The sequence below is a fragment of the Hyla sarda genome, unplaced genomic scaffold (genome assembly GCF_029499605.1).
Source record: "Hyla sarda isolate aHylSar1 unplaced genomic scaffold, aHylSar1.hap1 scaffold_645, whole genome shotgun sequence".
NCBI lineage: Eukaryota > Metazoa > Chordata > Amphibia > Anura > Hylidae > Hyla > Hyla sarda.
Genome location: NW_026610660.1, coordinates 26,468 through 170,646, shown reverse-complemented (window position 1 = coordinate 170,646; position 144,179 = coordinate 26,468). Strand labels below are relative to the sequence as shown.

At 51.1% G+C, this 144,179-nt stretch overlaps 2 protein-coding genes and 1 long non-coding RNA gene across 3 annotated transcripts in view; 1 reads left to right on the top strand and 2 right to left on the bottom strand.

Moving 5' to 3' along the window:
* The window catches only part of LOC130342242 (cytochrome c oxidase subunit 6A2, mitochondrial-like), an 18,901-nt gene extending 4,006 nt beyond the window's left edge, over positions 1 to 14,895 (bottom strand). The window contains exons 1-2 of the mRNA XM_056554269.1: positions 14,438 to 14,895; positions 633 to 775 (exon numbers count right to left, since the gene is read on the bottom strand). Coding sequence (XP_056410244.1) covers positions 633 to 775; positions 14,438 to 14,516 — 222 coding nt within the window. The 5' untranslated portion in view covers positions 14,517 to 14,895. The remainder of the gene's footprint in view (positions 1 to 632; positions 776 to 14,437) is intronic.
* A 12,064-nt stretch (positions 14,896 to 26,959) lies between these two features.
* Positions 26,960 to 38,938, top strand: LOC130342243 (uncharacterized). Its single transcript, XR_008881923.1, has 3 exons — positions 26,960 to 27,137; positions 30,139 to 30,432; positions 37,072 to 38,938. It is a non-coding gene; the product is annotated as an uncharacterized LOC130342243 (long non-coding RNA).
* A 4,240-nt stretch (positions 38,939 to 43,178) lies between these two features.
* Positions 43,179 to 127,368, bottom strand: LOC130342244 (fibroin heavy chain-like). The gene is made up of 32 exons (XM_056554270.1): positions 127,311 to 127,368; positions 120,336 to 120,392; positions 113,613 to 113,666; positions 88,010 to 88,057; positions 84,995 to 85,027; positions 84,312 to 84,347; positions 82,810 to 82,836; positions 79,021 to 79,053; positions 78,618 to 78,665; positions 77,491 to 77,517; positions 77,380 to 77,406; positions 77,265 to 77,306; positions 76,637 to 76,672; positions 76,308 to 76,547; positions 72,855 to 72,881; positions 71,622 to 71,660; positions 70,419 to 70,466; positions 70,214 to 70,240; positions 69,014 to 69,061; positions 68,875 to 68,901; positions 68,158 to 68,190; positions 68,052 to 68,078; positions 67,362 to 67,388; positions 67,224 to 67,253; positions 58,689 to 58,745; positions 53,954 to 54,034; positions 53,807 to 53,866; positions 52,651 to 52,707; positions 51,071 to 51,100; positions 46,129 to 46,173; positions 45,976 to 46,029; positions 43,179 to 43,535 (listed from the first exon to the last, which is right to left on the bottom strand). Exons 1-32 carry the CDS (start codon positions 127,360 to 127,362, stop codon positions 43,516 to 43,518), a joined length of 1,497 nt encoding a protein of 498 aa, XP_056410245.1. The 5' UTR covers positions 127,363 to 127,368; the 3' UTR covers positions 43,179 to 43,515.
* Between the last annotated feature and the right edge of the window lie 16,811 nt (positions 127,369 to 144,179).

The window sequence follows — 144,179 nt, the reverse complement described above, 5'->3', positions numbered from 1 at the left end:
TGGAGGTTCTGTAGGGTCCTGGTCCTCATATACATTATGGTGGAGGTTCTGTAAGGGTCCTGGTCCTCATATACATTATGGTGGAGCTTCTGTAGGGTCCTGGTCCTCATATACATTATGGTGGAGGTTCTGTAAGGGTCCTGGTCCTCATATACATTATAGTGGAGCTTCTGTAGGGTCCTGGTCCTCATATACATTATAGTGGAGGTTCTGTAAGGGTCCTGGTCCTCATATACATTATGGTGGAGCTTCTGTAGGGTCCTGGTCCTCATATACATTATGGTGGAGGTTCTGTAAGGGTCCTGGTCCTCACATACATTATAGTGGAGCTTCTGTAGGGTCCTGGTCCCCATATACATTATGGTGGAGGTTCTGTAAGGGTCCTGGTCCTCATATACATTATGGTGGAGCTTCTGTAGGGTCCTGGTCCTCATATACATTATGGTGGAGGTTCTGTAGAGTCCTGGTCCTCACATACATTATGGTGGAGCTTCTGTAGGGTCCTGGTCCTCATATACATTATAGTGGAGCTTCTGTAGGGTCCTGGTCCTCACATACATTATAGTGGAGCTTCTGTAAGGTCCTGGTCCTCATATACATTATGGCGGGGGTTCTGTGTCCTCTCTACCTACCTTGGTGCGTATACGTAGATGATCGTAGGGTCTGAATTCTGGGGTCTCATGTGGGTGATTCTGGTGCTGGAGTCCGGCGTTCAGCATACAGACCCCGACCCCAGGAAGAGCCACGAGGAAGGTCAAAATCTTCCATGTGCGACCTGAGGAAAAGAAGAGACTGAGGTAAGTGTTCATGGTGACTGTACTGAGGAGGCTGCACATTGGTGACTGTACTGAGGAGGCTGCACATTGGTGAATGTACTGAGGAGGCTGCACATTGGTGATTGTACTGAGGAGGCTGCACATTGGTGGATGTACTGAGGAGGCTGCACATTGGTGACTGTACTGAGGAGGCTGCACATTGGGGGATGTACTGAGGAGGCTGCACATTGGGGGATGTACTGAGGAGGCTGCACATTGTGGGATGTACTGAGGAGGATGCACATTGGGGGATGTACTGAGGAGGCTGCACATTGGTGACTGTACTGAGGAGGCTGCACATTGGGGGATGTACTGAGGAGGCTGCACATTGTGGGATGTACTGAGGAGGCTGCACATTGGTGACTGTACTGAGGAGGCTGCACATTGGGGGATGTACTGAGGAGGCTGCACATTGGTGACTGTACTGAGGAGGCTGCACATTGATGGATGTACTGAGGAGGCTGCACATTGGGGGATGTACTGAGGAGGCTGCACATTGGGGGATGTACTGAGGAGGCTGCACATTGGTGACTGTACTGAGGAGGCTGCACATTGGGGGATGTACTGAGGAGGCTGCACATTGGTGACTGTACTGAGGAGGCTGCACATTGGTGGATGTACTGAGGAGGCTGCACATTGGGGGATGTACTGAGGAGGCTGCACATTGGGGGATGTACTGAGGAGGCTGCACATTGGTGACTGTACTGAGGAGGCAGCACATTGGTGGATGTACTGAGGAGGCTGCACATTGGGGGATGTACTGAGGAGGCTGCATATTGGGGGATGTACTGAGGAGGCTGCACATTGGGGGATGTACTGAGGAGGCTGCACATTGGTGGATGTACTGAGGAGGCTGCACATTGGGGGATGTACTGAGGAGGCTGCACATTGGGGGATGTACTGAGGAGGCTGCACATTGTGGGATGTACTGAGGAGGATGCACATTGGGGGATGTACTGAGGAGGCTGCACATTGGTGACTGTACTGAGGAGGCTGCACATTGGGGGATGTACTGAGGAGGCTGCACATTGGTGACTGTACTGAGGAGGCAGCACATTGGTGGATGTACTGAGGAGGCTGCACATTGGGGGATGTACTGAGGAGGCTGCACATTGGGGGATGTACTGAGGAGGCTGCACATTGGTGGATGTACTGAGGAGGCTGCACATTGGGGGATGTACTGAGGAGGCTGCACATTGGGGGATGTACTGAGGAGGCTGCACATTGGTGACTGTACTGAGGAGGCTGCCCATTGGGGGATGTACTGAGGAGGCTGCACATTGGGGGATGTACTGAGGAGGCTGCACATTGGGGGATGTACTGAGGAGGCTGCACATTGGGGGATGTACTGAGGAGGCTGCATATTGGTGACTGTACTGAGGAGGCTGCACATTGGGGGATGTACTGAGGAGGCTGCACATTGGGGGATGTACTGAGGAGGCTGCACATTGGTGACTGTACTGAGGAGGCTGCACATTGGTGACTGTACTGAGGAGGCTGCACATTGGTGACTGTACTGAGGAGGCTGCACATTGGGGGATGTACTGAGGAGGCTGCACATTGGGGGATGTACTGAGGAGGCTGCACATTGGTGACTGTACTGAGGAGGCTGCACATTGGGGGATGTACTGAGGAGGCTGCACATTGGGGGATGTACTGAGGAGGCTGCACATTGGGGGATGTATTGAGGAGGCTGCACATTGTGGGATGTACTGATGAGGCTGCACATTGGGGGATGTACTGAGGAGGCTGCACATTGGGGGATGTACTGAGGAGGCTGCACATTGGGGGATGTACTGAGGAGGCTGCACATTGGTGACTGTACTGAGGAGGCTGCACATTGGGGAATGTACTGAGGAGGCTGCACATTGGTGGATGTACTGAGGAGGCTGCACATTGGTGGATGTACTGAGGAGGCTGCACATTGGGGGATGTACTGAGGAGGCTGCACATTGGTGGATGTACTGAGGAGGCTGCACATTGGGGGATGTACTGAGGAGGCTGCACATTGGTGGATGTACTGAGGAGGCTGCACATTGGGGGACGTACTGAGGAGGCTGCACATTGGGGGATGTACTGAGGAGGCTGCACATTGGGGGATGTACTGAGGAGGCTGCACATTGGGGGATGTACTGAGGAGGCTGCACATTGGTGACTGTACTGAGGAGGCTGCACATTGGGGGATGTAATGAGGAGGCTGCACATTGGGGGATGTACTGAGGAGGCTGCACATTGGGGAATGTACTGAGGAGGCTGCACATTGGTGGATGTACTGAGGAGGCTGCACATTGGTGGATGTACTGAGGAGGCTGCACATTGGGGGACGTACTGGGGGGCTGCACATTGGGGGATGTACTGGGGGGCTGCACATTGGTGACTGTACTGAGGAGGCTGCACATTTGGGGATGTACTGAGGAGGCTGCACATTGGGGGATGTACTGAGGAGGCTGCACATTGGGGGATGTACTGAGGAGGCTGCACATTGGGGGATGTACTGAGGAGGCTGCACATTGGGGGATGTACTGAGGAGGCTGCACATTGGGGGATGTACTGAGGAGGCTGCACATTGGGGGATGTACTGAGGAGGCTGCACATTGGGGGATGTACTGATGAGGCTGCACATTGGTGACTGTACTGAGGAGGCTGCACATTGGTGACTGTACTGAGGAGGCTGCACATTGGTGACTGTACTGAGGAGGCTGCACATTGGTGACTGTACTGAGGAGGCTGCACATTGGGGGATGTACTGAGGAAGCTGCACATTGGGGGATGTACTGATGAGGCTGCACATTGGGGGATGTACTGAGGAGGCTGCACATTGGGGGATGTACTGAGGAGGCTGCACATTGGTGACTGTACTGAGGAGGCTGCACATTGGGGGATGTACTGAGGAGGCTGCACATTGGGGGATGTACTGAGGAGGCTGCACATTGGGGGATGTACTGAGGAGGCTGCACATTGGGGGATGTACTGAGGAGGCTGCACATTGGGGATGTACTGAGGAGGCTGCACATTGGTGGATGTACTGAGGAGGCTGCACATTGGTGGATGTACTGAGGAGGCAGCACATTGGGGGATGTACTGAGGAGGCTGCACATTGGGGGATGTACTGAGGAGGCTGCACATTGGGGGATGTACTGAGGAGGCAGCACATTGGGGGATGTACTGAGGAGGCTGCACATTGGGGGATCTACTGAGGAGGCTGCACATTGGGGGATGTACTGAGGAGGCTGCACATTGGGGATGTACTGAGGAGGCTGCACATTGGTGGATGTACTGAGGAGGCTGCACATTGGGGGATGTACTGAGGAGGCTGCACATTGGTGACTGTACTGAGGAGGCTGCACATTGGTGGATGTACTGAGGAGGCTGCACATTGGGGGATGTACTGAGGAGGCTGCACATTGGGGGATGTAATGAGGAGGCTGCACATTGGGGGATGTACTTAGGAGGCTGCACATTGGTGGATGTACTGAGGAGGCTGCACATTGGTGGATGTACTGAGGAGGCTGCACATTGGTGGATGTACTGAGGAGGCTGCACATTGGTGGATGTACTGAGGAGGCTGCACATTGGTGGATGTACTGAGGAGGCTGCACATTGGTGGATGTACTGAGGAGGCTGCACATTGGTGACTGTACTGAGGAGGCTGCACATTGGTGACTGTACTGAGGAGGCTGCACATTGGTGGATGTACTGAGGAGGCTGCACATTGGGGGATGTACTGAGGAGGCTGCACATTGGTGGATGTACTGAGGAGGCTGCACATTGGTGGATGTACTGAGGAGGCTGCACATTGGTGACTGTACTGAGGAGGCTGCACATTGGGGATATACTGAGGAGGCTGCACATTGGGGGATGTACTGAGGAGGCTGCACATTGGTGACTGTACTGAGGAGGCTGCACATTGGGGGATGTACTGAGGAGGCTGCACATTGGGGGATGTACTGAGGAGGCTGCACATTGGTGGATGTACTGAGGAGGCTGCACATTGGTGACTGTACTGAGGAGGCTGCACATTGGGGGATGTAATGAGGAGGCTGCACATTGGGGGATGTACTGATGAGGCTGCACATTGGTGGATGTACTGAGAAGGCTGCACATTGGTGACTGTACTGAGGAGGCTGCACATTGGTGGATGTACTGAGGAGGCTGCACATTGGGGGATGTACTGAGGAGGCTGCACATTGGGGAATGTACTGAGGAGGCTGCACATTGGGGGATGTACTTAGGAGGCTGCACATTGGTGGATGTACTGAGGAGGCTGCACATTGGTGGATGTACTGAGGAGGCTGCACATTGGTGGATGTACTGAGGAGGCTGCACATTGGTGGATGTACTGAGGAGGCTGCACATTGGTGACTGTACTGAGGAGGCTGCACATTGGTGACTGTACTGAGGAGGCTGCACATTGGGGATATACTGAGGAGGCTGCACATTGGTGACTGTACTGAGGAGGCTGCACATTGGGGGATGTACTGAGGAGGCTGCACATTGGGGGATGTACTGAGGAGGCTGCACATTGGTGACTGTACTGAGGAGGCTGCACATTGGTGACTGTACTGAGGAGGCTGCACATTGGTGGATGTACTGAGGAGGCTGCACATTGGGGGATGTACTGAGGAGGCTGCACATTGGTGGATTTACTGAGGAGGCTGCACATTGGTGGATGTACTGAGGAGGCTGCACATTGGGGGATGTACTGAGGAGGCTGCACATTGGGGGATGTACTGAGGAGGCTGCACATTGGTGACTGTACTGAGGAGGCTGCACATTGGTGACTGTACTGAGGAGGCTGCACATTGGTGGATTTACTGAGGAGGCTGCACATTGGTGACTGTACTGAGGAGGCTGCACATTGGTGGATTTACTGAGGAGGCTGCACATTGGTGGATGTACTGAGGAGGCTGCACATTGGTGGATGTACTGAGGAGGCTGCACATTGGGGGATGTACTGAGGAGGCTGCACATTGGGGGATGTACTGAGGAGGCTGCACATTGGAGGATGTACTGAGGAGGCTGCACATTGGTGACTGTACTGAGGAGGCTGCACATTGGTGACTGTACTGAGGAGGCTGCACATTGGTGACTGTACTGAGGAGGCTGCACATTGGGGGATGTACTGAGGAGGCTGCATATTGGTGACTGTACTGAGGAGGCTGCACATTGGGGGATGTACTGAGGAGGCTGCACATTGGGGGATGTACTGAGGAGGCTGCACATTGGGGGATGTAATGAGGAGGCTGCACATTGGGGGATGTATTGAGGAGGCTGCACATTGGGGGATGTACTGAGGAGGCTGCACATTGGTGGATGTAATGAGGAGGCTGCACATTGGGGGATGTACTGAGGAGGCTGCACATTGGGGGATGTACTGAGGAGGCTGCACATTGGGGGATGTACTGAGGAGGCTGCACATTGGTGACTGTACTGAGGAGGCTGCACATTGGTGACTGTACTGAGGAGGCTGCACATTGGGGGATGTACTGAGGAGGCTGCACATTGGTGACTGTACTGAGGAGGCTGCACATTGGTGAATGTACTGAGGAGGCTGCACATTGGTGATTGTACTGAGGAGGCTGCACATTGATGGATGTACTGAGGAGGCTGCACATTGGGGGATGTACTGAGGAGGCTGCACATTGGTGGATGTACTGAGGAGGCTGCACATTGGTGGATGTACTGAGGAGGCTGCACATTGGGGGATGCACTGAGGAGGCTGCACATTTTTGGATGTACTGAGGAGGCTGCACATTGGTGAATGTACTGAGGAGGCTGCACATTGGTGACTGTACTGAGGAGGCTGCACATTAAGGGATGTACTGAGGAGGCTGCACATTGGGGGATGTACTGAGGAGGCTGCACATTGGGGGATGTACTGAGGAGGCTGCACATTGGTGACTGTACTGAGGAGGCTGCACATTGGTGACTGTACTGAGGAGGCTGCACATTGGGGGATGTATTGAGGAGGCTGCACATTGGGGGATGTACTGAGGAGGCTGCACATTGGTGGATGTAATGAGGAGGCTGCACATTGGGGGATGTACTGAGGAGGCTGCACATTGGGGGATGTACTGAGGAGGCTGCACATTGGGGGATGTACTGAGGAGGCTGCACATTGGTGGATGTACTGAGGAGGCTGCACATTGGTGACTGTACTGAGGAGGCTGCACATTGGTGGATGTACTGAGGAGGCTGCACATTGGGGGATGTACTGAGGAGGCTGCACATTGGGGGATGTACTGAGGAGGCTGCACATTGGGGGATGTACTGAGGAGGCTGCACATTGGTGGATGTACTGAGGAGGCTGCACATTGGGGGATGTACTGAGGAGGCTGCACATTGGGGGATGTACTGAGGAGGCTGCACATTGGTGACTGTACTGAGGAGGCTGCACATTGGTGACTGTACTGAGGAGGCTGCACATTGGTGGATGTACTGAGGAGGCTGCACATTGGGGGATGTACTGAGGAGGCTGCACATTGGGGGATGTACTGAGGAGGCTGCACATTGGTGGATGTACTGAGGAGGCTGCACATTGGTGACTGTACTGAGGAGGCTGCACATTGGGGGATGTACTGAGGAGGCTGCACATTGGGGGATGTACTGAGGAGGCTGCACATTGGGGGATGTACTGAGGAGGCTGCACATTGGGGGATGTACTGAGGAGGCTGCACATTGGGGGATGTACTGAGGAGGCTGCACATTGGGGGATGTACTGAGGAGGCTGCACATTGGTGACTGTACTGAGGAGGCTGCACATTGGGGGATGTACTGAGGAGGCTGCACATTGGTGGATGTACTGAGGAGGCTGCAAATTGGGGGATGTACTGAGGAGGCTGCACATTTGGGGATGTACTGAGGAGGCTGCACATTGGGGGATGTACTGAGGAGGCTGCACATTGGGGGATGTACTGAGGAGGCTGCACATTGGGGGATGTACTGAGGAGGCTGCACATTGGTGGATTTACTGAGGAGGCTGCACATTGGGGGATGCACTGAGGAGGCTGCACATTGGGGGATGTACTGAGGAGGCTGCACATTGGGGGATGTACTGAAGAGGCTGCACATTGGTGACTGTACTGAGGAGGCTGCACATTGGTGACTGTACTGAGGAGGCTGCACATTGGTGACTGTACTGAGGAGGCTGCACATTGATGGATGTACTGAGGAGGCTGCACATTGGTGGATGTACTGAGGAGGCTGCACATTGGGGGATGTACTGAGGAGGCTGCACATTGGTGACTGTACTGAGGAGGCTGCACATTGGTGGATGTACTGAGGAGGCTGCAAATTGGGGGATGTACTGAGGAGGCTGCACATTGGGGGATGTACTGAGGAGGCTGCACATTGGGGGATGTACTGAGGAGGCTGCACATTGGGGGATGTACTGAGGAGGCTGCACATTGGGGGATGTACTGAGGAGGCTGCACATTGGGGGATGTACTGAGGAGGCTGCACATTGGGGGATGTACTGAGGAGGCTGCACATTGGGGGATGTACTGAGGGGGCTGCACATTGGGGGATGTACTGAGGAGGCTGCACATTGGGGGATGTACTGAGGAGGCTGCACATTGGTGACTGTACTGAGGAGGCTGCATATTGGGGGATGTACTGAGGAGGCTGCACATTGGTGAATGTACTGAGGAGGCTGCATATTGATGGATGTACTGAGGAGGCTGCACATTGGTGGATGTACTGAGGAGGCTGCACATTGGTGGATGTACTGAGGAGGCTTCACATTGGGGAATGTACTGAGGAGGCTGCATATTGGTGACTGTACTGAGGAGGCTTCACATTGGGGAATGTACTGAGGAGGCTGCATATTGGTGACTGTACTGAGGAGGCTGCACATTGGGGGATGTACTGAGGAGGCTGCACATTGGGGGATGTACTGAGGAGGCTGCACATTGGGGGATGTACTGAGGAGGCTGCACATTGGGGGATGTACTGAGGAGGCTGCACATTGGGGGATGTACTTAGGAGGCTGCACATTGGTGGATGTACTGAGGAGGCTGCACATTGGTGGATGTACTGAGGAGGCTGCACATTGGTGACTGTACTGAGGAGGCTGCACATTGGGGGATGTACTGAGGAGGCTGCACATTGGGGGATGTACTGAGGAGGCTGCACATTGGGGGATGTACTGGGGGGCTGCACATTGGGGGATGTACTGAGGAGGCTGCACATTGGGGGATGTACTGAGGAGGCTGCACATTGGTGACTGTACTGAGGAGGCTGCACATTGGTGACTGTACTGAGGAGGCTGCACATTGGTGGATGTACTGTGGAGGCTGCACATTGGGGGATGTACTGAGGAGGCTGCATATTGGGGGATGTACTGAGGAGGCTGCACATTGGGGGATGTACTGAGGAGGCTGCACATTGGGGGATGTACTGAGGAGGCTGCACATTGGGGGATGTACTGAGGAGGCTGCACATTGGGGGATGTACTGAGGAGGCTGCACATTGGTGGATGTACTGAGGAGGCTGCAAATTGGGGGATGTACTGAGGAGGCTGCACATTGGGGGATGTACTGAGGAGGCTGCACATTGGGGGATGTACTGAGAAGGCTGCACATTGGGGGATGTACTGAGGAGGCTGCACATTGGGGGATGTACTGAGGAGGCTGCACATTGGTGACTGTACTGAGGAGGCTGCACATTGGGGGATGTAATGAGGAGGCTGCACATTGGGGGATGTACTGAGGAGGCTGCACATTGGTGGATGTACTGAGGAGGCTGCACATTGGGGGATGTACTGAGGAGGCTGCACATTGGTGGATGTACTGAGGAGGCTGCATATTGGTGACTGTACTGAGGAGGCTGCACATTGGGGGATGTACTGAGGAGGCTGCACATTGGGGGATGTACTGAGGAGGCTGCACATTGGTGACTGTACTGATGAGGCTGCACATTGGTGACTGTACTGAGGAGGCTGCACATTGGGGGATGTACTGAGGAGGCTGCACATTGGTGGATGTGCTGAGGAGGCTGCACATTGGGGGATGTACTGAGGAGGCTGCACATTGGGGGATGTACTGAGGAGGCTGCACATTGGTGACTGTACTGAGGAGGCTGCACATTGGTGACTGTACTGAGGAGGCTGCACATTGGTGACTGTACTGAGGAGGCTGCACATTGGGGGATGTACTGAGGAGGCTGCACATTGGTGACTGTACTGAGGAGGCTGCACATTGGTGACTACTGAGGAGGCTGCACATTGGGGGATGTACTGAGGAGGCTGCACATTGGGGGATGTACTGAGGAGGCTGCACATTGGTGACTGTACTGAGGAGGCTGCACATTGGTGGATGTACTGAGGAGGCTGCACATTGGTGACTGTACTGAGGAGGCTGCACATTGGGGGATGTACTGAGGAGGCTGCACATTGGGGGATGTACTGAGGAGGCTGCACATTGGGGGATGTAATGAGGAGGCTGCACATTGGGGGATGTATTGAGGAGGCTGCACATTGGGGGATGTACTGAGGAGGCTGCACATTGGTGGATGTAATGAGGAGGCTGCACATTGGGGGATGTACTGAGGAGGCTGCACATTGGGGGATGTACTGAGGAGGCTGCACATTGGGGGATGTACTGAGGAGGCTGCACATTGGTGACTGTACTGAGGAGGCTGCACATTGGTGGATGTACTGAGGAGGCTGCACATTGGTGACTGTACTGAGGAGGCTGCACATTGGGGGATGTACTGAGGAGGCTGCACATTGGGGGATGTACTGAGGAGGCTGCACATTGGGGGATGTAATGAGGAGGCTGCACATTGGGGGATGTATTGAGGAGGCTGCACATTGGGGGATGTACTGAGGAGGCTGCACATTGGTGGATGTAATGAGGAGGCTGCACATTGGGGGATGTACTGAGGAGGCTGCACATTGGGGGATGTACTGAGGAGGCTGCACATTGGGGGATGTACTGAGGAGGCTGCACATTGGTGACTGTACTGAGGAGGCTGCACATTGGTGGATGTACTGAGGAGGCTGCACATTGGTGACTGTACTGAGGAGGCTGCACATTGGGGGATGTACTGAGGAGGCTGCACATTGGGGGATGTACTGATGAGGCTGCACATTGGTGACTGTACTGAGGAGGCTGCACATTGGGGGATGTACTGAGGAGGCTGCACATTGGGGGATGTACTGAGGAGGCTGCACATTGGGGGATGTACTGAGGAGGCTGCACATTGGTGACTGTACTGAGGAGGCTGCACATTGGGGGATGTACTGAGGAGGCTGCACATTGGGGGATGTACTGAGGAGGCTGCACATTGGGGGATGTACTGGGGGGCTGCACATTGGGGGATGTACTGAGGAGGCTGCACATTGGTGGATGTACTGAGGAGGCTGCACATTGGGGGATGTACTGAGGAGGCTGCACATTGGGGGATGTACTGAGGAGGCTGCACATTGGTGACTGTACTGAGGAGGCTGCACATTGGGGGATGTACTGGGGGGCTGCACATTGGGGGATGTACTGAGGAGGCTGCACATTGGTGGATGTACTGAGGAGGCTGCACATTGGGGGATGTACTGAGGAGGCTGCACATTGGGGGATGTACTGAGGAGGCTGCACATTGGGGGATGTACTGAGGAGGCTGCACATTGGGGGATGTACTGAGGAGGCTGCACATTGGGGGATGTACTGAGGAGGCTGCACATTGGGGGATGTACTGAGGAGGCTGCACATTGGGGGATGTACTGAGGAGGCTGCACATTGGTGACTGTACTGAGGAGGCTGCACATTGGTGACTGTACTGAGGAGGCTGCACATTGGGGGATGTACTGAGGAGGCTGCACATTGGTGACTGTACTGAGGAGGCTGCACATTGGGGGATGTACTGAGGAGGCTGCACATTGGTGGATGTACTGAGGAGGCTGCACATTGGTGACTGTACTGAGGAGGCTGCACATTGGGGGATGTACTGAGGAGGCTGCACATTGGGGGATGTACTGAGGAGGCTGCACATTGGGGGATGTACTGAGGAGGCTGCACATTGGTGGATGTACTGAGGAGGCTGCACATTGGTGGATGTACTGAGGAGGCTGCACATTGGTGACTGTACTGAGGAGGCTGCACATTTGGGGATGTACTGAGGAGGCTGCACATTGGTGACTGTACTGAGGAGGCTGCACATTGGGGGATGTACTGAGGAGGCTGCACATTAGTGACTGTACTGAGGAGGCTGCACATTGGTGGATGTACTGAGGAGGCTGCACATTGGGGGATGTACTGAGGAGGCTGCACATTGGTGACTGTACTGAGGAGGCTGCACATTGGGGGATGTACTGAGGAGGCTGCACATTGGGGGATGTACTGAGGAGGCTGCACATTGGGGGATGTAATGAGGAGGCTGCACATTGGTGACTGTACTGAGGAGGCTGCACATTGGGGGATGTACTGAGGAGGCTGCACATTGGGGGATGTACTGAGGAGGCTGCACATTGGTGACTGTACTGAGGAGGCTGCACATTGGGGGATGTACTGAGGAGGCTGCACATTGGGGGATGTACTGAGGAGGCTGCACATTGGGGGATGTACTGAGGAGGCTGCACATTGGGGGATGTACTGAGGAGGCTGCACATTGGTGGATGTACTGAGGAGGCTGCACATTGGGGGATGTACTGAGGAGGCTGCACATTGGGGGATGTACTGAGGAGGCTGCACATTGGGGATGTACTGAGGAGGCTGCACATTGGGGGATGTATTGAGGAGGCTGCACATTGGTGGATGTACTGAGGAGGCTGCACATTGGGGGATGTACTGAGGAGGCTGCACATTGGGGGATGTACTGAGGAGGCTGCACATTGGGGGATGTAATGAGGAGGCTGCACATTGGGGGATGTACTGAGGAGGCTGCACATTAAGGGATGTACTGAGGAGGCTGCAAATTGGTGGATGTACTGAGGAGGCTGCACATTGGGGGATGTACTGAGGAGGCTGCACATTGGGGGATGTACTGAGGAGGCTGCACATTGGGGGATGTACTGAGGAGGCTGCACATTGGTGGATGTACTGAGGAGGCTGCACATTGGGGGATGTACTGAGGAGGCTGCACATTGGGGGATGTACTGAGGAGGCTGCACATTGGGGATGTACTGAGGAGGCTGCACATTGGGGGATGTATTGAGGAGGCTGCACATTGGGGGATGTACTGAGGAGGCTGCACATTGGAGAATGTACTGAGGAGGCTGCACATTGGGGGATGTACTGAGGAGGCTGCACATTGGTGGATGTACTGAGGAGGCTGCACATTGGGGGATGTACTGAGGAGGCTGCACATTGGGGGATGTACTGAGGAGGCTGCACATTGGGGGATGTACTGAGGAGGCTGCACATTGGGGGATGTTCTGAGGAGGCTGCACATTGGGGGATGTACTGAGGAGGCTGCACATTGGTGACTGTACTGATGAGGCTGCACATTGGGGGATGTACTGAGGAGGCTGCACATTGGGGGATGTACTGAGGAGGCTGCACATTGGTGAATGTACTGAGGAGGCTGCACATTGGTGACTGTACTGAGGAGGCTGCACATTGGTGGATGTACTGAGGAGGCTGCACATTGGTGGATGTACTGAGGAGGCTGCACATTGGTGGATGTACTGAGGAGGCTGCACATTGGGGGATGTACTGAGGAGGCTGCACATTGGGGGATGTACTGAGGAGGCTGCACATTGGGGGATGTACTGAGGAGGCTGCACATTGGTGACTGTACTGAGGAGGCTGCACATTGGGGGATGTACTGAGGAGGCTGCACATTGGTGACTGTACTGAGGAGGCTGCACATTGGTGACTGTACTGAGGAGGCTGCACATTGGGGGATGTACTGAGGAGGCTGCACATTGGTGGATGTACTGAGGAGGCTACACATTGGTGACTGTACTGAGGAGGCTGCACATTGGGGGATGTACTGAGGAGGCTGCACATTGGGGGATGTACTGAGGAGGCTGCACATTGGGGGATGTACTGAGGAGGCTGCACATTGGGGGATGTACTGAGGAGGCTGCACATTGGTGGATGCACTGAGGAGGCTGCACATTGGGGGATGTACTGAGGAGGCTGCACATTGGGGGATGTACTGAGGAGGCTGCACATTGGGGGATGTACTGAGGAGGCTGCACATTGGGGGATGTACTGAGGAGGCTACACATTGGGGGATGTACTGAGGAGGCTGCACATTGGGGGATGTACTGAGGAGGCTGCACATTGGGGGATGTACTGAGGAGGCTGCACATTGGGGGATGTACTGAGGAGGCTGCACATTGGGGGATGTACTGAGGAGGCTGCACATTGGGGGATGTACTGGGGGGCTGCACATTGGGGGACGTACTGGGGGGCTGCACATTGGGGGACGTACTGGGGGATGTACTGGGGGGCTGCACATTGGGGGACGTACTGGGGGGCTGCACATTGGGGGACGTACTGGGGGGCTGCACATTGGGGGACGTACTGGGGGACGTACTGGGGGGCAGTATGCAGAGTTTGAGGGGATTGGGTTTAGTGCAGTTATTGGGGTGGAGGTAACAGGGCAGCAGTGTGGGGGGGGGGGGCAGCAGGGTAATAAGACTCATGTAGGACATTGAGGTCCCCTTCCCCATTACTCACCCCCTCCCGGCCCATGAGATGATGTTGCCATTTGCCTCCTGAGTATCTGGAGGGTCCGGTGAGACCCTGGAGTTGCCATCGCGATCCCCGAACCTTAGACTGTGGAGGGTATCGGAGCTGTGACTGTGAAGGTCGTCGGATCCCAGGAATAAATAATCCAGGTCTGAGTGTCCTGGGCCACGGCCAAGTCTCCATCTGTGTCTGTCCTTCACCCCTCCCCCGGGCCTGTGCACTGGAGACCACCCAAAGGCCACTCTACTGCCAGGCAGAGGGACCCCATGTCTGCGTGCTGTATGTTCTATACCACCATGAAGGTCAACCATGCAGACATCTTCAGAGGGGTGGCCGGCAGCTTGATATCAGGAGCCCATGGCAGGGGCCCGGACCAGTGGTAAATGTCATCCTATAAAGTGTGATATCTACATGGCAGTGGAACAGAAGAGGATAGACGGGGTATGGTCAGGATGGTCCTAAAGGGTCTCTGGGGGTATAGACAGGGTATGGTCAGGATGGTCCTACAGGGTCTATGGGGGTATAGACAGGGTATGGTCAGGATGGTCCTACAGGGTCTATGGGGGTATAGACAGGGTATGGTCAGGATGGTCCTACAGGGTCTATGGGGGGTAAAGACAGGGTATGGTCAGGAGGGTCCTACAGGGTCTTGGGGGTATAGACAGGGTATGGTCGGGAGGGTCCTACAGGGTCTCTGGGGGTATAGACAGGGTATGGTCAGGATGGTCCTACAGGGTCTCTGGGGGTATAGACAGGGTATGGTCAGGAGGGTCCTACAGGGTCTCTGGGGGTATAGACAGGGTATGGTCAGGAGGGTCCTACAGGGTCTCTGGGGGTATAGATGGGGTATGGTCGGGAGGGTCCTACAGGGTCTCTGGGGGGTTATAGATAAGGTATGGTCAGGAGGGTCCTACAGGGTCTCTGGGGGGTTATAGACAGGGTATGGTCAGGAGGGTCCTACAGGGTCTCTGGGGGGTTATAGACAGGGTATGGTCAGGAGGGTCCTACAGGGTCTCTGGGGGGTTATAGACAGGGTATGGTCAGGAGGGTCCTACAGGGTCTCTGGGGGGTTATAGACAAGGTATGGTAAGGAGGGTCCTACAGGGTCTCTGGGGGTATAGACAGGGTATGGTCAGGAGGGTCCTACAGGGTCTATGGGGGTATAGATGGGGTATGGTCAGGATGGTCCTACAGGGTCTATGGGGGTATAGACAGGGTATGGTCAGGATGGTCCTACAGGGTCTATGGGGGTATAGACAGGGTATGGTCAGGAGGGTCCTACAGGGTCTTGGGGGTATAGACAGGGTATGGTCAGGAGGGTCCTACAGGGTCTTGGGGGTATAGACAGGGTATGGTCAGGATGGTCCTACAGGGTCTCTGGGGGTATAGACAGGGTATGGTCAGGAGGGTCCTACAGGGTCTCTGGGGGTATAGATGGGGTATGGTCGGGAGGGTCCTACAGGGTCTCTGGGGGGTTATAGATAAGGTATGGTCAGGAGGGTCCTACAGGGTCTCTGGGGGGTTATAGACAGGGTATGGTCAGGAGGGTCCTACAGGGTCTCTGGGGGGTTATAGACAGGGTATGGTCAGGAGGGTCCTACAGGGTCTCTGGGGGGTTATAGACAGGGTATGGTCAGGAGGGTCCTACAGGGTCTCTGGGGGGTTATAGACAAGGTATGGTCAGGAGGGTCCTACAGGGTCTCTGGGGGTATAGACAGGGTATGGTCAGGAGGGTCCTACAGGGTCTATGGGGGTATAGATGGGGTATGGTCAGGATGGTCCTACAGGGTCTATGGGGGTATAGACAGGGTATGGTCAGGATGGTCCTACAGGGTCTATGGGGGTATAGACAGGGTATGGTCAGGAGGGTCCTACAGGGTCTTGGGGGTATAGACAGGGTATGGTCAGGAGGGTCCTACAGGGTCTTGGGGGTATAGACAGGGTATGGTCAGGAGGGTCCTACAGGGTCTCTGGGGGGTTATAGATAAGGTATGGTCAGGAGGGTCCTACAGGGTCTCTGGGGGGTTATAGACAGGGTATGGTCAGGATGGTCCTACAGGGTCTATGGGGGTATAGACAGGGTATGGTCAGGAGGGTCCTACAGGGTCTTGGGGGTATAGACAGGGTATGGTCAGGATTGTCCTACAGGGTCTTGGGGGTATAGACAGGGTATGGTCAGGAGGGTCCTACAGGGTCTCTGGGGGGTTATAGACAGGGTATGGTCAGGATGGTCCTACAGGGTCTCTGGAGGTATAGACAGGGTATGGTCAGGAGGGTCCTACAGGGTCTCTGGGGGGTTATAGACAGGGTATGGTCAGGAGGGTCCTACAGGGTCTCTGGGGGGTTATAGACAGGGTATGGTCAGGAGGGTCCTACAGGGTCTCTGGGGGTATAGACAGGGTATGGTCAGGATGGTCCTACAGGGTCTCTGGGGGGTTATAGACAGGGTATGGTCAGGAGGGTCCTACAGGGTCTTGGGGGTATAGACAGGGTATGGTCAGGAGGGTCCTACAGGGTCTTGGGGGTATAGACAGGGTATGGTCGGGAGGGTCCTACAGGGTCTCTGGGGGTATAGACAGGGTATGGTCAGGATGGTCCTACAGGGTCTCTGGGGGTATAGACAGGGTATGGTCAGGAGGGTCCTACAGGGTCTCTGGGGGGTTATAGACAGGGTATGGTCAGGAGGGTCCTACAGGGTCTCTGGGGGGTTATAGACAGGGTATGGTCAGGAGGGTCCTACAGGGTCTCTGGGGGGTTATAGACAGGGTATGGTCAGGATGGTCCTACAGGGTCTCTGGGGGGTTATAGACAGGGTATGGTCAGGAGGGTCCTACAGGGTCTATGGGGGTATAGACAGGGTATGGTCAGGAGGGTCCTACAGGGTCTCTGGGGGGTTATAGACAGGGTATGGTCAGGATGTTAATCAATATATATCGGGGGAGAAACACCTGATAAAAACTTAACCTTTAAAGGGGACCTTTCATGAAAAAAACTTTTGATATATTATAGATTAATGTCTGCAGAATAACTTTCCAATTGCATGTTATTAAAAAATATGCTTATTACCATTTAATTTTCCACGTTGAAAAAATGACCACTGGGGGTCTCCCTACCAGTCCTTTTTTTATAGATTTCAGACTCATGCTGGAGTCCTAAATCTCAGGCTGCAGCCAGGACACAGGCAAACTCAGCACTGCTCCCTGCCAGGGAGTTTGTCTGTGTCCCGGCTGCAGCATGAGTCTGAAATCTATAAAAAGGACTGGTAGGGAGACCCCCAGTGGTCATTTGTTCAACGTGGAAAATTTCATAGAAAGAAGCATAATTTTTAATAACATGCTATTGGAAAGTTATTCTGCAGACATTAATCTATAATATATCAGCTTCCTGCTCCGCAACGGCGTCACATCTGTTGGTCGTGGGTAAGATCACCGGCCGCGAAAATGGTTGTCAGGGGAACGTGTCACATGATCGACCCGTTCCCTGACAGGTAAACACTTGTGATAAACAGGTATTGAGGCCGGGAAAGTTACAACAAACAGTTAAGGGAACAAAGGAAGACGGACATCACAGGGAAATATTAGAAACTACAGAATACCTAGAAGCAGCGCAAATGGTGAGGAGCGAAAATAAATAGGAGGACCGGGTGAGAGATTGTGGGTTTACAAGAAGAGGGGACAACGATGGGGGCAGCAATGTCAAATATACATGGTCCAAAGGGATTAGATGAAGCCAGAAAAATGAAGCTGCTCATTGAGGCAGCGTGGGTTAACCGCTTATAGGCAAAAGATCCACTTTGTTTCCCTCTGTAGAATACAGCGGTCCCAGTCACCTCCCCTCAGGGGTGGGCGAATCCAGTCAATGCCCATGAATTTAATGACCAAAGTGTCTCCCCCATGAACCTGATTGACATGTCATGTAAGGGGTGAGTCAAGGTCGTTAGAGATGTCCCCAATGTGTTCCCCTATGCGTCTTCTAAGCTCACGTTTAGTCTTGCCCACATATTCAATGCCACAAGTGCAGGTGGCCATGTACACCGCTCCATTAGATCTGCAGTTGATGAAATCAAAAAGTTTGAAGGTCCTGGAAGTGACATCACTAGTGAACGATTTACCTGTTTGGATGTATTTGCAGGCTACACATCCACTACAGCCAAAACACCCGACAGTCTCTCTCCAACCAAGTCCCTGGCTGCGTAGGATGTACATAATGACTTTTGACAACGACCACGTCTAAAAGTAATGGACGGTGTAGGCCCAATTCTGTCCGACAGGTCAGGATCCAGCAGTAGTGCCCCCAGTGTCGTCTAAGGATATCCTGTACCTGTTTGTTGTCGCTGTGAAAAGTGTCAATGATCCGTATGATGTTGTCACTATATGTCGGGGGTTTTGGAGTCAATAGTTCAGTCCTGTCCCTTGTCTTGCTGTGTTGGTAAGCCTCACGTACTACCACGTCAGGGTACCCTCTGGATCTGAACCTCATTCTTAGATCAGTGGATTGCCTCCTGAACTGCTCCTGTGCTGAACAGTTCCATTTCATTCTCAACTATTGGCCCTTGGGGATGCCTGCTTTGAGGGCTCTGGGGTGATGGCTCTGCCAACACAGGAGGGCATCCGTGGAGGTGGGTTTTATGACAAACTGTCGTGTCCAAGCCCCTATTTCTATTTTTACAAATTAGGACGTCCAAGAAGGAGGATTCATGCTCTTGGATATCATAAGTGAACCTCAACCTCAAATCATTTGTGTTGAGGTGTTCCACAAATGTCACAAAGGCTGTTCCGGACCCATGCCACAAGACAAACACATCATCAATATACCTGGCCCACAGCCCGATGTGTGTAGTGTGCCTGATCTGCTCCTCACAGAAAACTAAAGACTCCTCCCACCAGCCTAAATACAAGTGGGCCATCGTAGGTCGGGGGGGGGTGTCACTGTTTATATATATGGTATTTCGCTGCCATCGTAGGTTGTGGGGTCACTGTATATATATATGGTATGTCGGGCCATCGTAGGTCGGGGGGGGGGTCACTGTATATACATATATGGTATGTCGGGGCCATCGTAGGTCGGGGGGTCACTGTATATATATGGTATGTCGGGGCCATCGTAGGTCGGGGGGTCACTGTATATATATGGTATATCGGGGCCAACGTAGGTCGGGGGGTCACTGTATATATATAGTATGTCGGGGCCATCGTAGGTCGGGGGTCACTGTATATATATAGTATGTCGGGGCCATCGTAGGTCAGGGGTCACTGTATATATATGGTATGTCGGGGCCATCGTAGGTCGGGGGTCACTGTATATATATGGTATGTCGGGGCCATCGTAGGTCGGGGGTCACTGTATATATATGGCATGTCGGGGCCATCGTAGGTCGGGGGGGTCACTGTATATATATGGTATGTCGGGGCCATCGTAGGTTGGGGGGTCACTGTATATATATGGTATGTCGGGGCCATCGTAGGTCGGGGGGGTCACTGTATATATATGGTATGTCGGGGCCATCGTAGGTTGGGGGGTCACTGTATATATATGGTATGTCGGGGCCATCGTAGATCGGGGGGTCACTGTATATATATGGTATGTCGGGGCCATCGTAGGTCGGGGGACACTGTATATATATGGTATGTTGGGGCCATTGTAGGTCGGGGGGGGGTCACTGTATATATATGGTATGTCGGGGCCATCGTAGGTCGGGGGACACTGTATATATATGGTATGTTGGGGCCATCGTAGGTCGGGGGGGTCACTGTATATATATGGTATGTCGGTGCCATCGTAGGTCGGGGGTCACTGTATATATATGGTATGTCGGGGCCATCGTAGGTCGGGGGGGGGGGTTTACTATATATATATATATGGTATGTCGGGGCCATCGTAGGTCGGGGGGTCACTGTATATATATGGTATGTCGGGGCCATCGTAGGTCGGGGGGTCACTGTATATATATGGTATGTCGGGGCCATCGTAGGTCGGGGGGTCACTGTATATATATATGGTATTTCGCTGCCATCGTAGGTCGTGGGGTCACTGTATATATATATGGTATGTTGGGGCCATCGTAGGTCGGGGGGGTCACTGTATATATATGGTATGTCGGGGCCATCGTAGGTCGGGGGGGGGGTCACTGTATATATATATATGGTATGTCGGGCCATTGTAGGTCAGGGGTCACTGTATATATATATGGTATGTCGGGCCATCGTAGGTCGGGGGGGGGTCACTGTATATACATATATGGTATGTCGGGGCCATCGTAGGTCGGGGGGTCACTGTATATATATGGTATGTCGGGGCCATCGTAGGTCGGGGGGTCACTGTATATATATGGTATATCGGGGCCAACGTAGGTCGGGGGGTCACTGTATATATATAGTATGTCGGGGCCATCGTAGGTCGGGGGTCACTGTATATATATAGTATGTCGGGGCCATCGTAGGTCAGGGGTCACTGTATATATATGGTATGTCGGGGCCATCGTAGGTCGGGGGTCACTGTATATATATGGTATGTCGGGCCATCGTAGGTCGGGGGTCACTGTATATATATGGCATGTCGGGGCCATCGTAGGTCGGGGGGGTCACTGTATATATATGGTATGTCGGGGCCATCGTAGGTTGGGGGGTCACTGTATATATATGGTATGTCGGGGCCATCGTAGGTCGGGGGGGTCACTGTATATATATGGTATGTCGGGGCCATCGTAGGTCGGGGGACACTGTATATATATGGTATGTTGGGACCATTGTAGGTCGGGGGGGGGTCACTGTATATATATGGTATGTCGGGGCCATCGTAGGTCGGGGGACACTGTATATATATGGTATGTTGGGGCCATCGTAGGTCGGGGGGGTCACTGTATATATATGGTATGTCGGTGCCATCGTAGGTCGGGGGTCACTGTATATATATGGTATGTCGGGGCCATCGTAGGTCGGGGGGGGGGGGTTTACTATATATATATATATGGTATGTCGGGGCCATCGTAGGTCGGGGGGTCACTGTATATATATGGTATGTCGGGGCCATCGTAGGTCGGGGGGTCACTGTATATATATATGGTATTTCGCTGCCATCGTAGGTCGTGGGGTCACTGTATATATATATGGTATGTTGGGGCCATCGTAGGTCGGGGGGGTCACTGTATATATATGGTATGTCGGGGCCATCGTAGGTCGGGGGGGGGTCACTGTATATATATATATGGTATGTCGGGCCATTGTAGGTCAGGGGTCACTGTATATATATGGTATGTCGGGGCCATCGTAGGTCGGGGGGGGGTCACTGTATATATATATATGGTATGTCGGGCCATTGTAGGTCAGGGGTCACTGTATATATATGGTATGTCAGGGCCATCGTAGGTCGGGGGGTCACTGTATATATATGGTATGTCGGGGCCATCGTAGGTCGGGGGGGTCACTGTATATATATGGTATGTCAGGGCCATCGTAGGTCGGGGGGTCACTGTATATATATATGGTATGTTGGGGCCATCGTAGGTCGGGGGGTCACTGTATATATATGGTATGTCGGGGCCATTGTAGGTCGGGGGGTCACTGTATATATATGGTATGTCGGGGCCATCGTAGGTCGGGGGGTCACTGTATTTATATGGTATGTCGGGGCCATCGTAGGTCGGGGGGGTCACTGTATATAAATATGGTATGTCGGGGCCATTGTAGGTCGGGGGGTCACTGTATATATATATATGGTATGTCGGGGCCATCGTAGGTCGGGGGGTCACTGTATATATATGGTATGTCGGGGCCATCGTAGGTCAGGGGGGTCACTGTATATATATATATATATGGTATGTCGGGGCCATCGTAGGTCGGGGGTCACTGTTTATATATATATGGTATGTCGGGGCCATCGTAGGTCGGGGGGTCACTGTATATATATGGTATGTCGGGGCCATCGTAGGTCGGGGGACACTGTATATACATGGTATGTTGGGGCCATTGTAGGTCAGGGGGGGGTCACTGTATATACATATGGTATGTCGGTGCCATCGTAGGTCGGGGTCACTGTATATATATGGTATGTCGGGGCCATCGTAGGTCAGGGGGGGTGTCACTGTATATATATATGGTATTTCGCTGCCATCGTAGGTCGGGGGGTCACTGCATATATATGGTATGTCGGGGCCATCGTAGGTCGGGGGGTCACTGTATTTATATGGTATGTTGGGGCCATCGTAGGTCGGGGGGTCACTGTATTTATATGGTATGTCGGGGCCATCGTAGGTCGGGGGGGTCACTGTATATATATATGGTATGTCGGGGCCATTGTAGGTCGGGGGGTCACTGTATATATATGGTATGTCGGGGCCATCGTAGGTCGAGGGGTCACTGTATATATATGGTATGTCGGGGCCATCGTAGGTCGGGGGGTCACTTTATATATATGGTATGTCGGGGCCATCGTAGGTCGGGGGGTCACTGTATATATATATATATGGTATGTCGGGGCCATCGTAGGTCAGGGGGTCACTGTATATATATGGTATGTCGGGGCCATCGTAGGTCGGGGGGTCACTGTATATATATATGGTATGTCGGGGCCATTGTAGGTCGGGGGGTCACTGTATATATATATGGTATGTCGGGGCCATCGTAGGTCGGGGGGTCACTGTATATATATGGTATGTCGGGGCCATCGTAGGTCGGGGGTCACTGTATATATATGGTATGTTGGGGCCATCGTAGGTCGGGGGGGTCACTGTGTATATATGGTATGTCGGGGCCTTCGTTGGTCGGGGGTCACTGTATATATATATGGTATGTCTGGGCCATCGTAGGTCGGGGGGGTCACTGTATATATATGGTATGTCGGGGCCATCGTAGGTCGGGGGTCACTGTATATATATATATATGGTATGTCGGGGCCATCGTAGGTCGGGGGGTCACTGTATATATATGGTATGTCGGGGCCATCGTAGGTCGGGGGACGCTGTATATATATGGTATGTTGGGGCCATTGTAGGTCGGGGGGGGGGTCACTGTATATACATATGGTATGTCGGTGCCATCGTAGGTCGGGGGTCACTGTATATATATGGTATGTCGGGGCCATCGTAGGTCGGGGGGGGGTGTCACTGTATATATATATGGTATTTCGCTGCCATCGTAGGTTGTGGGGTCACTGTATATATATATGGTATGTCGGGCCATCGTAGGTCGGGGGGGTCACTGTATATATATGGTATGTCGGGGCCATCGTAGGTCGAGCGGTCACTGTATATATATGGTATGTCGGGGCCATCGTAGGTCGGGGGGTCACTGTATATATATGGTATGTCGGGGCCATCGTAGGTCGGGGGGTCACTGTATATATATGGTATATCGGGGCCAACGTAGGTCGGGGGGTCACTGTATATATATAGTATGTCGGGGCCATCGTAGGTCGGGGGTCACTGTATATATATAGTATGTCGGGGCCATCGTAGGTCAGGGGTCACTGTATATATATGGTATGTCGGGGCCATCGTAGGTCGGGGGGTCACTGTATATATATGGTATATCGGGGCCAACGTAGGTCGGGGGGTCACTGTATATATATAGTATGTCGGGGCCATCGTAGGTCGGGGGGTCACTGTATATATATATGGTATGTTGGGGCCATCGTAGGTCGGCGGGGCAGCGTATATATATGGTATGTCGGGGCCATTGTAGGTCGGGGGGTCACTGTATTTATATGGTATGTCGGGGCCATCGTAGGTGGGGGGGGTCACTGTATTTATATGGTATGTCGGGGCCATCGTAGGTCGGGGGGGTCACTGTATATATATATATATGGTATGTCGGGGCCATTGTAGGTCGGGGGGTCACTGTATATATATGGTATGTCGGGGCCATCGTAGGTCGGGGGGTCACTGTATATATATGGTATGTCGGGGCCATCGTAGGTCGGGGGGTCACTTTATATATATGGTATGTCGGGGCCATCGTAGGTCGGGGGGTCACTGTATATATATATATATATGGTATGTTGGGGCCATCGTAGGTCGGGGGGGGTCACTGTATATATATATGGTATGTTGGGGCCATCGTAGGTCGGGGGGTCACTGTATATATATGGTATGTCGGGGCCATCGTAGGTCGGGGGGTCACTGTATATATATATATATGGTATGTCGGGGCCATCGTAGGTCGGGGGGTCACTGTATATATATATGGTATGTCGGGGCCATCGTAGGTCGGGGGGTCACTGTATATATATATGGTATGTCGGGGCCATCGTAGGTCGGGGGGTCACTGTATGTATATATGGTATGTCGGTGCCATCGTAGGTCGGGGGGTCACTGTATATATATATGGTATGTCGGGGCCATCGTAGGTCGGGTGGTCACTGTATATATATATGGTATGTCGGGGCCATCGTAGGTCGGGGGGTCACTGTATATATATGGTATGTCGGGGCCATCGTAGGTCGGGGGGTCACTGTATATATACATGGTATGTCGGGGCCATCGTAGGTCGGGGGTCACTGTATATATATATGGTATGTCGGGGCCATCGTAGGTCGGGGGGTCACTGTATATATATATGGTATGTCGGGGCCATCGTAGGTCGGGGGGGCACTGTATATATATATGGTATGTCGGGGCCATCGTAGGTCGGGTGGTCACTGTATATATATGGTATGTCGGGGCCATCGTAGGTCGGGGGGTCACTGTATATATATATGGTATGTCGGGCCATCGTAGGTCGGGGGGGCACTGTATATATATATGGTATGTTGGGGCCATCGTAGGTCGGGGGGTCACTGTATATATATGGTATGTCGGGGCCATCGTAGGTCGGGGGGTCACTGTATATATATATGGTATGTCGGGGCCATTGTAGGTCGGGGGGGCACTGTATATATATATGGTATGTCGGGGCCATCGTAGGTCGGGGGGTCACTGTATATATATGGTATGTCGGGGCCATCGTAGGTCGGGGGGTCACTGTATATATATATGGTATGTCGGGGCCATCGTAGGTCGGGGGGGCACTGTATATATATATGGTATGTCGGGGCCATCGTAGGTCGGGGGGTCACTGTATATATATGGTATGTCGGGGCCATCGTAGGTCGGGGGGTCACTGTATATATATATGGTATGTCGGGGCCATCGTAGGTCGGGGGGGCACTGTATATATATATGGTATGTCGGGGCCATCGTAGGTCGGGGGGTCACTGTATATATATGGTATGTCGGGGCCATCGTAGGTCGGGGGGTCACTGTATATATATATGGTATGTCGGGGCCATCGTAGGTCGGGGGGGCACTGTATATATATATGGTATGTCGGGGCCATCGTAGGTCGGGGGGTCACTGTATATATATGGTATGTCGGGGCCATCGTAGGTCGGGGGGTCACTGTATATATATATGGTATGTCGGGGCCATCGTAGGTCGGGGGGGCACTGTATATATATATGGTATGTCGGGGCCATCGTAGGTCGGGGGGTCACTGTACTACCAACAGAGAAAACATGCTCTTCACCTCTACATATGGCGACTGTGAACTCATCTTCTTGGACGTCTAATTGATGATCCAAGAAGATAGATTAATCACCCAGGGTTATGGAAAGAGCATCCCCTATAAACAATTCTTACGGTTAAGAAAGGTGATGATGACCCTTCACAAGCCCAGGCGTTGGATCTAATACTGAGGATATCCCGCTAAAATAATCAATGAGGGTTTGAAAAAAGCAGCTGTAACTCCAAGATCTGACCTGTTGCGCCCGAAACGCAGACTAAATGCTAAACCTCAGATTTGTTTTTTCTATTGCTAATTCCAGTATGAACAATCTTGTGGCCAATACCATTCGTATATCTTGGTATCTGATCCCGACCTAAAAGACGTTGCTGTGAATGCTCCATTGGTCACGTATAGAAAAAATCACACCTTGGGTGATATATTGAAAAACGCGGATCCTCTGTCCCGTGACGCCATGCAGCGGAGGGGATTGGCTGACAAGAAGTTTACCTTCTGGAAATTCTCCATGCAGGACCTGTTCTTTTTGGGCCCAGAACCTAGCCACTAACCGAATACAGTCAGGGGGTTCTTGTCATTGTGCTAAGGATTTAATTACGTGCCGTACTACAAACCTTGTATCTGTCATCTTATGCCCCTGAGGCTTCTTTTACGTGGGCAAAACTATCCGGCCCCTCCATATCCGCTTCCGGGAACATGTTCGTTCGATAAAGACTGGAGTTGGTGCCCCTAGATTGATTGATCACGTAAAAGAAGCTCATGCCAGCGATCCGAGAGTCCTGAAATTTGGGTCAAAAGGTGGGGATAGACCTGTTACCCTCCTACGCAGAGAAGCGTATTGGATTTTTAGACTTGAAGCGGCAGGATTTTTGGGACCGTTTTTATGATTCCTTATGAGAGTGACTGAAAAGGAATTAGTTTGTATGTGATACAAGCCGGTACTGTACTACTACGTTGTTTCATTCACCTTTTTCACCACGTGTGGTTTGTTTTGATCATATGTTCACCTTGTTTTGACATGTGACACGGATACCGCCCACTGTGACGTCTATATATGGAGTCACGGGTGACGCGGTAATTGTATACCGGCTTCAAGAAGCGCTGCCACTAGCGTGAAACAGACTGTTCCGGTCCACATCCCCCGCCTCCCTCTTTACACCCGCTCCTGATGCCTGGAATGGTGAAATAAAGCTCCGGTGAGTGCAGTCCTGCCTTCTTAATTATCCTTGGGGTGAAGTGCTACCTTTATTAGTTAATTGTTTCTGTTCCGTAAGGGGTATATTGGATTGGGGGGGAGGGGGGACATCTAAAAAAGGTTGGTTATTAGTCCCACTTTGACCTCTTCCACCCCTTCGATTGGAACCCCTACCTCTGCTTCGACCTTTCCCTTTACCCATGCTCACAATTGTCCCTGTCTGAATCAGACAAGTCAGTTTCAGACGATGTGGGATCGGGGTCTGACTCGTGCACCACACCTCTGGGGGGGAAACACTTAAACCCTATTGTCCTTGACCTAGTATTGAGAGACTTAGAACTTGTCCAACCTGACTGTGGAACAGTAAAAAGCCGTCCACAGTCTTGAAATGGACAGATCCATAACCATCAAACCCTCAGACATGGGAGGAAACGCGGTGTTTATGGATTCAGGTGACTACCGACAAATGTGTTTGGATCTATTTAAGCACCGGGATTGCTACAAAATCCTCCTCACTGACCCGACAGACAGGAAATAAGAACCCTACTACACAAGGCCCGATCCCATCAGCCCATCAGTGACCATGAACTGGATTTTCTCAATGTTCCGAGATAGGCCACATTTTACACACTCCCCAAGGTGCATAAAGGCACAGCCCCATTAAAGGGCAGACCCATAGGGTCAGGAGTGGGAGCCTCACACAGAACCTGGGCGTTTATGTTGACAAAATCTTGAAACCATTTGTAACTAGTCTACCATCCTGCACAAGGGACACGACTGATCTGCAGAAATTGTACAGACTGACTTTGGTGGGTGAGACATGGCTGGCAAGTATGAATGTTAAGGCCCTTTATACTTGCATTTCACACCATCTGGGCCTCACTGCGGTAGAGTTCATCCTCCAAGGCCGCGGTATCCATTGCCGGCCCACAGCCAGTTTGTGCTTGATCTGCTTCCATTTACCCTCACCAGGAACTATTTCCTCTTTGATCACAAGACCTACCACCAGATGAAAGGGACGGCCATGGGGAGCCTGTGCGCCCCCACTTGTATTTAGGCTGGTGGGAGGAGTCTTTAGTTTTCTGTGAGGAGCAGATCAGGCACACTACACACATCGGGCTGTGGGCCAGGTATATTGATGATGTGTTTGTCTTGTGGCATGGGTCCGGAACAGCCTTTGTGACATTTGTGGAACACCTCAACACAAATGATTTGAGGTTGAGGTTCACTTATGATATCCAAGAGCATGAATCCTCCTTCTTGGACGTCCTAATTTGTAAAAATAGAAATAGGGGCTTGGACACGACAGTTTGTCATAAAACCCACCTCCACGGATGCCCTCCTGTGTTGGCAGAGCCATCACCCCAGAGCCCTCAAAGCAGGCATCCCCAAGGGCCAATACTTGAGAATGAAATGGAACTGTTCAGCACAGGAGCAGTTCAGGAGGCAATCCACTGATCTAAGAATGAGGTTCAGATCCAGAGGGTACCCTGACGTGGTAGTACGTGAGGCTTACCAACACAGCAAGACAAGGGCCAGGACTGAACTATTGACTCCAAAACCCCCGACATATAGTGACAACATCATACGGATCATTGACACTTTTCACAGCGACAACAAACAGGTACAGGATATCCTTAGACGACACTGGGGGCACTACTGCTGGATCCTGACCTGTCGGACAGAATTGGGCCTACACCGTCCATTACTTTTAGACGTGGTCGTTGTCAAAAGTCATTATGTACATCCTACGCAGCCAGGGACTTGGTTGGAGAGAGACTGTCGGGTGTTTTGGCTGTAGTGGATGTGTAGCCTGCAAATACATCCAAACAGGTAAATCGTTCACTAGTGATGTCACTTCCAGGACCTTTAAACTTTTTGATTTCATCAACTGCAGATCTAATGGAGCGGTGTACATGGCCACCTGCACTTGTGGCATTGAATATGTGGGCAAGACTAAACGTGAGCTTAGAAGACGCATAGGGGAACACATTGGGGACATCTCTAACGACCTTGACACACCCCTTACATGACATGTCAATCAGGTTCATGGGGGAGACACTTTGGTCATTAAATTCATGGGCATTGACTGGATTCGCCCACCCCTGAGGGGAGGTGACTGGGACCGCTGTATTCTACAGAGGGAAACAAAGTGGATCTTTTGCCTATAAGCGGTTAACCCACGCTGCCTCAATGAGCAGCTTCATTTTTCTGGCTTCATCTAATCCCTTTGGACCATGTATATTTGACATTGCTGCCCCCATCGTTGTCCCCTCTTCTTGTAAACCCACAATCTCTCACCCGGTCCTCTATTTATTTTCGCTCCTCACCATTTGCGCTGCTTCTAGGTATTCTGTAGTTTCTAATATTTCCCTGTGATGTCCGTCTTCGTTTGTTCCCTTAACTGTTTGTTGTAACTTTCCCGGCCTCAATACCTGTTTATCACAAGTGTTTACCTGTCAGGGAACGGGTCGATCATGTGACACGTTCCCCTGACAACCATTTTCGCGGCCGGTGATCTTACCCACGACCAACAGATGTGATGCCAGTGAACCGGAAGCAGTCCCCGTTGCGGAGCAGGAAGCCGGTGAGTCTGGTAAGTGCATGTATTTAACCCTGACCATTGCAGACACCGCGCAGCTAGCCATAAGCGGTGTGGAGGTGTTTGTTATGTCGGTGGGGTTTATACTTAACCTTTAATGTTGTTATATAAAAGCTACGTTTTAATCAGGTATTTCTCCCCGATAGGCCACGAGAGTAAGGACTGTAAGGAAGATGCCAGTAGGTTTTGCCGAGTGACAGGTCACACAACCAAGGATTGCCCCAAGAGCAAGACCTGCAACCTCTGCGGACTGGTGGCCCACAGCTATAAGGACTGCCCCCAGAGGGAGAGAACATGGGCATCTGTGGCAGCAAAAGTACCGAAGCCAGCCCGAGCTCCGGAGCCAGCAGCACAGAAGGCCAAGCCGACCAAGAAGGGTAACCTGTGCTTCCTCCCCCAGGTACCATACAGAGGAAGAGGAAAGGAAGGGACAACACATCAGCCGAGTCCTACAAGAGAAAGATCATTGAGGCCTGCGAGAACCTTCAAGCTTCAGATGAAGAGGAGGAGATGGAGCAGGCCCAAGTGGAGCAGGTCCAAGTACAGTCCATGGAAGATCTGCTGCAGGACCCAGAGGTCAAGGAAATCCTAGACACACCGGCCAATCCAGTCTACGACATGTTCTTGGAAGGGTGCTATGAGAAGCCACAGGAGCTGACAGGCAGTAGAGAAGAGGATCCGCCCGACCGGAGTGGTAAATAATATTTGAACTAACCTCTCTGTTTATTCCCATGGCTGATCTTAACATCTTTAGCATTAATGTGAGGAGTATTAGAGAGAGGCTTATATTTCAGACTGTTCTTACTTTCTTAGAGGTGTGATGTTTACATGCTGCAGGAATGTGCTTTGTCCTCTTCTAGGTCTTACAACCATCTAGCCAGGCAGTGCTCTCATGGCCCTTCCTACTGGTCTGGTGGGGGGGGGGGGACTGTAGGTCTGTGGGGGTGGCCATCCTGATCAGGGGAGGAAACTTTGCACTTAATTCCGTCCAGGAGCTCATCTGTGGCAGACTTCTTGTCACAGACGATTCCTGGGTGGGTGAACCCGGCTCTTCAACGTGTATGCCTCCCCTGAGAAGAATGTTTCACTGGAGGTTCTCCAGGCCCTGCGGGCTCAGCTTGCCACCACTAGGGCAAAAGTGTTGGGTGGTGACTTCAAATGCCCCTTTGAGGTGGACAGGCGCAGTTCTGGCACATCCACCAATCTTGACTTGACATCCAAGCTGCTGATCGAGATGGTGACAGAGGCATCCTTGCAGGACATTGTTGGGTCCATCGGAAACGGCTCCGTAAACTATACGTGGAGCCGCCCCGATAGCTCGCTCCGTTCTCGGATAGACTTCATCTTCACTTCGAGAGCAGTTAGGAAGGTGTCATACTCTATTGTCCCCTGCTTCTTCTCTGACCAAAGAGCCATTCGATTTCGGGGGACTCTGGGCCATGGATTCCCACCTGGTCCAGTCTCCTGGAAGTTGAATTGTGCCCTGCTGGCACAGAGGGAGCTTATGGAGGAACTTAGGTGTGGTAGCCCTGGGGGGGTGTAGGGTAGTTGGGATGTTGTGGTAGGTAAGGGGTTAATTTTAATCCTAGAGTTTGTGACGCCAGGCTGAGGGCTGGTATGCTGAGGTCATTCTCCGGCCTATCGCCGCCCTTCCCAGAAACGATAGGTGCATGTAATAAAATGACTGAAGGTCCACAAGGTACTTGAACAAACTTTACTTAAGTTCTTGCAGTACATCCAATGAACAATGACAGTCTCAGGCAAACAGTCTCTATAGATCTCAATGACTGACAATTGTTGCGGACCTTGAGTGATATTAGAAGTCTCTGAATTTAGGGTAATTATTGCAGATCCGTCCGGATTTAGGGGATAGATAAGGTCCGGTGAACTTGCAGAGTGCGTGGGGATTGATACACTCAGTAATTAGAAGTTATCGGCCGTCGCCGCAAGGTTCAGGCCTAGACTCACAGATCTCAGCAGCGCAGATGCTTCTCGCTTGCTTGCACAGGAACAAGAGAGCGAGAAGATGGCCGCCGCTCCCTTATATGGGTGGGGCTAATCTCATTGGTCCGAACACCTGTCACTCACTGTTACACAGTGTGATAGGTTTGACTACGTCACAGGGACCTCCAAAGGTCCTCAAGCAGAAATACCATAGAGTTCTCCTGATCACATGACCCGCAGGTCCTGCTACGCTATGGCAAGGTAATTAACTATTTATTTACATTTATACAATCCTATAGACATAAATCCCAAATGGTTACTGGATAGTTATTATCTGGATAAGAGGTGACTAGGAGTGAACTAGACAATTTGGACCCCGACGTCCTAGGGACTCTGGCTATGGGGACCACAATAGAAGGTACCGGATAGGATACGGTACCGGGACACCATAAACCCCCTTACTTAAGATAAGTCGACCTCGATGTCTGTCCCCTAAGACAGAGGGACCAGGACAAGGACAGGATGCTCTATAAACTCACTATACATCCTAAGTAAACATTGAACACATTTACATTCTTTTGATACTCTTACTAGTATCTGAACTAGACAATTAGAATCTATCTAGGCATTGGTGCTATCTAGACAAGAAGGCTATCTAGACATTTGAAGAAACTATCTATCCTTTAGTTTCTAGCTTCCTAGACAACTATATTAAACTTATTATACATTCCAAAGCTTACTAGACAATTAGGCAGCTATCTGACATGTAGTTGCTAGCTCCTAAGACACTTTTATTAGCTCTCTACACATTCTTGGAGGCTAAACTGAACATTAATATAACTCTCTATACATGAGACTATCTAGACATTAGTACAGCTCTATTTACCTTTAGTTTCAAGCTGATTTAGACACTTTTATTATCTCACACATTTTATTCCTTTGCCAACAATAAGTTACCTGTTAGTACACATAAGGTTATACTGGCTAGCCGGAAGCTAGGTCACAGTAAGGGTGGCTGCTAGGGTCTATCAGCTACACGCTACTTATCCCTAGAGCACTTTCAAAACAACCCATCTAGGTTATTCTTAGAATTACGTGTTTAATTCTATTTTAGTAAGAGCACCTACTGGCCAGGCAGAGCATCTCACACACGCAATGTAGGAGAAGAAGTGTCCCTAACAGTGGCAGGAATTGGGTATCAATATGCTACAATTCCTAAGTGTTTTCTTGAGTGAGATATTTATTTTGGTGTATGTACTAGAGAAACAAGGTAGTACATTTAAGTTAGTAATCTAGAGTACTATGTGAACAAGTAGTATTTTAAGGGGAATCCTCCCTACTATTTTTGTTGAGACAGGTGCTAACAATAATATTACTTTCGGAGGAGCCGAGGTGTCCCCTGTTGAGTTACCTACTAAACACGTTTAGCATTTTATACATTTGTATGTACAAGAATTATATATATTTTTAGTGTTGAGTGTACATGTGCAGTATGTCAATATTTTCTGTGTACAACTCTACCTTACTTTTTATGTACATAGACATTAGACTATTTTCTCTACGTACAAACCTTACCTATTTTTTTCTGTACACGGACATGAGAACACCTTCCTGTGTACAGAACCATATACATATTTACTATACATTTATCAACACTCCAACATGTTTCAGGTGCATTCACCCGATAAGTGCAACATTTATCATAACAGTTCTTATGAAGCTGCTGGTATATACATAAAGCAGACGTGTAAGGATTAGTGTTGCTCGCGAATATTCGCAATTCGAATATTATTCGTGAATATCGCATATTCGCGAATTTTGCGAATATAGCGCTATATATTCGTAATTACGAATATTCGTTTTTTTTTTTTTCTTTTCTTCACAGTACACATCACAGTGATCACCCCTCTCTGCTTCCAGCTTGTGTGGTGTAAAGAAGGCTCTAATACTACTGTGTGAGACTGGTGCGCGAAAATTCGCATATGCGAATATTTGCGTATGTTAATTTTGTATATGCTAATATTCACATATGTTAATTTTCGCATACTCGAATGTTCGCATATGCGAAAATAAAACGAGAATATAACGAATATGCGAATATGCGCGAATATATGACGAATATTCGTCCATATATTCGCGAATATTCGCGAATTCGAATATGGCCTATGCCGCTCAACACTAATAAGGATCAGCAGTCCACCTACACTAGGAGTTCATAGGAAGGGAAAGGTAAACACGGCCCTACCACAAATCAGCCGGGTACAGTCCTTAATGAATCTCCTACAGGCTAGGAGTCTCTTGACTTAATAGTCAGGCACAAGCTTAGTGGTTACGTTGTTGAACTTTGAACTGGAACAACTTAGCACAGTCCTGCTAGGCACAATTCTTTAACTTAGTTGCTGTAAAACAAAATGGTTAGAACATCTTCTAAAGAGACAATGTCATATTGTTTTTCTGTCTTCTTTACTCTTGTAGTGCCTTTCTTGGTTCCTCTATATCTGCCAACATCAGGGGCAGGATCAGACTTGACATAGCTTTGCCACACTACATTGGTGAGGATGGAGTGGTGAAAGGCAGCTTGAGAAGGGGTTATAGGCTTACCAGCCGGGATCACAGTGGGGCAATAGGGCTTGAGTACCATCTCCAAACCAGAATGGACCCATGACTCTTTCGTTGGTACCCTGGAAGCAGGTAAACTCTCATTGCTCCGAGAGGGCCTAGGTACGGTCTTTGGTGCCGGCAATTTGGGCTTACTTTCTTGATCTTGAGCAGGACTTGACTCTCGACGATCTGTAGAAAATGAAGAACTTGGCTCTTTGCTGTACATAGAAGATGATGAACTTGACTCTTTGCTGTACATAGAAGATGATGAACTTGACTGTTGAAGCTCCTCCTCCTTGGGTACGCTGGTGGAGGCTTTAGGAGCAGACTTTGTCGGCCTTAAGTTGAAGGGATCGGACTCCCAATCCGTTGACGGGAAATATTTGAATGGAAGCTGCGTTGGGGCTGTTGGTCTGGTGACCGCTGCAGCCCATTCTCCACGAAGGCTCTGGATGGGGGTGTACTCCACAATTTCACCCACCTCCAAGGTATTGAACTTCTTATGGAGATATGGCCTTTGCGCTGCTCGCCGGTTTACGAGTAGGGTCTGCCCAGTGTGGCAGTCAAGGTGTGTCCCATAACCTCTGACCTTGTCGAACTTGGCCACAGTTGCTCTTCTTCTTTCTAATGGCTCCTCCCCTTCTCGGGGGTGATCCCATTTACGGATGTACAATGCCTCCATTTCGTTGGTATTTTCTTGATACCGCACTATTTCTTCATATGGCAAATGTACGTGCTTGGGAGCGTAGAGTTCTTTGTGTCGGGCCTTTAGCTTTTCCATCAATTCGGCCAGCTCGGCTTCTTGACGGGCCCTTTCCCTTTCTGCAGTTGGGATTGGTGGGAGTGTCTTCCCAGGTAATGATTGAAGTACTCTGTGCATGTACTCGATCAGCTCCGGCTCATCTCCAAACACCCATTGCGGCAATTTTGGTGAGCACGGTCGTGCACTTGGCAAGCTTGATCGAGAAATTACCTCAGGGCTGGAGGAGGAAGAATAGGCCGCCTCTGGCGGGGTACTCACAGCAGACTCCTCCGATGGGATCTCGGCCCACGAGCCCCAGGTTCTGTGGTGAGGGGACAATCTCACCGGTGACGCACCTCCAGGTGTCCCTGCGCTGTCCGCTGGAGGTGTTTCTGTCCAATCGTCGTCGTCATCATCAGGCAGTGGGGGAAGATAGCAGGCCCCCTCTTCCTCTAATGACAACCGCTGCAGACGGTCAGGAAGCTCTTGAAAAAGTTGGGCTGCGACTGCCACAACTTTCCGTGTTTCCGGCGCCATTTTGCTAACTTCACCACGTGGAACGCTGCTCTCCGCCATGTCTGTACTTTCCGCCTCTCCGTGCAGACTGAAGAGGTTGCTCTGCGTGGTGTCTTTTATAGTAGGCTTCTTCAAAATGGCGCTGGGCAGGAAGGACACTATCGGTGCAGCCCCGACTTCCGGTCCCTCCAGAAATGACTCCTGTATCTCTGAGTTCCCTTTTTGCTGCGACACAGTAACTTGGTGGCCACGCCCAGGGGTGGGGCGCAGCGTGGGTTTTCTTCGCACGCTTTTCCAGCAGCAGTTCGGCTCCACCTGTGCAGACCAGACCAACGGATCGCAGCATGAACTCACTGCGCAGTTTACACATCTTAGTCGTAACAGAATTGTCGCCTCCCCCCTTACTTTTCTCTTGGCCCCCTTGTATGGTGCACCACAAGCACCGTTCCTGTACACAGCAACAAGGTTTACAGCACATGAATAAAGTTCTTTTTCTGGGGGGGGAGTACACTTTCACTATTGGCGACTGTAGTAGGTGCACACCCGTATCCTGTTCGTGCAACGCCCAAAAGGCTTTGTAGTAGCCCTGGGAGGGTGTAGGGTAGTTGGGATGTTGTGGTAGGTAAGGGGTTAATGTTAACCCTAGAGTTCGTGACGCCAGGCTGAGGGCTGGTATGCTGAGGTAATTCTCCGGCCTATCGCCGCCCTTCCCAGAAACGATAGGTGCAGGTAATAAAAGGACTGAAGGTTCACAATGTACTTGAACAAACTTTACTTAAGTGCTTGCAGTACATCCAATGAACAATGACAGTCTCAGGCAAACAGTCTCTATAGATCTCAATGACTGACAATTGTTGCGGACCTTGAGTGATATTAGAAGTCTCTGAATTTAGGGTAATTATTGCAGATCCGTCCGGATTTAGGGGATAGATAAGGTCCGGTGATCTTGCAGAGTGCGTGGGGATTGATACACTCAGTAATTAGAAGTTATCGGCCGTCGCTGCAAGATTCAGGCCTAGACTCACTGATCTCAGCAGCTCAGATGCTTCTTGCTTGCTTGTACAGGAACAAGAGAGCTGCTGGGTGGGGCTAATCTCATTGGTCCGAACACCTGTCACTCACTGTTACACAGTGTGATAGGTTTGACTACGTCACAGGGACCTCCAAAGGTCCTCAAGCAGAAATACCATAGAGTTCACCTGATCACATGACCCGCAGGTCCTGCTACGCTATGGCAAGGTAATTAACTATTTATTTACATTTATACAATCCTATAGACATAAATCCCAAATGGTTACTGGATAGTTACTATCTGGATAAGAGGTGACCAGGGGTGAACTAGACAATTGGGACCCCGACGTCCTAGGGACCCTGGCTATGGGGACCACAATAGAAGGTACCGGATAGGATACGGTACCGGGACACCACATAGGGATGCGTACCTCGTATGGCAAAAATGACAAATGTCTGTTTAACTGCATTAGCGATTGGTGGGAATATGTTAAAGTCTAGTTTTGTTGTTTCTTTCAGGCAAAAGACAGACAACAGGCATGTGAGAAGTGGGACTTCAGGAGGCTGCAGCGCGAGCTGCGGTCACTGCAAGACCTGCTCCAGTGCAGCTGGAACATCAGGGAGGAGCTGGAGGAGACCAAAAAGAGCTTGAAAAGGCACTTTGTGGAGGAATCCAAGCAAATTGTTTTTCGTTCCAAGGTGGAGAACCACGAGAAGGGGGAGAAGTGCAACTCTTTCTTTTTCAAGAAGCTCCATGCTGGTCACACGCCCCTGACTTAACTACGAGATGAGACCGGACACATGAGGAGGGGCAAGGAGGAGGTGATGGGGGTCATCTCCGACTTCTACGGCAACCTCTACGCCCCAAAGTCAGAATGGAGAGATCAGAGGGATCACCGCACCAGAATCAGATCGCTACAAGGTCAAGTGCTCGCTCTACATGGACGACGTGACCGTCTTCTGCACTGACCAGCGTTCGGTGACTGCAATCGTCCAGACCTGCGAGGACTTTGGCAAAGCTTCGGGGGCAAAAGTCAACTGCAGGAAGTCAGAAGCTATGCTCTTCAGAGAGTGGCACCTGACTTCTTTCGCCCCCTTACCTTTTACTGTTAAGCCAGACTTCATTCAATTCCTGGGAGTCTGGTTCAGGAAGGAAGGAGTGGCCCTTAAGTCTTGGCAAGACCGAATGGCAAAGATGAATTCCAAGATTGGAAAGCTTTCTATGGAGGGTAAAACACTGGTCCTGCGGAGTGAAGTTTCGCCTGTGCTCCAGTATACCGCACAGGCCTGGCCTCCACATACCACCGTTTGCAAGGCCATCACCTGGACAGTGTTTCATTTCATCTGGGGCAAAATGGACAGAGTCAAGAGGACTGTGATGTATAAGGAGCCCCGCAAGGGTGGGAAAGAAATCCCCGATATCCCCACTCTGCTGAGGGCCTCCTTTGCATGTGTCAGCGTGCAGCAGACTGTTGTTAAAAAAAGACTGTCTCAGCGGGCAGGTCCATGTCTCGCTTGTTCCTCATGCCCCTCTGGAGACAGCTGGATTGGGACAGGTGGGAGGGACTAACACCTCACCTGTGGAAGCCAAAGTCAATCTACAAGCTAATCCGAGGTAAAGACTTGTTGGAGCTGGTTCCGGGGCTCCCCTCAGCCACTGCAGAGACAGTTTGGACTAATGGGGCTTACGAATGGACACAAGGACTTGTCATGGATGGCCATTAAGGGAGGATTGTCTCTCAGGTCATTCATGCATGCCCGGGACCTGTGCAGAATGCGGTACTGCCCCCGGTGCCCCTTTGTGGAGGAAACCTCTTTGCACGTGTTTTGGCAGTGCCCCTTTGCACAGGCTCTGTTAGACGCCCTGGAACACGAACTCAGAGACTCTGTACCCAGGAACTGCCTATCGTACCTTTCGGTGCTTTAAGGTCTGTTCCCTGGGACCCATGACGTGGAGGCCATCCAGGAGGCCTGGCGCCTTATGAACTGTTTTAAGGACTGTGTGGCTTGCCAGGAACCGCCTCATGATGAACAGGGAGAACATGTCCGTCTGGGACTGCCACAGGTTCATCAGGAGCCTGCTCAAAGACTATTCCATCTTGGACAGCCCGGCCGTCGATGAAGAAGTAGACTGAAGACCCCTCTCCTTCCCCCATGTCCCCCTGAAGTTATAGCACAGTTTTGGCCCTGTGATCCGCCCCCTCCCTACCCCCACACAGTCCCCCATGCCCCTACCCCGATCACAGATTGTATTTTGGGTTTTCGATTTCTCGTGCTTTTCTCTTACAGGATGAGTGGTGTGTTAGAGTAGCATGCCGTGTGATGTATAGCTTAGGGAGCCTTTGCTGTGTATCGTACTGTCCTGCTTTGTGTTATCGTAATTTATTGTGTGACTTGTAATGACTGTACGAACAATAAAGCTCTTTCAATAACGGTTAAAAAACAGTTTCTCCCCCGATATATATTGATTACCCTCCTGACCATACCCTATTTATACCGCCAGAGACCCTGTAGGACCATCCTGACCATACCCTGTCTATACCCCCAGAGACCCTGTAGAACCCTCCTGACCATACCCTGTCTATACCCCCCAGAGACCCTGTAGGACCATCCTGACCATACCCTGTCTATACCCCCAGAGACCCTGTAGGACCATCCTGACCATACCCTGTCTATACCCCCAGAGACCCTGTAGGACCATCCTGACCATACCCTGTCTATACCCCCAGAGACCCTGTAGGACCATCCTGACCATACCCCATCTATACCCCCAGAGACCCTGTAGGACCATCCTGACCATACCCTATTTATACCGCCAGAGACCCTGTAGGACCATCCTGACCATACCCTGTCTATACCCCCAGAGACCCTGTAGGACCATCCTGACCATACCCTGTCTATACCCCCAGAGACCCTGTAGGACCATCCTGACCATACCCCATCTATACCCCCAGAGACCCTGTAGGACCATCCTGACCATACCCTATTTATACCGCCAGAGACCCTGTAGAACCCTCCTGACCATACCCTGTCTATACCCCCAGAGACCCTGTAGAACCCTCCTGACCATACCTTGTCTATACCCCCAGAGACCCTGTAGAACCCTCCTGACCATACCCTGTCTATACCCCAGAGACCCTGTAGGACCATCCTGACCATACCCTGTCTATACCCCCAGAGACCCTGTAGGACCCTCCTGACCATACCCTGTCTATACCCCCAGAGACCCTGTAGGACCATCCTGACCATACCCCATCTATACCCCCAGAGACCCTGTAGAACCCTCCTGACCATACCCTGTCTATACCCCAGAGACCCTGTAGGACCATCCTGACCATACCCTGTCTATAACCCCAGAGACCCTGTAGGACCATCCTGACTATACCCCGTCTATAACCCCCCCAGAGACCCTGTAGGACCCTCCTGAACATACCCCGTCTATACCCCCAGAGACCCCGTAGGACCAGCCTGATCATACCCAGTCTATACCCCCAGAGACCCTTTAGGACCATCCTAACCATACCCCATCTATACCCCGGGAGACCCTGTAGGACCATCCTGACTATACCCCGTCTATAACCCCCCAGAGACCCTGGAGGACCCTCCTGAAAATATCCCGTCTATACCCCCAGAGACCCCGTAGAACCAGCCTGACCATACCCAGTCTATACCCACAGAGACCCTTTAGGACCATCCTGACCATACCCCATCTATACCCCCAGAGACCCTGTAGGACCATCCTGACCATACCCTGTCTATACCCCCAGAGACCCCGTAGGACCAGCCTTACCATACCCTGTCTATACCCCCAGAGACCCTTTAGGACCATCCTGACCATACCCCATCTATACCCCCCAGAGACCCTGTAGGACCATCCTGACCATTCCCTGTCTATACCCCCCAGAGACCCTGTAGGACCATCCTGACCATACCCTGTCTATACCCCCAGAGACCCTTTAGGACCATCCTGACCATACCCTGTCTATACCCCCAGAGACCCTTTAGGACCATCCTGACCATACCCCATCTATACCCCCAGAGACCCTGTAGGACCATCCTGACCATACCCTGTCTATACCTCCAGAGACCCTGTAGGACCATCCTGACCATACCCTGTCTATACCCCCAGAGACCCCGTAGGACCAGCCTGACCATACCCAGTCTATACCCCCAGAGACCCTTTAGGACCATCCTGACCATACCCCATCTATACCCCCAGAGACCCTGTAGGACCATCCTGACCATACCCTGTCTATACCCCCAGAGACCCTTTAGGACCATCCTGACCATACCCCATCTATACCCCCCAGAGACCCTGTAGGACCATCCTGACCATTCCCTGTCTATACCCCCCAGAGACCCTGTAGGACCATCCTGACCATACCCTGTCTATACCCCCAGAGTCCCTGTAGGACCATCCTGACCATACCCTGTCTATACCCCCAGAGACCCTGTAGGACCATCCTGACCATACCCTGTCTATACCCCCAGAGACCCTGTAGGACCATCCTGACCATACCCTGTCTATTCTCCCCGAAATATATTGTTTTTCATATAGACAGGGTAAGGTCAGAATGGTCCTACAGGATGTCTGGGGGTTATAGATGGGGAATGGTCATCCTGGGTCTCTGGGGGTATCCAGCATTATGGGGGGGGGATGACATGTAGATGTGGACATTACCTGCAGCTCCCCTCCCCCTTGTCTTAGTAATGAAGCGGACAGCAGGAGCCCCTCCTCCTTGCCTTTATAATGAAGCGGACAGCAGGGGCCCCTCCCTCTTGTCTTTTTAATGAAGCAGACAGCAGGGGCCCCTCCCCCTTGTCTTTGTAATGAAGCGGACAGCAGGGGCCCCTCCCCCTTGTCTTAGTAATGAAGCAGACAGCAGGGGCCCTTCCCCCTTGTCTTAGTAATGAAGCAGACAGCAGGGCCCCTCCCCCTTGTCTTAGTAATGAAGCAGACAGCAGGGCCCCTTCCCCCTTGTCTTTGTAATGAAGAAGACAGCAGGGACCCCTCCCCCTTGTCTTTGTAATGAAGAAGACAGCAGGGACCCCTCCCCCTTGTCTTAGTAATGAAGCAGACAGCAGGGGCCCCTCCCCTTTTTCTTAGTAATGAAGCAGACAGCAGTAGCCCCTCCCCCTTGTCTTAGTAATGAAGCAGACAGTACGGCCCCTCCCCCTTGTCTTAGTAATGAAGCAGACAGTACGGCCCTTCCCCCTTGTCTTAGTAATGAAGCAGACAGTAGGGCCCCTCCCCCTTGTCTTAGTAATGAAGCAGACAGTAGGGCCCCTCCCCTTGTCTTAGTAATGAAGCAGACAGCAATGGCCCCTCCCCCTTGTCTTAGTAATGAAGCAGACAGCAATGGCCCCTCCCCCTTGTCTTTGTAATGAAGCGGACAGCAGGGGCCCTTCCCCCTTGTCTTTGTAATGAAGCGGACAGCAGGGGCCCCTCCCCCTTGTCTTAGTAATGAAGCAGACAGCAGGGGCCCTTCCCCCTTGTCTTTGTAATGAAGCGGACAGCAGGGGCCCCTCCCCCTTGTCTTAGTAATGAAGCAGACAGCAGGGCCCCTCCCCCTTGTCTTAGTAATGAAGCAGACAGCAGGGCCCCTTCCCCCTTGTCTTTGTAATGAAGAAGACAGCAGGGACCCCTCCCCCTTGTCTTTGTAATGAAGAAGACAGCAGGGGCCCCTCCCCCTTGTCTTAGTAATGAAGCAGACAGCAGGGGCCCCTCCCCTTTTTCTTAGTAATGAAGCAGACAGCAGTGGCCCCTCCCCCTTGTCTTAGTAATGAAGCAGACAGTACGGCCCCTCCCCCTTGTCTTAGTAATGAAGCAGACAGTACGGTCCCTCCCCCTTGTCTTAGTAATGAAGCAGACAGTAGGGCCCCTCCCCCTTGTCTTAGTAATGAAGCAGACAGTAGAGCCCCTCCCCCTTGTCTTAGTAATGAAGCAGACAGTAGGGCCCCTCCCCCTTGTCTTAGTAATGAAGCAGACAGTAGGGCCCCTCCCCCTTGTCTTAGTAATGAAGCAGACAGTAGGGCCCCTCCCCCTTGTCTTAGTAATGAAGCAGACAGTAGGGCCCCTCCCCCTTGTCTTAGTAATGAAGCAGACAGTAGGGCCCCTCCCCCTTGTCTTAGTAATGAAGCAGACAGTAGGGTCCCTCCCCCTTGTCTTAGTAATGAAGCAGACAGTAGGGCCCCTCCACCTTGTCTTAGTAATGAAGCAGACAGTAGGGCCCCTCCCCCTTGTCTTAGTAATGAAGCAGACAGTAGGGTCCCTCCCCCTTGTCTTAGTAATGAAGCAGACAGTAGGGCCCCTCCCCCTTGTCTTAGTAATGAAGCAGACAGTAGGGCCCCTCCCCCTTGTCTTAGTAATGAAGCAGACAGTAGGGCCCCTCCCCCTTGTCTTAGTAATGAAGCAGACAGTAGGGCCCCTCCCCCTTGTCTTAGTAATGAAGCAGACAGTAGGGCCCCTCCCCCTTGTCTTAGTAATGAAGCAGACAGTAGGGCCCCTCCCCCTTGTCTTAGTAATGAAGCAGACAGTAGGGCCCCTCCCCCTTGTCTTAGTAATGAAGCAGACAGTAGGGCCCCTCCCCCTTGTCTTAGTAATGAAGCAGACAGTAGGGCCCCTCCTGAGGTCACTTTATTATTATTGTACACATTTCACATGGATGACATCACATTCACATTGCAGGTTGGGCCCCAGTTTATTGTCAGGGGCCCCGACTTCCACCTCTTCCTGGACTGAGGGTCACAGATCGCTCCCTCCATGTTACTGGTGTTATATATCCAGTCCAGGAAGTTGGGGCCCGACAGATCAAAGATACTTGAGGGGCCACGTGCAGAGCGGAGGCGTCACAGCGAACATCAAGGACGGCCCCCACGGAATAATATTATTAACCCCTCCCCTTTATGTACATTCACACCCCAAGATGGTCGCCCGAAATGGGGGCCACAATCCTCCACAGCTCAGCACTTCCCAGAGCAGCCTGAAAGAGAATCAGACACGTCAGGAACCCCAAAATACCCTATATACCCTCCCCACAATACTCTATATACTCTATATACCCTCCCCACAATACTCTATATACCCTCCCCACAATACTCTATATACCCTCCCCACAATACTCTATATACTCTATATACCCTCCCCACAATACTCTATATACCCTCCCCACAATACTCTATATACTCTATATACCCTCCCCACAATACTCTATATACCCTCCCCACAATACTCTATATACCCTCCCCACAATACTCTATATACTCTATATACCCTCCCCACAATACTCTATATACCCTCCCCACAATACTCTATATACCCTCCCCACAATACTCTATATACTCTATATACCCTCCCCACAATACTCTATATACCCTCCCCACAATACTCCATATACTCTATATACCCTCCCCACAATACTCTATATACCCTCCCCACAATACTCTATATACTCTATATACCCTCCCCACAATACTCTATATACCCTCCCCACAATACTCTATATACCCTCCCCACAATACTCTATATACTCTATATACCCTCCCCACAATACTCTATATACCCTCCCCACAATACTCTATATACTCTATATACCCTCCCCACAATACTCTATATACCCTCCCCACAATACTCTATATACCCTCCCCACAATACTCTATATACCCTCCCCACAATACTCTATATACTCTATATACCCTCCCCACAATACTCTATATACTCTATATACCCTCCCCACAATACTCTATATATCCTCCCCACAATACTCTATATAATCTATATACCCTCCCCACAATACTCTATATATCCTCCCCACAATACTCTATATACCCTCCCCACAATACTCTATATACTCTATATACCCTCCCCACAATACTCTATATACACTATATACCCTCCCCACAATACTCTATATACCCTCCCCACAATACTCTATATACCCTCCCCACAATACTCTATATACCCTCCCCACAATACTCTATATACTCTATATACCCTCCCCACAATACTCTATATACCCTCCCCACAATACTCTATATACCCTCCCCACAATACTCTATATACCCTCCCCACAATACTCTATATACCCTCCCCACAATACTCTATATACCCTCCTCACAATACTCTATATACCCTCCCCACAATTCTCTATATACTCTATATACCCTCCCCACAATACTCTATATACCCTCCCCACAATACTCTATATACCCTCCCCACAATACTCTATATACCCTCCCCACAATACTCTATATACCCTCCCCACAATTCTCTATATACTCTATATACCCTCCCCACAATACTCTATATACCCTCCCCACAATTCTCTATATACTCTATATACCCTCCCCACAATACTCTATATACCCTCCCCACAATTCTCTATATACTCTATATACCCTCCCCACAATACTCTATATACCCTCCCCACAATTCTCTATATACTCTATATACCCTCCCCACAATACTCTATATACTCTATATACCCTCCCCACAATACTCTATATACCCTCCCCACAATACTCTATATACCCTCCCCACAATACTCTATATACCCTCCCCACAATACTCTATATACCCTCCCCACAATTCTCTATATACCCTATATACCCTCCCCACAATACTCTATATACCCTCCCCACAATTCTCTATATACCCTCCCCACAATACTCTATATACCCTCCCCACAATTCTCTATATACCCTCCCCACAATACTCTATATACCATCCCCACAATTCTCTATATACCCTATATACCCTCCCCACAATACTCTATATACCCTCCCCACAATTCTCTATATACCCTCCCCACAATACTCTATATACCCTCCCCACAATTCTCTATATACCCTCCCCACAATTCTCTATATACTCTATATACCCTCCCCACAATAATCTATATACCCTCCCCACAATACTCTATATAACCTCCCCACAATTCTCTATATACCCTCCCCACAATTCTCTATATACCCTATATACCCTCCCCACAATTCTCTATATACCCTCCCCACAATTCTCCGCTCTGCATACTATATACCCTCTGCTCTGTATACTATATACCTCCGGTCTGTATACTATACACCTCAGCTCTGCATACTATATACCCTCTGCTCTGTATACAAAATACCTCTGGTCTGCATACTATATACCCTCCGCTCTTTATACTATATACCCTCCACTCTTTATACTATATACCCTCTGCTCTGTATACTATATACCTCCGGTCTGCATACTATATACCCTCCGCTCTGTATACTATATACCTCTGGTCTGCATACTATATACCTCCGCTCTGTATGCTAGATACCCTCCACTCTATATACGATATAACCTCCGCTCTGTATACTATATACCCTCCCCACAATACTGTATATACTCTATATACCCTCCTCACCCTCCGGTCTCTACCCTAGTTTTCTCACCTCTGTAACCGTTTCCATAATAGCCATTCTGTCCATAAGATGATTCCTCGGGGGCTATGAATAAATAATGTTTATAAATATTTTTATTGGTACGGCCTCCATGGTATCATCCATAATACCTCACATATATATATATATATATATATAACGTACCGTATGTCCATGGGCTCTGGCCTCCTCCCAGCTGCTGATATCCACCTACAGATGCAAATGAGAAAGGTCAGAGGAGCAAGATGGGGGTAAAATACAGGCTGAAAAGTGGGGGGAAGCAGAATGGGGAGCTTTAGTGTAGGGAGAAGGGTAAGTATGACTTGTTTGGGTACAGGTCTATGACGGAGAAGGGCAAGTATGACTGGTGCGTGTACAGGTCTATAAGGGAGAAGGGTAAGTATGACTGGTGTGTGTACAGGTCAATAAGGGAGAAGGGTAAGTATGACTGGTGCGGGTACAGGTCGATAAGGGAGAAGGGTAAGTATGACTGGTGTGTGTACAGGTCAATGAGGGAGAAGGGTAAGTATGACTGGTGCGGGTACAGGTCTATAAGGGAGAAGGGTAAGCGTGACTGGTGCGGGTACAGGTCGATAAGGGAGAAGGGTAAGCATGACTGGTGCGTGTACAGGTCTATAAGGGAGAAGGGTAAGTATGACTGGTGTGTGTACAGGTTGATAAGGGAGAAGGGTAAGCGTGACTGGTGCGGGTACAGGTCGATAAGGGAGAAGGGTAAGCATGACTGGTGCGTGTACAGGTCTATAAGGGAGAAGGGTAAGCGTGACTGGTGCGTGTACAGGTCTATAAGGGAGAAGGGTAAGCGTGACTGGTGTGTGTACAGGTCTATAAGGGAGAAGGGTAAGCGTGACTGGTGCGTGTACAGGTCGATAAGGGAGAAGGGTAAGCGTGACTGGTGTGTGTACAGGTCTATAAGGGAGAAGGGTAAGCGTGACTGGTGTGTATACAGGTCTATAAGGGAGAAGGGTAAGCGTGACTGGTGTGTGTACAGGTTGATAAGGGAGAAGGGTAAGCGTGACTGGTGTGTGTACAGGTCTATAAGGGAGAAGGGTAAGTATGACTGGTGTGTGTACAGGTTGATAAGGGAGAAGGGTAAGCGTGACTGGTGTGTGTACAGGTTGATAAGGGAGAAGGGTAAGCGTGACTGGTGCGTGTACAGGTCGATAAGGGAGAAGGGTAAGCATGACTGGTGCGTGTACAGGTCTATAAGGGAGAAGGGTAAGCGTGACTGGTGCGTGTACAGGTCTATAAGGGAGAAGGGTAAGTATGACTGGTGTGTGTACAGGTCAATAAGGGAGAAGGGTAAGCGTGACTGGTGCGTGTACAGGTCTATAAGGGAGAAGGGTAAGCGTGACTGGTGCGTGTACAGGTCTATAAGGGAGAAGGGTAAGCGTGGCTGGTGCGTGTACAGGTCGATAAGGGAGAAGGGTAAGCGTGACTGGTGCGTGTACAGGTCTATAAGGGAGAAGGGTAAGCGTGGCTGGTGCGTGTACAGGTCTATAAGGGAGAAGGGTAAGCGTGACTGGTGCGTGTACAGGTCTATAAGGGGGAAGGGTAAGTATGACTGGTGCGGGTACAGGTCGATAAGGGAGAAGGGTAAGTATGACTGGTGCGTGTACAGGTCGATAAGGGAGAAGGGTAAGCGTGACTGGTGCGTGTACAGGTCAATAAGGGAGAAGGGTAAGTATGACTGGTGCGGGTACAGGTCGATAAGGGAGAAGGGTAAGCGTGACTGGTGCGTGTACAGGTCTATAAGGGAGAAGGGTAAGTATGACTGGTGTGTGTACAGGTCTATAAGGGAGAAGGGTAAGTATGACTGGTGCGTGTACAGGTCAATAAGGGAGAAGGGTAAGTGTGACTGGTGTGTGTACAGGTCTATAAGGGAGAAGGGTAAGTATGACTGGTGTGTGTACAGGTCAATAAGGGAGAAGGGTAAGTATGACTGGTGCGGGTACAGGTCGATAAGGGAGAAGGGTAAGTATGACTGGTGTGTGTACAGGTCAATAAGGGAGAAGGGTAAGTATGACTGGTGCGGGTACAGGTCTATGAGGGAGAAGGGTAAGCGTGACTGGTGCGTGTACAGGTCGATAAGGGAGAAGGGTAAGTATGACTGGTGCGGGTACAGGTCTATGAGGGAGAAGGGTAAGCGTGACTGGTGCGGGTACAGGTCGATAAGGGAGAAGGGTAAGCGTGACTGGTGTGTGTACAGGTCTATAAGGGAGAAGGGTAAGCGTGACTGGTGTGTGTACAGGTTGATAAGGGAGAAGGGTAAGCGTGACTGGTGCGTGTACAGGTCGATAAGGGAGAAGGGTAAGCGTGGCTGGTGCGTGTACAGGTCGATAAGGGAGAAGGGTAAGCGTGACTGGTGCGTGTACAGGTCTATAAGGGAGAAGGGTAAGCGTGACTGGTGCGGGTACAGGTCAATAAGGGAGAAGGGTAAGTATGACTGGTGCGGGTACAGGTCGATAAGGGAGAAGGGTAAGCGTGACTGGTGCGTGTACAGGTCGATAAGGGAGAAGGGTAAGCATGACTGGTGCGGGTACAGGTCGATAAGGGAGAAGGGTAAGTATGACTGGTGCGTGTACAGGTCTATAAGGGAGAAGGGTAAGCGTGACTGGTGCGTGTACAGGTCTATAAGGGAGAAGGGTAAGCGTGACTGGTGCGGGTACAGGTCAATAAGGGAGAAGGGTAAGTATGACTGGTGCGGGTACAGGTCTATAAGGGAGAAGGGTAAGTATGACTGGAGTGGGTACAGGTCAATAAGGGAGAAGGGTAAGTATGACTGGTGTGGGTACATGTCAGTGGGGGAGAAGGGAAAGTATGACAGGTGTGGGTACAGGTCAGTGGGGGAGCAGGGTAAGTATGACGGGTGTGGGTACATGTCAATGGGGGAGAAGGGTAAGTATGACAGGTGTGGGTACAGCTCAGTGGGGGAGCAGGGTAATGACTTCCTTTACACAGACTATCCTGACCTGATGGATCGTAGGGCCCCTGCATGTACCTTTTTGAGGTTTCTGTTTCAGGGTGCTGGGCGAGGTAGGAGGAATGTGGGGAGTAGTCACCCCGATTCTTAAACTCTGAGTTCCCAAGGAATCTAAAGACACGCAGGATGGGGACACATGGGACACACAGGATGGGGACACAAAGGATGGGGACACACAGGATGGGGACACATGGGAGATGCAGGATGGGGGCACGTGGGAGAGGTAGGACAGGGACATGCAGGATCGGGACACATGGGAGATGCAGGATGGGGACACGTGGGAAAGGTAGGACAGGGACATGCAGGATGGGGACACGTGGGAGAGGTAGGACAGGGATATGCAGGATGGGGACACGTGGGAGATGCAGGATGGGGGCACGTGGGAGAGGTAGGACAGGGACATGCAGGATGGGGACACGTGGGAGATGCAGGATGGGGGCACGTGGGAGAGGTAGGACAGGGACATGCAGGATGGGGACACGTGGGAGATGCAGGATGGGGGCACGTGGGAGAGGTAGGACAGGGACATGCAGGATGGGGACACGTGGGAGATGCAGGATGGGGGCACGTGGGAGAGGTAGGACAGGGACATGCAGGATGGGGACACGTGGGAGATGCAGGATGGGGGCACGTGGGAGAGGTAGGACAGGGACATGCAGGATGGGGACACGTGGGAGAGGTGGGACAGGGACATGCAGGATAGGGACACATGGGAGATGCAGGATGGGGACATGTGGGAGAGGTAGGACAGGGACATGCAGGATGGGGACACATGGGATATGCAGGATGGGGCACACGTGGGAGAGGTAGGACAGGGACATGCAGGATGGGGACACATGGGATGTGCAGGATGGGGACACGTGGGAGAGGTAGGACAGGGACATGCAGGATGGGGACACATGGGATATGCAGGATGGGGACACGTGGGAGAGGTGGGACAGGGACATGCAGGATGGGGACACGTGGGAGATGCAGGATGGGGGCACGTGGGAGAGGTAGGACAGGGACATGCAGGATGGGGACACGTGGGAGATGCAGGATGGGGGCACGTGGGAGAGGTAGGACAGGGACATGCAGGATGGGGACACGTGGGAGATGCAGGATGGGGGCACGTGGGAGAGGTAGGACAGGGACATGCAGGATGGGGACACGTGGGAGATGCAGGATGGGGGCACGTGGGAGAGGTAGGACAGGGACATGCAGGATGGGGACACATGGGATATGCAGGATGGGGACATGTGGGAGAGGTAGGACAGGGACATGCAGGATGGGGACACATGGGATATGCAGGATGGGGACATGTGGGAGAGGTAGGACAGGGACATGCAGGATGGGGACACATGGGACAGACAGGATGGGACACAAAGGATGGGGACACGTGGGAGAGGTAGGACAGGGACATGCAGGATGGGGATACATGGGAGATGCAGGATGGGGACACGTGGGAGAGGTAGGACAGGGACATGCAGGATGGGGACACATGGGATATGCAGGATGGGGACACGTGGGAGAGGTAGGACAGGGACATGCAGGATGGGGACACATGGGATATGCAGGATGGGGACACGTGGGAGAGGTAGGACAGGGACATGCAGGATGGGGACACATGGGACAGACAGGATGGGGACACAAAGGATGGGGACACGTGGGAGAGGTAGGACAGGGACATGCAGGATGGGGATACATGGGAGATGCAGGATGGGGACACGTGGGAGAGGTAGGACAGGGACATGCAGGATGGGGACACATGGGATATGCAGGATGGGGACACGTGGGAGAGGTAGGACAGGGACATGCAGGATGGGGACACATGGGATATGCAGGATGGGGACACGTGGGAGAGGTAGGACAGGGACATGCAGGATGGGGACACATGGGACAGACAGGATGGGGACACAAAGGATGGGGACACGTGGGAGAGGTAGGACAGGGACATGCAGGATGGGGATACATGGGAGATGCAGGATGGGGACACGTGGGAGAGGTAGGACAGGGACATGCAGGATGGGGAACGTAGGAGACACATGGAAGACATACAAGGGACACAACATGAAGTGTGCTTCATGCAAAGCAATGCTGGGGTGTAGAGCTGGGACCATCACAAACCTTCTACAGTGGTTGAAGGAGTCACATACTCTGTGAACACATAAGAGATTTATCAGTGAGGAGGAGGAAGAAGAGACGAGAGGTCAGAGGGAAGGAGAGACGAGAGGTCAGAGAGAAGAGGAGACGAGAGGTCAGAGAGAAGAGGAGACGAGAGGTCAGAGAGAAGAGGAGACGAGAGGTCAGAGAGAAGAGGAAAAGGAAATCAAAGGTCAGAGAGAAGAGGAAAAGGAGATCAAAGGTCAGAGAGAAGAGGAGACGAGAGGTCAGAGAGAAGAGGAGACGAGAGGTCAGAGAGAAGAGGAGACGAGAGGTCAGAGAGAAGAGGAGACAAGAGGTCAGAGAGAAGAGGAAAAGGAGATCAAAGGTCAGAGAGAAGAGGAAAAGGAGATCAAAGGTCAGAGAGAAGAGGAGACGAGAGGTCAGAGAGAAGAGGAGACGAGAGGTCAGAGAGAAGAGGAGACGAGAGGTCAGAGAGAAGAGGAAAAGGAGATCAAAGGTCAGAGAGAAGAGGAAAAGGAGATCAAAGGTCAGAGAGAAGAGGAGACGAGAGGTCAGAGAGAAGAGGAAAAGGAAATCAAAGGTCAGAGAGAAGAGGAAGGCAGCCCAATAGGCACCTAGGTACAGAGAAACCCAAAGAAAAATAGGAGCCAAGGTGGACAGACAGGTGGCAATAGAGACCATATAGACAGGAGGTAATGGAGACCATATAGACAGGAGGTAATGGAGACCATATAGACAGGAAGTAATGGAGACCATATAGACAGGAGGTAATGGAGACCATATAGACAGGAGGTAATGGAGACCATATAGACAGGAGGTAATGGAGACCATATAGACAGAAGGTAATGGAGATCATATAGACAGGAGGTAATAGACCATATAGACAGGAGGTAATGGAGACCATATAGACAGGAGGTAATGGAGACCATATAGACAGGAGGTAATGGAGACCATACAGACAGGAGGTAATAGACCATATAGACAGAAGGTAATGGAGACCATATAGACAGGAGGTAATGGAGATCATATAGACAGGAGGTAATAGACCATATAGACAGGAGGTAATGGAGACCATATAGACAGGAGTTAATAGACCATATAGACAAGAGGTAATGGAGACCATATAGACAGGAGGTAATGGAGACCATATAGACAGGAGGTAATGGAGACCATATAGACAGGAGGTAATGGAGACCATATAGACAGGAGGTAATGGAGACCATATAGACAGGAGGTAATGGAGACCATATAGACAGGAGGTAATGGAGACCATATAGACAGGGGGTAATGGAGACCATATAGACAGAAGGTAATGGAGACCATATAGACAGGAGGTAATAGACCATATAGACAGGAGGTAATGGAGACCATATAGACAGGAGGTAATAGACCATATAGACAGGAGGTAATAGACCATATAGACAGGAGGTAATGGAGACCATATAGACAGGAGGTAATGGAGACCATATAGACAGGAGGTAATGGAGACCATATAGACAAGAGGTAATGGAGACCATATAGACAGGAGGTAATGGAGACCATATAGACACAGTCTGAATGATGATTCTGGAGGCCATTACCTTCCACTGTACTTGGTGATACCGGCTGAGAGGAGAATGGGATTTGTCCAGCTCCAGCTGTGGAAGTAGTCGCCATATAATCAGTGACTAACCCTACAGCCGGCCCAATCATCCTAAATATCTACTGCTGTGTGTGATGTGAATGAGGACCACAGGGATCAGATTGTCCACAGATCCCACCCCATGCGTCCACCAGTGACCAGAAGTGTCCATGTCAGGTGATAGAGACCATACAGGAGATAACACCCTAGCGAGATAAGGTAAACTCCCCAGTACAGGTCACCTGTCTAACCCAGGAAGAAGTACAGGTCACCTGTCTAACCCAGGAAGAAGTACAGGTCACCTGTCTAACCCAGGAAGAAGTACAGGTCACCTGTCTAATCCAGGAAGAAGTACAGGTCACCTGTCTAATCCAGGAAGAAGTACAGGTCACCTGTCTAATCCAGGAAGAAGTACAGTGCCGCCTACAAAAAATCTAAACAAACAAATCACCAGGTTCATATGGCATTCACCCCCGTGTTCTAAAAGAATTAAGTACTGTAATAGACAGACCCCTATTTTTAATATTCAGGGACTCTATAGTGACAAGGACTGTTCCCCAGGACTGGAGCATAGCAAATGTGGTGCCAATATTTAAAAAGGGGACAAAAGGTGACCCCAGGGAATTATAGACCTGTTAGTTTAAACTCTGTTGTATGTAAATTGTTAGAGGGTTTTCTAAGAGATGCTATTTTGGAATATCTAGATAAAAATAAATGTATGACCCCATATCACATGGCTTTCTGAGGGATCGGTCCTGTCACCTGATCAGCTTTTATGAGGAGGTGAGCTCCAGACTGGATTATGGGGGAACCGCTGGATGTCTTATATCTGGATTTTTCCAAAGCATTTGATCCGGTGCCACATAAAAGGTTGGTGCATAAAATGAGAAGGATTGGGATGGGGGAGAATGTGTGTAAGTGGGTAAGTAACTGGCTCAGTGATAGGGAACAGGGTTTTTTGCCTCCTCTGGATCAACTCAGTAGGGACTCATTAGGGTTATAGGTTGAACTTAATGGACTCTGCTCTTTTTTAACCTTATGAACTATCTTACTATGTGTCCCCCAGTGACCAATATCTACCATTAGACTCCCAATCAGTATACAGGACATCTCACCATATTTGCTGCTGCTTGGATCGGGATATGCTGCCTGGGCGCCATAGGGAGACTTCACTTCTGCTGGAGGAAACACAAATCACGTGAGAAATACTCAGACTCCACAATGGTGGCAAAAATGGCGGATGAGCAGAAGCGTCTCCTCACCAGACTTGGCAGACTTAGTGTCATAACCCAGAGAATCCGCGGCCACAGGTTGGGATCTGTATGGAAGCTTCCCCAATCCACCTGCAATGGCAGAAGGAAGATGTCACCTGGGGCAATGAGGAGACGACAAAGGAGAGGAGGAGGAGGAGAAGGAGACACAGAAGAGGGGGAGAAGACACAGGAGAGGAGGAGGAGGAGGAGACACAGGAGAGGAGGAAGAAGACACAGGAGAGGAGGAGGAGGAGGAGACACAGGAGAGGAGGAAGAAGACACAAGAGAGGAGGAGGAGGAGGAGACACAGGAGAGGAAAAGGAGACACAGGAGAGGAGGAGGAGACACAGGAGAGGAAAAGGAGACACAGGAGAGGAGGAGAAGACACAGGAGAGGAGGAGAAGACACAGAAGAGGAGGAGAAGACACAGGAGAGGAGGAGACACAGGAGAGGAGGAGACACAGGAGAGGAGGAGGAGACGTAAGAGAGGAGGAGAAAACTCAAGAGAGGAGGAGGACACACAGGAGAGGGGGAGGAGACAAAACAGGAGGGGAGGACACACAGGAGAGGAGGAGACACAGGAGAGGAGGACACACAGGAGAGGAGGAGACACAGGAGAGGAGGAGACACAGGAGAGGAGGAGGAGATACAGGAGAGGAGGAGGAGATACAGGAGAGGAGGAAGAGACAAAGGAGAGGAGGAAGAGACAAAGGAGAGGAGGAAGAGACACAGGAGAGGAGGAGAAGACACAGGAGAGGAGGAGTCACAGAAGAAGAGGAGAAGACACAGGATAAGAGGAGGAGACACAGGAGAGGAGGAGACAGAGGAGAGGAGGAGACACAGGAGAGGAGGAGGAGACACAGGGGAGGTGGAGGAGACACAGGAGAGGAGGAGAAGACACAGGATAGGAGAAGACAGGAAAGGAGGAGACACAGGAGAGGAGGAGGAGGAGGCACAGGAGAGGAGGTGGAGCCACAGGAGAGGTGGTGGAGCTACAGGAGAGGAGGTGGAAACACAGGAGAGGAGGAGAAGACACAGGAGAGGAGGACAAGACACAGGAGAGGAGGAGAAGACACAGGAGAGGAGGAGAAGACACAGGAGAGGAGGAGGAGACACAGGAGATGAGGAGGAGACACAGGAGAGAAGGAGAAGACACAGGAGAGAAGGAGAAGACACAGGAGAGGAGGAGGAGACACAGGAGAGAAGGAGAAGACACAGGAGAGGAGGAGGAGACACAGGAGAGAAGGAGAAGACACAGGAGAGAAGGAGAAGACCCAGGAGAGGAGGAGAGCACACAGGAGAGCAGGAGGAGACACAGGAGATGAGGAGAAGACACAGGAGAGAAGGAGTCACAGGAGAAGAGGAGAAGACACAGGAGAGGAGGAGGAGACACAGGAGAGGAGGAGACAGAGGCGAGGAGGAGACATGGGAGAGGAGGAGGAGACACAGGAGAGGAGGAAGAGACACAGGAGAGGAGGAAGAGACACATGAGAGGAGGAGAAGACACAGGAGAGGAGGAGAAGACACAGGAGAAGAGGAGAAGACACAGGAGAGGAGGATAAAACACAGGAGGGGAGGATAAGACACAGGAGAGGAAGAGCAGACACAGGAGAGGAGGAGGAGACACAGGAGAGAAGGAGAAGACACAGGAGAGAAGGAGAAGACCCAGGAGAGGAGGAGAGCACACAGGAGAGCAGGAGGAGACACAGGAGATGAGGAGAAGACACAGGAGAGAAGGAGTCACAGGAGAAGAGGAGAAGACACAGGAGAGGAGGAGGAGACACAGGAGAGGAGGAGACAGAGGCGAGGAGGAGACATGGGAGAGGAGGAGGAGACACAGGAGAGGAGGAAGAGACACAGGAGAGGAGGAAGAGACACATGAGAGGAGGAGAAGACACAGGAGAGGAGGAGAAGACACAGGAGAAGAGGAGGAGACACAGGAGAGGAGGACACACAGGAAAGGAGGAGACACAGGAGAGGAGGAGACACAGGAGAGGAGGAGGAGATACAGGAGAGGAGGAGGAGATACAGGAGAGGAGGAAGAGACAAAGGAGAGGAGGAAGAGACAAAGGAGAGGAGGAAGAGACACAGGAGAGGAGGAGAAGACACAGGAGAGGAGGAGTCACAGGAGAAGAGGAGAAGACACAGGAGAAGAGGAGGAGACACAGGAGAGGAGGAGACAGAGGAGAGGAGGAGACACAGGAGAGGAGGAGGAGACACAGGAGAGGTGGAGGAGACACAGGAGAGGAGGAGAAGACACAGGATAGGAGAAGACAGGAAAGGAGGAGACACAGGAGAGGAGGAGGAGGAGGCACAGGAGAGGAGGTGGAGCCACAGGAGAGGAGGTGGAAACACAGGAGAGGAGGAGAAGACACAGGAGAGGAGGAGAAGACTCAGGAGAGGAGGAGAAGACACAGGAGAGGAGGAGAAGACACAGGAGAGGAGGAGGAGACACAGGAGATGAGGAGGAGACACAGGAGAGAAGGAGAAGACACAGGAGAGAAGGAGAAGACACAGGAGAGGAGGAGGAGACACAGGAGAGAAGGAGAAGACACAAGAGAGGAGGAGAAGACACAGGAGAGGAGGAGAAGACACAGGAGAGGAGGAGTCACAGGAGAAGAGGAGAAGACACAGGAGAAGAGGAGGAGACACAGGAGAGGAGGAGACAGAGGTGAGGAGGAGACACAGGAGAGGAGGAGGAGACACAGGAGAAGTGGAGGAGACACAGGAGAGGAGGAGAAGACACAGGATAGGAGAAGACAGGAAAGGAGGAGACACAGGAGAGGAGGAGGAGGAGGCACAGGAGAGGAGGTGGAGCCACAGGAGAGGAGGTGGAAACACAGGAGAGGAGGAGAAGACACAGGAGAGGAGGAGAAGACACAGGAGAGGAGGAGAAGACACAGGAGAGGAGGAGAAGACACAGGAGAGGAGGAGGAGACACAGGAGATGAGGAGGAGACACAGGAGAGAAGGAGAAGACACAGGAGAGAAGGAGAAGACACAGCAGAGGAGGAGGAGACACAGGAGAGAAGGAGAAGACACAAGAGAGGAGGAGGAGACACAGGAGAGAAGGAGAAGACACAGGAGAGAAGGAGAAGACCCAGGAGAGGAGGAGAGCACACAGGAGAGCAGGAGGAGACAAAGGAGATGAGGAGAAGACACAGGAGAGAAGGAGTCACAGGAGAAGAGGAGAAGACACAGGAGAGGAGGAGGAGACACAGGAGAGGAGGAGACAGAGGCGAGGAGGAGCCATGGGAGAGGAGGAGGAGACACAGGAGAGGAGGAAGAGACACAGGAGAGGAGGAAGAGACACATGAGAGGAGGAGAAGACACAGGAGAGGAGGAGAAGACACAGGAGAAGAGGAGAAGACACAGGAGAGGAGGATAAGACACAGGAGAGGAAGAGCAGACACAGGAGAGGAAGAGAAGACACAGGAGAGGAGGAGAAGACACATGAGAGGAGGAGAAGACACAGGAGATGAAAAGACACGTGAGAGGAGGAGGAGAAACAGGAGAGGAGGAGAAGACACAGGAGAGGTGGAGGAGACACAGGAGAGGAGGAGAAGACACAGGATAGGAGAAGACAGGAAAGGAGGAGACACAGGAGAGGAGGAGGAGGAGGCACAGGAGAGGAGGTGGAGCCACAGGAGAGGTGGTGGAGCTACAGGAGAGGAGGTGGAAACACAGGAGAGGAGGAGAAGACACAGGAGAGTAGGAGAAGACACAGGAGAGGAGGAGAAAACACAGGAGAGGCGGAGAAGACACAGAAGAGGAGGAGGAGACACAGGAGATGAGGAGAAGACACAGGAGAGAAGGAGTCACAGGAGAAGAGGAGGAGACACGGGAGAGGAGGAGGAGACACAGGAGAGGAGGAGACAGAGGAGAGGAGGAGACACAGGAGAGGAGGAGGAGACACAGGAGAGGAGGAAGAGACACAGGAGAGGAGGAAGAGACACAGGAGAGGATGAGAAGACACAGGAGAGGAGGAGAAGACACAGGAGAGTAGGATAAGACACAGGAGAGGAAGAGCAGACACAGGAGAGGAAGAGAAGACACAGGAGAGGAGGAGAAGACACATGAGAGGAGGAGAAGACACAGGAGATGAAAAGACACTTGAGAGGAGGAGGAGAAACAGGAGAGGAGGAGAAGACACAGAAGAGGTGGAGGAGACACAGGAGAGGAGGAGAAGACACAGGATAGGAGAAGACAGGAAAGGAGGAGACACAGGAGAGGAGGAGGAGGCACAGGAGAGGAGGTGGAGCCACAGGAGAGGTGGTGGAGCTACAGGAGAGGAGGTGGAAACACAGGAGAGGAGGAGAAGACACAGGAGAGTAGGAGAAGACACAGGAGAGTAGGAGAAGACACAGGAGAGGAGGAGAAGACACAGAAGAGGAGGAGGAGACACAGGAGATGAGGAGGAGACACAGGAGAGAAGGAGAAGACACAGGAGAGAAGGAGAAGACACAGGAGAGGAGGAGAGCACCCAGGAGAGGAGGAGAGCACACAGGAGAGGAGGAGGAGACACAGGAGATGAGGAGAAGACACAGGAGAGGAGGAGAAGACCCAGGAGAGGAGTAGACACAGGAGAGGAGGAGAAGACACAGGAGAGGAGGAGACACAGGAGATGAGGAGAAGACACAGGAGAGGAGGAGAAGATTGAGGACATGAATGGGATAGAGGACGGTGGAAATGGAGTTAGAAGGGGGGCCAGAAGATAGAAACAGAGGGGCCCCTGGGGGACTCACCAAGCTTTGAGCTTTCCCCTTGAGAACCCTGATAGGCACTAAGTGGAGACTTTATTCCTGCAAAGGGGACAAAAACACCTTATAGTCTTCACTGGGGGAAGAATGTGGACCCCTTAGTTTTCCTCAGATCTCCCCCCCCCCATCCCCTCACAGCCGAGCCCCCAATTATCCTCACATCTCCCCCGTCCCCTTAGCCCTGAACCCCCAATTATCCTCACATCTCCCCCGTCCCCTCACAGCCCTGAGCCCCCAATTATCCTCACATCTCCCCCGTCCCCTTAGCCCTGAACCCCCAATTATCCTCACATCTCCCCCGTCCCCTCACAGCCCTGAGCCCCCAATTATCCTCACATCTCCCCCGTCCCCTTAGCCCTGAACCCCCAATTATCCTCACATCTCCCCCGTCCCCTCACAGCCCTGAGCCCCCAATTATCCTCACATCTCCCCCCGTCCCCTCACAGCCCTGAGCCCCCAGTTATCCTCACATCTCCCCCCGTCCCCTCACAGCCCTGAGCCCCCAATTATCCTCACATCTCCCCCGACCCCTCACAGCCCTGAGCCCCCAATTATCCTCACATCTCCCCCGACCCCTCACAGCCCTGAGCCCCCAGTTATCCTCACATCTCCCCCGTCCCCTCACAGCCCTGAGCCCCCAGTTATCCTCACATCTCCCCCCGTCCCCTCAGAGCCCTGAGCCCCCCGTTATCCTCACATCTCCCCCGTCCCCTCACAGCCCTGAGCCCCCCGTTATCCTCACATCTCCCCCGCCCCCTCAGCCCTGAGCCCCCAGTTATCCTCACATCTCCCCCGTCCCCTCACAGCCCTGAGCCCCCCATTATTCTCACATCTCTCCGTCCCCTCAGCCCTGAGCCCCCAGTTATCCTCACATAGCCCCCCGTCCCCTCAGAGCCCTGAGCCCCCCGTTATCCTCACATCTCCCCCGTCCCCTCACAGCCCTGAGCCCCCCGTTATCCTCACATCTCCCCCGTCCCCTCAGCCCTGAGCCCCCAGTTATCCTCACATCTCCCCCCGTCCCCTCACAGCCCTGAGCCCCCCGTTATCCTCACATCTCCCCCCGTCCCCTCACAGCCCTGAGCCCCCCGTTATCCTCACATCTCCCCCGTCCCCTCACAGCCCTGAGCCCCCAGTTATCCTCACATCTCCCCCCGTCCCCTCACAGCCCTGAGCCCCCAGTTATCCTCACATCTCCCCCGTCCCCTCAGCCCAGAGCCCCCAGTTATCCTCACATCTCCCCCGTCCCCTCACAGCCCTGAGCCCCCAGTTATCCTCACATCTCCCCCCGTCCCCTCACAGCCCTGAGCCCCCAGTTATCCTCACATCTCCCCCGTCCCCTCACAGCCCTGAGCCCCCAGTTATCCTCACATCTCCCCCGTCCCCTCACAGCCCTGAGCCCCCCGTTATACTCACATCTCCCCCCCGTCCCCTCACAGCCCTGAGCCCCCAATTATCCTCACATCTCCCCCGTCCCCTCACAGCCCTGAGCCCCCAGTTATCCTCACATCTCCCCCATCCCCTCAGAGCCATGAGCCCCCAGTTATCCTCACATCTCCCCCCCGTCCCCTAACAGCCCTGAGCCCCCAGTTATCCTCACATCTCCCCCATCCCCTCACAGCCATGAGCCCCCAGTTATCCTCACATCTCCCCGTCCCCTCACAGCCCTGAGCCCCCAGTTATCCTCACATCTCCCCCCGTCCCCTCACAGCCCTGAGCCCCCAGTTATCCTCACATCTCCCTCGTCCCCTCACAGCCCTGAGCCCCCCGTTATCCTCAGATCTCCCCATCCCCTCACAGCCCTGAGCCCCCCGTTATCCTCACATCTCCCCCGTCCCCTCACAACCCTGAGCCCCCAGTTATCCTCACATCTCCCCCGTCCCCTCACAGCCCTGAGCCCCCAGTTATCCTCACATCTCCCCCGTCCCCTCACAGCCCTGAGCCCCCAGTTATCCTCACATCTCCCCTGTCCCCTCACAGCCCTGAGCCCCCCGTTATCCTCACATCTCCCCGTCCCCTCAGCCCTGAGCCCCCAGTTATCCTCACATGTCCCCCGTCCCCTCACAGCCCTGAGCCCCCCGTTATACTCACATCTCCCCCCCCGTCCCCTCACAGCCCTGAGCCCCCAGTTATCCTCACATCTCCCCCGTCCCCTAACAGCCCTGAGCCCCCAGTTATCCTCACATCTCCCCCGTCCCCTCACAGCCCTGAGCCCCATGTTATCCTCACATCTCCCCCCCGTCCCCTCACAGCCCTGAGCCCCCAGTTATCCTCACATCTCCCCCGTCCCCTCACAGCCCTGAGCCCCCAGTTATCCTCACATCTCCCCCCGTCCCCTCACAGCCCTGAGCCCCCAGTTATCCTCACATCTCCCCTGTCCCCTCACAGCCCTGAGCCCCCAGTTATCCTCACATCTCCCCCGTCCCCTCACAGCCCTGAGCCCCCAGTTATCCTCACATCTCCCCCGTCCCCTCAGCCCTGAGCCCCCAGTTATCCTCACATCTCCCCCGTCCCCTCACAGCCCTGAGCCCCCAGTTATCCTCACATCTCCCCCCGTCCCCTCACAGCCCTGAGCCCCCAGTTATCCTCACATCTCCCCTGTCCCCTCACAGCCCTGAGCCCCATGTTATCCTCACATCTCCCCCGTCCCCTCAGCCCTGAGCCCCCAGTTATCCTCACATCTCCCCCGTCCCCTCACAGCCCTGAGCCCCCCATTATCCTCAGATCTCCCCCCCGTCCCCTCACAGCCCTGAGCCCCCAGTTATCCTCACATCTCCCCCGTCCCCTCACAGCCCTGAGCCCCCAGTTATCCTCACATCTCCCCCCGTCCCCTCACAGCCTTGAGCCCCCAGTTATCCTCACATCTCCACCGTCCCCTCACAGCCCTGAGCCCCCAGTTATCCTCACATCTCCCCCGTCCCCTCACAGCCCTGAGCCCCCCGTTATACTCACATCTCCCCCCCGTCCCCTCACAGCCCTGAGCCCCCAATTATCCTCACATCTCCCCCGTCCCCTCACAGCCCTGAGCCCCCAGTTATCCTCACATCTCCCCGTCCCCTAAGAGCCCTGAGCCCCCAGTTATCCTCACATCTCCCCCATCCCCTCACAGCCATGAGCCCCCAGTTATCCTCACATCTCCCCGTCCCCTCACAGCCCTGAGCCCCCAGTTATCCTCACATCTCCCCCCGTCCCCTCACAGCCCTGAGCCCCCAGTTATCCTCACATCTCCCCCGTCCCCTCACAGCCCTGAGCCCCCAGTTATCCTCACATCTCCCCTGTCCCCTCACAGCCCTGAGCCCCCCGTTATCCTCACATCTCCCCGTCCCCTCAGCCCTGAGCCCCCAGTTATCCTCACATGTCCCCCGTCCCCTCACAGCCCTGAGCCCCCCGTTATACTCACATCTCCCCCCCCGTCCCCTCACAGCCCTGAGCCCCCAGTTATCCTCACATCTCCCCCGTCCCCTAACAGCCCTGAGCCCCCAGTTATCCTCACATCTCCCCCGTCCCCTCACAGCCCTGAGCCCCATGTTATCCTCACATCTCCCCCCCGTCCCCTCACAGCCCTGAGCCCCCAGTTATCCTCACATCTCCCCCGTCCCCTCACAGCCCTGAGCCCCCAGTTATCCTCACATCTCCCCCCGTCCCCTCACAGCCCTGAGCCCCCAGTTATCCTCACATCTCCCCTGTCCCCTCACAGCCCTGAGCCCCCAGTTATCCTCACATCTCCCCCGTCCCCTCACAGCCCTGAGCCCCCAGTTATCCTCACATCTCCCCCGTCCCCTCAGCCCTGAGCCCCCAGTTATCCTCACATCTCCCCCGTCCCCTCACAGCCCTGAGCCCCCAGTTATCCTCACATCTCCCCCCGTCCCCTCACAGCCCTGAGCCCCCAGTTATCCTCACATCTCCCCTGTCCCCTCACAGCCCTGAGCCCCATGTTATCCTCACATCTCCCCCGTCCCCTCAGCCCTGAGCCCCCAGTTATCCTCACATCTCCCCCGTCCCCTCACAGCCCTGAGCCCCCCATTATCCTCAGATCTCCCCCCCGTCCCCTCACAGCCCTGAGCCCCCAGTTATCCTCACATCTCCCCCGTCCCCTCACAGCCCTGAGCCCCCAGTTATCCTCACATCTCCCCCCGTCCCCTCACAGCCTTGAGCCCCCAGTTATCCTCACATCTCCACCGTCCCCTCACAGCCCTGAGCCCCCAGTTATCCTCACATCTCCCCCGTCCCCTCACAGCCCTGAGCCCCCCGTTATACTCACATCTCCCCCCCGTCCCCTCACAGCCCTGAGCCCCCAATTATCCTCACATCTCCCCCGTCCCCTCACAGCCCTGAGCCCCCAGTTATCCTCACATCTCCCCCGTCCCCTAAGAGCCCTGAGCCCCCAGTTATCCTCACATCTCCCCCCGTCCCCTCACAGCCCTGAGCCCCCAGTTATCCTCACATCTCCCCCCGTCCCCTCACAGCCCTGAGCCCCCAGTTATCCTCACATCTCCCTCGTCCCCTCACAGCCCTGAGCCCCCCGTTATCCTCAGATCTCCCCGTCCCCTCACAGCCCTGAGCCCCCCGTTATCCTCACATCTCCCCCGTCCCCTCACAGCCCTGAGCCCCCAGTTATCCTCACATCTCCCCCGTCACCTCACAGCCCTGAGCCCCCAGTTATCCTCACATCTCCCCCCGTCCCCTCACAGCCCTGAGCCGCCAGTTATCCTCACATCTCCCCCGTCCCCTCACAGCCCTGAGCCCCCAGTTATCCTCACATCTCCCCTGTCCCCTCACAGCCCTGAGCCCCATGTTATCCTCACATCTCCCCCGTCCCCTCAGCCCTGAGCCCCCAGTTATCCTCACATCTCCCCCGTCCCCTCACAGCCCTGAGCCCCTAGTTATCCTCACATCTCCCCCCGTCCCCTCACAGCCCTGAGCCCCCCGTTATCCTCACATCTCCCCCGTCCCCTCACAGCCCTGAGCCCCCAGTTATCCTCACATCTCCCCTGTCCCCTCACAGCCCTGAGCCCCATGTTATCCTCACATCTCCCCCGTCCCCTCAGCCCTGAGCCCCCAGTTATCCTCACATCTACCCCGTCCCCTCATAGCCCTGAGCCCGCCATTATCCTCAGATCTCCCCCCCGTCCCCTCACAGCCCTGAGCCCCCAGTTATCCTCACATCTCCCCCGTCCCCTCACAGCCCTGAGCCCCCAGTTATCCTCACATCTCCCCCCGTCCCCTCACAGCCCTGAGCCCCCAGTTATCCTCACATCTCCCCCGTCCCCTCACAGCCCTGAGCCCCCAGTTATCCTCACATCTCCCCCGTCCCCTCACAGCCCTGAGCCCCCCGTTATACTCACATCTCCCCCCTGTCCCCTCACAGCCCTGAGCCCCCAGTTATCCTCATATCTCCCCCGTCCCCTCACAGCCCTGAGCCCCCAGTTATCCTCACATCTCCCCGTCCCCTCACAGCCCTGAGCCCCCCGTTATCCTCACATCTCCCCCCGTCCCCTCACAGCCCTGAGCCCCCAGTTATCCTCACATCTCCCCCGTCCCCTCTCAGCCCTGAGCCCCCAGTCATCCTCACATCTCCCCCGTCCCCTAACAGCCCTGAGCCCCCAGTTATCCTCACATCTCCCCCGTCCCCTCACAGCCCTGAGCCCCCAGTTATCCTCACATCTCCCCCATCCCCTCACAGCCCTGAGCCCCCAGTTATCCTCACATCTCCCCGTCCCCTCACAGCCCTGAGCCCCCAGTTATCCTCACATCTCCCCCCATCCCCTCACAGCCCTGAGCCCCCAGTTATCCTCACATCTCCCCCCCGTCCCCTCACAGCCCTGAGCCCCCAGTTATCCTCACATCTCCCTCGTCCCCTCACAGCCCTGAGCCCCAAGTTATCCTCACATCTCCCCCCCGTCCCCTCACAGCCCTGAGCCCCCAGTTATCCTCACATCTCCCCCGTCCCCTCACAGCCCTGAGCCCCCAGTTATCCTCACATCTCCCCCCCGTCCCCTCAGCCCTGAGCCCCCAGTTATCCTCACATCTCCCCCGTCCCCTCACAGCCCTGAGCCCCCAGTTATCCTCACATCTCCCCCGTCCCCTCACAGCCCTGAGCCCCCAGTTATCCTCACATCTCCCCCTGTTCCCTCACAGCCCTGAGCCCCCAGTTATCCTCACATCTCCCCCGTCCCCTCACAGCCCTGAGCCCTCAGTTATCCTCACATCTCCCCCTGTCCTCTCACAGCCCTGAGCCCCCAATTATCCTCACATCTCCCCCATCCCCTCACAGCCCTGAGCCCTCAGTTATCCTCACATCTCCCCCGTCCCCTCACAGCCTTGAGCCCCCGTTATCCTCACATCTCCCCCCCCGTCCCCTCACAGCCCTGAGCCCCCAGTTATCATCACATCTCCCCCTGTCCCCTCACAGCCCTGAGCCCCCAGTTATCCTCACATCTCCCCCCGTCCCCTCACAGCCCTGAGCCCCCAGATATCCTCACATCTCCCCCCGTCCCTTCACAGCTCTGAGCCCCCAGTTATCCTCACATCTCCCCCCGTCCCCTCACAGCCCTGAGCCCCCAGTTATCCTCACATCTCCCCCGTCCCCTCACAGCCCTGAGCCCCCAGTTATCCTCACATATCCCCCCTTCCCCACACAGCCCTGAGCCCCCAGTTATCCTCACATCTCCCCCGTCCCCTCACAGTCCTGAGCCCCCCGTTATCCTCACATCTCCCCCCGTCCCCTCACAGCCCTGAGCCCCCAGTTATCCTCACATCTCCCCCGTCCCCTCACAGCCCTGAGCCCCCAGTTATCCTCACATATCCCCCCATCCCCTCATAGCCCTGAGCCCCCAGTTATCCTCACATATCCCCCCATCCCCTCATAACCCTGAGCCCCCAGTTATCCTCACATCTCCCCCGTCCCCTCACAGCCCTGAGCCCCAAGTTATCCTCACATCTCCCCCCGTCCCCTCACAGCCCTGAGCCCCCAGTTTTCCTCACATCTCCCCCGTCCCCTCACAGTCCTGAGCCCCCCGTTATCCTCACATCTCCCCCCGTCCCCTCAGCCCTGAGCCCCTAGTTATCCTCACATCTCCCCCATCCCCTCACAGCCCTGAGCCCCCCGTTATCCTCACATCTCCCCTCGTCCCCTCAAAGCCCTTAGCCCTCAGTTATCCTCACATCTCCCACTGTCCCCTCACAGCCCTGAGCCCCCAATTATCCTCACATCTCCCCCTGTCCCCTCACAGCCCTGAGCCCCCAGTTATCCTCACATCTCCCCCGCCCCCTTAGCCCTGAGCCCCCAGTTATCCTCACATCTCCCCCGTCCCCTCAGCCCTGAGCCCCCAGTTATCCTCACATCTCCCCCGTCCCCTCACAGCCCTGAGCCCCCAGTTATCCTCACATCTCCCCGTCCCCTCACAGCCCTGAGCCCCCAGTTATCCTCACATCTCCCCCTGTCCCCTCAGAGCCCTGAGCCCCCAGTTATCCTCACATCTCCCCCCATCCCCTCACAGCCCTGAGCCCCCAGTTATCCTCAGATCTCCCCCCATCCCCTCACAGCCCTGAGCCCCCAGTTATCCTCACATCTCCCGCCGTCCCCTCACAGCCCTGAGCCCCCCGTTATCCTCACATCTCCCCCATCCCCTCAGCCCTGAGCCCCCAGTTATCCTCACATCTCCCACATCCCCTCACAGCCCTGAGCCCCCAGTTATCCTCACATCTCCCCCCGTCCCCTCAGCCCTCAGCCCCCAGTTATCCTCACATCTCCCCCGTCCCCTCACAGCCCTGAGCCCCCAGTTATCCTCACATCTCCCCCCGTCCCCTCACAGTCCTGAGCCCCCAGTTATCCTCACATCTCCCCCGTCCCCTCAGCCCTGAGCCCCCAGTTATCCTCACATCTCCGCCGTCCCCTCACAGCCCTGAGCCCCCCATTATACTCACATCTCCCCGTCCCCTCACAGCCCTGAGCCCCCAGTTATCCTCACATCTCCCCCGTCCCCTGACAGCCCTGAGCCCCCCGTTATCCTCACATCTCCCCCGTCCCCTCACATCCCTGAGCACCCAGTTATCCTCAGATCTCCCCCATCCCCTCACAGCCCTGAGCCCCCAGTTATCCTCACATCTCCCGCCGTCCCCTCACAGCCCTGAGCCCCCAGTTATCCTCACATCTCCCCCGCCCCCTCAAAGCCCTGAGCCCCCAGTTATCCTCATATCTCCCCCCGTCCCCTCACAGACCTGAGCCCCCAGTTTTCCTCACATCTCCCCCTGCCCCTTACAGCCCTGAGCCCCCAGTTATCCTCACATCTCCCCCGTCCCCTCACAGCCCTGAGCCCCCAGTTATCTTCACATCTCCCCCGTCCCCTCACAGCCCTGAGCCCCCAGTTTTCCTCACATCTCCCCCGTCCCCTCACAGCCCTGAGCCCCCAGTTTTCCTCACATCTCCCCCGTCCCCTCAGCCCTGAGCCCCCAGTTATCCTCACATCTCCCCCATCCCCTCACAGCCCGGAGCCCCCAGTCATCACTGCATCCAGCACTGACCTTTCCCATTGCCTTGAATATTGGAAAAACCTGAAATGACAAACAAGGGAGTGTTTAGCGGATATGGTGTCATCTGTCACAGGGGGTGATATAGAGGGCGACCAATCCGGGCATGGAGGGGGCACAATGTGAACTCACCATTAGGATAAGGCTGCTGGTACTGACCTGGGGAGATATGAGGAGGAGAGGTCAGAGAGGATACAAGGGATGATGGGGTGATCCAGGGGGATGATGGGGGTGATACAGGAGGAGGTGAGGATAGGATGATGGGGGTGATACAGGAGGAGGTGAGGATAGGATGATGGGGGTGATACAGGGGGATGATGGGGGTGATACAGGGGTAGGTAAGGATAGGATGATGGGGGTGATACAGGGGGAGGATGGGGGTGATACAGGAGGAGGTAAGGATAGGATGATGGGGGTGATACAGGGGGATGATGGGGGTGATACAGGGGGAGGTAAGGATAGGATGATGGGGTGATACAGGAGGAGGTGAGGATAGGATGATAGGGGTGATACAGGGGGATGATGGGGTGATACAGGGGGAGGTAAGGATAGGATGATGGGGGTGATACAGGGGGATGATGGGGGTGATACAGGAGGAGGTAAGGATAGGATAATGGGGTGATACAGGGGGATGATGGGGGTGATACAGGAGAAGGTAAGGATAGGATGATGGGGTGATACAGGGGGAGGTAAGGATAGGAAGATGGGGGTGATACAGGGGAGGATGGGGGTGATACAGGGGTTGATGGTGGTTATACTCTGGGGCACTAAAAACGTAATAGTAACAGGTCAGAGGTCATCCTAATCTTCAGTTTTCGGTACCTGCTTTTGCTGATTTGGCTCCCAGACCTGTAATAGAGAAAGGTCGTCTATATACCAGTCACCAGCATCACCCCATAAAGACCTCGGCCCACTACACCCATCATACCTTGTGGGAAGAAGCTGTTTGGGTAACCGGCAGCTGCAAAGAGAGGGGAGAACTCTATCAGTGTAAAGAATGGAGGGAGCCCAATATAACGGATCATAGAGCCCAATATAACGGATCATAGAGCCCAATATAACGGATCATAGAGCCCAATATAACGGATCATAGAGCCCAATATAACAGATCATAGAGCCCAATTTAACAGATCATAGAGCCCAATATAACGGATCATAGAGCCCAATATAACGGATCATAGAGCCCAACATAACGGATCATAGAGCCCAACATAACGGATCATAGAGCCCAATATAACGGATCATAGAGCCCATTATAACGGATCATAGAGCCCAATATAACGAATCATAGAGCCCAATATAATGGATCATAGAGCCCAATATAACGGATCATAGAGCCCAATATAACAGATCATAGAGCCCAATATAACAGATCATAGAGCCCAATATAACAGATCATAGAGCCCAATATAACAGATCATAGAGCTTAATATAACGGATCATAGAGCCCAATATAACAGATCATAGAGCCCAATATAACAGATCATAGAGCTTAATATAACAGATCATAGAGCCCAATATAACAAATCATAGAGCTTAATATAACGGATCATAGAGCCCAATATATAAGAACAAAGAACACAATATCACAGGGGCTCTGGCCGTTTGCCCCATTGTCTTAGGGCTCAGATGAGAGTACACGTACCTGCTTTTGAAGGTTTTCCAATTCCACCTGAAATATGAATGAACATTCTGTAACTAACAACCAATGACACGAGTCCCCACCCCAGTGTATGACCAAGAGGGGCCCCATACATACAGAGGGGCCACTTCTGTATCCTTACCTTGTAGACCGGTGGCGCTTGGAAAGATTCCAGCACCATTCCCGTATCCTGCAACACAATGTGGAGAATTATCAGTGGAAGATCCGAGAAGAACCCGGAAACCATCAGGATCAAGAGCATCAGACCCTCATCTTTCAAAGACCCTCAGTCACCTAGCATCTCTATCCAACCAGATCTCATCCTCCAAAGACCCTCAGTCCCCTAGCATCTCTATCCAACCAGATCTCATCCTCCAAAGACCCTCAGCCCCCTAGCATCTCTAGGCAACCAGATCTCATCCTCCAAAGACCCTCAGCCCCCCGCATTTCTATCCAACCAGATATCATCCTCCAAAGACCCTTAGCCCCCCAGCATTTCCATCCAACCACATCTCATCCTCCAAAGACTCTCAGCCCCCTAGCATATCCATCTAACCAGATCTCATCCTTCAAAGACCCTCAGCCCCCCTAGCATCTCTATCCAACAAAATCTCATCCTACAAAGACCCTCAACCCCCAGCATTTCTAACCAACCACATCTCGTCCTCCAATGACCCTCAGCCCCTAGCATCTCTATCCAACCAAATCTTATCCTCCAAAGACCCTCTGTCTCCTAGCATCTCTATCCAACCAGATCTCATCCTCCAAAGACCCTCAGTACCCTAGCATTTCTATCCAACCAGATCTCATCCTCCAAAGACCTTCAGCCCCCCAGCATATCTACCCAACCAGATCTCATCCTCCAAAGAACCTCAGCCTCCTAGCCTATCTATCCAACCACATCTCATCCTCTAAAGACCCTCAGCCTCCTAGCCTATCTATCCAACCACATCTCATCCTATAAAGACCCTCAGTCCCTAGTATATCTATCCAAACAGATCTCATCCTTCAAAGACCCTCAGCCCCCTAGCATCTCTATCCAACCAGATCTCAACCTCAAAGACCCCTAACCCCCCAGCTTCTCTATCCAACCAGATCTCATCCTCCAAAGACCCTCAGCCCTGTAGCATCTCTATCCAACCAGATCTAAACCTCCAAATACCCTCAGCCCCCTAGCATCTCTATCCAACCAGTCCCTAATCTTCCCAAAACCATCAGGATCCCAGCCTCTCCACCCAACCAGGGCCTCATATTCCCAGGACCCTCAGGTTCATAAGTTCTTCAGACTCCTGGACCCCCATGTGTCTGAATGCAGCGATACCAGGAAAAGGGTTGTACATACCGGCCTTTGGTGGCTTTCCTGATTTTCCTGTAAGATAAAGTTGGTGTCAATAACATATTCCAAGCATGCTCCATATGTTTGTGTATATCACAAGTTCCTATAAAGTACATGAATAGTTCTCTGGTCTACACAGAGTATGTAGCAATACGTAGACAGGACAGTAGTTATGGATCTGCTGTATTTAGAGTGCAGGGACAACATTTACCTTGCTGCTGGAAGTTGCTGGGATATCCACCATATCCATTTCTGTAGCCTAAAAGAAGAGAAATAATTATTATAAAATGGCTGACGTGGGTGCAAGAGGAACAATAAAGGAAAAGAAAGAGGGGGTGGAGGAGGAGGAGGAGAGATGATAATGAAGAAGAAGAAGAAGAAGCAACAGGAGGAGGAAGAGGAAGGATGATAATGAAGAAGAAGAAGAAGCAACAAGAGGAGGAAGAGGAAGGATGATAATGAAGAAGAAGAAGCAACAGGAGGAGGAAGAGGAAGGATGATAATGAAGAAGAAGAAGCAACAGGGGGGAAGAGGAAGGATGATAATGAAGAAGAAGAAGAAGAAGAAGCAACGGGAGGAGGAAGAGGAAGGATAATAATGAAGAAGAAGCAGCAACAGGAGGAGGAAGAGGAAAGATGATGAAGAAGAAGAAGAAGAAGAAGCAACGGGAGGAGGAAGAGGAAGGATGATAATGAAGAAGAAGAAGAAGCAACAGGAGGAGGAAGAGGAAGGATGATAATGAAGAAGAAGAAGAAGCAACAGGAGGAGGAAGAGGAAGGATGATAATGAAGAAGAAGAAGAAGAAGCAACAGGAGGAGGAAGAGGAAGGATGATAATGAAGAAGAAGAAGAAGAAGAAGCAACAGGAGGAGGAAGAGGAAGGATGATAATGAAGAAGAAGAAGAAGAAGAAGCAACAGGAGGAGGAAGAGGAAGGATGATAATGAAGAAGAAGAAGCAACAGGGGGGAAGAGGAAGGATGATAATGAAGAAGAAGAAGAAGCAACGGGAGGAGGAAAAGGAAGGATAATAATGAAGAAGAAGCAGCAACAGGAGGAGGAAGAGGAAAGATGATGAAGAAGAAGAAGAAGAAGAAGAAGCAACAGGAAGAGGAAGAGGAAAGATGATGAAGAAGAAGCAACAGGAGGAGGAAGAGGAAGGATGATGAAGAAGAAGCAACAGGAGGAGGAAGAGGAAGGATGATGAAGAAGAAGCAACAGGAGGGGGAGAATAAGGGTAAAGAACATGAAACAATAGGAAGAGAAAGGATGACGATGATGATGATGATGATGATGATGATGATGAAAGGAGAAGCAACAAGAGGGAAATGAACGGGGAAGAAGCATCAGCCAGTTAATATAAAGCGGGCAGGATCTGGTGGAGGACACCAGAAGGAGGATCTGATGGGGCATTTACCTCTTTGAGCCGCATTCGGGTATCCAGCGGCCCCATAACCTACAGACATGAGAGGAGACACAAGATCAGTTACCTGGACCATATCCAATGTGTCGCTATTATAGGGCGCGGCTTATACTGAAAAAGGGTTTGGGTTCCTGAGGGCAGGTACAACCCTCATAAATGATAGTATGATAGAATGTACATGTATGGTGGGGGGTCCATGTATGGTGGGGGGCCATGTATGGTGGGGGGCCATGTATGATGGGGGGTCCATGTGTGATGGGGGGTCCATGTGTGGTGGGGGGTCCATGTGTGGTGGGGGGGTCCATGTATGGTGGGGGGGTCCATGTATGGTGGGGGGCCCATGTATGGTGGGGGTCCATGTATGGTGGGGGCCCATGTATGGTGGGGGGTCCATGTATGGTGGGGGCCATGTATGGTGGGGGGCCCATGTACGGTGGGGGGACCATGTATGGTGGGGTCCCATGTATGGTGGGGGTCCATGTATGGTGGGGGGTCATGTATGGTGGGGGGCCCATGTATGGTGGGGGGTCCATGTATGGTGGGGGCCCATGTATGGTGGGGGGCCATGTATGGTGGGGGGCCCATGTATGGTGGGGGGCCCATGTATGGTGGGGGGCCCATGTATGGTGGGGGGTCATGTATGATGGGGGGTCATGTATGATGGGGGGGTCATGTATGTTGGGGGGTCCATGTATGTTGGGGGGTCCATGTATGTTGGGGGGTCCATGTATGGTGGGGGGGCATGTATGCTGGGGGTCCATGTATGATGGGGGGTCCATGTATGATGGGGGGTCCATGTATGGTGGGGGGTCATGTACGGTGGGGGGGCCATGTACGGTGGGGGGGCCATGTACGGTGGGGGGGCCATGTACAGTGGGGGGGCCATGTACGGTGGGGGGGCCATGTACGGTGGGGGGGCCATGTACGGTGGGGGGGGCCATGTATGATGGGGGGGCCATGTATGATGGGGGGCCATGTATGATGGGGGGGCCATGTATGATGGGGGGTCATGTATGGTGGGAGGTCATGTATGGTGGGGGGACCATGTATGATGGGGGGCCATGTATGATGGGGGGGCCATGTATGATGGTGGGGGTCATGTATGATGGGGGGTCATGTATGGTGGGAGGTCATGTATGGTGGGGGGGCCATGTATGATGGGGGGGCCATGTATGATGGTGGGGGTCATGTATGATGGGGGGTCATGTATGATGGGGGTCATCTCACCTAGTTTAGAAGGTTTCGCTCCATAACCTGAAATTAATAGAAATTCACCTTTAGTTTTCCCACCTGTAATGGATCCATCCTCCGATACGTCATCATGGCATCTAGTCTAAGGCCTGGCCATTGCCCCTCATATCTTATCACCCCTGACCTCTCATTAAAGGTCATTATCCTCATACCTTATCACCCCTGACCCCATATTAATGGTCATTGTTCTTATACCTTAACACCCCTGACCCCTGATTAATGGTCATTGTCCTCATACCTTATCACCCCTGACCCCAGATTAATGGTCATTGTCCTCATACCTTATCACCCCTGACCCCTGATTAATGGTCATTGTCCTAATACCTTATCACCCCTGACCCCTGATTAATGGTCATTGTCCTTATACCTTATCACCCCTGACCCCAGATTAATGGTCATTGTCCTTATACCTTATCACCCCTGACCCCAGATTAATGGTCATTGTCCTCATACCTTATCACCCCTGACCCCTGATTAATGGTCATTGTCCTAATACCTTATCACCCCTGACCCCTGATTAATGGTCATTGTCCTTATACCTTATCACCCCTGACCCCAGATTAATGGTCATTGTCCTTATACCTTATCACCCCTGACCCCTGATTAATGGTCATTGTCCTCATACCTTATCACCCCTGACCCCTGATTAATGGTCATTGTCCTTATACCTTATCACCCCTGACCCCAGATTAATGGTCATTGTCCTTATACCTTATCACCCCTGACCCCTGATTAATGGTCATTGTCCTCATACCTTATCACCCCTGACCCCTGATTAATGGTCATTGTCCTCATACCTTATCACCCCTGACCCCTGATTAATGGTCATTGTCCTTATACCTTATCACCCCTGACCCCTGATTAATGGTCAGGCTCTCTGATCCTGATCCCGCTCGGCCCTCTGATCCTGATCCCGCTCGGCCCTCTGATCCTGATCCCGCTCGGCCCTCTGATCCTGATCCCGCTCGGTCCTCTGATCCTGATCCCGCTCGGTCCTCTGATCCTGATCCCACTCGGCACTCGGTCCTCTGATCCTGATCCCACTCGGCCCTATGATCCTCATCCCACTCGGCCCTCTGATCCTCATCCCACTCGGCCCTCTGATCCTCATCCCACCCGGTCCTCTGATCCTCATCCCACTCGGTCCTCTGATCCTCATCCCACTCGGTCCTCTGATCCTCATCCCACTCGGTCCTCTGATCCTCCTCCCACTCGGTCCTCTGATCCTCATCCCACTCGGTCCTCTGATCCTGATCCCACTCCGTCTTCTGATCCTGATCCCACTCCGTCCTCTGATCCTGATGGGGGGTCATGTATGGTGGGAGGTCATGTATGGTGGGGGGGCCATGTATGATGGGGGGCCATGTATGATGGGGGGGGCATGTATGATGGTGGGGGTCATGTATGATGGGGGGTCATGTATGATGGGGGTCATCTCACCTAGTTTAGAAGGTTTCGCTCCATAACCTGAAATTAATAGAAATTCACCTTTAGTTTTCCCACCTGTAATGGATCCATCCTCCGATACTTCATCATGGCATCTAGTCTAAGGCCTGGCCATTGCCCCTCATATCTTATCACCCCTGACCTCTCATTAAAGGTCATTATCCTCATACCTTATCACCCCTGACCCCATATTAATGGTCATTGTTCTTATACCTTATCACCCCTGACCCCAGATTAATGGTCATTGTCCTTATACCTTATCACCCCTGACCCCTGATTAAAGGTCATTATCCTCATACTTTATCACCCCTGACCCCAGATTAATGGTCATTGTTCTTATACCTTATCACCCCTGACCCCTGATTAATGGCCATTGCCCCTGATATCTTATCACCCCTGACCCCTGATTAATGGTCATTGTCCTCATACCTTATCACCCCTGACCCCAGATTAATGGTCATTGTCCTCATACCTTATCACCCCTGACCCCTGATTAATGGTCATTGTCCTTATACCTTATCACCCCTGACCCCAGATTAATGGTCATTGTCCTTATACCTTATCACCCCTGACCCCTGATTAATGGTCATTGTCCTTATACCTTATCACCCCTGACCCCTGATTAATGGTCATTGTCCTCATACCTTATCACCCCTGACCCCAGATTAATGGTCATTGTCCTCATACCTTATCACCCCTGACCCCAGATTAATGGTCATTGTCCTCATACCTTATCACCCCTGACCCCTGATTAATGGTCATTGTCCTTATACCTTATCACCCCTGACCCCAGATTAATGGTCATTGTCCTTATACCTTATCACCCCTGACCCCTGATTAATGGTCATTGTCCTTATACCTTATCACCCCTGACCCCTGATTAATGGTCATTGTCCTATATCATTCCTGGTTCTGATCCATAATTCCTCATTTCTGATCATTTCTAATTCTCTAAATCCTGATCACTGGAATCTCCTCATGTATGACCTCATCCTTTCCTGATCCTGATCCCACTCAGCCCTCTGATCCTGATCCCACTCGGCCCTCTGATCCTGATCCCACTCGGCCCTCTGATCCTGATCCCACTCGGCCCTCTGATTCCACCCGGCCCTCTGATCCCACTCGACCCTCTGATCCTGATCCCACTCGGCCCTCTGATCCTACTCAACCATCTGATCCTGATCCCACTCTGCCCTCTGATCCTGATCCCGCTCGGCCCTCTGATCCTGATCCCGCTCGGCCCTCTGATCCTGATCCCGCTCGGCCCTCTGATCCTGATCCTGCTCGGCCCTCTGATCCTGATCCCGCTCGGTCCTCTGATCCTGATCCCGCTCGGTCCTCTGATCCTGATCCCACTCGGCACTCGGTCCTCTGATCCTGATCCCACTCGGCCCTATGATCCTCATCCCACTCGGCCCTCTGATCCTCATCCCACTCGGCCCTCTGATCCTCATCCCACTCGGTCCTCTGATCCTCATCCCACTCGGTCCTCTGATCCTCATCCCACTCGGTCCTCTGATCCTCATCCCACTCGGTCCTCTGATCCTCCTCCCACTCGGTCCTCTGATCCTCATCCCACTCCGTCCTCTGATCCTGATCCCACTCCGTCCTCTGATCCTGATCCCACTCCGTCCTCTGATCCTGATCCCACTCCGTCCTCTGATCCTGATCCCACTCAGTCCTCTGATCCTGATCCCACTCAGTCCTCTGATCCTGATCCCACTCAGTCCTTTGATCCTGATCCCACTCCGTCCTCTGATCCTGATCCCACTAGGTCCTCTGATCCCACTGGGTCCTCTGATCCTGATCCCCCTCGGTCCTCTGATCCCACTCGGTCCTCTGATCCTGATTTTTCCTCTTATTTACTGATCCTCTGATATTTATATAATACCGGGAGCATTTTTATGTGTTTGTGATTTCCCTCATGAACTATTGGGTGACCTTATATCTGGAGCCACCGGTAAGAAGGAATAACATTGGTACCTTGTTGTTGGAGATTACCAGGATACGGACCAGCGCCATTACTGGGGTACAGACCGGCGCCATTACCGGGGTATGGACCAGCGCCATTACTGGGGTACAGACCGGCGCCATTACCGGGGTACGGACCAGCACCATTACTGGGGTATGGACCAGCGCCATTACTGGGGTATGGACCAGCACCATTACTGGGGTATGGACCAGCGCCATTACTGGGGTATGGACCAGCGCCATTCTGGTAGCCTGAAGAAGAGAAGTCAGAAGAGATGAGCACCAACAATGTAATCGTATACAAGAGGAAACCAGAAGATGGAGGATCGGGAAGAAGATACCTGCACCGTACTGAGGGTAACTCCCGGCTCCGTAGCCTGAAGAAAGGAAGAAGAACAAAAATGATAAAACCAGAAGAGAGACACCACAGAATGGAGGCCACAGAGAGAAAGTGACCACAGAATGGAGGCCACAGGGAGAAAGAGACCACAGAATGTAGGCCACAGAGAGAAAGACAGTCGACAGAATGGAGGCCACAGACAGAAAGAGAGACCACAGAATGGAGGCCACAGAGAGAAAGACAGTCCACAGAATGGAGGCCACAGACAGAAAGAGAGACCACAGAATGGAGGCCACAGAGAGAAAGACAGTCCACAGAATGGAGGCCACAGACAGAAAGAGAGACCACAGAATGTAGGCCACAGAGAGAAAGAGACCACAGAGTGGAGGTCACAGAGAGAAAGAGACCACAGAATGGAGGCCACAGAGAGAAAGAAAGTCCACAGAATGGAGGCCACAGACAAAAAGAGAGACCACAGAATTGAGGCCACAGACAGAAAGACCACAGAATGGAGGTCACAGACAGAAAGACCACAGAATGGAGGCCACTGAGAAAAAGAGAGACCACAGAATGGAGGCCACAGAGAAAAAGACCACAGAAGGAAGGGGAGTCCAGTGAACAGGACCCACCTGCTTGTTCTTCGTACTGCGGGTAGTTCCCAGCTCCATATCCTGTGGACATAAGACACAATATTGAGCCTGACCTATGGGGAGGATGGAGGGAGGAGGGTGAAGGGGACGTTACCTGTCTGATAATTCCCGGCTCTGTATCCTGAAGAAGAGATAATAAAATGGAGACACCATGAGAATGAGCATCATCCTGTACAAAGGGCCCAAAAACCACAACCTCTCTCACCTGACTTGGGGGGTTTTCCTCCATAACCTAAGAAGAGAAATCACAAGGTGAGAAAATCTGGGCTCCCAATACCTGTGTATCCCTTGAGTATCTAGGACTGCTGTATCCCATGGGTACCCCTCATATATCTAGAACCATTGTGTTCATTGTGTTTTAGATTAGTGTACCCCCATGTATCTAGTACTAGTTAATCCCTTGTGTATCTAGAACCAGTCTTTCCCCCACCTTGTAGAGCAGGGATCCCCCACCCACCACATAGCGCAGGGGTCCCCCCCCCCCCACCCACCCCATAGAGCAGGGATCCCCCACCCACCCCGTAGAGCAGGGATCCCCCTACCCACCCCGTAGAGCAGGGGTCCCCCCCACCCCGTAGAGCAGGGGTCCCCCCACCCACCCCATAGAGCAGGGATCCCCCCCACCCACCCCGTAGAGCAGGGATCCCCCACCCACCCCTTAGAGCAGGTGTACCCCCCCCCCACCCTGTAGAGCAGGGATCCCCCAACCACCCCTTAGAGCAGGTGTACCCCCCCACCCTGTAGAGCAGGTGTACCCCCCCACCCTGTAGAGCAGGGATCCCCCCATCCACCCCGTAGAGCAGGGATCCCCCCACCCACCCCATAGAGCAGGGATCCCTCCACCCACCTCATAGAGCAGGGATCCCCCCACCCACCCCATAGAGCAGGGATCCCCCACCCACCCCTTAGAGCAGGTGTACCCCCCCCCACCCTGTAGAGCAGGGATCCCCCACCCACCCCTTAGAGCAGGTGTACCCCCCCCCACCCTGTAGAGCAGGGATCCCCCACTCACCCCGTAGAGCAGAGATCCCCCACCCACCCCTTAGAGCAGGTGTACCCCCCCCACCCTGTAGGGCAGGGATCCCCCACCCACCCCTTAGAGCAGGTGTACCCCCCACCCTGTAGAGCAGGGATCCCCCCACCCACCCCGTAGAGCAGGGATCTTCCCACCAACCCCATAGAGCAGGGATCCCCCACCCACCCCTTAGAGCAGGTGTACCCCCCACCCTGTAGAGCAGGGATCCCCCACCCACCCTGTAGAGCAGGTGTACCCCCCCCCCACCCTGTAGAGCAGGGGTCCCCCCCAGTAGAATACATTGTGGACAGTGATACCTTGCTGTGCGATGTTACTTGGATACCCGGGCACTCCATTCCCATATCCTACAGAAAGGAGGAGTCATATGAGACACAGGAGTGGGGGCAGGGTAATGTGAGGTACAGTACTGCCCATGGGGCCCACCATCATAATAACCCTGCTCCTAGTACACAGCACAATGGCGGCTGTAGAAGAGGAACAGACACTAATAGTCACCAACCTGGAGATCTTGGAGTAAAGGAGAATATTTCTGGGTGATTTTCCTTTCTCCAGATCAGAAGGTTTGAGTTAAACTCGATGGATTCTGGTCTTCATACAAATTATAATACCCCCCCAAATAATTATAATAACCCCCTCCCCACCCCCAAAATAAAGGAGAGAGAGATCACTTTTGGGGGGGGGGGGGGGAGCAGCTCTTACCTCCGATGTTTGGATATCCTCCAGCTCCATAACCTGCTGGAGACCAGAGAGGTCAGAAGGTCGGGGCAATGATAAGAGGACGAGCAAAGATGGCACTACTATAGAAGAGAAGAGGAGGCGGAGCAAAGAAGGCACTATAGAAGAGGAGGAGGAGCAAAGAAGGCACTACTATAGAAGAGGAGGAGGAGAAAAGAAGGCACTACTATAGAAGAAGAGGAGGTGGAGCAAAGAAGGCACTACTATAGAAGAGGAGGCGGAGCAAAGAAGGCACTACTATAAAAGAGGAGGAGGAGCGAAGAAGGCACTACTATAGAAGAGGAGGAGGAGCAAAGAAGGCACTACCATAGAAGAAGAGGAGACGGAGCAAAGAAGGCACTACTATAGAAGAGGAGGCGGAGCAAAGAAGGCACTACTATAGAAGAGGAGGCGAACAAAGAAGGCACTACCATAGAAGAGGAGGCGGAGCAAAGAAGGCACTACTATAGAAGAGGAGGAGGAGCAAAGAAGGCACTACTATAGAAGAGGAGGTGGAGCAAAGAAGGCACTACTATAGAAGAGGAGGAGGAGCAAAGAAGGCACTACTATAGAAGAGGAGGTGGAGCAAAGAAGGCACTACTATAGAAGAGGAGGAGGAGCAAAGAAGGCACTACTATAGAAGAGGAGGAGGAGCAAAGAAAGCACTACTATAGAAGAAGAGGAGGCGGAGCAAAGAAGGCATTACTATAGAAGAGGAGGCAGAGCAAAGAAGGCACTACTATAGAAGAAGAGGAGGAGCAAAGAAGGCATTACTATAGAAGAGGAGGCAGAGCAAAGAAGGTACTACTATAGAAGAGGAGGCGGAGCAAAGAAGGCACTACTATAGAAGAGGAGGAGGAGCAAAGAAGGCACTACTATAGAAGAGGAGGAGGAGCAAAGAAGGCACTACTATAGAAGAGGAGGCGGACAAAGAAGGCACTACTATAGAAGAAGAGAAGCCGGAGCAAAGAAGGCACTACTATAGAAGAGGAGGAGGAGCAAAGAAGGCACTACTATAGAAGAGGAGGCGGACAAAGAAGGCACTACTATAGAAGAGGAGGCGGAGCAAAGAAGGCACTACTATAGAAGAGGAGGTGGACAAAGAAGGCACTACTATAGAAGAGGAGGAGGACAAAGAAGGCACTACTATAGAAGAGGAGGCGGACAAAGAAGGCACTACTATAGAAGAGGAGGCGGACAAAGAAGGCACTACTATAGAAGAGGAGGCGGAGCAAAGAAGGCACTACTATAGAAGAGGAGGCGGACAAAGAAGGCACTACTATAGAAGAAGAGGAGGAGGAGCAAAGAAGGCACTACTATAGAAGAGGAGGAGGAGCAAAGAAGGCACTACTATAGAAGAGGAGGCAGAGCAAAGAAGGCACTACTATAGAAGAGGAGGCGGAGCAAAGAAGGCACTACTATAGAAGAGGAGGTGGACAAAGAAGGCACTACTATAGAAGAAGAGGAGGCGGAGCAAAGAAGGCACTACTATAGAAGAGGAGGAGGAGCAAAGAAGGCACTACTATAGAAGAGGAGGAGGAGCAAAGAAGGCACTACTATAGAAGAGGAGGCGGAGCAAAGAAGGCACTACTATAGAAGAGGAGGCAGAGCAAAGAAGGCACTACTATAGAAGAGGAGGAGGAGCAAAGAAGGCACTACTATAGAAGAGGAGGAGGAGCAAAGAAGGCACTACCATAGAAGAAGAGGAGACGGAGCAAAGAAGGCACTACTATAGAAGAGGAGGCGGAGCAAAGAAGGCACTACTATAGAAGAGGAGGCGGAGCAAAGAAGGCACTACTATAGAAGAGGAGGTGGAGCAAAGAAGGCACTACTATAGAAGAGGAGGAGGAGCAAAGAAGGCACTACTATAGAAGAGGAGGTGGAGCAAAGAAGGCACTACTATAGAAGAGGAGGAGGAGCAAAGAAGGCACTACTATAGAAGAGGAGGAGGAGCAAAGAAAGCACTACTATAGAAGAAGAGGAGGCGGAGCAAAGAAGGCATTACTATAGAAGAGGAGGCAGAGCAAAGAAGGCACTACTATAGAAGAAGAGGAGGAGCAAAGAAGGCATTACTATAGAAGAGGAGGCAGAGCAAAGAAGGTACTACTATAGAAGAGGAGGCGGAGCAAAGAAGGCACTACTATAGAAGAGGAGGAGGAGCAAAGAAGGCACTACTATAGAAGAGGAGGAGGAGCAAAGAAGGCACTACTATAGAAGAGGAGGCGGACAAAGAAGGCACTACTATAGAAGAAGAGGAGGCGGAGCAAAGAAGGCACTACTATAGAAGAGGAGGAGGAGCAAAGAAGGCACTACTATAGAAGAGGAGGAGGAGCAAAGAAGGCACTACTATAGAAGAGGAGGAGGACAAAGAAGGTACTACTATAGAAGAGGAGGCGGACAAAGAAGGCACTACTATAGAAGAGGAGGCGGACAAAGAAGGCACTACTATAGAAGAGGAGGCGGACAAAGAAGGCACTACTATAGAAGAGGAGGCGGAGCAAAGAAGGCACTACTATAGAAGAGGAGGCGGAGCAAAGAAGGCACTACTATAGAAGAGGAGGCGGACAAAGAAGGCACTACTATAGAAGAAGAGGAGGCGGAGCAAAGAAGGCACTACTATAGAAGAGGAGGAGGAGCAAAGAAGGCACTACTATAGAAGAGGAGGAGGAGCAAAGAAGGCACTACTATAGAAGAGGAGGCGGAGCAAAGAAGGCATTACTATAGAAGAGGAGGAGGAGCAAAGAAGGCACTACTATAGAAGAGGAGGAGGAGCAAAGAAGGTACTACTATAGAAGAGGAGGCGAACAAAGAAGGCACTACCATAGAAGAGGAGGCGGAGCAAAGAAAGCACTACTATAGAAGAGGAGGAGGAGCAAAGAAGGCACTACTATAGAAGAGGAGGAGGAGCAAAGAAGGCACTACTATAGAAGAGGAGGAGGACAAAGAAGGTACTACTATAGAAGAGGAGGCGGACAAAGAAGGCACTACTATAGAAGAGGAGGCGGAGCAAAGAAGGCACTACTATAGAAGAGGAGGAGGAGCAAAGAAGGCACTACTAGAGAAGAGGAGGAGGAGCAAAGAAGGCACTACTATAGAAGAGGAGGCGGAGCAAAGAAGGCACTACTATAGAAGAGGAGGAGGAGCAAAGAAGGCACTACTAGAGAAGAGGAGGAGGAGCAAAGAAGGCACTACTATAGAAGAGGAGGAGGAGCAAAGAAGGCACTACTATAGAAGAGGAGGAGGAGCAAAGAAGGCACTACTATAGAAGAGGAGGCGGAGCAAAGAAGGCACTACTATAGAAGAGGAGGAGGAGCAAAGAAGGCACTACTATAGAAGAGGAGGAGGAGCAAAGAAGGCACTACTATAAAAGAGGAGGCGGAGCAAAGAAGGCACTACTTTAGAAGAGGAGGAGGAGCAAAGAAGGCACTACTATAGAAGAGGAGGCGGAGCAAAGAAGGCACTACTATAGAAGAGGAGGAGGAGCAAAGAAGGCACTACTATAGAAGAGGAGGCGGAGCAAAGAAGGCACTACTATAGAAGAGGAGGAGGAGCAAAGAAGGCACTACTATAGAAGAGGAGGCGGAGCAAAGAAGGCATTACTATAGAAGAGGAGGCGGACAAAGAAGGCACTACTATAGAAGAGGAGGAGGAGCAAAGAAGGCACTACTATAGAAGAGGAGGCGGACAAAGAAGGCACTACTATAGAAGAGGAGGCGGAGCAAAGAAGGCCCTCATTTTGATCAGAGGAGGTTGGGGGTGGGGTTAGGCTTTTACCTGCTTTTGATGGTTTTGCTCCTATTCCTGCAATATAACAATACAGATAAATCCAGGGATCTCCATCACAGGCAGCACAGGATATAAGGGGGCACAGTAAATGGGCCAGCAGGAGGGGGGTTACACTTTATACGTCCATGGACCCTGCAGTAAATGGGCCAGCAGGAGGGGGGTTACACTTTATAAATCCATGGACCCTGCAGTAAATGGACCAACAGGAGGGGGGGTTACACTTTATACGTCCATGGACCCGGCAGTAAATAAGCCAACAGGAGGGGGGGTTACACTTTATACGTCCATGGACCCCGCAGTAAATAGGCCAGCAGGAGGGGGGGTTACACTTCATACGTCCATGGACCCAGCAGTAAATGGGCCAGCAGGAGGGGGGGGGGGGGGGGTTGCACTTTATAAATCCATGGACCCTGCAGTAAATGGGCCAGCAGGAGGGGGGGGGGGGGTTACACTTTATAAATCCATGGACCACGCAGCAAATGGGCCAGCAGGAGGGGGGGGGGTTACACTTTATACGTTCATGGACCCAGCTGTAAATGGGCCAGCAGGATGGAGGGGCGTTACACTTTATACGTCCATGGACCCCACAGTAAATGGGCCAGCAGGATGGGGGGTTACACTTTATAAATCCATGGACCCTGCAGTAAATGGGCCAACAGGAGGGGGGGGGGTTACACTTTATAAGTCCATGGACCCCGCAGTAAATGGGCCAACAGAAGAGGGGAGCGTTACACTTTATATGTCAATGGACCACACAGTAAACGGGCCAGCAGGAGGAGGGGGGTTACACTTTATAAATCCATGGACCCTGCAGTAAACGGGCCAGCAGGAGGGGGGGTTACACTTTATACGTCCATGGACCCTGCACTAAATGGGCCAACAGGAGGGGGGTTTACACTTCATACGTCCATAGACCAAGCAGTAAATGGGCCAGCAGGTAGGGGGGTTACACTTTATAAATCCATGGACCCTGCAGTAAATGGGCCAACAGGAGGGGGGGGGGTTACACTTTATAAATCCATGGACCACGCAGTAAATGGGCCAGCAGGAGGGGGGGGGGGTTACACTTTACACGTCCATGGACCCCGCAGTAAATGAGCCAACAGGAGGGGGGTCACACTTTATACGTCCATGGACCCAGCAGTAAATGGGCCAGCAGGAGGGGGGGTTACACTTTATACGTCCATGGACCCAGCAGTAAATGGGCCAGCAGGAGGGGGGGTTACACTTTACACGTCCATGGACCCCGCAGTAAATGAGCCAACGGGAGGGGGGGGTCACACTTTACACGTCCATGGACCCCGCAGTAAATGAGCCAACAGGAGGGGGGTCACACTTTATACGTCCATGGACCAGCAGGAGGGGGGGTTACACTTTATATGTTCATGGACCCCACAGTAAATGGGCCAGCAGGATGGGGGGGGGGTTACACTTTATAAATCCATGGACTCCGTAGTAAATGGGCCAGCAGGAGGAGGGGTTACACTTACCTTGTCCCAGGACATTGCCCAGGTAATTTCCATAACCTGAAAGACAATTGTGATAATGAAAGGAATGACGGCACCAGGAACCCAAAAGACGCGAGGTCCCTCTACTCCAGGGACCAGATACATATATGACAGCACCAGGAACCCAAGAGATGTGAGGTCCCTCTACTCCAGGGACCAGAAACATATGATGGCCCAGGAACCCAAGAGACATGAGGTCCCTCTACTCCAGGGACCAGATACATATATTACAGCACCAGGAATCCAAGAGATGTGAGGTCCCTCTACTCCAGGGACCAGATACATATATGACAGCACCAGGAATCCAAGAGATGTGAGGTCCCTCTACTCCAGGGACCAGATACATATATGACAGCACCAGGAACCCAAGAGATGTGAGGTCCCTCTACTCCAGGGACCAGATACATATATGACAGCACCAGGAACCCAAGAGATGTAAGGTCCCTCTACTCCAGGGACCAGATACATATATGACAGCACCAGGAACCCAAGAGATGTGAGGTCCCTCTACTCCAGGGACCAGAAACATATGACGGCCCAGGAACCCAAGAGACGTGAGGTCCCTCTACTCCAGGGACCAGATACATATATGAGAGACCAGGAACCCAAGAGATGTGAGGTCCTTCTACTCCAGGGACTGGTTGAGTATTGAGTATAAATGTTACCTGGCTTTTGCTTGGAAGGAAACTGTCCTACACCTGGAGAAAGAAGAATCAGAGAAAATGAGCAAAGGTAGAAGATGTGTGAAGAGAAGGACAGAGGACTTGTGAGGAGGACAAAAGACACACGAGGAGAAGGACAGAGAACACATGAGGAGAAGGACAGAGGACACATGAGGAGAAGGACAGAGAACACGTGAGAAGGACAGAGGACATGAGAAAAGAAGGACAGAGGACACGAGAAAAGAAGGACAGAGAACACACGAGGAGGACAGAGAACACGTGAGGAGAAGGACAGAGAACACGTGAGGAGAAGGACAGAGAACACGTGAGGAGAAGGACAGAGAACACGTGAGGAGAAGGACAGAGAACACGTGAGGCGAAGGACAGAGAACACGTGAGAAGGACAGAGAACACTTGAGGCGAAAGACAGAGAACACTTGAGGCGAAAGACAGAGAACACGTGAGAAGGACAGAGAACACGTGAGGAGAAGGACAGAGGACACGTGAGGAGAAGGACAGAGAACACGTGAGGAGAAGGACAGAGAACACGTGAGGAGAAGGACAGAGAACACGTGAGGAGAAGGACAGAGAACACGTGAGGCGAAGGACAGAGAACAGATGAGAAGGACAGAGAACACGTGAGGAGAAGGACAGAGAACACGTGAGGCGAAGGACAGAGAACAGGTGAGAAGGACAGAGAACACGTGAGGAGAAGGACAGAGAACACGTGAGGAGAAGGACAGAGAACACGTGAGGAGAAGGACAGAGAACACGTGAGGAGAAGGACAGAGAACACGTGAGGAGAAGGACAGAGAACACGTGAGGCGAAGGACAGAGAACACGTGAGAAGGACAGAGAACACTTGAGGCGAAAGACAGAGAACACTTGAGGCGAAAGACAGAGAACACGTGAGAAGGACAGAGAACACGTGAGGAGAAGGACAGAGGACACGTGAGGAGAAGGACAGAGAACACGTGAGGAGAAGGACAGAGAACACGTGAGGAGAAGGACAGAGAACACGTGAGGAGAAGGACAGAGAACACGTGAGGCGAAGGACAGAGAACAGATGAGAAGGACAGAGAACACGTGAGGAGAAGGACAGAGAACACGTGAGGCGAAGGACAGAGAACAGGTGAGAAGGACAGAGAACACGTGAGGAGAAGGACAGAGAACACGTGAGGAGAAGGACAGAGAACACGTGAGGAGAAGGACAGAGAACACGTGAGGAGAAGGACAGAGAACACGTGAGGAGAAGGACAGAGAACACGTGAGGAGAAGGACAGAGAACACGTGAGGCGAAGGACAGAGAACAGATGAGAAGGACAGAGAACACGTGAGGAGAAGGACAGAGAACACTTGAGGCGAAAGACAGAGAACACGTGAGAAGGACAGAGAACACGTGAGGAGAAGGACAGAGGACACGTGAGGAGAAGGACAGAGAACACGTGAGGAGAAGGACAGAGAACACGTGAGGCGAAGGACAGAGAACACGTGAGAAGGACAGAGAACACGTGAGGAGAAGGACAGAGAACACGTGAGGCGAAGGACAGAGAACACGTGAGAAGGACAGAGAACACGTGAGAAGGACAGAGGACACATGAGGAGAAGGACAGAGGACAAGAGAGGAGAAGGACAGAGAACACATGAGGAGAAAGACAGAGAACACGTGAGAAAGACAGAGAACACGTGAGGAGAAAGACAGAGAACACGTGAGAAAGACAGAGAACACGTGAGGAGAAGGACAAAGAACACAAGAAGAGAACGACAGAGAACATGTGAGGAGACGGACAGAGGACACGTGAGGAGAAGGACAGAGGACACGTGAGGAGAAGGACAGAGGACACGTGAGGAGAAGGACAGAGGGCACGTGAGAAGGACAGAGAACACATGAGAAGAAGGACAGATAACATGTGAAGAGAAGGACAGAGAACATGTGAGGAGAAGGACAGAGAACACGTGAGGAGAAGGACAGAGAACACGTGAGAAGACGGACAGAGGACACGTGAGGAGAAGGACAGAGGACACGTGAGGAGAAGGGCAGAGGACACGTGAGGAGAAGGACAGAGGACACGTGAGGAGAAGGACAGAGGACATGTGAGGAGAAGGACAGAGGACACGTGAGGAGAAGGGCAGAGGACATATGAGGAGAAGGGCAGAGGACAAGTGAGGAGAAGGACAGAGGACACGTGAGGAGAAGGACAGAGGACACGTGAGGAGAAGGACAGAGGACACATGAGGAGAAGGACAGAGGACACGTGAGGAGAAGGACAGAGGACACGTGAGGAGAAGGGCAGAGGACAAGTGAGGAGAAGGGCAGAGGACACGTGAGGAGAAGGGCAGAGGACACGTGAGGAGAAGGACAGAGGACACGAGAGGAGAATGAAAGAGGACACGTGAGGAGAAGGACAGAGGACACGTGAGGAGAAGGACAGAGGACACGTGAGGAGAAGGGCAGAGGACACGTGAGGAGAAGGGCAGAGGACAAGTGAGGAGAAGGACAGAGGACATGTGAGGAGAAGGACAGAGGACACGTGAGGAGAAGGACAGAGGACACGTGAGGAGAAGGACAGAGGACACGTGAGGAGAAGAGCAGAGGACACGTGAGGAGAAGGGCAGAGGACACGTGAGGAGAAGGGCAGAGGACACGTGAGGAGAAGGACAGAGAACACGTGAGGAGAAGGACAGAGGACACGTGAGGAGAAGGGCAGAGGACACGTGAGGAGAAGGGCAGAGGACAAGTGAGGAGAAGGACAGAGGACACGTGAGGAGAAGGGCAGAGGACACGTGAGGAGAAGGACAGAGAACATGTGAGGAGAAGGACAGAGAACACGTGAGGAGAAGGATAGAGGACACGTTAGGAGAAGGACAGAGGACACGTGAGGAGGATAGAGGACACGTGAGGAGAAGGACAGAGGACACGTGAGGAGGATAGAGGACACGTGAGGAGAAGGACAGAGGACACGTGAGGAGAAGGACAGAGGACACGTGAGGAGAAGGATAGAGGAAAGGATCACTTACCCAGCTTTCCAGATTTCTGCCCCAATCCTCCATATGCATTCTGAAGACCTGGGGGAGGAGACAGACTTAGTGACCACCCACAACTCCACAGTCAACGGCCATTTACTTATCTGCAGGTCCCAGAAAACTAAGAGACTTCAGAGTATGAGCAGCCGGACAGGGGCCCCAACTTATACAAGCTGTAGAGCAGCAGTGACTAGGGGACAAAGGCAGCCACTGGGGGAAACAGTTAGACATGAGCAAACTTTAGAAAAATTTGATTCGGCTTACTGGACAAAATTTCCGAAAAAATTTGTTTCGGTCCAAATTTATTTGTGGCGAATCTGTATTAAAAACAACTATTTCTGGCCTACAGACAGCCTCAATAAGGGGGTAGAACATATTGCCCCCCCCCCCCCCCACTGTGTCACTCTTTTGTGGAACTGCAAATGTTTCATTTAATCATTAAATAGTTCATTGTGATCGCTCCCACCTGTCTAATTGTGGTAATTCCACAGCTACTATATGATGTCAACGACCATAGGGCCTCAGTCTTCAAAAGATTACATTGATTTTTTTAAATTGAAATTTAAAATTTTTAAATTGAAATGTCAGGGACCGACCGGAGGAGAGGGAGAGCGAGTCCTAAACTCACCCTAAAACATCTCTGCCTGCCTACTTGCCCACTCACCATAAACGGTGAATTGACAACTGGGCGCCGGTCCCTCCCTAAACAAACGTGCTGGGGCCTAATAAAAACACACAACCAGAACCAGAAAACTAACAGGAACAAGCAACTCTAGACAGAATACAAATACTAACAATGCAGAATATAACTCACAAACAGAACAGAATATAGTGAATAGTGTTGAGCGGCATAAGCCATATTCGAATTTGCGATATTTCGCGAATATATGGACGAATATTCGTCATATATTCGCTATATTCGCATATTCGCGTTTTATTTTCGCATATGAAAAAATTTGCATATGCGAAAATTAGCATAAGCGAACATTTGCATATACGAAAATTTGCATATGTAAATTTTCGCATATGCGAAAATTCGCACGCCAGTCTCACACAGTAGTATTAGAGCCTTCTTTACACCACACAAGCTGGAAGCAGAGAGGGATGATCACTGTGATGTGTACTGGGAAAGAAAAAACAAAAAAACGAATATTCGTAATTACGAATATATAGTGCTATATTCTCGAATTCGCGAATATGCAATATTCGCTAATAAAATTCGCCTTGCGAATATTCGCGAGCAACACTAATAGTGAATTAACAACTATCACAGCCGGTATAAGTACAAAGGATCAGATCAACCAAACAGGATATAAATATAGGACACTGTTTACACTGGAACACAGAACATACAAACTAGAACCGGATGAGTCTGAATAGACTCCAGAATACCAAACAAGAATATAACATACAGAGCACAGGGTACAAGCTAGACTCAGATACAGTGTGAACAGACACATAACAGAAAGAATAATAAATCCTAAAACCGACTAAACAAACAGCTTAAAATCTACTAAGAGCATGCCAAAACATGGCAAAAACCTGAAACTGCAAAATGCATGCTAAAACAGATATAGTAGAAATAAAAGCTCAAACAAAGAGTGTTTCACCCAGCCTCCATTAGCAGCATGGCAGTATCAAATTAGCAGCAAGACATCAGGAGGTCAAGATCTCAATAACCAGCAACCAGAGGCTATGCTGGGCTGACATTATATAGATACACCCGAAAGGCTATTGGCTAACAGAGGCATGGGCTGAAATTTTTAACTGTTCCCTGGCCAGGAAACATAAAACTGTTCACACACAAGCAATGCAATAGCTGTGTGTGAACACAGACCAATACAGACATGACATGAAATTTAAGATTTTGAAATTTAAATTTAAGATTACACTCCAAAGTTTTAATGTCCCGGGCACCAGTGTGTGGTTACAAAGGACCGAATTTAACAAGGAGTCACATGTTACACGGCGGCACAATGACAGTGCCTGGAGGTGGCATCAGTATGAGGAGACCATATAGTGACTGAATGACCGCTTTGAGTTTTTGGCAGCATGGGAAGACCATGTAGTGGCTGAATGACACAGCTTGGAGTTGGCTGAAGCATGAGGATACCATTTAGTGACTGAATCTCACAGCCTGGAGGTGGCTGAAGCATGAGGAGACCATATAGTGGCTGAATGGCACAGCCTGGAGTTGGCAGAAACATGAGTAGACCATATAGTGTCTGAATGGCACAGCCTGGAGGTGGCTGAAGCATGAGTGTCAGGATTCGGCAGGCTGATGGTGGATCCTCTGGGTCAGTGAGGGATTGGCGTGGACCGTACCGGTGGACCGGTTCTAAGTTGCTACTGGTTTTCACCAGAGCCCGCCGCAAAGCGGGATGGTCTTGCTGCAGCGGTAGCAACCAGGTTGTGTCCACTGGTAACGGCTCAACCTCACAGACTGCTGAAACAGGCGCGGTACAAAAGGACAAGACAGAGGCGAGGTCAGACATAGCAGAAGTTCAGGGCAGGCAGCAAGGTTCGTAGTCAAGGGTAAGGGCAGAAGGTCTGGTAACACTGGTAAGGGCACTCACAAAACACTTTCACTAGGCACTGAGGCAACAAGATCCGGCAAGGACAGGAAGGGGAAGTGGGTTTATATACAGGTGGAGCAGGGAAGCTAATAGACACTGATTGGGCCAGGCACCAATTAGTGGTGCACTGGCCCTTTAAATATTAGAGAGCCGGCGCGCGCCCTAGAGAGCGGTGCCCCCGCCAGGACGTGACAGCCGGGGACCGGGACAGGTGAGTAGATTGGGCTGCGACCCGCGGGCGGGCGCGTCCCGCTACACGGATCGCATCTCCATCGGCAGTGACAGTGCAGCGCTCCCGGTCAGCGGGTCTGACCGGGGCGCTGCAGAGAGGAGAACGCCGCGAGCGCTCCGGGGAGGAGAAGGGACCTGGAGCGCTCGGCGTAACAGTACCCCCCCCCCTTAGGTCTCCCCCTCTTTTTATCTGCATGTCCCTTCATACGAGACGAGGCCAGTGGGAGCGACTCTTGAGTCTGCATCCAGATAACGGAGAAGTCCCGGGTTACTTCATCTACGGCAGGAACTCAAGAAGAAGTGGAAATGGGGAGGAGGGGCAGAGGGTGAATCTTGCCACGGGGCAGAGTGGTACCAGGAAAAAGGCTATGAGGAGGTAAGATCTCTGCTTGCTTTTTGCAGAAAACATCAGAAAAGTCCTGGTAAGCCTTGGGAGGGCCCGGTAAGGGTGGAACCTCAAGAGTTAGACAAGTGGAAGCAGATGGGAGGCATCGTTTGTGACAAGAAGGACCCCGATTTTTGATCTCCCCGGTGGTCCAGTCAAGGGTAGGAGAAGGAAGTTGAAGCCATGGCAGACCGAGGAGGACTTCAGAGGTGCAGTTGGGCAGAACAAGAAATACAATTTTTTTGTGATGCAGTCCAATACTCATAAGCAGGGGTTCTGTGCGGTAACGCACAGTGCAGTCCAATTTTTCTCTGTTGACAGAAGAAATGTAGAGCGGCTTGACGAGACGGGTTACTGGGATACTGAACCTATTAACGAAAGAGGCCAAAATAAAGTTTCCTGCAGAACCTGAGTCCAAGAAGGCCACAGCTGAGAAGGAAGAGTTTGCAGAAGGAGAAATCCGCACGGGCACAGTGAGACGTGGAGAAGCAGACATCATACCAAGAGACGCCACTCCCACGTGAGCTGGGTGCGTGCGTTTCCCAGACGCGGAGGACGAATAGGGCAATCCACCAAGAAATGTTCGGTACTAGCGCAGTACAGGCACAAATTTTCATCTCTGCCACGAGACCTCTCTTCTTAGGTCAGGCGAGACCGATCCACTTGCATAGCCTCCTCGGCGGGAGGCACAGGGGTAGATTGCAAAGGATACTGTGAGAGAGGTGCCCAGAGATCAAGGTCCTTTTCCTGGCGGAGCTCCTGGCGTCTTTCAGAAAAACGCATGTCAATGCGGGTGGCCAAATGGATAAGTTCAGATAGGGTAGCAGGAATTTCTCGTGCGGCCAGCACATCTTTGATGTGACTGGATAAGCCTTTCTTGAAGGTCGCGCAGAGGGCCTCATTGTTCCAGGCTAGCTCTGAGGCGAGGGTACGAAACTGGATGGCGTATTCGCCTATGGAAGAACTCCCTTGGACGAGGTTCAGCAAAGCAGTCTCGGCTGAGGAGGCCCGGGATGGCTCCTCGAAGACACTACGAACTTCAGCGAATAAGGACTGGACAGTGGCAGTGACAGGATCATTGCGGTCCCAGTGCGGTGTGGCCCATGACAAGGCCTTTTCAGACAGGAGACTAACCACGAAAGCCACCTTAGACCGTTCTGTGGGGAACATTGAGACAGGAACCCACGGCCCAATTTAGAGTTCCCATCGAACTTGTCAGGTAGGGACAAGCAGAGTCTGGAAGTGGCAACTTGCTGCGGAGGAGAAGCAGGAGCAGGCGGAGGAGATGGTTGCTGCTGTAGAGGCAGAAGCTGCTGTAGCATGGCGAACAACTGTGACAGCTGTTGTCCTTGTTGGGCGACCACGGTGGCGAGGTCAGTGAGACTTGGCAGTGACACCTCAGCGGGATCCATGGCCGGATCTACTGTCAGGATTCGGCAGGCTGATGGTGGATCCTCTGTGTCAGTGAGGGATTTGCGCGGACCGTACCGGTGGATCGGTTCTAAGTTGCTACTGGCTTTCACCAGAGCCCGCCGCAATGGGATGGTCTTGCTGCGGCGGTAGCAACCAGGTCGTATCCACCGGTAACGTCTCAACCTCACAGACTGCTGAGACAGGCACAGTACAAAAGGACAAGACAGAGGCGAGGTCAGGGCAGGCGGCAAGGTTCGTAGTCAAGGGTAAGGGCAGAAGGTCTGGTAACACTGGTAAGGGCACTCACAAAACGCTTTCACTAGGCACTGAGGCAACAAGATCCGGCAAGGACAGGAAGGGGAAGTGGGTTTATATACAGGTGGAGCAGGGAAGCTAATAGACACTGATTGGGCCAGGCACCAATTAGTGGTGCACTGGCCCTTTAAATCATAGAGAGCCGGCGCGCGCGCCCCAGAGAGCGGAGCCGCGCACGCCAGGACGTGACAGCTGGGGAACGGGACATGTGAGTAGATTGGGATGCGACCCGCGGGCGGGCTCGTCGCGCTACGCGGATCGCATCCCTGCCGGCAGTGACAGTGCAGCGCTCCCGGTCAGCGGGTCTGACCGGGGCGCTGCAGAGAGGAGAACGCCGCGAACGCTTCAGGGAGGAGCAGGGACCCGGAGCGCTCGGCGTAACAATGAGGAGACAATATAGTGGCTGAATGGCAAAATCTGAAGTTGGCAGAAGCATGAGGAGACCATGTAGTGGCTGAATGGCACAGCCTGGAGGTGGCTGAAGCATGAGGAGACCATGTAGTGGCTGAATGGCACAGCCTGGAGGTGGCTGAAGCATGAGGAGACAATATAGTGGCTGAATGGCATAGCCTGGAGGTGGCTGAAGCATGAGGAGACCATGTAGTGGCTGAATGGCATAGCCTGGAGGTGGCTGAAGCATGAGGAGACCATATAGTGTCTGAATGAGTGTTACGTCGAGCGCTCTGGGTCCCTGCTCCTCCCGGGAGTGCTCGCGGCGTTCCTCTCTCTGCATCGCCCCGGTCAGACCCGCTGACCGGGAGCTCTGCACTGACATTGCCGGCGGGGATGCGATTTGCTGTGCTGTGTCTCCTCCTCATAGCCCCCGTCCTGGTAACACTTTGCCCCGTGCCCAGCTTCACCCTCTTCCCCCCCTCCCCACTCCCACGCCTTCTGGTTTGCCCGCTGTCGATGAGGTTTCCCGGGACTTCTCCACCATCTGGAAAGAGACTCAAAAATCCCACATACAGGCCTCATCCCGGATGAAGAACCATCCTGACAAAAAGAGGGGGAGACCTAAGGGGGGGGGGGGGGTACTGTTACACGGAGCGCTCCGGGTCCCTGCTACTCCCCGAAGCGCTCGCGGCGTTCCTCTCTCTGCAGCGCCCCGGTCAGACCCGCTGACCGGGAGCGCTGCACTGACATTGCCGGTGGGGATGCGATTCGCATAGCGGGACGCGCCAGCTCGCGAATCGCATCCCAAGTCACTTACCCGTCCCGGTCCCCGGCTCTCACGTCCTGGCACGCGCGGCTCCGCTCCTTAGGGCGTGTGCGCGCCAGCTCTCTAAGATTTAAAGGGCCAGTGCACCAGTGATTGGTGCCTGGCCCAATCAGCCTAATTAGCTTCCACCTGCTCCCTGTCCATATTACCTCACTTCCCCTGCACTCCCCTGCCGGATCTTGTTGCCTTGTGCCAGTGAAAGCGTTTAGTGTTGTCCAAAGCCTGTGTTCCAGATCTTCTGCTATCCTCATTGACTACGAACCTTGCCGCCTGCCCCGACCTTCTGCTACATCAGACCTTGCCTCTGTCTAGTCCTTCTGTCCCACGCCTTCTCAGCAGTAATCGAGGTTGAACCGTTGCCGGTGGATACGACCTGGTTGCTACTGCCGCAGCAAGACCATCCCGCTTAGCGGCGGGCTCTGGTGAAAACCAGTAGCATCCCTAGAACCGCTCCACCGACATGGTCCACGCCTATCCCTCGCTGACACAGAGGATCCACATCCTGCTAGCCGAATCCTAACAATGAGTTAGCCTGGAGTGTGCAGAAGCATGAGGATACCATACAGTGGCTGCATGGCACAGCCTGGAGGTGACTGAAGCATGAAGAGACCATATAGTGGCTGAAGAGTGGTGCGGTGGGTGGCAATACCAATACCTGGTGACAAAGGTGGGTGAAAAATGGTCTGATGTGTAGGAATGTTTGTAACTGGGGAGCAGCGCCTCAACCTCTTAAGGACGCAGGGCGTACCTGTATGCCCTGCACCCAGTATTTAAAATGTGGTCACGCTGAATCATACCAGGTTGGTCCCGGCGGCTTGTGATAGCTGGGACCCTGGGATAATAGCGTGCAGCACCGATCGTTGTGCCGCGCACTTTTAACCCTTTAGACGCTGCGATCTAAGTTAATCGCTGCATCTAAAATTAAAATAAAAGCTTCCCAGCAGCTCAGTCGGGCTGATCGGGACTATCGCGATAAAATGTCGATGTCTCGATCACCTAGCATGCGAGCGGAGGTCCCCTTACCTTGCTCCGTCGCATCCGATCGGCGTTTGATTGCTCCAAGCCTGAGCTACAGGCTTCAGCAAACCATCCCCTATAATGCTGTTCCATGCAAAGCTATGGCTTTGCAGGGATCAGTGTAAAAGATCAGTGTGTGCAGTGTTATAGCCACCTATGGGATAACAATGATCAGTGTGTGCAGTATTATAGCCCCTATGGGATAACAATGATCAGTGTGTGCAGTGTTATAGTCTCCTATGAGATAATAATGATCAGTATAAAAGATCAGTGTGTGCAGTATTATAGTCTCCTATGGAATAACAATGATCAGTGTAAGAGATCAGTGTGTGCAGTGTTAAAGTCTCCTATGGGATAACAATGATCAGTGTGTGCAGTGTTATAGTCTCCTATGGGATAACAATGATCAGTGTGTCCAGTGTTATAGTCTCCTATGGGATAACAATGATCAGTATAAGAGATCAGTGTAATCAGTGTTATAGTCTCCTATGGGATAACAATAATCAGTATAAGAGATAAGTGTGTGCAGTGTTATTGTCTCCTATCGGATAATAATGATCATTATAAGAGATCAGTGTGTGCAGTGTTATAGTCTCCTATGGGATAACAATGATCAGTATAAGAGATCAGTGTGTGCAGTGTTATAGTCTCCTATGGGATAATAATGATCAGTATAAGAGATCAGTGTGTGCAGTGTTATTGTCTCCTATGGGATAATAATGATCATTATAAGAGATCAGTGTGTGCAGTGTTATAGTCTCCTATGGGATAATAATGATCAGTTTAAGAGATCAGTGTGTGCAGTGTTATAGTCTCCTATGGGATAATAATGATCAGTATAAGAGATCAGTGTGTGCAGTGTTATAGTCTCCTATGGGATAACAATGATCAGTATAAGACATCAGTGTAATCAGTGTTATAGTCTCCTATGGGATAATAATAATCAGTATAAGAGATCAGTGTGTGCAGTGTTATAGTCTCCTATGGGATAACAATGATCAGTATAAGACATCAGTGTAATCAGTGTTATAGTCTCCTATGGGATAATAATGATCAGTATTAAAGATCAGTGTGTGCAGTGTTATAGTCTCCTATGGGATAATAATAATCAGTATAAGAGATCAGTGTGCGCAGTGTTATAGTCTCCTATGGGATAACAATGATCAGTATAAGAGATCAGTGTAATCAGTGTTATAGTCTCCTATGGGATAATAATGATCAGTATAAGAGATCAGTGTGTGCAGTGTTATTGTCTCCTATGGGATAATAACGATCAGTATAAGAGATCAGTGTGTGCAGTGTTATAGTCTCCTATGGGATAACAATGATCAGTGTGTGCAGTGTTATAGTCTCCTATGGGATAACAATGATCAGTTTAAGAGATCAGTGTGTGCAGTGTTATAGTCTCCTATGGGATAACAATAATCAGTATAAGAGATCAGTGTGTGCAGTGTTATAGTCTCCTATGGGATAATAATGATCAGTATGAGAGATCAGTGTGTGCAGTGTTATAGTCTCCTATGGGATAATAATGATCAGTATAAGAGATCAGTGTGTGCAGTGTTATAGTCTCCTATGGGATAACAATGATCAGTTTAAGAGATCAGTGTGTGCAGTGTTATAGTCTCCTATGGGATAACAATGATCAGTATAAGAGATCAGTGTGTGCAGTGTTATAGTCTCCTATGGGATAATAATGATCAGTATAAGAGATCAGTGTGTGCAGTGTTATTGTCTCCTATGGGATAATAACGATCAGTATAAGAGATCAGTGTGTGCAGTGTTATAGTCTCCTATGGGATAACAATGATCAGTGTGTGCAGTGTTATAGTCTCCTATGGGATAATAATGATCAGTATAAGAGATCAGTGTGTGCAGTGTTATAGTCTCCTATGGGATAACAATGATCAGTTTAAGAGATCAGTGTGTGTAGTGTTATAGTCTCCTATGGGATAACAATGATCAGTATAAGAGATCAGTGTGTGCAGTGTTATAGTCTCCTATGGGATAATATTGACCAGTATAAGAGATCAGTGTGTGCAGTGTTATAGTCTCCTATGGAATAACAATGATCAGTGTGTGAAGTGTTATAGTCTCCTATGGGATAATAATGATCAGTATAAGAGATCAATGTGTGCAGTGTTATAGTCTCCTATGGGATAATAATGATCAGTATAAGAGATCAGTTCGTGCAGTGTTATAGTCTCCTATGGGATAATAATGATCAGTATACGAGATCAGTGTGTGCAGTGTTATAGTCTCCTATGGGATAACAATGATCAGTATAAAAGATCAGTGTGTGCAGTGTTATAGTCTCCTATGGGATAACAATGATCAGTATAAGAGATCAGTGTGTGCAGTGTTATAGTCTCCTATGGAATAACAATGATCAGTGTGTGAAGTGTTATAGTCTCCTATGGGATAATAATGATCAGTATAAGAGATCAGTGTGTGCAGTGTTATAGTCTCCTATGGGATAATAATGATCAGTATTAGAGATCAGTGTGTGCAGTGTTATAGTCTCCTATGGGATAATAATGATCAGTATACGAGATCAGTGTGTGCAGTGTTATAGTCTCCTATGGAATAACAATGATCAGTGTGTGAAGTGTTATAGTCTCCTATGGGATAATAATGATCAGTATAAGAGATCAGTGTGTGCAGTGTTATAGTCTCCTATGGGATAATATTGACCAGTATAAGAGATCAGTGTGTGCAGTGTTATAGTCTCCTATGGAATAACAATGATCAGTGTGTGAAGTGTTATAGTCTCCTATGGGATAATAATGATCAGTATAAGAGATCAATGTGTGCAGTGTTATAGTCTCCTATGGGATAATAATGATCAGTATAAGAGATCAGTTCGTGCAGTGTTATAGTCTCCTATGGGATAATAATAATCAGTATACGAGATCAGTGTGTGCAGTGTTATAGTCTCCTATGGGATAACAATGATCAGTATAAGAGATCAGTGTGTGCAGTGTTATAGTCTCCTAAGGGATAATAATGATCAGTATAAGAGATCAGTGTGTGCAGTGTTATAGTCTCCTAATGGATAACAATGATCAGTATAAGAGATCAGTGTAATCAGTGTTATAGTCTCCTATGGGATAATAATGATCAGTATAAAAGATCAGTGTGTGCAGTGTTTTAGCCTCCTATGGGACAACAATGATCAGTATGAGAGATCAGTGTGTGCAGTGTTATAGGTCCCTATGGGATAATAATGATCAGTATAGGAGATCAGTGTTTGCAGTGTTATAGTCTACTATGGGATAATAATGATCAGTATAAGAGATCAGTGTGTGCAGTGTTATTGTCTCCTATGGGATCATAATGATCAGTATAAGAGATCAGTGTGTGCAGTGTTATAGTCTCCTATGGGATCATAATGATCAGTATAAGAGATCAGTGTGTGCAGTGTTTTAGTCTCCTATGGGACAACAATGATCAGTATGAGAGATCAGTGTGTGCAGTGTTATAGGTCCCTATGGCATAATAATGATCAGTATAGGAGATCAGTATTTGCAGTGTTATAGTCTCCTATGGGATAACAATGATCAGTGTGTGCAGTGTTATAGTCTCCTATGGGATAATAATGATCAGTATAAGAGATCAGTGTGTGCAGTGTTATAGTCTCCTATGGGATAACAATGATCAGTTTAAGAGATCAGTGTTTGCAGTGTTATAGTCTCCTATGGGATAACAATGATCAGTATAAGAGATCAGTGTGTGCAGTGTTATAGTCTCCTATGGGATAATAATAATCAGTATAAGAGATCAGTGTGTGCAGTGTTATAGTCTCCTATGGGATAACAATGATCAGTATAAGAGATCAGTGTAATCAGTGTTATAGTCTCCTATCGGATAATAATGATCAGTATAAAAGATCAGTGTGTGCAGTGTTTTAGTCTCCTATGGGACAACAATGATCAGTATGAGTGATCAGTGTGTGCAGTGTTATAGTCTCCTATGGGATAATAATGATCAGTATAGGAGATCAGTGTGTGCAGTGTTATAGTCTCCTATGGGATAATAATGATCAGTATAAGAGATCAGTGTGTGCAGTGTTATAGTCTCCTATGGGATAACAATGATCAGTGTGTGCAGTGTTATAGTCTCCTATGGGATAACAATGATCAGTTTAAGAGATCAGTGTTTGCAGTGTTATAGTCTCCTATGGGATAACAATGATCAGTTTAAGAGTTCAGTGTGTGCAGTGTTATAGTCTCCTATGGGATAACAATGATCAGTTTAAGAGATCAGTGTGTGCAGTGTTATTGTCTCCTATGGGATAATAATGATCAGTATAAGAGATCAGTGTGTGCAGTGTTATAGTCTCCTATGGGATAATAATGATCAGTATAAGAGATCAGTGTGTGCAGTGTTATAGTCTCCTATGGGATAATAATGATCAGTATAAGAGATCAGTGTGTGCAGTGTTATAGGTCCCTATGGGATAATAATGATCAGTATAAGAGATCAGTGTGTGCAGTGTTATAGGTCCCTATGGGATAACAATGATCAGTATAAGAGATCAGTATGTGCAGTGTTATAGCCTCCTATGGGATAATAATGATCAGTATAAGAGATCAGTATGTGCAGTGTTATAGGTCCCTATGGGATAATAATGATCAGTATTAGAGATCAGTGTGTGCAGTGTTATAGTCTTCTATGGGATAATAATGATCAGTATAAGAGATCAGTGTGTGCAGTGTTATAGTCTCCTATGGGATAATAATGATCAGTGTGTGCAGTGTTATAGTCTCCTATGGGATAATAATGATCAGTATAAGAGATCAGTGTGTGCAGTGTTATAGTCTCCTATGGGATAATAATGATCAGTATAAGAGATCAGTGTGTGCAGTGTTATAGGTCCCTATGGGATAACAATGATCAGTATAAGAGATCAGTGTGTGCAGTGTTATAGTCTCCTATGGGATAACAATGATCAGTATAAGAGATCAGTGTGTGCAGTGTTATAGTCTCCTATGGGATAATAATGATCAGTATAAGAGATCAGTGTGTGCAGTGTTATAGTCTCCTATGGGATAATAATGATCAGTATAAGAGATCAGTGTGTGCAGTGTTATAGTCTCCTATGGGATAACAATGATCAGTATAAGAGATCAGTGTGTGCAGTGTTATAGTCTCCTATGGGATAACAATGATCAGTATAAGAGATCAGTGTGTGCAGTGTTATAGTCTCCTATGGGATAACAATGATCAGTATAAGAGATCAGTGTGTGCAGTGTTATAGGTCCCTATGGGATAACAATGATCAGTATAAGAGATCAGTGTGTGCAGTGTTATAGTCTCCTATGGGATAACAATGATCAGTATAAGAGATCAGTGTGTGCAGTGTTATAGTCTCCTATGGGATAACAATGATCAGTATAAGAGATCAGTGTGTGGAGTGTTATAGTCTCCTATGGGATAACAATGATCAGTATAAGAGATCAGTGTGTGCAGTGTTATAGGTCCCTATGGGATAACAATGATCAGTATAAGAGATCAGTGTGTGCAGTGTTATAGTCTCCTATGGGATAACAATGATCAGTATAAGAGATCAGTGTGTGCAGTGTTATAGTCTCCTATGGGATAATAATGATCAGTATAAGAGATCAGTGTGTGCAGTGTTATAGTCTCCTATGGGATAACAATGATCAGTATAAGAGATCAGTGTGTGCAGTGTTATAGTCTCCTATGGGATAACAATGATCAGTATAAGAGATCAGTGTGTGCAGTGTTATAGTCTCCTATGGAATAACAATGATCAGTGTGTGAAGTGTTATAGTCTCCTATGGGATAATAATGATCAGTAGAAGAGATCAGTGTGTGCAGTGTTATAGTCTCCTATATATAACACTGCAAAAAAAGAGTTGAAAAACAAAAGGTAATAAAGGTCATTTAACCCCTTCCCTAATAAAAGTTTGAATCACCCCCCTTTACCCATTAAAAAGAAACCTGTGCAAATAAAAATAAACATATGTGGTATCGCCGCGTGCGGAAATGTCCGAACTATAAAAATATATCATTAATTAAACCGCACGGTCAATGGCGTACGCGCCAAAAAATTCCAAAATAGTGTATTTTTGGTCACTTTTTATATCATGAATTAAAAGTGATCAAAAACGCCGATCAATACAAAAATGGTACAGATAAAAACTTCAGATCACGGCGCAAAAAATGAGCCTCATACCGGCCCGTATGTGGAAAAATAAAAAAGTTATAGGGGTCAGAAGATGAGAATTTTTAATGTATAAATTTTCCCGCATGTAGTTATGATTTTTTTCAGAAGTCCGACAAAACCCATATAAGTCGGGGATCATATTAATCGTATGGACCTACAGAATAAAGAGAAGGGGTTATTTTTACCGAAATATGTACTGTGTAGAAACGGAAGCCCCCAACAGTTACAAAATTTAATTTTTTCTTCAATTTTGTCGCACCATTTCGCTGTGGATTTATTGGTAAAATGACTAATGTCACCGCAAAAAATAAGCCAGAATATGGAATTTTATGTGCAGAATTGAAAGCGTTATGATTTTTAGAAGGTGATGAGGAAAAAATGAAACTGGCTCCAGAAAGTTAAACAGATTTGTAAATTACTCCTATTAAAAAATCTTAATCCTTTCAGTACTTATGAGCTTCTGAAGTTAAGGTTGTTCTTTTCTGTCCAAATCCTCTCTGACACCTGTCTCGGGAATTGTCCAGTTTAGAAGCAAATCCCCATAGCAAACCTCTTCTAAACTGGGCGTTTCCCGAGACAGGTGTCATCAGAGAGGATTTGGACAGAAAAGAACAACCTTAACTTCAGAAGCTAATAAGCACTGAAAGGATTAAGATTTTTTAATAGGAGTAATTTACTAATCTGTTTAACTTTCTGGAACCAGTTGATATATATATATAAAAAAAAGTTTTTCCCTGGAATACCCCTTTAACCCTTTCATGACCTGGGCATTTTTTGCACATCTGACCACTGTCACTTTAAGCGTTAATAACTCTGATGCTTTTACTTATCATTCTGATTCCGAGATTGTTTTTTCGTGACATATTCTACTTTATGTTATTGGTAAAATTTCACTGATATTTTCATCCTTTCTTGGTAAAAAAATCTAAAAATTTCATGAAAATGTAGAAAATTTAGCATTTTTCTAACTTTGAAAGTCTCTGCTTGAAAGGAAAATGGATATTCCAAATAAATTACATATTAATTCACATATACAATATGTCTACTTTGTGTTTGCATAAAAAAATTGACAAGTTTTTACTTTTGGAGACACCAGAGGCTTCAAAGTTCCGCAGCAATTTTCCGATTTTTCACAAAATTTTCAAAATCGTAATTTTTCAGGACCCAGTTCAGGTTGGAAGTGGATTTTAAGGGTCTTCATATTAGAAATACCCCATAAATGACCCCATTATAAAAACTGCACCCCCCAAAGTATTCAAAATGACATTCAGTAAGTGTTTTAACCCTTTAGGTGTTTCACAGGAATAGCAGCAAAGTGAAGGAGAAAATTCTAAATCTTCATTTTTTACACTCGCATTTTCTTGTAGACCCAATTTTTGAATTTTTACAAGGGGTAAAAGGAAAGAAATCTTCCTAAAATCTGTAACCCAATTTCTCTTGAGTAAGGAAATACCTCATATGCGTATGTAAAGTGTTCGGCGGGCGCAGTAGAGGGCTCAGAAGGGAAGGAGCGACAAGGGGATTTTGGAGAGTGAGTTTTTCTGAAAGGGTTTTTGGGGGGCATGTCCCAGTTAGGAAGCCCCTATGGTGCCAGAACAGTGGACCCCCCCCACATGTGACCCCATTTTGGAAACTATACCCCTTATGGAATTTAATAAGGGGTGCAGTGAGCATTTACACCCCACTGGCGTTTAAATTTTTGATTTGCACAGTCCACTGTTTCAAATATCTGTCAATTTTTCATTTTCACAGACCACTGTTCCAAAAATCTGTCATACACCAGTGGGGTGTAAATGCTCACTGCACCCCTTATTACATTCCGTGAGGGGTGTAGTTTCCAAATGGGGTCACATATGGATATTTATTGTTTTGCGTTTGTCAGAACTGCTGTAACAATCAGACACCCCTGTGCAAATCACCTCAAATGTACATGGTGCACTCTCCCTTCTGGGCCTTGTTGTGCGCCCCCAGAGCACTTTGCGCCCACATATGGGGCATCTCCGTAGTCGGGAGAAATTGCATTACAAATTTAGAGGGTCTTTTTTCCCTTTTACCTCTTATGAAAATGAATAGTATAGGGCAACACCAGCATGTCAGTGTAAAAAATTAATTTTTTTACACTAACATGCTGGTCTAGACCCCAACTTCACCTTTTCATAAGGGGTTAAAGAAGAAAAAGCCCCCAAAATTTGTAAGGCAATTTCTCCCGAGTACGGCGATACCCCATATGTGTCCCAAAACTGTTGCCCTGAAATACGACAGGGCTCCAAAGTGAGAGAGCGCCATGTGCATTTGAGGCCTGAATTAGGGATTTGCATAGGGGTGGACATAGGGGTATTCTATGCCAATGATTCCCAAACAGGGTGCCTCCAGCTGTTGCTAAATTCCCAGCATGCCTGGACAGTCAGTGGCTGTCCAGTAATACTGGGAGTTATTATTTTGCAACAGCTGGAGGCTCCGTTTTGGAAACAGTAGCGTACCAGACGTTTTTCATTTTTTGGGGGGAGGGGGGCTGTGTAGGGGTATGTGTATATGTAGTGTTTTTTACTTTTTATTTTAGGTTAGTGTCAGTGTAGTGTAGTGTTTTTAGGGTACAGTCACATGGGCAGAGGTTCACAGCAAGTTTGCCGCTGGAAGTTTGAGCTGCAGCGCCAAATTTGCGCCATCTCAAACTTGCAGCACTCACTGTAAACCTCCGCCCATGTGAGTGTACCCTGTACATTCACATTGGGGGGAGGGGACAAACATCCAGCTGTTGCAAACTCCGAGCATGCCCTTTGGCTGTCCGTGCATGCTGGGAGTTGTAGTTTTGCAACAGCTGGAGGCACACTGGTTTGGAAACACTAAGTTAAGTAATAAACTTTCAAGTGTTTTGCAACCAAACTTAGTGTTTCCAAACCAGTGTGCCTCCAGCTGTTGCAAAACTACAACTCCCAGCATGCATGGTCTGTCAGTGCATGCTGGGAGTTATAGTTTTGCAACAATTGCAACAGCTGGAGGCACTGAGGTAGGAAACGGACAATGTTTCCCAACTAGTGTGCCTCCAGTTGTTGCAAAACTACAACTCCCAGCATGCCCAGACTGCCCAGGCATGCTGGAAGTTGTAGTTCGGCAATATCTGAAGGATCAGATGTTGCCGAACTACAACTTCCAGCATGCTTGGGCAGTCTGGGCATGCTGGGAGTTGTAGTTTTGCAACATCTGGAGGTCCACAGTTTGGAGACCACTGTATAATGGTCTCCAATCTGTGCTCTTCCAGATGTTAGAGAACTACAACTCCCAGCATGCCTGGACAGACTGAGCATGCTGGGATTTGTAGTTTTGAAACATCTGGAAGAGCACAGATTGGAGACCATTATACAGTGGTCTCCAAACTGAGGACCTCCAGATGTTGCAAAACTACAACTCCCAGCATGCCCAGAAAGCCAAAGGCTGTCTGGGCATGCTGAGAGTTGCAGTTTTGAAACTCCCAGAGGCAGCAGTGAGATCGCCGTAAAGCGATCTCACTGCTGCCAATGAAGATGCCGCCCTGCTGCCGGAAACTCACCTCCGGGACTCAGCGCCGCCGGGACCGCCTGAAGGACGCCGCTCGCGCCGGGACCGCTCGGGACACCGCTCGGACGGGTAAGTGACGCCGGGGGAAGGGTCAGGGACACTTAGCAGAGCGTTGTGTGTCCCGATCCCCGTGATCAAGACTCACACACCGCGCTGCTATCAGCTAGTCAGATTTGACCAGCTGATAGCAGTGATCGCTGGGGGGGGGGGATGAAACCCCCCGTGGTCACATGGTAAGATGGCTGGATATCAGTGATAGTCACCATCTTTCCGGGCGCTGCAGGATGCCGCGAGTAGCGGCAAAAATGTTCATGACGTACCTGTATGTCATAGGTCGGGAAGGGGTTAAGGACCAGACCAATTTTATTTTTGCATTTTCGTTTTTTCCTCCTCGCCTTCTAAAAATCCTAACTCTCTTATATTTCCATCCACAGACCCATATGAGGGTTTTTTTTGCGTCACCAATTGTACTTTGTAATAACATCACTTATTTTACCATAAAATGTGCGGCGCAACCAAACAAATATTATTTATGTGGGAAATTTGAAAAGAAAACCGCAATTTAGCAAATTTTGGAAGGTTTTGTTTTCACGCTGTACACTTTCCGGTAAATATGACGTGTTCTTTATTCTGTGGGTCAGTACGATTAAAATGATCCCCATGTTATCTGCTTTTCTATAATTGTATCGCTTAAAAAAAAATCTCAAACCATTTTAACAAAATTAGTATGTTTGAAATCGCCCTATTTTGACCACCTATAACTTTCTCATTTTTCCGTATACGGGGCGAGATGAGGGCTCATTGTTTTGCGCCATGATCTGTAGTTTTTATCAGTACCACTTTTGCTTAGGTTTTACGTTTTTATAAATTTTTTGGGGAATAAAATGTGACAAAAAAGCAGCAATTTTGGACTTTTTTTTTTTTTACGTTTACGCCGTTCACTGTACAGGATAATTAACAATATAGTTTAATAGTTCAGACTTTTACCAAATATGTGTATTCATTTTTTTTACACTTTTTTGGGGGTAAAATGGGAAAACTGACATTTTTGGTTTTTATTGGGGGACGGGATTTTTCACATTTTTTTATTTAATATTTTTTACGTTTTTTTTACACTTTTTATGTTCTCATAGGGGACTATTCATAGCAATCATTTGATTGCTAATCCTGTTCAGTGCTATGTATCATTGGTGATCTTCTGTTCGATCGCAGACCAGAGCAGAAGACCCCTGGAGACGGACGTAGCCAGGTGAGGAGACCTCCGGCTGCCATGCTAGATGATCAGATCCCCGCGGCAGCGATGCAGGCAATCCGATCATCCATTCAAAGTACCGGACTGCCACAGATGCCGTGATCTGTTTTGATCACGGCATCTGAGGGGTTAATGGTGGACATCCGCGCGATCGCAGATGTCCGCCATTACTGGCGGGTCCCTGGCTGCTGATAGCAGCCGGGACCTGCCGTGCATGATGCGAGCACCGCTCCGGTGCTCGCGATCATGGTGGAGCGTAAATGTATGTCATGATGCGTTAAGTACCACGTCACCATGACGTACATTTACGTCCATTGTCGTTAAGGGGTTAAATCTGTTTTGCACTAGCCATAATTGGGAAGTGTTGGTGTAGCAGCATGGTCAATCTACTCTGGGGCATCTGGCATTGGTGGCTGGAAATCCTGGCTGATCCATCCCTGATTCATCTTGACAAACGTCAGTCTCTCCACATTTTTAGTGGACAGACGAGTTCTCCTTGGGGTGACTATGGCCCCGGCCGCACTAAACACCCGCTCTGATGGCACACTACTGGCCGGGCAGGACAGCTTTTCCATGGCAAACTCCGCTAGTTGCGGCCATAAATCGAGTTTGGCTGCCCAGAAGTCCAGCGGATCTTCAATGGTTGTTGGCACAGTCATGTCAAGGTATGCCACCACCTGCTGGTTCAGGTCCTGATCCATGTCCACCTGCTGCTGATGAGTTGCTTCACTATGCGGGTGAAGAAAGCTACTCATCTGCGACTGTAGACTCAGGCTGCTGCTGATTGAGCCGGTACTGCTCCTGCCACCCCTCCCCTCCCCAGCACCCATGGCAGTGGAAGGTGAGCGCAGAGGGCCCCCCCGGGTAAAACCTGCGAGTGGATGGACGATGGCGCCGATAGGCATCAGCCAACTGACTACGTAGAATCTCTCTGTAGTAGGTCAGTTTGTCCTCCCTCTCAGTGGGGGTAAAAAAGGCCCCCATTTTGGGACGGTAGCGAGGGTCTAATAAGATGGAGACCCAGAAGTCATCCCACTGTCGAATGTTGACAATTCGGGGGTCACTACGCAAGCAACTGAGCATGCATCGTGCCATTTGCGCCAGTGACTCGGAGGGACTCCCTGCCTCCATCTCCACTGCATACTGCCACGGTGTGTCTGGGTCCTCTGTCTCGCCTTCCTCATAACCCTCCAGCTCCTCTGGCTTCTCCTGCTCCTCCTCTCCTGTCAGATGACCAGAAACACCGGCCTTCTCATCCAACCTAAACTGTGCTCCGCTCTGCCCCTCCTCCTCCTCCTCCAGTTCAGCCTCCACAGGGCTCATGTAGCCTTCTGATGTAGGAGCAACGTCTCCATTGCCATGACCAGCCATGGTTTCAATCATTTGTTGTAGGAAATGTAGGAGTGGAATTACGTCGTTCATGGCGTAATCCAGGCGACTCACAAATAATGTGGCTTCCTCAGAGGGCCTTAGAAAACGGCAGGTGTCATGTATGAGCTGACACTCGTTCACATTGAAGTTACACAGGGGAGTACTCCTATCTGCTTGGATCATCAAGAAATCGGTGATGGCTTTTCTTTGTTCGTATAGTCTGTCCAACATATGGAGGGTGGAATTCCAACGTGTGGCAATGTCACAAATAAGATTATGTTGTGGGATACCGTTCTGACGCTGCAGCTCAAGCAAAGTGTGCTTGGCGGTGTACGAGTGGCTGAAGTGCATGCACAGTTTCCTTGCCATTTTCAGGATTTCTCGCAAATGGGGTGAAGACTTGAGGAAGCGCTTGACAACCAGATTCAACACGTGTGCCATGCAGGGCGCATGTTTCACCCTTCCTTGTCACAGCGCGGCCACGATGTTCTTCCCATTGTCGGTCACCATGGTTCCCATTTCCATATTTCGTGGAGTAAGCCATACTCGGATTTCTTTACGAATAAACTTTAGCAGTTCCTCCCCTGTGTGACTCTGTTCGCCAAGGCAAACCATGTGAAGAACAGCTTGACACCACCGTACCCTACACACGTGGTACGATGAAGGGCCACCGAGATTTGGACATGCAGTGGAGGCCGAGGACATGGTGGAGGATACACTGTAACAGGACCAACTGCCTGGGAGCGAGAGCGTGGAGGAGGAAGCGGTGTGACCTGTCCAAGTTGCTGTTGAGGCTGTGCAGGAACCACATTTACCCAGTGGGCCATAAAAGACAAATATTGTCCCTGTCCGTAGTTACAGATCCAGACGTCGGTGCTGCCGTGCACTTTTGAACACATTGACAGGCTCAAGGACTGGCTCACCTTCTCTTGTACAAACTTATGCAGGGCTGGAACTGCCTTCTTCGCAAAGAAATGACGGCTTGGGACTCTCCACCTCGGTGCAAGCCATCAATTCCCTGAAAGCTGCAGAGTCCACCAGTTGGAAAGGGAGGAACTGCAACACCAGCAACTTGGACAGGAGCACATTAAGCTTCTGCGCCGTTGGATGAGTGGGCGCATACTGTTGTCTCTTGGACATGGCTTCGCCGATGGATTGTTGGCGGAATGGCTGACTACGAGCGGAGGAAGCAGGAGGGCAAGAAGGATGGTTTGACACAATGCTCCCTTCGGATGAGGTGGTGGAGCCTTGGCTGGATGAAGGAGGGAGCGGATGGCCACTGGGTGATGCAGCAGGCTGGACCACTACATCGGAGCCACGGTTCTCCCAGGCCGCTTTATGGTGGCGAAGCATGTGTTGACGCAGGGCCATGGTGCCAACATTGGGACCCGGCCACGCTTCACCTTCTACCGACATATCTTGCATGTGGCTACGTGAACCTCCTCCAGATGCCTTATGAAAAACTTCCACACTGCCGAGTAGCTGATTTTCCCACCCGCAGTCCGCACTAATTGACTGCTACTGGCGCCATCTCCAGGAACCCCTGTTCCACTACCTCCCGGAAAGGTAGGCTGCCGCGAAGCAGGTGGTCTCCCCCGGGCACGTTTGGCTCCTGAATTTCCACTACTGCCACCACGCTGACTGCCAACCGTGCTACCGCCTTGCTGCCTCACGGGCGACCTGCAACTCTCTTCTCCTGATGATGATGAAGCCCCTTCTGCACCCGGCTCCCAATTGCGATCGGCTTCATCATCATCAACAGGTGTGTGCACGTCACTGATGTCCTCCTCAGGTTCCCGAACAGTGTCTGCTTCAGGACCCTGAACCCTGGCAACACCGCCTCCCACGTCACTCTCCGCATCACTACTTGCCCGCCTAGTGGAGCAAGCGGCGCATGTCTCCTCCCCTTCTTGGCTGCCCATTAGATGCTGACTGTCCTCTATTAGATTGTCCTCAGTAAATAGTGGAGCTGAACCCACAGCATAAGATACTTCTCTAGGAGAGGGAACAGCATAGGACAAAGGCAATGGGAGAACAGGAACTGTTCCCGGGCCATGCCAACTGAAGGTTGTGTCTGAGGAACCCACGGACTGTTGACTGGGGGTGTCAGATGTCACTTGTGACGAAGTGGATGAGCGTGTTAGCCAATCGACTACGGCAGATGGGTTGCTGGTCGAGACACGACCGCTGGCTGATAACGGGAGCTCAGGCCTCTCGCTGTGACTCCTGCTGCCACTCGCCTGCTTCAACCTCTGCCTGAAGTATTTAAGCCTCTGCCACTCCTCTGTGCACGTCCTGGCACTTCTCTGCCTGACATACTTAGTGCGTATATGTGGGGGAGTACAATACGCTTCACTACGCTTAAAACAGTATTTGTCTAGAACAGCAGCAGGTGAGTACTATTGGCTGTCCTTTCACAAAATGTAAGCCCTGGACAGATTAACAGGTACAAAATAGTACACCACTTAGATGTACGTTTGCAGTATGCACTGATGAGGGCAGGAAAATGTGCTACAGTACTCTTTAAAAAAACGTATTTTTGCAGAACACCAGCAGTACACAGTCGCTGTGTACTTAACCCAAAATTGAACTCTCTCACAGACTATTAGGAATGGACTGCTGGATATGTATTATACGGTCTACAGACTAGTATAACCAGCTGATGATTTGTTGTGGAACAAAGAGGGCAGAAAAATGCGCTACAGTACGCTTAAAAAACATATTGGAGTAAAACACCAGCCAGTCATTACTTTTGGCTGTCCTTTCACAGTATCTCGGCCCTTGACAGATTAACAGGCACAAAATAGGACACTACTTAGATGTAGGTATGTGTTTTGCACATATGAGGGCAGAAAAATGTGGTATAGTACACTTAAAAAAACTTATTTTTGCACAACACCAGCAGTACACAACAGTGCTGCAGCACAAAAAAAAGCTGTGTACTAAACCCAAAATTGCTCTCTGTCACAGACTATTAGGAATGGACTGCTGGATATTATACCCTCTACAGACTAGTATAACCAGCAGATGATTTATTGTGGAACAAAGACACTGACTGGGAGGTTAATGCTGCAGCAAAAATCCTTTTTAGTGAAAAAAACACTGCTCTCCGTCCACGAGAACGCTGATGTGACTAGGAGGTGAAACGCTGCTGGAATGAGCTTTTTTTGTGTAACACACACAGCAATGTCCATCCTATCTCTCTGCAGTGTAATGAATGATATGATGAGCTGCAAAATGGCTGCCAATTATATAGGGCTGTGACATCACAGGGATGACTGGCTGCTGATAGGCTGCATCCTGCATGTGATTCAGGGTCATCCCGCCTACTTCCCTTCCCGCCTACTGTCGTTCCTGCCTTCCCAGCATTCCTTGCCCCATGTCCTGACATGTGGCAATGCCATTTTAGACGCCCTGGAGCCTGGACCGCAGTATTATTGATATTTTATTGCGATATTTGCATTTGTTGCAAATTAAATTTTTCATTAAATTCTTAATGAATTTGGATTTGTCAGCTTCGATTCGCTCATCTTTACAGACAGTCATGGGGGGAAACAGGCAGTAACTCTAAGAAACAGGAAGTCACTGGGGAAAACAGGCAGTCACTGGGGGAAACGGGCAGTAACTTGAGGAAACAGGCAGTCACTGGGGAAAACAGGCAGTCACTGGGGATACAGACAGTCACCGATGAATACAGTCAGTAAATAGGGGGCACAGGCAGTCAAAGGAGGGCACAGGTTATCACTGGGGAAACAGGCACTCCCTGGGGGAAACAGGCAGTTCCTGGGGAGGGAAAACAGGCAGTCCCTGGGGAAAACAGGCAGTCCCTGGGGAAAACAGGCAGTCCCTGGGGAAAACAGGCAGTCACTGGGGAAAACAGGCAGTCACTGGGGAAAACAGGAAGTCACTTGGGGAAACAGGAAGTCACTTGGGGAAACAGGCAGTCACTGGGGTAAACAGGCAGTCAATTCGGGATACAGGCAGTCACTGGGTAAAACAGGCAGTCAATTCGGGATACAGGCAGTCACTGGGGGGAAACAGACAGTCACAAATGAATACAGCCAGTAACTGGGGGACACAGGCAGTGAAAATGGGGCACAGGTTGTCACTGGGGGATACAGGCAGTCACTGGGGGAAACAGGCAGTCATCCAGTCACCTGGGAAAACAGGCAGTCACTGGCAGATTCAGCCAGTCACTGGGGGGGACAAGCAGTCACTGGGAGACACAGTCAGTCACTGGGGACAAAGGCAGTCACTGGAGGACACAAGTAGTCACTGGGGGACACAGGCAGTCACTGGGAGACACGGAGTCACTGAGGGACACAAACAGTCACTGGAAGACACAGGCAGTCACTGGGGGACAAAAGCAGTCACTGTTGGACACAAACAGTCACTGTTGGACACAAACAGTCACTGTTGGACACAAACAGTCACTGGGGAAACATGCAGTCACCGGGGGAAACAGGCAGTCACTGGGGAAAACAGGAAGTCACTTAGGGAAACAGGAATTCATCCAGTCACTGGGGGGCACAGGCAATCACTGGGAGATACAGGCAGTCATGCAGAGACACAGGCAGTCACTGGGGGGACAAAGGCAGTCACTGGGGGACACAAGCAGTCACTGGAGGTCACAGGCAGTCACTGGGGGAAACAGGCACTCCCTGGGGAAACAGGAAGTCCCTGCGGGGAAACAGGCAGTCACCGGGGAAAACAGGCAGTCACCGGGGAAAACAGGCAGTCACCGGGGAAAACAGGCAGTCACTTGGGGGAAAAGTCAGTCATTGGGGGATACAGGCAGTCAATGGGGAAAACAGGCAGTCAATGGGAGATACAGACAGTCATGAGTGAATACAGTCAGTAACTGGGGGACACAGGCAGTCAAAGGGGGGCACAGATTGTCACTGGGGGATGCAGGCAGTCACTGGGGGAAACAGCCAGTCACCTGGGAAAACAGGCAGTCACTGGCAGATACAGGCAGTCACTCGGAGACACAGTCAGTCACTGGGGACAAATGCAGTCACTGGGAGAAACAGGCAGTCATCCAGTCACCTGGGAAAACAGGCAGTCACTGGCAGATTCAGTCAGTCACTGGGGACAAAGGCAGTCACTGGAGGACACAGGCAGTCACTGGGAGACACAGGCAGTCACTGAGGGACACTAACAGCCACTGGAAGACACAGGCAGTCACTGGGGGACACAGGCAGTCACTGGGGGACAAAGGCAGTCACTGGGGGACATAGGCAGTCACTGGGGGACACAAACAGTCACTGGGGGAAACATACAGTCCCTGGGGAAAACAGGCAGTCACTTGGGGAAACAGGCATTCATCCAGTCACCTAGGGAAACAGACAGTCACTGGCAGATGCAGGCAGTCACTGGGGGGCACAGGCAATCACTGGGAGATACAGGCAGTCATGCAGAGACACAGGCAGTCACTGGGGGACAAAGGCAGTCCCTGGGGAAACAGGAAGTTCCTGCGGGGAAACGGGTAGTCACCGGGGAAAACAGGCAGTTACTGGGGAAAACAGGAAGTCACTTGATGAAAAAGGCAGTCATTGGGGGATACAGGCAGTCAATGGGGAAAACAGGCAGTCAATGGGGAAAACAGGCAGTCAATGGGAGATACAGACAGTCACGGGTGAATATAGTCAGTAACTGGGGGACACAGGCAGTCAAAGGGGGGCACAGATTGTCACTGGGGGATGCAGGCAGTCACTGGGGGAAACAGCCAGTCACCTGGGAAAACAGGCAGTCACTGGCACATGCAGGCAATCACTGTGAATACACACAGTCACCCAATCACTGTGGAATACAGGCAGTCACTGTAGGATATAGGCAGTCATTAGGAGATACAGACAGCAATGGTGGTGGAGGCAGTATGTTGATAAAGGCAGTAATGGGGGTACAGGCAGTTATTACGATGCAGGTATTAATCAGCGTGCACGCAGTAATGGGGTACATTCGGTAGACACTGTAAGAGGTGACTGCGGGTACACATCTCGGTATTTAGGGATCGGCTAAAATAAGCTTTGGGGATCTGGGGGTCAGCTGTCCCCCCCCCTGCACCTACCTCCAGCCTTTGCTCCCAGTGGACCCAAAGCTCCTTGTTGCTGGGACCCTGCACCTTAAGAAATTGAGTACAATTTAGCATATGGCAGCAAGTCTGCTAGAGGTAAAGGTGTCATTCGGGGTGATGTATGAGTGTCATTCGGGGGTGATGTATGGGTGTCAGTCAGGGTGATATATGGGTGTCAGTTGAGGTGATATATGGGTGTCAGTTGGGGGTGATGTATGGGTGTCAGTCGAGGTGATATATAGGTGTCAGTCATAGTGATGTATAAGTGTCAGTCGGAGGTGATGTATGGGTGTCAGTTGGGAGTGATATATGGGTGTCAGTCAGGAATAATGTATGGGTGTCAGTCGGGAGTGATATATGGGTGTCAGTCAGGAGTGATATATGGGTGTCAGTCAGGAGTGATATATGGGTGTCAGTCAGGAGTGATATATGGGTGTCAGTCAGGAATAATGTATGGGTGTCAGTCAGGAATAATGTACGGGTGTCAGTCGGGAGTGATATATGGGTGTCAGTCGGGGGTGATGTATGGGTATCAGTGCGGAGTGATGTAAGGGTGTCAGTCAGGGTGATACTTGGGTGTCAGTCAGGGATAATATATGGGTGTCAGTCGGTGGTGATGTATGGGTGTCAGTCAGGGTGATATTTGGGTGTAAGTCAGGGATAATATATGGGTGTCAGTCGAGGGTGATGTATGGGTGTCAGTAAGGGGTGATGTATGGATGTCAGTCGGGATGATATATAGGGGTAAGTCGGGGGATGTTTGGGGGTCAGTCGGGGTAATGTATTGGTGTAAGTCGGGGGTGATGTATGGGTGTCAGTCAGTGGATGATGTATCGGTGTCAGTTGGGGGTGATGTATGGGTGTCAATCGGGGGTGATATATAGGTGTCAGGGATGATATATGGGTGTCAGTCAGAGGTGATGTATGGCTGTCAGTCAGGGGCGTTGTCAGGGTGTCAGTCGAGGGTGATGTATGGGTGTCAGTTGGGGGTGATATATGGGTGTCAGTCAGGGATGATGTATGGGTGTCAGTCGAGGGTGATGTATGGGTGTTACTGAGGTCTGATGTATGGGTGTCAGTCGGAGTGATATATGGGTGTCAGTCGGGAGGGATGTATGGTAGTCAGTCGGAGGTAATGTAGTGGTGTAAGTCGGGGGTGATGTATGGGTGTCAGTCAGTGGATGATGTATCGGTGTCAGTTGGGGGTGATGTATGGGTGTCAGTCGGGGGTGATATATAGGTGTCAGGGTTGATGTATGGGTGTCAGTCAGGGGTGATGTATGGCTATCAGTCAGGGGTGTTGCCAGGGTGTGAGTCAAGGGTGATGTATGGGTGTCAGTTGGGGGTGATATATGGGTGTCAATCAGTGATGATGTATGGGTGTCAGTCGAGGTTGATATATGGGTGTCGGTTGAGGGTAACGTATGGGTGTCACTAAGGTCTGATGTATGGGTGTCAGTCGGAGTGATATATGGGTGTCAGTCGGGAGGGATGCATGGTAGTCAGTTGGAGGTAATGTATAGGTGTAAGTCAGGGATAATATATGGGTGTCAGTCAGTGGATGATGTATCGGTGTCAGTCGGGGGTGATGTATGGGTGAGATATGGCTGTCAGTCGGGAGTGATATTATAGGTGTCAGTCGAGGGTGATATATAGGTGTCAGTCAGGGTGATGTATGGGCATCAGTCGGGGGTGATATATGGGTGTCAGTCGGGGTGATGAACGGGTGTCAGTTGGGAGTGATGTATGAGTGTCAGTCGGAGGTGATGTAAGGGTGTCAGTTGGGACAGATGAATGGGTGTCAGTTGGGGGTGATATATGGGTGTCAGTCGGGGGTGATATATGGGTGTCAGTCGGGGGAGATGAATGGGTGTCAGTCGGGGTGATGTATGGGTGTCAGTCAGGGTGATGTATGGGTGTCAGTCGGGGTGATGTATGGGTGTCAGTTGGGGTGATGTATGGGTGTCAGTCGTGGTGATGTATGGGTGTCACTCGGGAGTGATGAATGGGTGTCAGTCGGGGGAATGTATGGGTGTCAGTTGGTTTTGATGTATGAATGTCAGTCGGGGGTGATATGTGGGTGTAAGTTGGGGCGATGAAAGGGTGTCAGTCGAGGGTGATGTATGGGTGTCAGTCGGGGTGATGTATGGGTGTAAGTCAGGGGTGATGTATGGGTGTCAGTCAGGGGTGATATAGAGGTGTCAGTCGGGGTTATATATGGGCATCAGTCAGGAGTGATGTATGGGTGTCAGTCGGGGGTGATGTATGGGTGTCAGTCGGGGGTGATGTATGGGTGTCTGTCGCCGGGATGTATTGGTGTAAGTCGGGGGTGATGTATGGGTGTCAGTCAGTGGATGATGTATCGGTGTCAGTTGGGGGTGATGTATGGGTGTCAGTCGGGGGTGATATATAGGTGTCAGGGATGATGTATGGGTGTCAGTCAGGGGTGATGTATGGCTATCAGTCAGGGGTGTTGCCAGGGTGTGAGTGAAGGGTGATGTATGGGTGTCAGTTGGGGGTGATATATGGGTGTCAATCAGGGATGATGTATGGGTGTCAGTCGAGGTTGATATATGGGTGTCGGTTGAGGGTAACGTATGGGTGTCACTAAGGTCTGATGTATGGGTGTCAGTCGGAGTGATATATTGGTGTCAGTCGGGAGGGATGCATGGTAGTCAGTTGGAGGTAATGTATAGGTGTAAGTCAGGGATAATATATGGGTTGGATGATGTATCGGTGTCAGTCGGGGGTGATGTATGGGTGAGATATGGCTGTCAGTCGGGAGTGATATATAGGTGTCAGTCGAGGGTGATATATAGGTGTCAGTCAGGGTGATGTATGGGCATCAGTCGGGGGTGATATATGGGTGTCAGTCGGGGTGATGAACGGGTGTCAGTTGGGAGTGATGTATGAGTGTCAGTCGGAGGTGATGTAAGGGTGTCAGTTGGGACAGATGAATGGGTGTCAGTTGGGGGTGATATATGGGTGTCAGTCGGGGGTGATATATGGGTGTCAGTCGGGGGAGATGTATGGGTGTCAGTCGGGGGAGATGTATGGGTGTCAGTCGGGGTGATGTATGGGTGTCAGTCGGGGTGATGTATGGGTGTCAGTTGGGGTGATGTATGGGTGTCAGTCGTGGTGATGTATGGGTGTCACTCGGGAGTGATGAATGGGTGTCAGTCGGGGGAATGTATGGGTGTCAGTTGGTTTTGATGTATGAATGTCAGTCGGGGGTGATATGTGGGTGTAAGTTGGGGCGATGAAAGGGTGTCAGTCGAGGGTGATGTATGGGTGTCAGTCGGGGTGATGTATGGGTGTAAGTCAGGGAGTGTCAGTCGGGAGGGATGTATGGTAGTCAGTCGGAGGTAATGTATTGGTGTAAGTCGGGGGTGATGTATGGGTGTCAGTCAGGGGTGATATAGAGATGTCAGTCGGGGTTATATATGGGCATCAGTCAGGAGTGATGTATGGGTGTCAGTCGGGGTTATATATGGGCATCAGTCAGGAGTGATGTATGGGTGTCAGTCGGGGGTGATGTATGGGTGTCAGTCGGGGGTGATGTATGGGTGTCTGTCGCCGGGATGTATGGGTGTCAGTCAGGGGTAAGGTATGGCTTCAGTCAGGAGTGATGTATGGGTGTCAGTCGGGGGTGATATATGGGTGTCAGTCGGGGGTGATGTATGGACGTCAGTCAGGAGTGATGTATGGGTGTCAGTCGGAGTGATATATGGGTGTCAGTCGGGGGTGATGTATGGACGTCAGTCAGGAGTGATGTATGGGTGTCAGTAAGGGGTGATGTATGGGTGTCAGTAAGGGGTGATGTATGAGTGTCAGTCAGGGGGGGATATATGGGTGTTAATAAGGAGTGATGTATGGGTCTAAGTTGGGGTGATGTAAGGGTGTCAGTTGGGGGTGATATATGGGTGTAAGTTGGGGCGATGTAAGGGTGTCAGTGGAAGGTAATATAGAGGTGTCAGTTGGGGTTATATATGGGCATCAGTCAGGAGTGATGTATGGGTGTCAGTCGGGGTTATATATGGGCATCAGTCAGGAGTGATGTATGGGTGTCAGTCGGGGGTGATGTATGGGTGTCAGTCGGGGGTGATGTATGGGTGTCTGTCGCCGGGATGTATGGGTGTCAGTCAGGGGTGAGGTATGGCTTCAGTCAGGAGTGATGTATGGGTGTCAGTCGGGGGTGATATATGGGTGTCAGTCGGGGGTGATGTATGGACGTCAGTCAGGAGTGATGTATGGGTGTCAGTAAGGGGTGATGTATGGGTGTCAGTAAGGGGTGATGTATGAGTGTCAGTCAGGGGGGGATATATGGGTGTTAATAAGGAGTGATGTATGGGTCTAAGTTGGGGTGATGTAAGGGTGTCAGTTGGGGGTGATATATGGGTGTAAGTTGGGGCGATGTAAGGGTGTCAGTGGAAGGTAATATAGAGGTGTCAGTTGGGGTTATATATGGGCATCAGTCAGGAGTGATGTATGGGTGTCAGTCGGGGTTATATATGGGCATCAGTCAGGAGTGATGTATGGGTGTCAGTCGGGGGTGATGTATGGGTGTCAGTCGGGGGTGATGTATGGGTGTCTGTCGCCGGGATGTATGGGTGTCAGTCAGGGGTGAGGTATGGCTTCAGTCAGGAGTGATGTATGGGTGTCAGTCGGGGGTGATATATGGGTGTCAGTCGGGGGTGATGTATGGACGTCAGTCAGGAGTGATGTATGGGTGTCAGTCGGAGTGATATATGGGTGTCAGTCGGGGGTGATGTATGGACGTCAGTCAGGAGTGATGTATGGGTGTCAGTAAGGGGTGATGTATGGGTGTCAGTAAGGGGTGATGTATGAGTGTCAGTCAGGGGGGGATATATGGGTGTTAATAAGGAGTGATGTATGGGTCTAAGTTGGGGTGATGTAAGGGTGTCAGTTGGGGGTGATATATGGGTGTAAGTTGGGGCGATGTAAGGGTGTCAGTGGAAGGTGATGTATTGGTGTCAGTCGGGGGTGATATATGGGTGTCAGTCGGGGTGATGTATGGGTGTCTGTCGGCGGGATGTATGGTGTCAGTCGAGGGTGATCTATGGGTATTAGTGGGAGTGATGTATGGACGTCAGTCAGGGGTGATGTATGAGTGTCAGTCGGGTGTGAATTATGGGTGTCAGTCAGGAGTGATGTATGGGTGTCAGTTGGAGGTGATATATGGGTGTCAGTCAGGAGTGAAGTATGGGTGTCAGTTGGAGGTGATGTCTGGGTGTCAGTCGGGGGTGTTGTATGGGTGTCAGGGGTTTTGTATGGGTGTTGGGGGTGTTGTTGGGGATGATATATGGGTGTCAGTTGGGGGTGATGTATGGGTGTCAGCTGGGTGAGATATATGGGTGTTAGTTGGGGTCATATATGGGTGTCAGTAGGAGTGATATATGGGTGTCAGTCGGAGTAATATATGGGTGTCAGCTGGGTGAGATATATGGGTGTTAGTTGGGGTCATATATGGGTGTCAGTCGGAGTGATATATGGGTGTCAGTCGGAGTGATATATGGGTGTCAGTCGGAGTGATATATGGGTGTCAGTAGGAGTGATATATGGGTGTCAGTCGGAGTGATATATGGGTGTCAGTTGGAGTGATATATGGGTGTGAGTTGGAGTGCTATATGGGTGTCAGTTGGAGTGATATATGGGTGTCAGTTGGAGTGATATATATGGGTGTTAGTTGGGGTCATATATGGGTGTCAGTCGGAGTGATATATGGGTGTCAGTCGGAGTGATATATGGGTGTCAGTCGGAGTGATATATGGGTGTCAGTCGGAGTGATATATGGGTGTCAGTCGGAGTGATATATGGGTGTCAGTCGGAGTGATATATGGGTGTCAGTTGGAGTGCTATATGGGTGTCAGTTGGAGTGATATATGGGTGTCAGTTGGAGTGATATATATGGGTGTTAGTTGGGGTCATATATGGGTGTCAGTCGGAGTGATATATGGGTGTCAGTCGGAGTGATATATGGGTGTCAATTGGAGTGATATATGGGTGTCAGTCGGAGTGATATATGGGTGTCAGTCGGAGTGATATATGGGTGTCAGTCGGAGTGATATATGGGTGTCAGTTGGAGTGATATATGGGTGTCAGTCGGAGTGATATATGGGTGTCAGTTGGAGTGATATATGGGTGTCAGTTGAAGTGATATATATGGGTGTTAGTTGGGGTCATATATGGGTGTCAGTCGGAGTGATATATGGGTGTCAGTCGGAGTGATATATGGGTGTCAGTCGGAGTGATATATGGGTGTCAGTCGGAGTGATATATGGGTGTCAGTCGGAGTGATATATGGGTGTCAGTCGGAGTGATATATGGGTGTCAGTTGGAGTGATATATGGGTGTCAGTCGGAGTGATATATGGGTGTCAGTCGGAGTGATATATGGGTGTCAGTCGGAGTGATATATGGGTGTCAGTCGGAGTGATATATGGGTGTCAGTCGGAGTGATATATGGGTGTCAGTCGGAGTGATATATGGGTGTCAGTCGGAGTGATATATGGGTGTCAGTTGGAGTGATATATGGGTGTCAGTTGGAGTGATATATGGGTGTCAGTTGGGGTAATGAATGCGCGTCAGTCAGATATATTGGTGACTTTTCACTATGTCTCTAATGTATATGAGAAGTGTCGGGGTCTTCAGCTGCTGACCTATTAGGCTATGGCGGAGGTTGGGGAGGGTGACTTACCTCGGACGTATTCCGGCTGGTACAGAGGACTCGCTTCTCCGCTCTGCGGCTTTACCCCTGGGAAACACAAAACCTAAATGTGAACAGGACTCAATACTAATGTGGCTTTTATAATGTACACATGACTGCACTGCTACACATTCAGTAGCGTTGTCCACGTATAGACCGAGTACGTGTGGGGACCGCCATAAGGTTATAGTTATAGTGGGGTCTGGTGTAGGGGTCAGTATAGGATCAGTAAGGTTATAGTTATAGTGTGGTCCGGTGTAGGGATCAGTATAGGATCAGTAAGGTTATAGTTATAGTGGGGTCTGGTGTAGGGATCAGTACAGGATCAGTAAGGTTATAGTTATAGTGGGGTCTGATGTAGGGATCAGTACAGGAGCAGTAAGGTTATAGTTACAGTGGGGTCTGGTGTAGGGATCAGTATAGGATCAGTAAGGTTATAGTTATAGTGGGGTCTGGTGTAGGGATCAGTACAGGAGCAGTAAGGTTATAGTTATAGTGGGGTCCGTTGTAGGGATCAGTATAGGATCAGTAAGGTTATAGTTATAGTGGGATCTAGTGTAGGGATCAGTACAGGATCAGTAAGGTTATAGTTATAGTGGGGTCCGTTGTAGGGATCAGTATAGGATCAGTAAGGTTATAGTTATAGTGGGGTCTGGTGTAGGGATCAGTACAGGATCAGTAAGGTTATAGTTACAGTGGGGTCTGGTGTAGGGATCAGTACAGGATCAGTAAGGTTATAGTTATAGTGGGGTCTGGTGTAGGGATCAGTACAGGATCAGTAAGGTTATAGTTATAGTGGGGTCAGGTGTAGGGATCAGTATAGGGTCAGTAAGGTTATAGTTATAGTGGGGTCCGTTGTAGGGATCAGTATAGGATCAGTAAGGTTATAGTTATAGTGGGGTCTGGTGTAGGGATCAGTACAGGATCAGTAAGGTTATAGTTACAGTGGGGTCTGGTGTAGGGATCAGTACAGGATCAGTAAGGTTATAGTTATAGTGGGGTCTGGTGTAGTGATCAGTACAGGATCAGTAAGGTTATAGTTATAGTGGGGTCAGGTGTAGGGATCAGTATAGGGTCAGTAAGGTTATAGTTATAGTGGGATCTGGTGTAGGGATCAGTACAGGAGCAGTAAATTTATAGTTATAGTGGGGTCTGGTGTAGGGATCAGTACAGGATCAGTAAGGTTATAGTTATAGTGGGGTCTGGTGTAGGGATCAGTATAGGATCAGTAAGGTTATAGTTATAGTGGGGTCCGGTGTAGGGATCAGTACAGGATCAGTAAGGTTATAGTTATAGTGGGGTCTAGTGTAGGGATCAGTACAGGAGCAGTAAGGTTATAGTTATAGTGGGGTCTGGTGTAGGGATCAGTACAGGATCAGTAAGGTTATAGTTATAGTGGGGTCTAGTGTAGGGATCAGTACAGGATCAGTAACGTTATAGTTATAGTGGGGTCTGGTGGAGGGATCAGTACAGGATCAGTAAGGTTATAGTTATAGTGGGGTCTGGTGTAGAGATCAGTACAGGATCAGTAAGGTTATAGTTATAGTGGGGTCTAGTGTAGGGAGCAGTACAGGATCAGTAAGGTTATAGTTATAGTGGGGTCTGATGTAGGGATCAGTACATGATCAGTAAGGTTATAGTTGTAGTGGGGTCTGGTGTAGGGATCAGTACAGGATCAGTAAGGTTATAGTTATAGTGGGGTCTGGTGGAGGGATCAGTACAGGATCAGTAAGGTTATAGTTATAGTGGGGTCTGGTGTAGAGATCAGTACAGGATCAGTAAGGTTATAGTTATAGTGGGGTCTGGTGTAGAGATCAGTATATGATCAATAAGGTTATAGTTATAGTGGGGTCTGGTGTAGGGATCAGTATAGGATCAGTAAGGTTATAGTTATAGTGGGGTCTGGTGTAGGGATCAGTACAGGATCAGTAAGGTTATAGTTATAGTGGGGTCTGGTGTAGAGATCAGTACAGGATCAGTAAGGTTATAGTTATAATGGGGTCTGGTGTAGGGATCAGTACAGGATCAGTAAGGTTATAGTTATAGTGGGGTCTGGTGTAGAGATCAGTACAGGATCAGTAAGGTTATAGTTATAGTGGGGTCTGGTGTAGGGATCAGTACAGGATCAGTAAGGTTATAGTTATAGTGGGGTCTGGTGTAGGGATCAGTACAGGATCAGTAAGGTTATAGTTATAGTGGGGTCTGGTGTAGAGATCAGTACAGGATCAGTAAGGTTATAGTTATAGTGGGGTCTGGTGTAGGGATCAGTACAGGATCAGTAAGGTTATAGTTATAGTGGGGTCTGGTGTAGGGATCAGTACAGGATCAGTAAGGTTATATTTATAGTGGGGTCTGGTGTAGAGATCAGTAAGGTTATAGTTATAGTGGGGTCTGGTGTAGGGATCAGTACAGGATCAGTAAGGTTATAGTTATAGTGGGGTCTGGTGTAGGGATCAGTAAGGTTATAGTTATTGTGGGGTCTGGTGTAGTGATCAGTACAGGAGCAGTAAGGTTATAGTTACAGTGGGGTCTGGTGTAGGGATCAGTATAGGATCAGTAAGGTTATAGTTATAGTTGGGTCTGGTGTAGGGATCAGTACAGGATCAGTAATGTTATAGTTATAGTGGGGTCTGGTGTAGGGATCAGTACAGGATCGGTAAGGTTATAGTTATAGTGGGGTCTGGTGTAGGGATCAGTACAGGATCAGTAAGGTTATAGTTATAGTGGGGTCTGGTGTAGGGATCAGTACAGGATCAGTAAGGTTATAGTTATAGTGGGGTCTGGTGTAGAGATCAGTACAGGATCAGTGAGGTTATAGTTATAGTGGGGTCTGGTGTAGAGATCAGTATATGATCAGTAAGGTTATAGTTATAGTGGGGTCTGGTGTAGGGATCAGTATAGGATCAGTAAGGTTATAGTTATAGTGGGGTCTGGTGTAGGGATCAGTACAGGATCAGTAAGGTTATAGTTATAGTGGGGTCTGGTGTAGAGATCAGTACAGGATCAGTAAGGTTATAGTTATAATGGGGTCTGGTGTAGGGATCAGTACAGGATCAGTAAGGTTAAAGTTATAGTGGGGTCTGGTGTAGAGATCAGTACAGGATCAGTAAGGTTATAGTTATAGTGGGGTCTGGTGTAGGGATCAGTACAGGATCAGTAAGGTTATTGTTATAGTGGGGTCTGGTGTAGGGATCAGTACAGGATCAGTAAGGTTATAGTTATAATGGGGTCTAGTGTAGGGATCAGTACAGGATCAGTAAGGTTATAGTTATAGTGGGGTCTGGTGTAGGGATCAGTACAGGATCAGTAAGGTTATAGTTATAGTGGGGTCTGGTGTAGAGATCAGTACAGGATCAGTAAGGTTATAGTTATAGTGGGGTCTGGTGTAGGGATCAGTACAGGATCAGTAAGGTTATAGTTATAGTGGGGTCTGGTGTAGGGATCAGGATCAGTAAGGTTACAGTTATAGTGGGGTCTGGTGTAGGAATCAGTACAGGATCAGTAAGGTTATAGTTATAGTGGGGTCTAGTGTAGGGATCAGTACAGGATCAGTAAGGTTATAGTAATAGTGGGGTCTGGTGTAGGGATCAGTACAGGATCAGTAAGGTTATAGTTATAATGGGGTCTGGTTTAGGGATCAGTACAGGATCAGTAAGATTATATTTATAGTGGGGTCTGGTGTAGAGATCAGTACAGGATCAGTAAGTTATAGTGGGGTCTGGTGTAGGGATCAGTACAGGATCAGTAATGTTATAGTTATAGTGGGGTCTGGTGTAGGGATCAGTACAGGATCAGTAAGGTTATAGTAATAGTGGGGTCTGGTGTAGGGATCAGTACAGGATCAGTAAGTTATAGTGGGGTCTGGTGTAGGGATCAGTACAGGATCAGTAATGTTATAGTTATAGTGGGGTCTGGTGTAGGGATCAGTACAGGATCAGTAATGTTATAGTTATTGTGGGGTCTGGTGTAGGGATCAGTACAGGATCAGTAAGGTTATAGTTATAGTGGGGTCTAGTGTAGGGATCAGTACAGGATCAGTAAGGTTATAGTTATAGTGGGGTCTGGTGTAGGGATCAGTACAGGATCAGTAAGGTTATAGTTACAGTGGGGTCTGGTGGAGGGATCAGTACAGGATCAGTAAGGTTATAGTTATAGTGGGGTCTGGTGTAGGGATCAGTACAGGATCAGTAAGGTTATAGTTATAGTCGGGTCTGGTGTAGGGATCAGTACAGGATCAGTGAGGTTATAGTTATAGTCGGGTCTGGTGTAGGGATCAGTACAGGATCAGTAAGGTTATAGTTATAATGGGGTCTAGTGTAGGGATCAGTACAGGATCAGTAAGGTTATAGTTATAGTGGGGTCTGGTGTAGGGATCAGTATAGGGTCAGTAAGGTTATAGTTATAGTGGGGTCTGGTGTAGGGATCAGTACAGGATCAGTAAGGTTATAGTTATAGTGGGGTCTGGTGGAGGGATCAGTACAGGATCAGTAAGGTTATAGTTATAGTGGGGTCTAGTGTAGGGATCAGTACAGGATCAGTAAGGTTATAGTTATAGTGGGGTCTGGTGTAGTGATCAGTACAGGATCAGTAAGGTTATAGTTACAGTGGGGTCTGGTGGAGGGATCAGTACAGGATCAGTAAGGTTATAGTTATAGTGGGGTCTGGTGTAGGGATCAGTACAGGATCAGTAAGGTTATAGTTATAGTCGGGTCTGGTGTAGAGATCAGTACAGGATCAGTGAGGTTATAGTTATAATGGGGTCTAGTGTAGGGATCAGTACAGGATCAGTAAGGTTATAGTGGGGTCTGGTGGAGGGATCAGTACAGGATCAGTAAGGTTATAGTTATAGTGGGGTCTGGTGTAGGGATCAGTACAGGATCAGTGAGGTTATAGTGGGGTCTGGTGTAGGGATCAGTACAGGATCAGTAAGGTTATAGTTATAGTGGGGTCTAGTGTAGGGATCAGTACAGGATCAGCAAGGTTATAGTTGTAATGGGGTCTGGTGTAGGGATCAGTACAGGATCAGTAAGGTTATAGTTATAGTGGGGTCTGGTGTAGGGATCAGTATAGGATCAGTAAGGTTATAGTTATAGTGGGGTCTGGTGTAGGGATCAGTATAGGATCAGTAAGGTTATAGTTATAGTGGGGTCTGGTGTAGGGATCAGTACAGGATCAGTAAGGTTATAGTTATAGTGGGGTCTAGTGTAGGGATCAGTACAGGATCAGTAAGGTTATAGTTATAGTGGGGTCTGGTGTAGGGATCAGTATAGGATCAGTAAGGTTATAGTTATAGTGGGGTCTGGTGTAGGGATCAGTACAGGATCAGTAAGGTTATAGTTATAGTGGGGTCTGGTGTAGAGATCAGTACAGGATCAGTAAGGTTATTGTTATGGTGGGGTCTGGTGTAGGGATCAGTATAGGATCAGTAAGGTTATAGTTATAGTGGGGTCTGGTGTAGAGATCAGTATATGATCAGTAAGGTTATAGTTATAGTGGGGTCTGGTGTAGGGATCAGTACAGGGTCAGTAAGGTTATATTTATAGTGGGGTCTGGTGTAGGGATCAGTACAGGATCATTAAGGTTATAGTTATAGTGAGGTCTGGTGTAGGGATCAGTATAGGATCAGTAAGGTTATAGTTATAGTGGGGTCTGGTGTAGGGATCAGTACAGGATCAGTAAGGTTATAGTTATAGTGGGGTCTGGTGTAGGGATCAGTACAGGATCAGTAAGGTTATAGTTATAGTGGGATCTAGTGTAGGGATCAGTACAGGATCAGTAAGGTTATAGTTATAGTGGGGTCTGGTGTAGGGATCAGTAAGGTTATAGTTATAGTGGGGTCTGGTGTAGGGATCAATACAGGATCAGTAAGGTTATAGTTATAGTGGGGTCTGGTGTAGGGATCAGTAAGGTTATTGTTATAGTGGGGTCTGGTGTAGGGATCAGGATCAGTAAGGTTATAGTTATAGTGGGGTCTGGTGTAGGGATCAGTAAGGTTATAGTTATAGTGGGGTCTGGTGTAGGGATCAGTAAGGTTATAGTTATAGTGGGGTCTGGTGTAGAGATCAGTTAAGGATCAGTAAGGTTATAGTTATAGTGGGGTCTGGTGGAGGGATCAATACAGGATCAGTAAGGTTATAGTTATAGTGGGGTCTGGTGTAGGGATCAGTACAGGATCAGTAAGGTTATAGTTATAGTGGGGTCTAGTGTAGGGATCAGTACAGGATCAGTAAGGTTATAGTTATAGTGGGGTCTGGTGTAGGGATCAGTATAGGATCAGTAAGGTTATAGTTATAGTGGGGTCCGGTGTAGGGATCAGTACAGGATCAGTAAGGTTATAGTTATAGTGGGGTCTGGTGTAGAGATCAGTACAGGATCAGAAAGGTTATAGTTATAGTGGGGTCTGGTGTAGGGATCAGTATAGGGTCAGTAAGGTTATAGTTGTAGTGGGGTCTGGTGTAGGGATCAGTACAGGATCAGTAAGGTTATAGTTATAGTGGGGTCTGGTGGAGGGATCAGTACAGGATCAGTACATTTATCTTGTTATCATCATTTATTCTCCCGCTCGGTGTCTGGTGGAACAACAGATCCCAGCAGCCCCTCTCTCCATCCCTCCTGCGGTCTCGTGGGCTCCTTCTCTCCCCCATCCTGATCTGTCATTAAGGTGCGAGGTGTAACCTCCATGATACATTCCTGATCACTGTGTCAGCCATGAGGGGCAGGGGGGGGGGTGACCCAACATAATCATTCACTGATATAGGGATCAAAAAACATCCGGAGCAATCCCCCAGCATAGTGACCCCAGTCCAAGCACAGTCACCCTAATAGTGACCCCAAAAAATCAACCAGTACAGAGACCCCACATAAGAAGAACCCCATCAACTATTACGCTAAACCCCAACAATCATCCCGCACAGTGCCCCCTATGGTCCAATCTCAGGGGGAAGACATATGGTAGAGGGTACTCACCTCCCTGTAGACTGCACCCGACCAAACACAAGAACAGGATCACCCCAAACATGGTGCACTGGATACAGCAGCAGAACCGAGACAGTACAGGGAGCGAACAGCATTATATATATACAGACCCCTGGGCCGGCCCCCCGAGACATCCCCTCTACACTCCACAACTACTCCTCCCACCCAAAATCACCCCCACCAATACAGAACAGACCACTAAACCAATCCTGAGCGGACACCTAGATTAATCCTGAGCGGACCCCTACACCAATCCTGAGCGGACCCCTACACCAATCCTGAGCGGACCCCTACACCAATCCTGAGCGGACCCCTACACCAATCCTGAGCGGACCCCTACACCAATACTGAGCGGACCCCTACACCAATACTGAGCGGACCCCTACACCAATACTGAGCGGACCCCTACACCAATACTGAGCGGACCCCTACACCAATCCTGAGCGGACCCCTACACCAATCCTGAGCGGACCCCTACACCAATCCTGAGCGGACCCCTACACCAATCCTGAGCGGACCCCTTCACCAATCCTGAGCGGACCCCTACACCAATCCTGAGCGGACCCCTACACCAATCCTGAGCGGACCCCTACACCAATCCTGAGCGGACCCCTACACCAATCCTGAGCGGACCCCTACACCAATCCTGAGCGGACCCCTACACCAATCCTGAGCGGACCCCTACACCAATCCTGAGCGGACCCCCTACATCAATCCTGAGCAGACCCCTACACCAATACTGAGCGGACCCCTACACCAATCCTGAGCGGACCCCTACACCAATACAGAACAGAACTACTCCTCCCACCCAAAATCACCCCCACCAATACAGAACAGACCACTAAACCAATCCTGAGCGGACACCTAGATTAATCCTGAGCGGACCCCTACACCAATCCTGAGCGGACCCCTACACCAATCCTGAGCGGACCCCTACACCAATCCTGAGCGGACCCCTACACCAATCCTGAGCGGACCCCTACACTAATACTGAGCGGACCCCTACACCAATACTGAGCGGACCCCTACACCAATACTGAGCGGACCCCTACACCAATCCTGAGCGGACCCCTACACCAATCCTGAGCGGACCCCTACACCAATCCTGAGCGGACCCCTACACCAATACAGAACAGAACTACTCCTCCCACCCAAAATCACCCCCACCAATACAGAACAGACCACTAAACCAATCCTGAGCGGACACCTAGATTAATCCTGAGCGGACCCCTACACCAATCCTGAGCGGACCCCTACACCAATCCTGAGCGGACCCCTACACCAATCCTGAGCGGACCCCTACACCAATCCTGAGCGGACCCCTACACCAATACTGAGCAGACCCCTACACCAATACTGAGCGGACCCCTACACCAATACTGAGCGGACCCCTACACCAATCCTGAGCGGACCCCTACACCAATCCTGAGCGGACCCCTACACCAATCCTGAGCGGACCCCTTCACCAATCCTGAGCGGACCCCTACACCAATCCTGAGCGGACCCCTACACCAATCCTGAGCGGACCCCTACACCAATCCTGAGCGGACCCCTACACCAATCCTGAGCGGACCCCTACACCAATCCTGAGCGGACCCCTACATCAATACTGAGCGGACCCCTACACCAATACTGAGCAGACCCCTACACCAATCCTGAGCGGACCCCTACACCAATCCTGAGCGGACCCCTACACCAATACAGAACAGACCCCTACACCAATCCTGAGCGGACCCCTACACCAATCCTGAGCGGACCCCTACACCAATCCTGAGCGGACCCCTACACCAATACTGAGCCGACCCCTACACCAATACTGAGCCGACCCCTACACCAATCCTGAGCGGACCCCTACACCAATCCTGAGCGGACCCCTACACCAAAACTGAGCGGACCCCTACACCAATCCTGAGCGGACCCCTACACCAATCCTGAGCGGACCCCTACACCAATCCTGAGCGGACCCCTACACCAATACTGAGCGGACCCCTACACCAATCCTGAGCGGACCCCTACACCAATCCTGAGCGGACCCCTACACAAATACTGAGCGGACCCCTACACCAATCCTGAGCGGACCCCTACACAAATACTGAGCGGACCCCTACACCAATCCTGAGCGGACCCCTACACCAATCCTGAGCGGACCCCTACACCAATCCTGAGCGGACCCCTACACCAATCCTGAGCGGACCCCTACACCAATCCTGAGCGGACCCCTACACCAATCCTGAGCGGACCCCTACACCAATCCTGAGCGGACCCCTACACCAATCCTGAGCGGACCCCTACACCAATCCTGAGCGGACCCCTACACCAATCCTGAGCGGACCCCTACACCAATCCTGAGGGGACCCCTACACCAATCCTGAGCTGACCCCTTACGCAATACTAAGCGGACCCCTGCAGAGGACCCCTACACCAATACTGAGCGGACTCTACACCAATCCTGAGCGGACCCCTACACCAATACTGAGCGGACCCCTACACCAATACTGAGCCGACCCCTACACCAATACTGAGCCGACCCCTACACCAATACTGAGCGGACCCCTACACCAATACTGAGCGGACCCCTACACCAATACTGAGCCGACCCCTACACCAATACTGAGCCGACCCCTACACCAATACTGAGCGGACCCCTACACCAATACTGAGCGGACCCCTACACCAATACTGAGCCGACCCCTACACCAATACTGAGCCGACCCCTACACCAATACTGAGCGGACCCCTACACCAATACTGAGCGGACCCCTACACCAATACTGAGCCGACCCCTACACCAATACTGAGCCGACCCCTACACCAATACTGAGCCGACCCCTACACCAATACTGAGCGGACCCCTACACTGATCCTGAGCGGACCCCTACACCGATACTGAGCGGACCCCTACACCGATTCTGAGCGGACCCCTACACCAATACTGAGCGGACCCCTACACCAATACTGAGCCGACCCCTACACCAATACTGAGCGGACCCCTACACCAATACTGAGCGGACCCCTACACTAATCCTGAGCGGACCCCTACACCGATACTGAGCGGACCCCTACACCGATCCTGAGCGGACCCCTACACCAATACTGAACAGAACCCTACACCAATCCTGAGCGGACCCCTACACCAATCCTGAGCGGACCCCTAACGCAATACTAAGCGGACCCCTGCAGAGGACCCCTACACCAATACTGAGCCGACCCCTACACTAATCCTGAGCGGACCCCTACACCAATCCTGAGTGGACCCCTTACGCAATACTAAGCGGACCCCTACAGAGGACCCCTACACCAATACTGAGCGGACCCCTACACCAATCCTGAGCGGACCCCTACACCAATACTGAGCCGACCCCTACACTAATACTGAGCGGACCCCTACAACAATCCTGAGCGGACCCCTACACCAATACTGAGCGGACCCCTACACCATTACTGAGCGGACCTTTACACCAATCCTGAGCGGACCCCTACACCAATACTGAGCGGACCCCTACATCAATCCTGAGCGGACCCCTACACCAATACAGAGCGGACCCCTACACCAATACAGAGCGGACCCCTACACCAATCCTGAGTGGACCCCTACACCAATCCTGAGCGGACCCCTACACCAATCCTGAGCGGACCCCTACACCAATTCTGAGCGGACCCCTACACCAATACTGAGCGGACCCCTACATCAATACAGAACAGACCCCTACACCAATCCTGAGGGACCCCAACACCAATACTGCGCGGACCCCTACACCAATCCTGAGCGGACCCCTACACCAATCCTGAGCGGACCCCTACACCAATACTGAGCGGACCCTTACACCAATTCTGAGCGGAACCCTACACCAATACTGAGCGGACCCCTACACCAATACTGAGCGGACCCTTACCCCAATCCTGGGTGGACCCCTACACCAATCCTGAGCGGACCCCTACACCAATCCTGAGCGGACCCCTACACCAATCCTGAGCGGACCCCTACACCAATCCTGAGCGGACCCCTACACCAATCCTGAGCGGACCCCTACACCAATCCTGAGCGGACCCCTACACCAATACTGAGCGGACCCCTACACCAATACTGAGCCTACCCCTACACTAATCCTGAGCGGACCCCTACACCAATACTGAACAGAACCCTACACCAATCCTGAGCGGACCCCTTACGCAATACTAAGCGGACCCCTACAGAGGACCCCTACACCAATACTGAGCGGACCCCTACACCAATACTGAGCGGACCCCTACACCAATACTGAGCGGACCCCTACACCAATACTGAGCGGACCCTTACAACAATTCAGAGCGGACCCCTAAACCAATCCTGAGTTGACCCCTACAACAATACTGAGCGGACCCCTACAACAATACAGAACGGACCCCTACACCAATACTGAGCGGAAAACTACACCAATCCTGAACTGACCCCTACACCAATACTGAGTGGACCCCAACATCAATACAGAGCGGACCCCTACACCAATACTGAGCGGACCCCAACACCAATACTGAACAGAACCCTACACCAATCCTGAGCGGACCCCTACACCAATCCTGAGCGGACCCCTAACGCAATACTAAGCGGACCCCTGCAGAGGACCCCTACACCAATACTGAGCGGACCCCTACACCAATCCTGAGCGGACCCCTACACCAATCCTGAGCGGACCCCTTACGCAATACTAAGCGGACCCCTACAGAGGACCCCTACACCAATACTGAGCGGACCCCTACACCAATCCTGAGCGGACCCCTACACCAATACTGAGCCGACCCCTACACTAATACTGAGCGGACCCCTACAACAATCCTGAGCGGACCCCTACACCAATACTGAGCGGACCCCTACACCATTACTGAGCGGACCTTTACACCAATCCTGAGCGGACCCCTACACCAATACTGAGCGGACCCCTACATCAATCCTGAGCGGACCCCTACACCAATACAGAGCGGACCCCCTACACCAATACAGAGCGGACCCCCTACACCAATCCTGAGTGGACCCCTACACCAATCCTAAGCGGACCCCTACACCAATACTGAGCGGACCTCTACACCAATACAGAAAAGACCACTAAACCAATCCTGAGCGGACCCCTACACCAATCCTGAGCGGACCCCTACACCAATACTGAGCGGACCCCTACACCAATACTGAGCGGACCCCTACATCAATACAGAACAGACCCCTACACCAATCCTGAGGGACCCCAACACCAATACTGCGCGGACCCCTACACCAATCCTGAGCGGACCCCTACACCAATCCTGAGCGGACCCCTACACCAATACTGAGCGGACCCTTACACCAATTCTGAGCGGAACCCTACACCAATACTGAGCGGACCCCTACAACAATACTGAGCGGACCCTTACCCCAATCCCTGGGTGGACCCCTACACCAATCCTGAGCGGACCCCTACACCAATCCTGAGCGGACCCCTACACCAATCCTGAGCGGACCCCTACACCAATCCTGAGCGGACCCCTACACCAATCCTGAGCGGACCCCTACACCAATCCTGAGCGGACCCCTACACCAATACTGAGCGGACCCCTACACCAATACTGAGCCTACCCCTACACTAATCCTGAGCGGACCCCTACACCAATACTGAACAGAACCCTACACCAATCCTGAGCGGACCCCTTACGCAATACTAAGCGGACCCCTACAGAGGACCCCTACACCAATACTGAGCGGACCCCTACACCAATACTGAGCGGACCCCTACACCAATACTGAGCGGACCCCTACACCAATACTGAGCGGACCCTTACAACAATTCAGAGCGGACCCCTAAACCAATCCTGAGTTGACCCCTACAACAATACTGAGCGGACCCCTACAACAATACAGAGCGGACCCCTACACCAATACTGAGCGGAAAACTACACCAATCCTGAACTGACCCCTACACCAATATTGAGTGGACCCCAACATCAATACAGAGCGGACCCCTACACCAATACTGAGCGGACCCCAACATCAATACTGAGCGGACCCCTACACCAAACCTGAGCGGACCCCTACACCAACCCTGAGCGGACCCCTACCCCAATCCTGAGCGGACCCCTACACCAATCCTGAGCGGACCCCTAAACCAATACTGAGCGGACCCCTACACCAATACTGAGCGGACCCCTACACCAATCCTGAGCGGACCCCTACACCAACCCTGAGCGGACCCCAACATCAATACAGAGCGGACCACTACCCCAATCCTGAGCGGACCCCTACCCCAATACTGAGCGGACCCCTACACCAATACTGAGCGGACCGCTACACCAATCCTGGGTTGACCCCTACCCCAATCCTGAGTGGACCCCAACATCAATACAGAGCGGACCCCTACACCAGTACTGAGCGGACCACTACACCGATACTGAGCGGACCCCTACACCAATCCTGAGCGGACCCCTACCCCAATCCTGAGCGAACCCCTACACCAATACTGAGCGGACCCCTACACCAATCCTGAGCGGACCCCTACACCAATCCTGAGCGGACCCCTACACCAATACTGAGCGGACCCCTACTCCAATAGTGAGCGGACCCCAACATAAATACAGAGCGGACCCCTACACCAATACTGAGCGGACCCCTAAACAATACTACCCCCATCATCATTACACCCTACTGTTCCTCTCCTGACCCCTACCCCATCATCATTACACTCTCCTGTCCCTCTACTGACCCCTACCCCATCATCATTACACCCGACTGTCCCTCTACTGACCCCTACCCCATCATCATTACACCGTACGGTCCCTCTCCTGACCCCTACCCCATCATCATTACACCCAACTGTCCCTCTCCTGACCCCTGCCCCATCATCATTACACCCTACTGTCCCTCTCCTGACCCCTACCCCATCATCATTACACCCAACTGTCCCTCTCCTGACCCCTGCCCCATCATCATTACACCCTACTGTCCCTCTCCTGACCTCTACCCCATCATCATTACACCCTACTGTCCCTCTCCTGACCCCTACCCCATCATCATTACACCCAACTGTCCCTCTACTGACCCCTACCCCATCATCATTACACCCTACTGTCAGTCTCCTGACCCCTACCCCATCATCATTACACCCTACTGTCCCTCTCCTGACCCCTACCCCATCATCATTACACCCTACCTTCCCTCTCCTGACCCTACCCCATCATCATTACACCCAACTGTCCCTCTCCTGACCCCTACCCCATCATCATTACACCCTACTGTCCCTCTCCTGACCCCTACCCCATCATCATTACACCCTACTGTCCCTCTCCTGACCCCTACCCCATCATTATTACACCCTACTGTCCCTCTCCTGACCACTACCCCATCATTATTACACCCTCCTGTCCCTCTCCTGACCCCTACCCCATCATCATTACACCCTACTGTCCCTCTCCTGACCCCTACCCCATCATTATTACACCCTACTGTCCCTCTCCTGACCCCTACCCCATCATTATTACACCCTACTGTCCCTCTCCTGACCTCTACCCCATCATCATTACACCCTAATGTCCCTTTCTGGACCCCTACCCCATCATCATTACACCCTACTGTCCCTCTACTGACCCCTACCCCATCATTATTACACCCTCCTGTCCCTCTCCTGACCCCTACCCCATCATTATTACACCCTAATGTCCCTCTCCTGACCTCTACCACATCATCATTACACCCTACTGTCCCTCTACTGACCCCTACCCCATCATCATTACACCCTACTGTCCCTCTCCTGACCCCTACCCCATCATCATTACACCCTACTGTCCCTCTCCTGACCTCTACCACATCATCATTACACCCTACTGTCCCTCTCCTGGCCTCTACCCCATCATCATTACACCCTACTGTCCCTCTACTGACCCCTACCCCATCATCATTACACCGTACGGTCCCTCTCCTGACCTCTACCCCATCATCATTACACCCTACTGTCCCTCCACTGACCCCTACCCCATCATCATTACACCCTACTGTCCCTCTCCTGACCCCTACCCTATCATCATTACACCCTACTGTCCCTCTACTGACCCCTACCCCATCATCATTACACCCTCCTGTCCCTCTACTGACCCCTACCCCATCATCATTACACCCTACTGTCCCTCTCCTGACCTCTACCCCATCATCATTACACCCTACTGTCCCTCTCCTGGCCTCTACCCCATCATCATTACACCCTACTGTCCCTCTACTGACCCCTACCCCATCATCATTACACCGTACGGTCCCTCTCCTGACCTCTACCCCATCATCATTACACCCTACTGTCCCTCCACTGACCCCTACCCCATCATCATTACACCCTACTGTCCCTCTCCTGACCCCTACCCTATCATCATTACACCCTCCTGTCCCTCTACTGACCCCTACCCCATCATCATTACACCCTACTGTCCCTCTACTGACCCCTACCCCATCATTATTACACCCTACTGTCCCTCTCCTGACCCCTACCCCATCATCATTACACCCTACTGTCCCTCTCCTGACCCCTACCCCATCATCATTACGCCCTACTGTCCCTCTCCTGACCCCTACCCCATCATCATTACACCGTACGGTCCCTCTCCTGACCCCTACCCCATCATCATTACACCCTAATGTCCCTTTCTGGACCCCTACCCCATCATCATTACACCCTACTTTCCCTCTCCTGACCCCTACCCCATCATCATTACACCCTCCTGTCCCTCTCCTGACCCCTACCCCATCATTATTACACCCTACTGTCCCTCTCCTGACCCCTACCCCATCATTATTACACCCTACTGTCCCTCTCCTGACCCCTACCCCTTCATCATTACACCCTACTGTCCCTCTACTGACCTCTACCCCATCATCATTACACCCTCCTGTCCCTCTCCTGACCACTACTCCATCATCATTACACCCTACTGTCCTTCTCCTGACCCCTACCCCATCATCATTACACTCTACTGTCCCTCTACTGACCCCTACCCCATCATCATTACACCCTACTGTCCCTCTCCTGACCCCTACCTCATCATCATTACACCCTACTGTCCTTCTCCTGACCCCTACCTCATCATCATTACACCCTACTGTCCTTCTCCTGACCCCTACCCCATCATCATTACACCCTACTGTCCCTCTCCTGACCCCTACTCCATCATCATTACACCCTACTGTCCCATTCCTGACTCCTACACCATCATCATTACACCCTACTGTCCCTCTACTGACCCCTACCCCATCATCATTACACCCTACTGTCCCTCTCCTGACCCCTACCTCATCATCATTACACCCTACTGTCCTTCTCCTGACCCCTACCCCATCATCATTACACCCTACTGTCAGTCTCCTGACCCCTACCCCATCATCATTACACCCAACTGTCCCTCTCCTGACCCCTACCCCATCATCATTACGCCCTACTGTCCCTCTCCTGACCTCTACCCCATCATCATTACACCCTACTGTCCCTCTCCTGACCCCTACCCCATCATCATTACACCCTTCTGTCCCTCTCCTGACCTCTACCCCATCATCATTATGCCCTAAAGTCCCTCTCCTGACCCCTACCCCATCATTATTACACCCTACTGTCCCTCTCCTGACCCCTACCCCATCATCATTACACCCTACTGTCCCTCTCCTGACCCCTACCCCATCATCATTACGCCCTACTGTCCCTCTCCTGACCCCTACCCCATCATCATTACACCGTACGGTCCCTCTCCTGACCCCTACCCCATCATCATTACACCCTACTGTCCCTCTCCTGACCCCTACCCCATCATCATTACACCCTACTGTCCCTCTCCTGACCCCTACCCCATCATCATTACACCCTACTGTCCCTCTCCTGACCTCTACCCCATCATCATTACACCCTACTGTCCCTCTCCTGACCCCTACCCCATCATCATTACGCCCTCCTGTCCCTCTGCTGACCTCTACCCCCATCATCATTACACCCTCCTGTCCCTCTCCTGACCCCTACCCCATCATCATTACACCCTACTGTCCCTCTCCTGACCCCTACCCCATCATCATTACACCCTACTGTCCCTCTCCTGACCCCTACCTCATCATCATTACACCCTACTGTCCCTCTCCTGACCCCTACCTCATCATCATTACACCCTACTGTCCCTCTCCTGACCTCTACCCCATCATCATTACACCCTACTGTCCCTCTTCTGACCTCTACCCCTTCATCATTACACCCTACTGTCCCTCTCCTGACCCCTACCCCATCATCATTACACCCTACTGTCCCTCTCCTGACCTCTACCCCATCATCATTACACCCTACTGTCCCTCTCCTGACCCCTACCCCATCATCATTACGCCCTCCTGTCCCTCTGCTGACCTCTACCCCCATCATCATTACACCCTCCTGTCCCTCTCTTGACCCCTACCCCATCATCATTACACCGTCCTGTCCCTCTCCTGACCTCTACCCCATCATCATTACACCCTACTGTCCCTCTCCTGACCCCTACCCCATCATCATTACACCCTACTGTCCCTCTCCTGACCCCTACCCCATCATCATTACACCCTACTGTCCCTCTCCTGACCCCTACCCCATCATTATTACACCCTACTGTCCCTCTCCTGACCCCTACCCCATCATCATTACACCCTACTGTCCCTCTCCTGACCCCTACCCCATCATCATTACACCCTACTGTCCCTCTCCTGACCCCTACCCCATCATCATTACACCCTACTGTCCCTCTCCTGACCCCCACCCTATCATCATTACACCGTACGGTCCCTCTCCTGACCCCTACCCCATCATCATTAGACCCTACTGTCCCTTTCTTGACCCCTACCCCATCATCATTACACCCTACTGTCCCTTTCCTGACCCCTACCCCATCATCATTACACCCTACTGTCCCTCTCCTGACCTCTACCCCATCATCATTACACCCTACTGTCCCTTTCTTGACCCCTACCCCATCATCATTACACCCTACTGTCCCTCTCCTGACCCCTACCCCATCATCATTACACCCTACTGTCCCTCTCCTGACCCCTACCCCATCATCATTACACCCTAATGTCCCTCTCCTGACCCCTACCCCATCATCATTACACCCTACTGTCCCTCTCCTGACCCCTACCCCATCATCATTACACCCTAATGTCCCTCTCCTGACCCCTACCCCATCATTATTACACCCTACTGTCCCTCTCCTGACCCCTACCCCATCATCATTACACCCTACTGTCCCTCTCCTGACCTCTACCCCATCATCAATACACCGTCCTGTCCCTCTCCTGACCTCTACCCCATCATCATTACACCCTACTGTCCCTCTCCTGACCCCTACCCCATCATCATTACACCCTACTGTCCCTCTCCTGACCCCTACCCCATCATCATTACACCCTACTGTCCCTCTCCTGACCCCTACCCCATCATCATTACACCCTACTGTCCCTCTCCTGACCCCTACCCCATCATTATTACACCCTACTGTCCCTCTCCTGACCCCTACCCCATCATTATTACACCCTACTGTCCCTCTCCTGACCCCTACCCCATCATCATTACACCGTACTGTCCCTCTCCTGACCCCTACCCTATCATCATTACACCCTACTGTCCCTCTCCTGACCCCTACCCCATCATCATTACACCCTACTGTCCCTCTCCTGACCCCTACCCCATCATCATTACACCCTACTGTCCCTCTCCTGACCTCTACCCCATCATCATTACACCCTACTGTCCCTTTCTTGACCCCTACCCCATCATCATTACACCCTACTGTCCCTCTCCTGACCCCTACCCCATCATCATTACACCCTACTGTCCCTCTCCTGACCCCTACCCCATCATCATTACACCGTACGGTCCCTCTCCTGACCTCTACCCCATCATCATTACACCCTACTGTCCCTCTCCTGACCTCTACCCCTTCATCATTCCACCCTACTGTCCCTCTCCTGACCCCTACCCCATCATCATTACACCCTACTGTCCCTCTCCTGACCCCTACCCCATCATCATTCCACCCTCCTGTCCCTCTCCTGACCCCTACCCCATCATCATTACATCCTACCGTCCCTCTACTGACCCCTACCCCATCATCATTACATCCTACTGTCCCTCTCCTGACCCGTACCCCATCATCATTCCACCCTCCTGTCCCTCTCCTGACCCCTACCCCATCATCATTACATCCTACCGTCCCTCTACTGACCCCTACCCCTTCATCATTACACCCTACTGTCCCTCTCCTGACCCCTACCCCTTCATCATTACACCCTACTGTCCCTCTCCTGACCCCTACCCCATCATCATTACACCCTACTGTCCCTCTCCTGACCCCTACCCCATCATCATTACACCCTACTGTCCCTCTCCTGACCCCTACCCCTTCATCATTACACCCTACTGTCCCTCTCCTGACCCCTACCCCATCATCATTACACCCTACTGTCCCTCTACTTACTCCTACCCCTTCATCATTACACCCTACTGTCCCTCTCCTGACCTCTACCCCATCATCATTACACCCTACTGTCCCTCTCCTGACCTCTACCCCATCATCATTACACCCTACTGTCCCTCTCCTGACCCCTACCCCATCATCATTACACCCTACTGTCCCTCTACTGACCCCTACCCCATCATCATTACACCCTACTATCCCTCTCCTGACCCCTACCCCATCATCATTACGCCCTACTGTCCGTCTCCTGACCCCTACCCCATCATCATTACACCCTACTGTCCCTCTCCTGACCTCTACCCCATCATCATTATGCCCTAAAGTCCCTCTCCTGACCCCTACCCCATCATCATTACACCCTACTGTCCCTCTCCTGACCCCTACCCCATCATCATTACACCCTTCTGTCCCTCTCCTGACCTCTACCCCATCATCATTATGCCCTAAAGTCCCTCTCCTGACCCCTACCCCATCATCATTACACCCTACTGTCCCTCTCCTGACCCCTACCCCATCATCATTACACCCTACTGTCCCTCTCCTGACCCCTACCCCATCATCATTACACCCTACTGTCCCTCTCTTGACCACTACCCCATCATTTTTACACCCTACTGTCCCTCTCCTGACCACTACCCCATCATCATTACACCCTACTGTCCCTCTCCTGACCTCTACCCCATCATCATTACACCCTACTGTCCCTCTCCTGACCCCTACCCCATCATCATTACACCCTACTGTCCCTCTCCTGACCCCTACCCCATCATCATTACACCCTACTGACCCTCTCCTGACCCCTACCCCATCATCATTACACCCTACTGTCCCTCTCCTGACCCCTACCCCATCATCATTACACCCTACTGTCCCTCTCCTGACCCCTACCCCATCATCATTACACCGTACGGTCCCTCTCCTGACCCCTACCCCATCATCATTACACCCTACTGTCCCTCTCCTGACCCCTACCCCATCATCATTACACCCTACTGTCCCTCTCCTGACCCCTACCCCATCATCATTACACCCTACTGTCCCTCTCCTGACCCCTACCTCATCATCATTACACCCTACTGTCCCTCTCCTGACACCTACCCCATCATCATTACACCCTACTGTCCCTCTCCTGACCCCTACCCCATCATCATTACACCCTACTGTCCCATTCTTGACCTCTACCCCATCATCATTACACCCTACTGTCCCTCTCCTGACCCCTACCCCATCATCATTACACCCTACTGTCCCTCTCCTGACCCCTACCCCATCATCATTACACCCTACTGTCCCATTCTTGACCTCTACCCCATCATCATTACACCCTACTGTCCCTCTCCTGACCCCTACCCCATCATCATTACACCGTACTGTCCCTCTCCTGACCCCTACCCCATCATCATTACACCCTACTGTCCCTCTCCTGACCCCTACCCCAACATCATTACACCCTACTGTCCCTCTCCTGACCCCTACCCCATCATCATTACGCCCTACTGTCCCTCTCCTGACCTCTACCCCATCATCATTATGCCCTAAAGTCCCTCTCCTGACCCCTACCCCATCATCATTACACCCTAATGTCCCTCTCCTGACCCCTACCCCATCATCATTACACCCTTCTGTCCCTCTCCTGACCTCTACCCCATCATCATTACGCCCTAAAGTCCCTCTCCTGACCCCTACCCCATCATCATTACACCCTACTGTCCCTCTACTGACCCCTACCCCATCATTATTACACCCTACTGTCCCTCTCCTGACCCCTACCCTATCATCATTACACCCTCATGTCCCTCTACTGACCTCTACCCCATCATCATTACACCCTACTGTCCCTCTCCTGACCCCTACCCCATCATCATTACACCCTAATGTCCCTTTCTGGACCCCTACCCCATCATCATTACACCCTACTTTCCCTCTCCTGACCCCTACCCCATCATCATTACACCCTCCTGTCCCTCTCCTGACCCCTACCCCATCATTATTACACCCTACTGTCCCTCTCCTGACCCCTACCCCATCATTATTACACCCTACTGTCCCTCTCCTGACCCCTACCCCATCATCATTACACCCTACTGTCCCTCTCCTGACCCCTACCCCTTCATCATTACACCCTACTGTCCCTCTACTGACCTCTACCCCATCATCATTACACCCTCCTGTCCCTCTCCTGACCACTACTCCATCATCATTACACCCTACTGTCCTTCTCCTGACCCCTACCCCATCATCATTACACCCTACTGTCCCTCTCCTGACCCCTACCTCATCATCATTACACCCTACTGTCCCTCTCCTGACCCCTACCTCATCATCATTACACCCTACTGTCCTTCTCCTGACCCCTACCTCATCATCATTACACCCTACTGTCCTTCTCCTGACCCCTACCCCATCATCATTACACCCTACTGTCCCTCTCCTGACCCCTACTCCATCATCATTACACCCTACTGTCCCATTCCTGACTCCTACACCATCATCATTACACCCTACTGTCCCTCTACTGACCCCTACCCCATCATCATTACACCCTACTGTCCCTCTCCTGACCCCTACCTCATCATCATTACACCCTACTGTCCTTCTCCTGACCCCTACCCCATCATCATTACACCCTACTGTCAGTCTCCTGACCCCTACCCCATCATCATTACACCCAACTGTCCCTCTCCTGACCCCTACCCCATCATCATTACACCCTACTGTCCCTCTCCTGACCCCTACCCCATCATCATTACGCCCTGCTGTCCCTCTCCTGACCCCTACCCCATCATCATTACGCCCTACTGTCCCTCTCCTGACCCCTACCCCATCATCATTACACCGTACGGTCCCTCTCCTGACCCCTACCCCATCATCATTACACCCTACTGTCCCTCTCCTGACCCCTACCCCATCATCATTACACCCTACTGTCCCTCTCCTGACCCCTACCCCATCATCATTACACCCTACTGTCCCTCTCCTGACCTCTACCCCATCATCATTACACCCTACTGTCCCTCTCCTGACCCCTACCCCATCATCATTACGCCCTCCTGTCCCTCTGCTGACCTCTACCCCCATCATCATTACACCCTCCTGTCCCTCTCTTGACCCCTACCCCATCATCATTACACCCTACTGTCCCTCTCCTGACCCCTACCCCATCATCATTACACCCTACTGTCCCTCTCCTGACCCCTACCTCATCATCATTACACCCTACTGTCCCTCTCCTGACCTCTACCCCATCATCATTACACCCTACTGTCCCTCTCCTGACCTCTACCCCTTCATCATTACACCCTACTGTCCCTCTCCTGACCCCTACCCCTTCATCATTACACCCTACTGTCCCTCTCCTGACCCCTACCCCATCATCATTACACCCTACTGTCCCTCTCCTGACCTCTACCCCATCATCATTACGCCCTCCTGTCCCTCTGCTGACCTCTACCCCCATCATCATTACACCCTCCTGTCCCTCTCTTGACCCCTACCCCATCATCATTACACCGTCCTGTCCCTCTCCTGACCTCTACCCCATCATCATTACACCCTCCTGTCCCTCTCCTGACCTCTACCCCATCATCATTACACCCTACTGTCCCTCTCCTGACCCCTACCCCATCATCATTACACCCTACTGTCCCTCTCCTGACCCCTACCCCATCATCATTACACCCTACTGTCCCTCTCCTGACCCCTACCCCATCATCATTACACCCTACTGTCCCTCTCCTGACCCCTACCCCATCATCATTACACCCTACTGTCCCTCTCCTGACCCCCACCCTATCATCATTACACCGTACGGTCCCTCTCCTGACCCCTACCCCATCATCATTAGACCCTACTGTCCCTTTCTTGACCCCTACCCCATCATCATTACACCCTACTGTCCCTTTCCTGACCCCTACCCCATCATCATTACACCCTACTGTCCCTCTCCTGACCTCTACCCCATCATCATTACACCCTACTGTCCCTTTCTTGACCCCTACCCCATCATCATTACACCCTACTGTCCCTCTCCTGACCCCTACCCCATCATCATTACACCCTACTGTCCCTCTCCTGACCCCTACCCCATCATCATTACACCCTAATGTCCCTCTCCTGACCCCTACCCCATCATCATTACACCCTACTGTCCCTCTCCTGACCCCTACCCCATCATCATTACACCCTAATGTCCCTCTCCTGACCCCTACCCCATCATTATTACACCCTACTGTCCCTCTCCTGACCCCTACCCCATCATCATTACACCCTACTGTCCCTCTCCTGACCTCTACCCCATCATCAATACACCGTCCTGTCCCTCTCCTGACCTCTACCCCATCATCATTACACCCTACTGTCCCTCTCCTGACCCCTACCCCATCATCATTACACCCTACTGTC

Excerpts from the sequence above, each read along its gene's own strand:
- LOC130342244 (XM_056554270.1), bottom strand. The coding sequence starts at position 127,362 with ATGTTTGGGGTGATCCTGTTCTTGTGTTTGGTCGGGTGCAGTCTACAG. Across the intron at positions 113,667-120,335 it reads CCAGCCGGAATACGTCCGAG|GTGCAGGGTCCCAGCAACAA; the intron begins GTAAGTCACCCT and ends CAATTTCTTAAG. Across the intron at positions 68,191-68,874 it reads TGGAAAACCTTCAAAAGCAG|CTGCCGGTTACCCAAACAGC; the intron begins GTACGTGTACTC and ends CTCTCTTTGCAG.